Source organism: Aulonocara stuartgranti (assembly GCF_965226115.1).
Source record: "Aulonocara stuartgranti genome assembly, chromosome: 3".
In the NCBI taxonomy this organism is placed as follows: domain Eukaryota; kingdom Metazoa; phylum Chordata; class Actinopteri; order Cichliformes; family Cichlidae; genus Aulonocara; species Aulonocara stuartgranti.
The window spans coordinates 57841697-57953310 of NC_138941.1; the positions used below are offsets into that span (position 1 = coordinate 57841697).

A 111614-nucleotide genomic window follows, 5' to 3' on the forward strand; every position below is an offset into this window, starting at 1 on the left:
GCTGCTGTTGTTTAGCGTGACATCTGCTGGTTTCCTCTTTCTGGTGCAAAGTGGGCGATAAACAAACAAGAGAGACGGGACTTGCGTCAGAAAAGCCGATCAGCTGATCATTGATCAGTTTCATGATTGAAGTAGCAACAGGAGAGGGAGGGGGAGAGAATGAGAGAAGAGGCAGCTGTGCAGCAAAGTCACAGAATAACTCCAGCTTTTTCCATTCTATCTGAAGTCTGGGACAAACTGTTCCTTTTCACCTAAATACGAAACGCGTAATATTTTCTCTGACGGGTCGAATCCATTTTTACGGGACTACTAACTAAGCTTATGAATAAAATAAAGTTCATTATCAGTAACATCATAGCACCCACCCAGCAGTTTAGAAACTCCGTCCTGCTAGCTAGTACGCACTACGAGTTATTGTATCTGACTGTAAAAAGTCAGCATAACGAAAATAAACTCCACCTAAACTTGGTTTATATCTGACCCAGATAGACTGCAGGTCATAACTTCTTACCTGAAGTTCAGTTCACCTGACACTCGGACCGCCTCAGGTCTCTCCTCCTCCACCAAAAAACTGAGTTATTTTTCACACCGGCCAGCACCACCTTTCATTGTTTACACCGTTACTAGAAAAAAAAAAAAACATTCATAAAAATGAATGGACAAATGGTCGGTATGCCTAATGGCATACCGACCATAGCTGGACTGGGCATCGCGAAGGGGTCGGCAACCCTGGGCACGCGTGCTGTTGCTGACCCCTGGTCTAGAAGCATGTGGTTAACAAAGAGAGAAAACATGAAGCACAGATGAAGCAGCTGGAATAACAATAATGGGAAAATAGAACACCAGAAAGGTACAAAGGCTAACGCACAATAAAACAGTTCAGTTATCATTTATGCTTATTGAATTATTAGTATTCATCATTCAATGCCAGAGGAGCATAGTTTGTCTGTTCATTTATTTATTTATTTATTTAGTTAGTTAGTTATTATTATCAAAAACTAATTTAAATCAGTAGTAACATTTTTGCCACATATTAACTTTGTTTTGTTAGTTTTTGTTTGTCCTGGAGACATGTTTGTGTGCACAAACAAAACAAAGTATGGATACACAAGAAAACATTTCATTATAGCAAGGTCAAAGGTCAAAGGTCAAGGCCTTAAGTTTGTAATAGTTGCTCAACCAGATCATATCACTGACATTACAAGCATTTAATGAAGTTTCCTTTTAACATGCGCACACTCAGATGAACTGATTGTTTGTCTGACAGGCACACATTCTTTTCTCATCAGACTTCTGAAGAAACCACGCCTCCTGTTACTGCAGGTGAGTGTTTCCTTTAACCAGTGCTGAAGGAGTCATGCTGCACAGCCTCACTCACTGCAAAGAAGCAGATGCATTGGTGTAATTTATGAGGTAAATACTTTATGTTTGGTTGTTTGTATAATTTACTGTATAATAGAAACCTAATGTGTGTCTCTGTGGTTCTAACTGACAGCTTTAAACTGTTAAAATTTTAGCCTCAAAAATGTAAAACTTTAGTTCTCATTTGCAAATTTTGTGGTGATTTAAGGTGTATTTGTTTATTTGTGAGGCAATTTACAACAAGCTTCATTGTAATAGTTATTATCTCTCTATTCTGTACATTACACAGTGTGTGTGCAATGAAGGCCATCTACAGAGAAGAAACAGTTTAAGCATAACAAATCATTACGACCTAATTAACATGAACTCTTACCTTTTTTTGAGTCAAAATAGATAAAATCATTTATTCTGAATATAGTTAAGTGTTGATAGATCATCAAGTTGAGATAGGATGCTGTTTTTAAACATCTACATTTTTTGAGCACAACATGAATGCAGAGGTATATCTCTTTAATGTGACGATTTCCTTCTTGTTCTACAGAACAAAATGAGCCTGAAAAGCTGGTTTGGATTCCTGGTCAGCCCAGGTAACCTGACACAACTGTATTCAAATGTAAAGCTCAGTACTTGTTTATATGTGTATAAAAATACTTCAGAAAACTCTGCTTTTCTTCACTTACTAATTTTTACTGGCAATTCGAAGATTATGAAGAAACCTTTTTGTGTTTGACATTGAAGATTATTATTATTATCAGAGTTATTTTATTTTCAGTATTTTCTTTAATTTTTCACTTCAGAGAATTTGACTTCTCCGGTCATCTGCATCGGTGTTGTTGGTACTGTTGTCTCGGGGGCCGTTCTACTTGTCAAATACAAGGTAAACAAAAGAAAAACAGTAAATCACAAATTCCTTTTTCACTTTTCCACAAACTAAACACTAATTGACGATTACCAATTTAGGTGTTGTTTTTTGAGAGAGCAAAAATGAAAATAAGACAGCTGACAGAAATTCAACTGAGGCTTTGAGCTGAAGAAAAACACAAAATGAAACCAAACATATAAGTAAACAATGGACATTTCTTCTGTCTACGTCAGATGAAGAAAGAAACAAAGAGAATTGCGTGTTAGAAGGAAGTCTAACCTGACCAACAAGGTTCAGTCAGAGATGAATCAGAAGCACAAAGCCAAGAGAGCAACTCAGGAAAAAAACAGGGGGAGGAGAAAGAAAATTGACCTAATACACTAAAAACGAATTATAAATGGTGTAAATATGAATGACAGTCATGGCTGTGAGTAAAGGCATGATAGTAGGACAAACTTGCAGAAATAGATACCACAATAAAATTACCAACCATCACATTGAGACTCTGTTGTAAAGCAAACACAAGTTTTTAGAGGTGTTGCTTTGTTGACTTTTGACAGCTTGTTTCACTCTCTCTTTAGTGCCACTGGTGCCACATTTGTGTGTACAAATCTAAACAAAAGTAAAGGTGCACTGATGAAAACATTTTAAATAGTATGTACACTAAAAGCAAACCATTAAAAAAGCATAAAAAAATCCACTTGCATAAACTGAAACAACTTCCTCAACATGTATGTACTGAGCTCCTGATCTTTTTAAACACAGAAGACACAAGCTGAATTCAAGAGGAAGGATGAGGAGATTGAGGTGCTCAAAAATGAGGTAACTCTATATAACAAATTAAAGCATTGTTCTAGTCTGGAGGGAGTGCCCAGGGCAGATCCAGGACACAGTGGAAAGACTACATGTCTCTACCAGCTTGGGAGCTGCTTGATGTTCCCCAGAGCTGAAGCAGGGAGCTGGGAAGATGGAGTTCTTGGCTTTCTTGCTTACACTGCTGGCCCCATTCTACAAGCCTGGATGAGCAGATGAAGATGGATGGATGTGATAATATGTCACTCCTCTCTTCATTTTTGACCCAAGACAGATTGGCAACTCTTCCCCCATTTATATGTAGCTATTAAGCTAAGCTCTGGGATAACCAGTATGACTGATGTAACATTGATCCTCCCCACTTTTGTTAGCTGGAGAGACTTCAGTGGCTGAGAAATGACACACTTAAGGGGTAGGGGTCACAACGGAAGTTCACCAAGATTACCTCTGCTATCAAAAGGATGGAGAAAGTAAATCTCAAATACATACACAAACCTTCTTGTACAATGTCACCACTGTTCCATTAAGTTTGTGTCAGATCACAACAGAAGTCATCTCAAGGGACTTATATGATTGGGAAGCAAAACCACTTATGGAATGAAGCCTTTGTTAAAAGCAGAGTGAGGATACACAGCAATGTTTACTGTCTCTTCAGTTGAAAGGCAAAGTAAACAAATCTCTACATAAATTAATAAACATTTTATACATTTCTAGAACCAAATCATGTAATCTGAAGGTGCGTTGTAGGGAAAGGTCAAGATTTTTAGGTGACCCTGGTATTAGAGACACAGCAGAAATACATTTAAACTTAATACAACAACATGGTTATTCATTTATTTTTCAGTTGGAGGAAAATGTAGACTTAGATAGGGTCCAATCACTCTTTTCTAAGAATGAATCGTTGCAGAAAGACCTGCAGACCCTGAAGACAGAGCTCGAGGACAGCCAATCAGAGGTTATTGTCTTTTATTTCCTTTACCTCTGTACATTCAGTTTGATATCAAGTTATATCTCAATGCACTGAATATTTCTATATGACCCCATCAACCTCCTTCTAAAGGAGGACTAGAATGAACAACATTTAGCTATTTTCTAGTGCTAAGATTGTTGCCAGTTGCTATAGCATCAACATGAATGCTTGTTCACCAACCAACTGGCTTTCTGAGAGCTTTCTTCACTTCAGTTAACCGTCAACTCAACTGTAAAGTGATTTCTCATTTTGAAATAATGTTTCCCTTTGACCAAGTTAAAAGACAAAGCAGATGAAGTCATGAAGCTCCGTGCTGAGAAAAATAGGAGCACAGAAAATGAAAAGGAACTGCAAACCATGAAGCTGAGGATTGAGGACAAGAATAAAGAGGTACATGATTTTGAGGTTACTTAGAATCATTCAAAGTGAGTACTCTTACTCACAGGACACACACAGCAGATAGTGGTTAAAACATTTATTTCAAAACATTAAACAACCTGAAACCACCACAGCATAAATCTTTTTCTCCTTACTCAGCTGAATGAGGAAGTATCAACACTACAACGTTTACTTAATAAAGAGGAGCAGAAGAGGAGGGATATTGAGATGGACGTGCAATCCCTGAAAACAAAGGTGGAGACCAACGATAAAGAGGTAACTTCATTTTCATTTTTCTTTTTATTATTACATTAACCTATTACCTTATATCTTTTATTTTATACATTCAGGTTTGAATTTTACTTCAAATACCAACATTTTTGAAGATATTATATTTTAGTTGCAGTTTCTGTCATGGTCCTGGGTCGTGTGACCCAGCGTGTTATGTTTAGCCTATTTTGATGTTTATTGTTTGTTTAGGTTCTCTAAGGTAGTCCAGCCATTTGTATATATTACCCTTGCATTAAGTCTCCCTTGCCCTTCGTGTGTTTATGTCTGTGTGTCTTGTACTGTCAAGTTCATGCTGTCAGTTATGTCATCTCCCCTGTACTAAGTTTCCCTGGGTCATGAGTCCTGTCTGCGTGGTTATGTTTAGTTCTTGTCGTGTCTAATTTCCATGTTTCCTGTTTTACTTTGTAAATCTGTATTCATTGTCAGTGTATTCAGTTGCACCCTCCTGTCCTGTCGTTAGGTTCATGTGTGTCAGCTGTGATCCCATGTGTGGCCACTTCCCCTGATCATCCCTCATGTGTATTTAGTCTCTGTGTTTCATGTAGTCTGCGTCGCGTCGTCTGTGTTATCTCCCCTACCCCTTGTCATAGTTTCCCAGCCTTAACTAGTCCTAGTTTGTACCTTGTTTAGCCATAGCTTTCCCAGTCTATGTTCAGGTTTTCCCCTCAGTTGCTTTGCTGCCTTGTTCCTTAAGTTTTCGGCCCTAAATAAAGGCTCGCCTTCTCTTAAGTCCGGTTTTGTGTCCTCACCTCTGTTTGCTCTTGGGTCCTCCACTCACTCCACACGGTCTGCCCCGGCGGCCCGTGACAGTTTCCCTCTATTCAATGTCCTTTTTTGAAGATAATTACTGATGTTTAAAATAATTACATAAACTAAAATAATCAGGTTAAATGTGTTCATTGTTTCTCTTTCCCCTGAGTTAAAAGAAAAAGAGGCTGAACTCTCGAAGCTCCGTGCCGAGAAAAATAGAAGAGAACGAGATGAGAAGGAGCTGCAGACCATAAATAGGAAGGTTGAAGCCGAGAAGAAAGAGGTTCATATTTTGTTACTTAGACTTAATGTCTAATATTCGAATGCACAATAAAAAGTTGACATGCATTTTCTTCTGTAATTATGTTGTATGCAAATGTATCTCTACCATTTTCCCTCTCCTCCCAGCTGAATGATGAACTAGCTGAAGTTCGAAATCAGCTCAGGGAACAGCAGCAGAAGAAGAAGAATGCTGAGATAACTGTAGAGACACTGAAGAAAGGGCTGGAAACCAACAGTACAAAGGTTTTTTACTTCAGTTTTTTCAGTTTTAAGTATTATTTCATTAGCCCATTACACCATATATTCTGTTATATTGATTCTGTGTTAACTCATGCTTTATTAATCTGTTATAATTTCTCTCTGGAACCAATGATCTCTGTTCGCCACATATTTTGTTTTTAAAATTAATGTTGATATTTTTAATGTTGACATTGTCCTTTATTGTTATTATTTTCTTGATGGCCACTGCAATTTTGTCTAAAATCTGAACGCAATAACAGCTTTATTCCATCATTTTGGTTGGTAAATATTTTCCTTATCATAGTTGAACTGAACAAATAGATAACCTATGCAGTACCTAACAGAAGCTTTTCTCTTTTATTAAGAATGACTCTGTTTTCCTTTTCTTCAAGGTCAAAGAGCTAGAGGCTGAACTTTTGGAGGTCCGTGCTGAAAAAAATAGAAGAGAGCAAGATGTGAAGGAGCTGCAGACCATAAATATGAAGCTCGAAGCTCAGAAGAAAGAGGTTCATATTTTGTTCCTTAGACTTAATGTCTAATATTTCTATAAATAAATAAAAAGTTGACACGCGTTTTTTCTCATCACAGTATGTAATCATGTTGTATGCAAATGTACCATTTTACCTTCCCCTCCCAGTTAAATGAAGAAGTAGCTAAATTAAAGCAGATGCGTGGGAAATAGAAGCAGATGTCCTGATGTCCTTCCTGAATGAAGGAGCTTGAGACCAAAGACATAAAGGTTTGTATCTTTCATTTAGATGCATTCACCAAGGTCTTCATTACTGATTTTTCACTGAAAGACAAATGTATTCAAATAACAAAAAATTCAAATAAGGAGTTCATCAAACTATCTTTAATGTGATTTTAGTTATTCTCTGTTTAAGTGCATGGAAATATATTGGTTTTATATTTGTACATTTTTTTAAAATTTTGTTTCTCTTTTTTTCAGCCTCTCAGTCATTTGTACACATAGTAGGTCCCACCCCACTTATGTATGTTCAATTCATAATTATTAACTACTTTTATATTTTTACATCACTTTTTATATTATACTACTTAGACATAGACAGTAGGGTTGTGGGTCAGAATGGCCTTTTAATCATGCCAGCTTGCATACTATAAAAAGTGCCTGCGTGTAGCTGTTAGGATGCCTGGGTCATTGACTCAGGGTTTTTGAGTTTATTATTTATTATTTCTAGTGTTTGGTTTCTTTGAGTTCTGTCTTATGGTTTATGTCTCTGTCTTCTCTAGTTGCTCTGTCTCCCCTGTCAGCTGTATCCCTTTGTCTAGTTCGCGTCTCTGTGTATCCTTAGTTGCTATATCCCCGTGTCCAGTCAGTGTCTGTGTCTGCCCTGGTCCCATGTCTTTGTTCCCTTTGTTGCAGTGCCTGCATGTGAGTCTGTGTCTTTTGTTCAGTCTGTGTTATGGGTTTCCTGTTTTACTTTGAAAGTCCACGTCTGATGTTAATGTGTCTGGTTTTGCTTCCCCTTGTCTCGTTAGGCCTGATTTGCCCCAGCTGTGTTTCCCTCCTGTTACCCATTCCCTGATTGCTCCCTCTGTGTATTTGAGCCCTGTGTTTCTTTGTGTCTGTGTCAGGATCTACCGTTTACCTAGCTGTGTGTTCTGTCAGTCCTCTGGTTTAAGTTTATTTTGAGTTTTTTCCAGTTATGTTATATTTTGAGTTTAACATTAAAGCTGTTTTGAGTTCACGACTGTCTCTGGAATCTGCACCTTGGGTCCTATTCCTGTCTGCACACAGCCACTCATAACAGTAGCAGGAGATCTAGCTAATTTTTTTGTTTGTTCTATTTTGTTTTAGTTATTTGTCTGTCATAGTAAATACCATTATCATACACGTATTGAGAGTGATCTAAAAGTTATATAGTTATACTCGGAGTTTATTCATTTATTTTGAATTGATAGTGTCATGAAACCATCGTAGAATTGACCATGAGAACGATAAAATTACCTGTTTATCTCTGTATTGTTTTATTGTACAGTCCAGTATTACACTGCAGTTTTTCATCTTTGAATCTTACAGTCAAGTTAAATGTTATACATCTTGTAATCATATGCATCATAACATGGATTTATAACAAATTATGTTCTGGGTGTGAAAAGTGAAGCCAATTAAGCAAAGTTTGTTCAACTTATATTAAATATAATGACCAGCAGGGGGAGACTACTGTGCAAATAAATGTACTCAGCTGTAACTTATGTAGTCATTCATTACAGATTAACCTCTCTTCTTATATTTCCTTCTCTCTCAAGTTTGAAGATAAAATAACGGAAATCCAGCAGCAGGAAACAGATGAACAGCAGAGAGAGGAAGCTGAGCAACAAGGGGAGGTCCTAAAACAGGAGTTGGGAATGGGATTTACTTAACATGTGTATATTTGTAAAATAGATGCATTATTAATTTAGGAATTAACAACACATTTTTATTTTGAACATTCATAATAAGCAAAAGGTGTTTTTGTTAAAAAGAAGAAAAATATAGTTAAAAAGTATAGTTTATACATGCAGCTGAAAACCATTCTCCGGGGCTGTTCATCCACAAACTGGCAGCAGGGTCCCTGCACAGTTTAATTAATATAACACCGTGCATTGTTTGCACAAAAACAAACACATATGATAAATGTTAGTAACAAAATAGATAAATAAAATTTTTACAAAAGACTTTTTGTCATTGTCCTCCAGTCCTCTTGTGCTCACTCACTGTGGATGTGCATCCGTATGTACATAGTGCTACATGGCAGTATGTACAGATGTTTTTTTTTTCTCCAGACCTAGATGGACAATTTACTTTCTACTCATTCTTGGTAAGGGAGATTTATTTATGTACATTTTTTTTTGTTTTTTTGTATCTATCTACCTGTTTTGCCAAGATAAATGTTTTGTTTATTTTTGAACATGAGGTCAAAGTAGTCAGAAAAGCACCTCAAATTTGAAAAAAATGAAATAAAATAAAACACAAAACTAAACCCAACAACAACCCACAATACCTCATAAACTGACGATCCTATTTTATTGGTAGCTTTCGCTTCACTCCACAGCCATGCTGAGGCCTTCTACTAAAGGTAGCATAGCCTGTTATGTATAGGTCAGACATGAGTGAGAGAGATAACTAAAGCCATACTGGCTTGGATGTCACCTCAGGTCCCTGTCAGGTGTTGGGGAACCAGGACACAATGTTGAGAAGTGGACTACTGGACTAAGAAAGTATAGACAGGGACAAGGGATTAGAACAGGCCTAATGATCCCACTACTGGCCAAAATAAAGGCAGTGTGTAGAGAATTTTTATAACTATTGGCAGCAGGCTGTCCATAAGTGAGGGCTTGGAGACTGCCAAGCAAAGACTCTCAGAGATTTGGGAGTCTTTGCACATTTGGGAGTCTTAGCTTGAGAGTCAAGGCAGGAGAATGAACCAGCTGTACTCTGAGTTGCAGGGGAACGGGATTCCTGATCCAACCCCACCAAGGCTGGAGATGGAGGGATACTGAAAAGGGATATGAGAGAAGGACAGAACACATAACAACAATTTTTATTGGCTAGTGGATCACTGAACATCAAACTGATAGACAGTGATAAACACAGAGACCTGAACTGATTCATGCCTATTGGCTAAAGAAGCTGACTGCACTCCAAGAGCATCTGGCAGCACAAATGAACCTATTAGCCTATAAATGAACTGCTATTAGACCATGCCAGACAGTCCTGATCTCCAAGAATACCCAGAAGAGACCACTGCCATCCAACTACCAGCCAATAACCCGATTCAGTATCACATGGAAGCTTCTGTCAGCCATCATATCAGTTAAGATGAACAAGCATACTGCATGGTTCAATACACGAGTGGAGCACAGAAAGGAAGTGGCAGGGGTAAAACAACAGAGCAGTTAGCTGAGACTGCAAGACCAGACCTACAAACCCACACACATGGATCCTGGGATGTTTAGAAATGTATGGACAACATTTTAATTTTTTTATCTTGCAGATTTTCAAGTCAGAATTTCAAATGCACTGTGGTGCCAAGCACATATTGTTTGCCAAGAACAACTCGGTAAAATCTCTATAGGCTCGTTTTATTCACGTGAATCTCTTAAGTATTATTATTATTCTTTTCTACTTCTTATTTCAGTTATTACATTATGTGACATTGTCTAAAGCAGGAAAGGCTGGAGGAAGAAAGGGGCACATTTAATCAACATCATTTCAATGATGTTGAAATTATCATTGTTTGGCAAGTTTCCGTGTTAGTACGAACAATGACCTGATCCAACAGATCTGTATTGCTGTGTAATGGTACATGTAATGCAAGACTCTTCAATTCTGCTTTTTAAAGTTTTATCTGCATTTTAGTTCACACACTTTATTTGTCTTTGTGATGAATGACATCTACATCTACAAATACATTTATCTTTGTATCACACATTACTCCTTGCATACAGGTGAAGAAGGGCACTGATGCTCTTCTGCTTGAAATTTCTATGACTTGTAACATTGCATTTAGTTAATAGAACTGTTTCCTTGTACGGTGTTTAGAAGAGAGATGGATTAGATGGATTTTAGCAGTTTTACCCAGTTTTAGCTTACAGGCATGAAACATCACACTCATACAGCCAGGAGAGCTCTGAAATCAGAGTTGTGCTCCCACTCCTTTATGCACTCCAAGGAGAAAGGCAGGAAGTCACAAATTGATCATACCACATATCACAAGGCTCGCTATGTAACCTAATGGAACAATGGGCATGCTGTTTTGTGCCCTTGGCGTTATCAGCAAGTGCAAAGGGAGTTGTCGTCTCCATCAACTGAGGCTGAAATAAGTTCATCTAGCTTTAGAAACTATTTCACTGTTACAGTGCCACAACAAAGCATATGTATAAGCACTTAAACTCTTTAAATGAGAATTGTAGAAATTTTCCATTACGCTTCACTATATTATTTTTATATAAATGTTTCATTTAGTAAATTGTGTTCACCATTTTAATAAGATGTCAGTAGTAATATACCTATACTTTTTTGCCCCCCACACCCCCACTTCCCCTTCCCCCCTGCACGTACATGTGTGTGTGTGTACGCGTGCGTGTCCCCCTGTAGTAGCCACTTTTGCACGTGCATGCGAGTTCAGGGGTCATATGAGTTCACATGTGTTTAATAGCGTTTTATTTAATGAAACCATTATGTGTTTTAATTAAACTCTTTTTAAAGGATTGTATAGGTCTCAGAGCTCTGTTATTTAGACATAGATGATTTAATTTAACTAGTTTAGGGGTATTTTAACTAGTGAGGATCATTTTGCTTTTTCTTTAGTGCTCTGAAACACACAGAGGCTAATAGTTTATTAGTTTATTAATACATATACAATAAATGTGATTCTGATTCTGAAATAAAACCTTTGTTAAGTTCAGTCCTGCCTGCGTGTCTGCAACTCTACCAGTCACACAGAGTGCTGCCTGACAGGGACCTCAATTAACCTAAAAAGTTCAATGTCAGAGTGAGCAATAACGTTTGTGAAATTATGTCTCAACTTCAATTTTAAATGATATCCACAAAGCTCCAACTTCCTCAAAATTTCACCAGTGCTGTTGCTTAACGGTTTATATGATAATTAGTTTATCCACAAGTCACAGACGTTGGCATGCTTTTCTTGGTTATCTCTAGTTTGCATGGTAAAATGAATAAGGGAAAAAGTGTAAGAAGAAAAACTACCAGAATATGTCATACGTTTAGTAAATCTTTGGAGAAATGTTCTGAGATGTTTCTGTCATGACATATTTTTTTCTTCACGTGTTTTCAGTTTTTGTGTAGTTGTCATATTTTTGTTTTGATATAATTTGCTCAAGATTAATTTTTAGTCCTCATAATTTGACATTGTGTGCTTAGCGCACCTGAGTTTCCTATCTTAGCTTCTAGTCATCGTTCTAGTTGTGTAATATTTGTTATCATCTTTTTTCAGTGCTATCTTTTGTTATTTATTTTTTTTATTTCCTTTGTATTATCGGGTATATTCTTATCTGCTCTGGTCCCCAGTTTCTGTCTTCGCTCTTTCCTTGAAATCTGCCATGTCTCCAGTTTGTTTCTTTGTTGTAATCTTTCTCTTAGTATCATTAATTTCTTGTTTTACTTCTGTGTGTGTTCTTCCTTTATTGGGCGTCCAGTTTTAGTTCCTCCATAGGCATTTTGTTAGTTATCCCCATCTGTGTTCTCACCTCTTGCCTTCTGCCTCCTTATCCTCTGTGTATATATTGTCTCAGGCCTGGCCTTTGCCGCGTTCTCCATCTTGCTGTGTATTGTTTTTTTTTTCTTATTTGTTCCTTCTAGTTTCCAAGTTTCCTCATTCCTTAGTTTGTAGGTTCTACTTCGCCTAAGGTTTTGATTATGAAATTCATATACTTTAGTTCAGCAATAAAACAGTGCGTTTTTTATTTTTCAACAACTTGACATGATTTTTATTCTTCTTAGAGACTTGCAACACAGATTCTGTTCTAGGGTTCGGAAAAATACTTCAAAAAACAGTCATACTTTTCTAGTTGGTTCACTCTTCTGTTATGGTGTTCAATATGAATCACTGCTATTATACAGTAGCTAGCTTCTTCAGATTTAACTTTGTTGCAGTCAAGCAAGTTTATATCATTGAGTCTGTCTCCATGATTCTGTCCCTGAGTAATTAATTAAAAAAATGTCTGCAAATTGTGACAGTACAATCTGACCACGATATGGACCCAGCACACTCCGAGATGTACGAGCATCGGGAGGCAGCCTTCACCCAGCTGGAGGAAGAGCTCCACTGGAAGCCGTGGTGCGTCCCTGACTATGAGCACATCTTCCGTGGAATTCAGCCGGCTTTTGGACGTCCCCGGAGCTGCTGAAAACCCTCACTGTACTGTCACTGACTGGGACAGAAAATGGACAGAATAATAAGGGCTGTTTGTGAAGTGATTTTTGATTGCAGAGTTGTTTCTCCCATTTTTGATTTGAAATAAATGCAGTACTGTTATCACTTACTATGTTTGACCATCTCCAACAGCAGAATGATTTTTTTTCTGCATGAGCATAAGTGTTTAAAAACATCCAAATCAATTACAAAATGGTAAAAATTACAAATAGTTCTATGGTCACAAAAGTACCTGAAAATAAATCCATGTTCAAAACCAAAACACTTTTGTGTGCATGAAACAGTGCCATGGTCTATGGAAGGATATTAGTGAAATTCAACTTAAAACCAGTCTATTTGTCCTAGAAGAAAACTGGAATGGGTTAGCAGGGGAGTCATGCGTTCAACTGATTTTTGAAACAAAGGGCAGAACTCATCCACTTTGACTGCAACAGTATATTTTCAGAATCAGAATCAGAATACTTTATTGATCCCTAGGGGAAAATATTTTTCGTTACAGTGCTCCATCATAAACAACCATTAACAAAGACAGAAAATACACTAAGTAAGAATAGCACAATATATACAGGCATATATATACATAAAAGTCACTTATTAATAAATAGCTGAAAAAGAACATGTGCAAGAAGGGTGTAGCTGTTGCAGTAAACAGTGGATGCGTTGTACAGGGAGATGGCCACAGGCAGGAATGATTTCCTGTGTCGTTCAGTGGTGTTTTTCCGTAATCTCAGTCTCTCACTGAACGTGCTCCTGTGACTGACCAGCATCTCATGGAGTGGGTGGGAGGTGTTATCCAACATTGTCTTTATCTTGGACAACATCCGCCTCTCCGACACCACCTTAAGGGAGTCCAGCTCCATCCCCACAACATTACTGGCCTTACGAATCAGTTTATCGAGTCTGTTGGCATCTGCTACCCTCAGCCTGCTCCCCCAGCATGCAACAGTATAGAGGATCGCACTGGCCACAACAGACTCATAGAAAATCCTCAGCATTTTCTGGCAGATGTTGAAGGACCTCAGTCGCCTCAAAAAATAGAGACGACTCTGGCCCTTCCTGTAAAGTGCTGTGGTGTTTTTAGCCCAGTCCAGTTTATTGTCAATGTGTACTCCAAGGTATTTATAGTCCTCCACAATGTCAACACTGACCCCCTGGATTGACACAGGGGTCAAATGTTTCCTGGTCTTCCTGAAGTCCACGATCAATGACAACAGGTTTGACAATGACAATTTGACAATGGCACGATGATGTGGGAACAACTGCCTAAGTCACCAACAAGTTGAAGATGGATGAATAGCAGTGATGGGAATAACGGGGTTAAAAGTAATGCTGTTACTCCTCAGTAACTAGTAATGTAACTTTTTACTTTTTCTATCACTACAATGCTGTTACCATTACTAAAAAGAAAATGCGGTGCGGGCGCATAATTATTTTTCAAAACACAGACAGTTGAAGCTGTCTTCAGCCTACCGGGAGCTTGGGGGGTGAAATATTTACACAAGTGCCGCAGGTTGGCTGAGGAAGGATAAAGTAGTCATGGAAAAGCAATCACATGACCAATTTAAGATGACATAGCAATACGAAGCTATGCTAAATAGAGATGGGTATTGATAAGATTTTCATGATTCTGATTCCATTATCGATTCTGTTTAACGATTCGATTCTGTATCGATTCTTATTTTTAAAAAAGGAGAACACTGAGGTCGATTAGCTTAGAACTTTGAACTTTGAACAAGATAGAAATTTAGGAGTAACATGGCCTTACAAACCCAACAGTGAGATCTTAAGAGATCCACAGCCTAAAAATTGTAAATGTAAAATAATAAAATAAATATTCTTCTGTAGCAATGTAAGTATATAAGTATTACATAAATTATTCTGTAGCATTTACACAAGAATATCCAGTAATGTCCCTGCCTACAATTAAACACATTCACTTACTGAAAATCGGGGGCATCTGCTGTGGCAAATGGCAAATTGTTTTACTTTGCTGTTTTCAAAACGTGTGCATAGGTTTTTAAAATGTACAATTTATATTTGCATTTCAAGTTACTAAGATGATTTGTTAAACATACTTGCAGTTGCTATGGTAAAAAATACAACTTTTTTTTCCAGCATGAGGTTGTGCTGAAGGGAATGATGCCAAACAAGGCAGATAAATAGCTTTTAAAGGTGAAATGCAGAGATAAAATCAAAAGTAGTCTTTTTTTTTTTTTTTTTTTGTAATGCAATAGTTACTTTTCCTAAGGAGTTTTGAAAGAAAAGCATCTGGACTTCTTTAAGTTGCTTGAAGACGTTTCACCTCTCATCCGAGAAGCTTTTTCAGTACTATGGTCAAATGGTGACTGAGAACCTTCAATGACAGTTACTTTTCCTAATAATTATTTACTTTTATCATATTATAACTCAGTTACCAACTCATATTACTTTTTTGAAGAAGTAAGTAGTAACTATAACTAACTCATTTTTCAAAGTAACTTTTCAAACACTAACCAATAGTGAGGAATAGTTGCTGAATAGGCCACATCCTGCCACATTATTGCCACATCTTGTTTAAAAAATTAAAATCAACAGCTATCAGAAAGTTCCATGTAAATGTAGAATGACGAAGCACTCTTTGTAATTTTCATTTTCCTAAGGTAAGGTGGTGCAACCCACACCAGACAAAGAAGTAAAATCATAAAGGAGAAAGGACAAATAAGCCAAAATGTGACACGGTTGACAAAAAGATACACTTTCCTATAACAATGCTAAGCCTATAACTCATCACATTTCCTTGGCACCAGCAGGTTTTCAAAGGTACACCCATAGTCATCCCAGCACATTTCAGCTGGAAGTTCAAAAAAACAGAGAAAGTCACTGAAAAAAAACATGCTTGGGTTTTCTTTGGTCTGAGCTATGGGGACAGATCCTGGATGTTTTTCCTGAGATCTATCACTACTGCCTACCACCAATGCTGTGTGGTTATCCATCATCAGTTCCCATCTATATCTGGAACAACCCCAGTCAATCTAGACCCTAGACAAGTGTCATTTCCTGATTTTGCAACTATGTAAATTAAAGAGAATCCTGTATATAAACACTGATCCAACTCTATTCGCACATCTACTCTGGAAGACTGAAGCTACTGGCTGATACTGAAAAGAGTGAAGACGCTCAACAAAAGGTCTGCTGCAAACTCTCAAATTATCATCTATCACTTATTTAATGAACTGTCAGTCATTTTGGGTCTTTGTTTTTACACAGAGGTACCATGAAGCTGTTGACTGTGTCTGCACTTCTTTGTGTGATGATGGCTATGTCCACTGTTGCTGGTGAGTATTGCAGCACAATAGTCATTATATAAAGAAATCATTGCATTATAAAGAGAAAACATGACAAAAATATAATTAAATATGTAGTTAAATATGAAATACAACTGCATATAATGGAGAAAGAGAGGAGGCAGGGATTGTTACATAGAGAACTTGGATTGAGAACGAGCATCCAAAAAGAGAAAAAAAAAGATACAAGCAACTCTATTATTTTTCTGACACAAGAAGTGTGTTTAATATTTTTTGCTTGTACTCAGAAGAACACCATAGTATTAAAAGAGCAACGGCACATTTTGTGAAAAAAAAAAAAATAGTTGTTCTAAATTAGGAACCATAATCTCGGTTTTATTGTTTTTCTGAATTATTACAATGAATTATTTTCCTCCAGCACAGAGGTGCAGGGGTTGTCCGAATGGTTGGTCTCGGATCCATCGTCGCTGCTTTCTCTATGTTCCAAGAGCCATGAATTGGGCTACAGCTGAGGTAAACTTCTCTTACTTTGTCTCCAACACTGCTATTAAAATACATGTTAGTCCAGTTGTGACTTTGAAAAACTGCTCTGTCTGTCACTCTTCATTAAAGAGAAACTGCCTGTCCATGGGAGCAAACCTTGCATCTGTGCACACCAGCGCAGAGCACCAGCTGATTCAGAGGCTGACTGCCCATAATGGCTACGGAGTAACTTGGGTTGGAGGAACTGATGCATCTGGGGTATTTTTTTTTATCATTACAATAAGTGTGTTATGATATGTCTTTTCTCCTGTCTTTTGAAGTTGTCTCTATATCTGTTTAGCATCTTACAATATAAACTACTTTGAGGAAACTTGGCACCATATAAATAAAATTTAACTGAATTTTTTTTTTTTTTAACTATTTCTTATATGCATCTTTTCCAGTAGTTTGTATTCAGCTTGACTTCACTAAACTCAGTTTTGAGGGTTTTTCATTAGATGGTAATAGGTGGTGCTACCTGATGCAAGGTTTCAAGCTGGTTCGATCTGAAAATACAGCGCCTACACACTGCGTGCCACCAGGTGTCCAGTCAATGGTGTCATTTGATGAGTCATGAGAGTGACTCATCACCATCATTTTTGAAAGATTGTTGTCTATATTAATGGAGGATCTGAGATGGACTACAGGGATTAACACAAAAAGTTACAAGCAGCTTAAATAATATTGCCTACCTATTAGAGATTTGCTAATTGGTTAGATCGAAAGTTATGACGGTGGGTTGATCTGTAAAAACTGTGGCTAGCCTCAATATTCTGACCTGGACTAATGCTATGTTCAATTTCTGTCCTCTAGGAGGGTATTTGGTTGTGGAGTGATGGGAGCCGTTTCAACTATCAAAACTGGTGCGGAGGAGAGCCCAATAATTATTTGAAACAGGATTGTCTGCAGATAAATTATAGCGGTAATTGAAATCACATTGATTTACATGAGTTCTTGTGATTAAAAAAATGTGTACAATATTTTACTGATTTCTGAATTTGAAAATTGCAGGTTCCAAATGTTGGGATGATCAGCACTGTCATGTTAATCTGCCATCTATCTGTGCCAGGAAAATATCAAGACGCTGGGTCGGCACTGAAGCATGAAAATGCCGTTACCACACAAACACCCTGATATATAATGGTGTTTATATTCTGCTTGCTATTTTGCTTTCTTTCACTTTCCACCATTGCATTTGTCCTCTCCCTCTAGCACCGAACCAGATGAACAAAGTGACAAGTCAACTGTGTTTTAGGCCTCGTGTCTTTAACAGTAGCACACTGATTGTGTTACCAAAGGATTGATTTGAGCACTTTTTTTCTGCAGAGTAAACTTTTTTTGTGTTTTACGCAGCATTAAAGCTTTCAGTCAAGCATATTTTCTGTGTCATGTATCTTGTGTTTAGCCATATATAAGTGTAGATTAATATCTACCTGCAACATCTTAAAAAACAAACAAACCAAAAATGATAAAACAGAAGAGTGGACAGAGATTTTAAAAATTCAACCTAATATCCTTCATATTGAGGTTATACTTGCCAAGCACCAGTTAACTACAGTTAACAATAACTCCTGCCTTTTAAATAGAGTGTATATAGAGTGTAAAGCATTGAGGGTAGTTCTCATCTTTGCAGTACATCCAAAAGCACACTATTTACCAGCTGCTATAGAAAGGACAGAACAGATGTTTAAAACTATTGATATTAATTAAATCAAGTGCAGACAATGTTATTGCTCTAAATAAATGTGTGTTAAACTATGCTGCATGCTGAGGTGGCAACCCCTAACCCTACTCAAGTATATTTAAATAAATGTAATTTAAAATAAATTAAACTTAAAATAGGGACGTATTCAAAAGTTTCAGGATACTGGTCCTCAATGACTGGAGTTTGACACCAGGCCTTTGCAGAGATGTTTGAAGGGGCAAGTGTTCAAAGTTAAAAATTGACACACAGAACCAGGGTGAATAGGAGTAACCCAGAACGAAGCGAAACACAGAGAGCACAGAAAGGCAAATGCGCTGGCATGACGTCGGGGCAGCATGAATATTTTTACATGAGTAAATTTGCTCGTACTCATGCTGCCCCGACATCAGCCAGCGCATATTGGGAATGGCATAGGCACCGATCGGTTTTCTGCCGCCCATTTCCTGGGAGTAAGGACGCCCTCCGTTTGCGAGGTGCGCCTGCTGCTTGCGGCACAGGGAGGAGAGGGCGGGGCGGTGAGGGGTTCACTGGTGGCTGGAGCGGCATCTAATAACCAACTCGCAAAATAAAACAAAATAAAAACAAAACAACAAACACGAAAACACCAGATATTATAATAAGACTTATAATTTGCACCGATATTTTTTCGAAATTCTATACGCGAAAAGTCAAAGTAAACTTTATTGTCATCTCCACTACATACAGTCCAGTATGTAGAGAGACGAGACGACGAGGCTCCAGTTACAGCAGTGCAAGTAAACAAACAATAAATATAAGAAGAGTAAGAAAATAAATATACACTTTAGGACTCGGGTTAAAGGGATCAATAACAATTTAAAATTTATAATTTACAGCTTGATGATTTAAAGCACAGGTGTCGAACTCCAGGCCTCGAGGGCCAGTGTCCTGCATGTTTTAGATGTGTCCTTTATCCAACACAGCTGATTTAAATGGCTAAATTATCACCTCAACATGTCTTGAAGTTCTCCAGAAGCCTGTTAATGAACTAATAATTTGATTCAGGTGTGTTGAAACAGGGTGATATCTAAAACCTGCGGGACACCGGCCCTCGAGGCCTGGAGTTCGACACCCCTGATTTAAAGTCTCACACACAACCCTTCGAAAGGGGAGGGGGGCCGACTGCTTCCAAATAGAGCACATTTCATTCATAATGATGTAAATCCAAGCCCATTATGTATTCATGATTTGAATCCTGGGTTGTGTGAAATCCCAGAAATACACTTTAGACAAAGTGAATCTGTGAACTAAGGTGCAGGTCTGTTAGGTTATGTTGTGGTGATTCTTGAGTTGGGGGATGGGTGTTCATACTAGAGTGCAAAATTAAAACCAATGGAAGATGGACAAGAAAAGTTTGAAGCCATCAGGTGCTCGGTTTAGAAAAAGAAGAGAAAAGAGGAGAAATGAGCAAAAGATACAGGTAAGCAGATGCGTCTTTGGATAACAGCAGGTATTATGTATCCTGAAACAAGATAACATTAGTTAGTAGAGATAGTGAAAACTTCTGTTTACCTTTGTTAGACAGACAGTGGACACTGATGTGGCTTATTGAATGTTTTGGACTGTGTTCAGCACAATATTAATTAGCCATTAATTGGAAGAGTCGTATTGTTGATTTGTCTGCTATTCTCAATGTATGATGAAATATATTGGCTGTTTGTTAGTTTTATATCAGTTTTATATTTGTTAATACACAGTGTATACATACATACTCTAATATGATAAATACTCCAATCTGACTTTAATAGAAGTTACTTTTAGTGATTAATTCATCCTCAGTAAGTCATCGTTGATGAGACTGTTGTTTTTATTTTGTTTTCCCCATTTTCTGCCTCTCAGCCATTTATGCACATAGTAAGTCCCACCTCATTTACATGTGTTCAGTTCAGTTTATTACTAACCTATACTACTACTAAAAGTAGCTGCGTGTAGCAGGAGATGCAGCTAAGTTTGGCAAATTGCATTTGACACATTTTGTGTGTGTGTGTGTGTTTTGTCCATAATTACACTGCACTTTTCATCTTTAAATCTTACAATCAAGATAAATGTTATAAATCTTGTAATCATATGCATCATCAACAAATTATGGTCTGGGTGTGAAAAGTGAAGACAATGGAGCAAAGTTTGTTCAACCTCTATGACCAGCAGGGGGAGACTGCTCTGCAAATAAATGTTCTCTGCTTTAACTTATGTAGGCATTCATTACAGATTAGCCTCCTTTCTTATATTCCCTTCTCTCTCTTCCAAGTTTGAAGATAAAGTGACTGAAGTCCAGCAGCAGGTAAAAGATGAACAGAGGAGGGAGGAAGCTGAGTAAGAAGTGGAGCTCTTCAAAGGGGAGTTGGAAATGGTAGTCCTCAGTCTGTATGAGTCGAGTACATAATTACAATGTCATTGGCTGTGGATATGGTTCATGTAGTCTGGGTCTAAAGCACTCAGATTGTTTCCTCTTCGTTCCTAAACCTCTGTTTGTCTTCTTTTCTCTGTATTTGTCATATTATCACAGCACTAAAGTAGAAGAACTGATAATGGGGTTTTTTTTAGATTCACACTAAAATCTGAAAAATAAAGCAAATAAGATAAGATAAGATAAGATAAGATAAGATAGAACTTTATTAATCCCTCGGGTGGGTTCCTCTGGGAAATTCGATTTCCAAAAAAGCACAGCACCGACAGAAGTTACAGAGTTATACACACACACATATATATAAATACAGAGACAATATAAATAAAATATACGAAGGGGATAAATAGAATAAATAGGAATAAAAATAAAAATACAAGTGAATTGCACATTTCAAGTATTGAGTCTATTGCACCGTTGACTATTTACAAAAGTATTGCACAAAAGGTATTGCACAGTGAGGTGAAGAGGCACTACAGCTTAGTTGTTCCCTCCTTTGTCCTCCTGTTTCCCCTCCCTCTCCCCTCCAGAGAGGAGTTAAACAGTCTGATGGCGTGTGGGACAAAGGAGTTTTTAAGTCTGTTAGTTCTTGTCTTTGGGAGAAGCAACCTGTCACTGAACAGACTCTTCTGGTTGTTAATGGCCGTGTGCAGAGGATGCCTGGCATTGTCCATAATGTCCATCAGTTTCTTTAATGTCCTTTTCTCTGCCACTGTCACCAGAGTGTCCAGCTTCATGCCAACCACAGAGCTAGCCCTCCTGATCAGTTTCTCCAGCCTGGATGAGTCCCTCTTTGCTGTGCTGCTCCCCCAGCACACCACAGCATAGAAAAGTACTCCAGCAACCACCGACTGGTAAAACATCCTCAGGAGCTTCCTGCAGATGTTAAAAGACCTCAGCCTCCTGAGGAAGTACAGTCGGCTTTGGGCTTTTTTATACAGGTGCTCTGTGTTGCATGACCAGTCCAGTTTATTGTCCACCCACAGCCCGAGGTACTTGTACTTGTTGACCACCTCCACCTCCTCCCCCTCTATCTGAACCGGCAGTGGACCTGCTCTAGACCTCCCGAAGTCCACAACCAGTTCCTTAGTCTTTGAGGTGTTGAGTTGCAGGTGGTTTGTGTGACTCCATGCGACAAAGTTCCTCACCAGACTTCTGTACTCCTCTTCCTGATCATCCCAGATACACCCCATGATGTCGTCTGCAAACTTCTGAATGTGGCATAATTCAGAGTTGTAGCAGAAGTCAGAGGTGTACAGGGTGAAGAGAAGAGGGGACAGCACAGTTCCCTGTGGTGCTCCTGTGCTGCTGACCACTGTGTCAGACGTGATGTCCTTCAGCCTGACGTACTGTGGTCTGTCGGTGAGGTAGTCGGAGATCCAAGCCACCAGGCAGGGGTCCACCTCCATCCTGTTCAGTTTTTCCTGAAGCATACAGGGCCAGATGGTATTAAAGGCACTGGAAAAGTCAAGAAACAGGATCCTGACCGTGCCTTTTCCCCCATCCAGGTGTGAGTGGGCTCTGTGTAGGAGGTACAGGATGGCATCCTCCACTCCGACACCCGCCTTGTATGCAAACTGTAGTGGGTCCTGGGCATGTTGTACCTGTGGTCGGAGGAGGTTGAGGAAGAGCCGCTCTAGAGTCTTCATAAGATGTGACGTCAGTGCCACCGGTCGGAAGTCATTCAGCTCATTGGACCGGTTCTTTTTGGGGACCGGGACGATGCAGGATGTCTTCCATAGGGCGGGCACTCTCCCCAGTCGCAGACTGAGGTTGAAGACTCGTTGTAGCGGCTCCCCAAGTTCAGCAGCACACGCCTTTAGCATCCTAGGACACACCTTGTCTGGGCCTGCTGCCTTTCTGGGGCGAAGCTTCCTCAGTTGTCTCCTGACCTGATCCACTGTGACACTGGGAGATGTTTGGGAAGAGGGGAGGGGGGGAGATGTCTTGCTGCTGAGAGAGGGATTGGAGGAGGGGGGCGTCATGGTGTCAGGAAGGGGGGGAAGCGAGGGAGGTAGGAGAGTGGGGATTGGACTCTGTAGTAAAGGTGAGGGTGGGGGGGTTGTGGGCTGGTCAAACCTGTTGAAGAAGTTGTTGAGTTCGTTTGCCTTCTCCACAGTCCCCCCCACTGTGCTTTTCTTGGTGTTGTGGCCTGTGATGGTTTTCACACCATTCCAGACCTCCCTCATATTGTTCCTCTCCAACTTCTGCTCCACCTTCCTCCTGTAGGTGTCCTTTGCTTCCCTCAGGCAGCGTTTCACCTCCCGCTGTGCTGCCTTCATCTCCTCCTTCACTTTGCTCCTGAAAGCCTTCTTCTTCATGTTGAGGACAGCTTTGACTTCCTGTGTTACCCACGGTTTGTTATTAGGATAACACCGTACCGTCTTAGCAGGGGCGACCGTGTCCACACAAAAGTTGAGGTAGTCTGTAAGACAGTGTGTCGCCCCCTCTATGTCCTCACCATGTGGGCTCAGGAGCACATCCCAGTCTGTGGTGTCATAACAGTCCCTCAGAGCATCCTCCTTTTCTGGGGTCCATCTCCGGATGGAGCGCGTTGTGACCGGCTGCCTTTGGACGAGGGGTGTGTATTGTGGCTGTAGGTAAACCAGGTTGTGGTCTGACTTCCCTAGTGGGGGGAGGGGGGTGGCTCTGTATGCATCTCTCACATTAGCATACAGTAGGTCAATTGTCCTGTTGCTTCTTGTGGGACAATTCACAAACTGGTGAAAAGCAGCCAGAGTAGAATCCAGTGTGGCATGGTTAAAGTCTCCAGATATAATAATGAAAGCCTCGGGGTTTTGTGTCTGAAGTCTTGCTGTGACTGTGTGTATTTTCTCACAGGCAGATGATTTACACAAATGATTTACAGATCATTATATTGGTAAAATGAAAGTGTAACCTGGTTTTTGTGTGTATATAATCTTTTATTCAGCCGCAGAGAAATCTTTGACAGCATCTCACATTTTTGGAGGAAACTGTGATTAAAAGAGATCTTCCTATCTTTATCTGGGTTGCAGGAGGGCTGGAGCATAACCCAGAATTGATAGAAGGCAGGTTAACCTTGGACAGGTCGCCAGCCCATCGCAGGGCTAACACAAAGAGACAGACATCCATTTAGCTCTCATTCACACGTATAGGTAATTTGGAAGTGTAATTAATCTAGGTCTATTAATTGCATGATTTTTAACTGTGGGAGGAAACCAAAGTAGCCAGAGAGAACCCACTTGAAACTACACTGATTGTGAATTTGAACCCAGGACCTTCTTGCTGTGAGGCAACCACACTAACCACCACACCATTGAGCTCTCAAGCTAGGCTTAAAAAAAGTAGGAAAGCTAAGATTACAGTGATTTTACTGACATTTAAAATCTCATGTGATCTTGTGAGTTTCGTGAGTCCAGGCAACTAAGCACTCTCACTAGATTTTAACATGTCATCTCAACAAGAACAAATTAAGTTGTTGAATTTCATGCAGATGCTACATAATTTAATTAGGTTCACCATAGAAACATGAAATTATTTTGTTCAATATAAAAACAAAGTAATTTCCATTTTTTTAGTGTATAAACCAATGACTGTATAAAAGATGGACAATGTATAGGTGTATAGGTATAGGTGTAGGTGTATAGGTGATAAACCCCGCCTCACCCACGTTAGCGGATGGGACTGGGGTCAGACTAAAATAAATTTATTCTCCTCAGATAATTTTTTTCCAAAGATTCTTTCTTTTGTTATCAATAGTTCTCATCACGCTGATTGATGTTCAAGGGGTCTCCTCTCCCATAAGTTTGATTCTAATTCCTACCGCGGTGATGTTAAATTGGGGTGAAACGTCATCATAGCAGCTTTGACTGGCAGCTGCAGTCACGGAGAAACTTGCGTATCTCTGTTCGGGAATAGCAGATAGAACGTAGGCTCTGAGAGGAGGGCCAGCGTTTACGCTACGAAAACACGACCGAGTGTTTTAACCTGACAGCCTGAGGTGTTCTTCAGTAAACTGGACTACCCGACAGAAGGACCCGAGGCCCTGCTGCACTTTTTCGGTAAGTTAAACGTGTTTGTCAGCTAATCCGTAACTACCGTCCTTAGCTCGGTCCTGAGACCTAGCTAGCTAAGATGAGCACTCGGCTGTCAGGGTTCGTTTAGCTAATCTGTGCAGGTGAATGAATTTACCCTGACTAAAGAAATCAAGAGAAACGCTCCGGGCTACTCAGTCACCAATTACCGTTACTGTACTTTTATTACAAGTATTATACTGTAAAAGCAACAGGCTGCATCCTGCTTCAGCTCCTGTGCAGAGTTGAATATTAAATATGTGCAAACAACAGCATATTTTTAGTCTCTTGCCACATCTGTAAAGACAATAACTTAAAAAAAAAAAAAAGCTTGTACCTTGTAGCTCCTCATTAATCAGGAACTATGGATTAAAGTACTGTAGTGTACTGTAATACTGAAAAAAATGTAAGAGAAGAACTTCAGATCCTGAGTGTGTGAGGACAGAAGAATCAGCTTTATTTCAATTTTGAGGGATAAAATTTATATTTGAGTTTGGTTCTATTCTCTTTGTGATTACAGGAGCTGCCCTCAGATTCAGACCTCAGCACCACCCAATGACAGCAGACAGATCATCCAACATGTTCACATGTTAACTGCAAAATGAACTGATGAAAACAATACAAAGGTTAAAGTACCACATGTGCTGTAGTGAAAGCTGCAGCTGTTTTATTGATAAAGTTAAAGACAAAAAAAACAAAAGGATTAATCACTCATGTAACTATGTCACTATATATCAGCATTACCAGGACCTCAGTTTGGTGTTTCAGAGCTGCTGATCTCAGACCTGCACAGCTTCTGTTTTAAACACTTGATGTACTCAGCTGCATGAAGAGCACGTTTGAGTTTCTCTGACACAATTAAATAAAACCTGATGAAGGTCAAAGGTCGTCACTTGTATGATGAACTACAAACTTGTCATCTGGAATTCTTTCACAGTTTTTTGCAGATAGTGTGTTATTTACCATAAAGTGATTCAGAGTTATTCATACCAGAGAGGATCATATGTTTTTTAAATATATAACTTTCTACAGGACTGAATATAATATCTTTATGTAAAAGTCCGGAGCCTCTGGGGAGTATCCGAGTATTTATAACATTACACAAGCTAAAGGTCTCATCACAGTGTTCATGAAATGCTGGGTTTATCCATCTCCTGGGGCGGGCCTACGGAGGAGTGCTGAAGATTTCCCTGTGAGGGAGCTGCTGGTGAAGATCATGAGTCCTGCTTGATCAATGCCATGAGCTTCAGTGTTCCTGGTGTTTCTTAAATGATGCCTCTTTCAGTGGGTCAACAGAACTGGCACAGGACAGCTGTGATGAAAGAAAGGGAAGAAGTTTCTCCAAACCTCTGGACCCAGAAACCCAGCTTGGTCCTGATGGTCTCCCTCACTAGTTTCTCTCCAGGGTGAATGTAGCTGTTGATATAATATGGACTCTATTACTAAATGAAAAAAACAAATTAGACTACATTACTGAAACGTTCTGCTGATGTTTTAAAAGTTTCCATGTTACCAGGCTGTAGAGGGCTCTGAAGATTTAAACAGTTTTAGATCCATTACACTCACAGTCTTATGTTAAAATCTCAAAGGACAGCATTGTATTTTTGATATTAACAGTAACTAAATCTAAACTCTTTAAACGTCAAAGTTGATCATTAGATTTTTTATGACACAACAGTGGTGAGTGTTCCCACCTTCTGCTCTTTGTAACTTAACGCGATCTTTCCGTTTTCGAGTTTTGGACATGATTTTGGAGTATATGTTCGCAGTAGCGATTGACGGCAAAGTAAAGCTACCGGAAATGTACAACCCTACATCCGGTCTCAAACCAGGAAGTTAGTATTTTCTCATGCACAGGGTCTATTCCCAGTTCATGTTCACAAACAGAAAAGTTCATAAATATAATGATTTCATGGTTTTTAGTGATTTAATGTATTTGCATTATATGGTTGATCGCTGAATCAATTTGCCAAATGTGTAAGTCAGTTCTAACTATGCATTTATATTAATCGACAATGATGGCAATACTGTCGTGACTATGACAGCAGGAGAAGTTAAAGGTTTAACTAAGGTTTAAAAAAGAGTGCATATGAAAGCATTTAAATGCTGACGAATATAATGTACTTTTTTGTATTCCATTTTTCTTTGTTAAAAAGAAGAAAAATATAGTTTTATAAATGCAGCTGAAATACAGGTTAACAAACTCCAATGTATTTTTAGATCAGATGAGGGTGGCTGTACAAAACGGTATAGAAGTAGATATAAATGTATAAATAGTGTACAAATTCTCTACATGAAACATGTTGTGAGCATGCAGTGTGTGTCATTACATTTTGTGTGAAGGCAGAATCAGAATTGATCTTATCTTAAAGTTAACAGGGGACAGTCAATTTTCTGCACTTATGCACTCAAGGAAAAAAAAACATGTTTAGTACACAAACTAAATGCAACACATAGAGTTCATTCATGACCACCATTATCAAAAATATATATATATTATTATTTTTATTTATTTATTTCTTAAATGGGTTTACTTAAAAAGAGGCCAGTGGGGATTTCCAGTTCTAGTGTATTTCTTTATTTTGTTCTTTCTTTTTAATATGTATATTTCTTTGCAGGTGCAGTGTGGAGCACAAAGTGGGTTAAAGTGCTTAAACATATCACCGTTATCTCTTCATCAGCTGTCAGCTTTATATGTCAGCACAGTGCACGACGTGTGTGTGCAAACGCATCTGTATGCAGCCTTAGATGATAACAACAAGGACCTCTTCCTCAGTCGTCGACCTAACAAAAAAAAGAAAAAAGTAAAGATGCAAATGACCAGACAGGAAATGAGCGTGCTTAGCACCAACATGTCGGGGGCATTTCACTCATATGAGTCATTTCTGGATTGTGGGACTCAATGTTTAAATTTGAGTTGGTGCCATTATTATGATTATGATTATTATTATTATTATTATTTAGATTAATAACAAGGTCTCTGTATATGTGTGTTAACCTTTTCTCCTGCACTTTTGTGTGTAGATGACTTCAGTGTACAGCACGACCACAGGGTCAATTTTACCTGCAGCAAAAAAAAAACAAACAAGCAAAGTGTTGCAGAGCATTTAAATGATAAAAGTTGGACACATGTTTATTTGTTTCATTTACAGTATTTTAGCGGAGTGAAACTGTAACAGTCTTCTGATTGTTACTCTTCATATCTCACAAGATAGTAATTTCTTCTGCATGCATACCTTTGCTGCTGACGCTGAGCAGAACAGCTGAGAACAATAAGAGGAAGATGCAAGCCACAGGAAACCGAAAGTGTGTCAGGCCAGGATGACGCAGTTCAGGTTGTCCTGCTTCAAAGCACAAAAACCACAGGTTAGCATGATGATGGAAACAACTATGTCCACTGTGTACATGGCTCTTTATTATTCTTTATTTTCATCATCAGTGATTTAGGGCAGAACAGAACTGAGGATCCTTCGATTTGCCAACCAATTTATCGGGAACAGAAAAGAAAGTCCCCTGACGTCATTGCACTATTTCACCTCCTTAAATCTGTCAGCTGCACATGCATGACACATCCAGTTTAGAGGATTTCACTGTTGTCACTGGAGAAGGCTGTGAAGTCTAAGCTTAACCACAACGCTCCTTCAATGTGTGAGACGTCACACTTTCTGAAGATGTCGAGGAATTCTGCTGTTTTGACAAATTAACATGCATAACCATTACTGCACAATGCCAGAACATATGTAATGACAGGTGATGAAACTGGATAACTTGCATGAGCATAATCATCTTACTCCTACTTCCTCTCTGTATCTAAGATGGTGAACATTGGCAGCAGGGAGTGGACCGCTTCACAATCAAACTTTTACTTTTATTACACCATCAAGTACCAGCAAAGTCTGTACTGGTACTTGTCAGGATACATTTTTTGACTTAAAATAGCACTTTTAAGTAAAAGATTAGATGAATTTATCTTTGTAAGCCAACAGTTACGTTGTTAAATGCGATTCACATAGTCATCAACAAAACTTTCAAAATACGACCATCCTGATATCATCACACTGCCAGGAGCAGTTTGATCAATTTAAAGCAGCTTAGATTCAGTAGGCGTAAGCCAGTATACATTTGTTCCTAATAAAATTCACTCTACAGTTAAACGAAGTAATAATAATAATAATAATAATAATAATAGTCTTACCTCTGACAGTCATCCAGCTGTCAGGTGATTCTCCTGCTCCAGAGATGTTGCACTTGTAGAGTCCCTCATCACATTTAGAGACTCTGTAGATAGTCATGTTTCCTGTTGAGCTGCGCCCAATAAGAAGCTCATTTTTGTAAAATTCACTTATGACATTATCATAGAGAGTGGCCATGTATTTACAGTTCAGAATTACAGTATCTCCCTCCATCACAGGATGAACGGGACTCTCCAGGATCACAGAACCAGCTGAAACACAAATATGCAAAAGGTCAACGTGATACTGGAGTCTACTCAGTTCTGGCTATTTTAATTGAAACAAACAAACAAACCAACAAAGAGCAAAACTTCTTCTTCTTGTCACGCTATAAATTTACAAAATCAAGAATCCATGCTGGTATAAAAAAATCTAAGTTAATTAAGTAATGAGAAAGTATTAAGACATACATTATACTCAAACATGCATGTGCACTCTGTCAGGTTAATATTAATTATTGGACCGGGTATGTCAGCAGTGTCACCGGGAAAGCAGGAGGACGGCACAAATGCAAACATTGCGTTATTTAAGACTACTGAGCTGGGCAGAGGGTGGGAGAGTTATGTCTTCAAGCAGACTGTAAGCAAATGGACATGGAGGTGCTCAGGAGCTGGAAGTATTTTTTGTTTCTGTTATACGTAACAGCAAGCAAGGTTTATGTAAGTTTATGTAACTTTGCTTGTAAAGTTTCTTCTAGATGAATACCTCCCTACCACAGACAGTTTGCAGTATATTCCACAACTGCATTTCTTGAAGCCCTAAATCACAACTGAACTGCTTTTATCAGCTTGCCATTTTCACATGAGTTTGTTTTTCATCATCATTCATTTAGAGTCCTTAGAACAGGAATGCAAAATATTTTTAAAAAAGAAAGAATTTGAAACACATGACCTGGCAATTAGATTCACATTTTAAGTCCATTGTTAACAGAAGAATGAAACATATCTTAGTGGAAACCTACCTGTTACTGTGATGGTGACAGCATCGAAGCACTCGCCTGCTGCAGACTCACACCAGTAAACTCCAGTGTCTGCTGGGTAAAGGTCACTGATGTTGCAGTGAGATTCATCTATTCCATTTGAGGATGAGGGACATGTTGTGTTTATGTATAAGGACGTGTTCCTCTTAATACGCCACACTGAGGAGTTGTCCTGCTGCCCACAGCTCATGGAGACAGACTCATACTGGAAGAACTGGGATTTGTTGGGAATGATTCTTAGAGAAGCTGCACAAAACAGATAAATGATGGAAAGCTCAGATTTTTAATTAAATGCACAAATATATTTAGGTTATTAGTGGAAACATTCTTATTGACTGACACAAAGGCATACTTTGCAGGAATGAAAATTTATGAGTATTTTCATACTATTGTCCATGTTTATGAAGTTGAAAATAAAGTGCCTAAACCATACATTAACCCTTTAAGACCTACCATAGAACCAAGTCCACCAGAGCTTATATTATATTTTTACCTGCTGTGGTGCCATTTTTGGGAGCATTTCAAGTTGCTATACATCAATACAACCATTATAGCCCAGATTTTAATATTGTGTCTGCATCAAGTGCATAGTAATTACATAAATTGCAAAAAAGTGCAATAAACTACAAAAAAATTGAAAATGTTTTTTGCTTTTTTAACATATATTTCTAGTTAGAGAAATTCAATAGGCTTATCCCTCAAAACTGTAAATACAAAAAAGTTGCACAAAATAGTTTCCCACCACAGGAAATTTATTTTGAGTGTCTTCATAGTTTTATTTTTATGTTCCTGCAAGCGCTTTTTATGCAGTTTTTGCAAAGCTATATGTGGAAGGAAACCATGACCTAGGACAAGCTGATGGCATAAGATGCAAGTTCAACTCCTCCGGTTTCATATGCGAAAAAAAATTATTGCGCTAGCTTATATGGTTGCAGTGCTACCGCGATCTAAAAATAGTTACGCAAAACAGAGCGTGCCATCTCTGACCGGTTTTAAAGGGTTAAATCAAAAGTTGCTACAATGAATAAAGTTGGTCTAATTTAGCCTTTAAGACTTTAAACATCCTTAAACTAAAGTTGAATATTTTCTCAACACACACCAGAAAAAAATTAATAAAAACTAGTAAACTTTAAACATCAAAATTCAAATATTTGCTACTTCTGCTAAATCGTGTCACATTGCCTCCAGTTGTGAGAGCAGATGTGGAAGTGAACTGTAAAAGAAACCACTTCCTCATCACAGCCCGGACTAAATTTTGATGTTATTTGAATGTTATTGTCTTTATGGAGCACAAATTAAACACATTAGCCAGCCGCTAAAGTGGATTTCAGACGGCACTCACATATAAATACAGTACTCACCAACAATAGCACAAAGTGTGATGACCTCCATGATACTTGGCTGCTGATATACTCACTGGCTCAATGGTGGCCTGAGAAGGTTAAGTCACACCTCTGTCACAGAGGCCACAGCTTCCTGCTGGTGTGGATACGTAAAGCATCACATCTCACAGTCAGGGGTTGTGGCTCCACCTTATTTACTTCAAATCAACCACCTTCACCTAAACAAGTACAAAAGCCTAACCCTCTGTGTGTATCGCATTAAATGTGTAACAATTAAGATGTAAAGACTTGTGCATTAATACTGTTCAAAATGTCACGATCCTGGCACGTCCTCCCACCCCAAAATGATCCTGTTTTTCACTGAGATTTATTGTTATCATTCATTTAGAGCTGAAAGATAGATTTTGGTTACATATTGTCATGACCCAGCTCCTAGTAACTAATTGGCAACCAATCGCCATAATCATTTATATATTTATGTTTATAGTGACCAACTGCCATTCTCATAAGTGAGAAAAAACAGCCTCTGAAAAACATAAAGATACCCATATGGAAAAGATATATATATATATATATATATATATATATATATATAAATAAATCTATAAAGGTTTGTATCTGTCTTGTGTAAAACTTGTATGAAAAGCATACAAGAGTGAAAACAGATATAAGATCCCTTGAAAAATTATATAAATGGAACTTGTATGTTTTGGATACTTACTTAAACAGTATATGAAAGTTTCCACTTTCATGAGTAAATCATATCATATAAGCCTTATATGATTCACTATATGAAGCAAGCTAAAGCTGATGCAAGTCTTTTTATACGTTTTTATTTTCCATATGGGTATGTAAAACAGAATTGTCAGGATTGCACGTGTGTGTGTGTGTACATAATATTCATTCCTGTCTCTCAAGAGACGTTAGGCAGGGTGTCACAAAGATATTATCTTGTGGGGAAGATTTTGTACTGAAGATGTTACTACAAAGAAGCTTATACAAAAAAGGACAATTTAACAAAACAAAAACAAGCCCCTATTTTGTCTTTAGTGTCATCTCATTGGCTGATTTACTGTGTAAAACTGTAATACTCACTGAAGACAAAAACACCTGAAATAACCTCTTGGTATATTTTAAATGGGAACTCAAATTCTGCATCTGGACTCCAGTTAAATGAACTGTATATAAAAAACAAGCTACAACATGTATAAAAGTACACGAAAAGAAGTCTGTAGTGGAAGCATGTTGAACACTGAAGAGAGTATTTTGATCCAAAACCATTGCTGTTATCAGTAAATCATGTGTAAAGGCAAAATTTAGGATGGATCCATGTTTTTAGGCATATGAATCATTTGTGGACATATTTGATATGAGAGCTAACCCAAAATTGATAAGAGGCTAAATTATGAGGGGTCTGTTTAATTTTTAGAGTTAATGGACCCAGAAAAGTTCATTTCCCATTTTTTCAGTTGTACAAAGAGTAACTATCACAATAAAAATGTATTTAATTTTTATTGTTTTATTTATGTAATTTGTATTTCAGTGATGTTTTTTCTTAAAAACACATTTTAAAAGTCTTTGCAGGCTTTGTGAATCAGCTCATGGTGAGACATTTATTTACAGACGAGTCTTTGGAGCCTCAGAAGAGAATAAAGAGGATCTCTTCCTCAGTGGTTCCCCTGAAAAACAAAGAACATAATTCATGAAAAACGTGAACCACACCTTACACTTACACGTTTATATACCACCTACATGAAGTCTCACAGTCTACACACACTGTGAGACTTCATGTATGTAGGCTTAATTCTTGTGATGTTTTAAAAATTGTATCTCCAAAAGTTGATACTGTTCATCTGGAAGTAGTGTTTTCAGCGGGAGAAACATTTCGTCACTCATCCAAGTGACTTCTTCAGCCCCAGCTGGCTGCAGGTTTCCCCAATCTTATAAACAGAGTGTCCTCAGCAGCCAGAAGAGAGAAGAATGTGACACTGAGGATGTGGACAAGTGGGCGAAGAATTTGTCTGACAGATAGCTCACCCAAACAGAGAAAAACATCCTTGCTAAAGGGTTTAATTTTCCTGTCACGCCGAGACAAATCCAGCTAGTGGAACTGATCACAGCCACAGAAACAGCAATTCGAAACAACAATATTGCTGAAGTGGAAGCAGAGCAACTATGGATGAAAGTTTCAGCCTGTCTCAACAATCAGCATCACCATGGAGAAGAAGAAGGCACTCGCATCACTTAGTAATGACAACAACATTATCACCCTTCCGGCAGACAAGGGTAGGTGCACAGTTTTGCTGCTAAACCAGAATGGTCAATGGTAACTTTATTGTCCCCATTGGGAAATAGATTTGCAGTATACCCATATATATATATATATATATATATATATATATATATATATAACACAAACAAACACAACACATACACCCCCAAAAATAAACCCAGAGAAAAATAACAAACTTTTATCATCAACAAAAGTGTGCAATGGCAACAACACATATGGTTTAGTGTTATTAACCATGATAATAGCAGTAGGTATAAAAGACAATCTACGTCTCTTTGTCTTCACTGCAGGTACTTTATAACGACGACCTGATGGAAGCAGTTAAAAATCATTAAAGAGAGGATGATCTGAACACAACAAGACAGAGGTTGCCTTCCTCCTGTTATAAAAGTCCACAAGCTGGACCTGAGACCTCCCTGAAATCTGACCAGCCACTTTAACCAGGTTGCTAAGTCTGGTCTTATTATTCAAGGACATATACAGTGGGGCAAAAAAGTATTTAGTCAGCCACCAATTGTGCAAGTTCCCCCACTTAAAATGATGACAGAGGTCAGTAATTTGCACCAGAGGTACACTTCAACTGTGAGAGACAGAATGTGAAAAAAAAAATCCATGAATCCACATGGTAGGATTTGTAAAGAATTTATTCGTAAATCAGGGTGGAAAATAAGTATTTGGTCAATAACAAAAATACAACTCAATACTTTGTAACATAACCTTTGTTGGCAATAACAGAGGTCAAACGTTTACTATAGGTCTTTACCAGGTTTGCACACACAGTAGCTGGTATTTTGGCCCATTCCTCCATGCAGATCTTCTCGAGAACAGTGATGTTTTGGGGCTGTCGCCGAGCAACACGGACTTTCAACTCCCGCCACAGATTTTCTATGGGGTTGAGGTCTGAAGACTGGCTAGGCCACTCCAGGACTTTCAAATGCTTCTTACGGAGCCACTCCTTTGTTGCCCGGGCGGTGTGTTTTGGATCATTGTCATGTTGGAAGACCCAGCCTGGTTTCATCTTCAAAGTTCTCACTGATGGAAGGAGGTTTTGGCTCAAAATCTCACGATACATGGCCCCATTCATTCTGTCCTTAACACGGATCAGTCGTCCTGTCCCCTTGGCAGAAAAACAGCCCCATAGCATGATGTTTCCACCCCCATGCTTCACAGTAGGTATGGTGTTCTTGGGATGCAACTCAGTATTCTTCTTCCTCCAAACACGACGAGTTGAGTTTATACCAAAAAGTTCTACTTTGGTTTCATCTGACCACATGACATTCTCCCAATCCTCTGCTGTATCATCCATGTGCTCTCTGGCAAACTTCAGACGGGCCTGGACATGCACTGGCTTCAGCAGCGGAACACGTCTGGCACTGCGGGATTTGATTCCCTGCCGTTGTAGTGTGTTACTGATGGTGACCTTTGTTACTTTGGTCCCAGCTCTCTGCAGGTCATTCACCAGGTCCCCCCGTGTGGTTCTGGGATCTTTGCTCACCGTTCTCATGATCATTTTGACCCCACGGGATGAGATCTTGCGTGGAGCCCCGGATCGTGGGAGATTATCAGTGGTCTTGTATATCTTCCATTTTCTGATGATTGCTCCCACAGTTGATTTTTTCACACCAAGCTGCTTGCCTATTGTAGATTCACTCTTCCCAGTCTGCTGCAGGTCTACAATACTTTTCCTGGTGTCCTTCGAAAGCTCTTTGGTCTTGGCCATGGCGGAGTTTGGAGTCTGACTGTTTGAGGCTGTGGACAGGTGTCTTTTATACAGATGATGAGTTCAAACAGGTGCTATTCATACAGGTAACGAGTGGGGGACAGAAAAGCGTCTTACAGAAGACGTTACAGGTCTGTGAGAGCCAGATATTTTCCATGTTTGAGGTGACCAAATACTTATTTTCCACCCTAATTTACGAATAAATTCTTTACAAATCCTACCATGTGGATTCATGGATTTTTTTTCCACATTCTGTCTCTCACAGTTGAAGTGTACCTCTGGTGCAAATTACTGACCTCTGTCATCATTTTAAGTGGGGGAACTTGCACAATCGCTGGCTGACTAAATACTTTTTTGCCCCACTGTACCATACCAAGCAATGATACAGAAGGTTAAAACAGATTCAATAAAACTTTTATAAAAAAGAGTCATCATTTCAGATGAAACATCAAAACCTCTCAACCTCCTTAAAAAGTACAATCTTTGTTGAACCTTTTTCACTGTAGCAGCAAGATGAGACTCAAAGGACAGAGCCTTATCAAGAACAACCCCCAAATACTAGATAGACTATCATGAGAAAATTTTATCACTGCTCAGTGATGAAAATACTTATGAGCCCCTGAAACGAGACCCAGGAAGTGGCTACAGGAAGAGGGTGATAGATTGTCTGAATCAGTTAGAACAAGACAATTCTATTGACTGGACATCATACCACAGGCTATACCCAGGGGAATCTACACCAAGTCTGTATGGTTTACCGAAGACCTATAACATCTCCAAGTTTCTGGCTTCGATCCTCAACTCGCTGGTAGGCAGCTCTGAACACCACATCCAGAACACCCTGGATTTTGTTGAGAAGGTGAGAGATCGACCGGGGAAGCAGAAGAACAGCACATCAAAAAGGCCCTGAGTAAATGTGGTTATCCCAGCTGGACTTTTGTCAAAGCTGGGAAGGCACCAAAAGAAAGCTCCAGCTGATCCAGGAGAGAAGGACAACCGCTGCCCAAGCGAAAACCTGTAGTTATCCTATATGTGTAAGGAGTATCGGAGCAGTTGAGATGCATTTTTTCAAAACACTGGGTCTCTGTGGCTTTTAAACCCCAAAACACGCTCCAACAAAAACTGGTCTACCCCAAAGATCGGGTCCCCCGACACAAACAGAGTAACATAGTGTATGCCATGGCTATTCAACTACGAAGTTAGTTGAGCCAGATTTTCAAACCGAGGAATTTATCTGGGCCAGATATTTTTTTTGAAGCCAGTAAGCAGCAGATCATGATCAATTTCAAACCCACACAACTGTATTGAAAAACAAGTATTTTTTTTATTCCTATTCCCCTGTAAATCTGGTGACCTCTCACAAATGCACACCAAAAAGTCCATTTAAAAAAAAGGGAGCTATAACTAAACTATTTTTTGCACATTTGAAATAATAACAATAACAATAACAATAATAATAATAATAATAGTAACAAAAAAACATTTTGATAATTCCCTTTCAAATTAAAATAAATATTTCGCTGACCACTCACTTTTCCTGCCATGGATGGAGCCCCATCCGTCACAAGTATACAGACACGCTTCATATCCAGACCATTTTCCTCAAAAAGAGCTGAAATCTTCTCAAACATTATTTCGCCAGCTGTGTGTCCCTCTAACGGTAGTAAGCCGAGCAATTTCCCATCCAAAAAACGGACATATACGCACAACTGTGCATTATCAGTTCTGTCTGTGACCTCCTGCTATAGACATTACATCAGTTTTCTTCAGGTCATCTAACAGCATTTCAAACTCGTCTGACGCCAGAACTTCAACTCTACGAATATTTGAACTGTCCTACAGGGGTACGTTTTTAATAGAAGATGTCACACTTACTTTAATTTTTTTCATCACTTTTCACCGCATCCACCACGGCCAGCATGCAGTATTTCACTGTTTCAGAATCTGTGAAAGGCCTTTTCTTCTTCGCCAAGAAGCAAACACGAAGGGAAGCTGCTGCAGCTCTCTCTTGGGCTGTACAGGACCCTCACCATGGTAGTACAACTCCGGTTGTAAGATTATTAAACTCGGTAAAATGAATAAGTATTTGTCAGTCCAGGCAGGGTTAAACCGACAGTTTTCATTGTCAATTTTGCGCTTTTGGAGTGAGAAAGACATGCTGTTGTCGCATCATATATTACGATGATTGTTTAATATGTTTACATCACGGTGCATTGTGGGTTAAATATTGCTAGGCTACTAGGAGTGTTGCATTCACAGTCTACACAACGCTGTAGGAATTTTTAATTTTTTTTTAAATTAACTAATTTTTTGCGTTTTCTCTGTGTTTCTGCCAGGACCACAGGCAGGGCCACTCGCAGGTTGCTTCTGGGCCGCATTTGGCCCGCGGGCCGCCATTTGAATAGGCTTGGTGTATGCTGTTAAGTGCTAGGAGGATTGCCAGGATTTATACATCGGGGAAACCAAACAACCTCTGGCGAAGCTGATGGCACAACACAGAAGAGCTACCTCGTCAGGCCAGGACTCTGCAGTCTATTTACACCTACAGGCCAGTGGACACTCTTTATATTTATAAATGATGAAGATGTACACATCTTGGACAGGGAGGAACGCTGGTTTGAGCGCAGAGTCAAGGAGGCCATTTACGTGAAAAGGGAAAGACCATCTCTGAATCGAGGAGGGGGCCTAAGGGTACATCTGTCACCATCTTACAATGCTGTGATTGCAGCCGTTCCCCATTCTCTGTGAATGGTACTCATGGCCATTGATCAGTGGTCATGAGAATTTGCATAATCAAGATTAAGGAACTGACCTCCCAGCCCATTGTTCCTTCAGTGAGCTGGTTTCAGTCATTATGCAAATGTACTGTTTATAAGATTTGGGGAAACCTGCAGTCAGCTGAGACCGAAGAAGTCACTTGGATGAGTGACGAAACGTTTCTCCCACAAAACGCTACGTCAAGATGAACAGAATTAACTTTTGGAGATTTACTTACCTGGATGACTGAGTATGCACCAAGATGTTTCAAAATTGTACCACTCTCCATTTTATTTTTATTTATTTAATAATAAACGAAACACTAGAGTGTGCTGTTTTCTAATGAAATCATTATTTTGTGACACAAATTCCACAAAGTTTCTTTTGATTTACATTCAAAATGTGAGAAATTTTCAAAAATGAACCTACTGATTAATTGTTTCCATCATTAATACTGAGATGTGTGTCAGTGTGTTTACCTTTTCTGTTGTAGTTTAGTTTGGTGGCGACTTCAGTGTAGAGCACAACTGAAGGGTTGATCTTACCTGCAGCAAAAAAAAAACAAATCAGAGAGCATTACAATCCTGAATTCCTGAGATTTTTTTAAGGTGGATATGATGAAGTAAACTGAAAGCACAGCTGTGTTTAAAGTTAATTGTGAACCTTTTGTATGATAAACATGGGCACTGAAACTGTGACAAACATTTGAAACATTACTATACAAAACATTATTTCATTAACTTCTTTAAAAGCTAAAAAAAAAAAAAAAAAGAAAGTAAAATTGTTTCTTCATTTACAGGGCAGTTCTATTTTTCCATGTGCTGACCTTTGTGGGTTTTCCAGAGACTGAGCAGCATTACTGAAACCATTGAGAGGTAGATGCATACCACAGGAAGGAGAATGTGTGTCAGGCCAGAGTGAGCCAGCTCACGGGCCACTGCTTTAAAGCAAAAACAGGTTATCAGCAGTGGGAAAAAACAAGGCTTACTTTACTCACTTTATATTCATGTGTCTCTCATTTACAGTAAATCATGCAATGAACAAAGTGGAGGATGCTTTTTTAATAGCCAAAAACTTTATTGGGAACACGAAACAAAAACAGCTCCCATGACTGCCTCACATATTTTATCCACATAAAATACAACTACACATAAATGGCATATTCCAGAGCAACCAGAGAGCATTGCTTTTGTCAGAGCTGTTCAGAGTAAAGTTGAAGTTACATAAAAAATAACGTCCCAATATAAGTAAAGAGGGAAAAAGAATTATGCTCCCTCACCCCCGAGACTGACAGTCAGCAGGCTGTCTGGTGATTGTCCAACTCCAGAGATGTTACACTTGTAGAGGCCTTCATCTGATTTGGAAACCCTTTGGATGGTCAGGTTTCCTGTAGAGCTGCTCCCAATGAGATCATCATATTTATAGAATGTAGCAGTGAAATTGGAGGAGGAGTCTGCATTGTGTTTACAGTGTAGGGTCACAGTGTCTCCCTCCACCACAGGATGGGCAGGACTTTCCAGGATCACAGAACCAGCTGAATGACACAGATGTCAGAGAACAAAATGAGTAAATCAGCATATTGGAGTCTACTCTATTAGTTCAATCAGTTTTGAAACAAAGAGCAAGGGTTCTCTAAATTCTCCCCAATTACACCAACAAGTGTTGCTCACAGTTTTGCTGCAGCATTAAAATTAGTACCAAATATCCTTGTGAAAGATAGTAACCCCAAGTTGGAATGTGATGAATTTCAGATAGAAACCATTTAAGGGTGAATGAGGCATGTTATATAAAGCCATTTGAGAGCTCCAGGAGAGGAGAAAGGTGCTATATAAAAATCAGTTTGTTTACCAGACCTTTTGAGGAGTTTATGATGAGAATAATTTTTGATAATGTGGGCAAAAACTTGTTAGGAGGCTAAAATCCAATGTGGACGTCTGTAGTATGCAAGCATTTATGTCCTTAGGATCGAAGAAGTCTTTAACTGTACTGGGCGTGTCGACACTGTTACCAAGAAAAAAAGGAGGCTTGAGATGAATTTCTTAGGAAGGACATTAACAAACTGCCAGATTGTTAATATTGTTAACAAAACCAGGCAGAGAAGGAGTACTTAGTAAATTTATGAAATTTGATTAGATTAATGTAAAAAGACAAAATAGCAAATTAAACTTTGTCTTCCCCAATGTTTCTGTGGTTGCTACTGAAAAAGGGGCAATTAAGATTTTTTAACAGATGTCTCACTAGTTGCATTACATTTTTTGTGTTTAGGGTTGAATGATGAGTAACTGTTGTGTATTGCATTAAAAAAAAGAAAGAAAATCTGAACCTTATTTGTTTAAACCCACCTGCCACAGTGATGTTGACAGCATCGAAGCACTCGCCTGCTGCAGACTCACACCAGTAAACTCCACTGTCTGTTGGATAAAGATCACTGATGTCGCAGTGAGATTCATCTATTCCATTTGAGGGTGAGGGACATGTGGTGTTTGTGTATAAGGACGTGCTCCTCTTAACTCTCCACTCAGAAGAGTTTTCCTGCCCCCCGCAGCTAATGGAGACAGACTCATACTGGAAGAACTGTAATCTGTCGGGAACAATTCTCAGAGAAGCTGCACAAAAGAAAAAAAAAGGTGGAAAGCTGAGATTTTTCTTTTGCCATCAACCAGCCATTTAGTCATAGGATGATTTCAGAAAACCAATCAAAGTAATTCAAGCTTCTGGCTGAAATATGTGTTTCATTACTGTTAGAAACAGTTCAGAGATATAAACATAGATTTGTTTTCCAGTAACACTGCAGCACCTGACTCCTGCAGCTCTAGTAAACAACATTATTCGATACCACAGCAGAAACTGTTGGTTTAGGACATGATAAACAACCTTATAAGAAACCACTTCCTCATTACAGACTGAGCTAAAAACTGAAGTTACTGAATGGCCTGCATTTATATAGCGCTTTACTAGTCCCTAAGGACCCCAAAGCGCTTTACATATTCAGTCATCCACACATTCACACACTGGTGATGGCAAGCTACATTGTAGCCACAGCCACCCTGGGGCGCACTGACAGAGGCGAGGCTGCCGGACACTGGTGCCACCGGGCCCTCTGACCACCACCAGTAGGCAACGGGTGAAGTGTCTTGCCCAAGGACACAACGACCGAGACTGTCCAAGCCGGGGCTCGAACCGACAACCTTCCGATTACAAGGCGAACTCCCAACTCTTGAGCCACGATCGCCCCAGTAAGTAAGAAGTTACTGGAATGTTATCGACAGCATGGAGCACAAATCAATCTCATTATTTAGTGACTGAAGTGGATTTCAGACAGTACACAGGTATAAATACAGCACTCACCAACAACAGCACAAAGTGCAGCAACTTCCATGATGCGTGGCTGCTGATGTACTGACTGGCTCAATGGCAGCTGAACAGTGTTAAGTCACATAAGATGTAAGTACAACTCCTCCGGTTTCATATGCAGTCAGAGGCCACAGCTTCCTGCTGGTGTGGAAACATAATGTGTCACAGCTCATCACCTCACTTCCTGGCTCCACTCTAATTAAAACCTTTTTTTTTTTGTTTATTTGTATTTACCCACAATAAACTGCTAATAGCTTAAAATGTCTCAGTAACTCTAACTCCTTCTTTCACACTTGGAACAGGTAGCATTAGGTTGAATGTCTGTCACAAAATATTTTATCTCTACCATATCTTAGACTGATTTCTGTGGAAGTCTTTTATCATATTTTGAGAAAGGTTGACTCAAGACTTATAACAAATATAAAGACATATAAAGCGTTTCTCTGTGTTAGCCCTGCGACAGACCCGTCGAGGGTGCACCACACCTGACAGACTCCAGCCCCCCCTGACCCTGAATAATCAATGAACAAAGGGGATGGAGTTGATGAACCCCAAAGGCAACAGAAAATTCACACAATATTAATCATAAGTACTCGTATTAAAATGCACAAAAAAAAGCACATTTAAAATACACTTTTCAATGTGACACTAGTATCAACACTTTTATTATCAATGTGAAATTTCAAAGGTTTTGATTAGTGACCACAGATGTCGGGAGCCAGCCCTTACGGAGGGGGGGGGTACTGTCACTGTCAGCCAGCTTTCTGTTTTTCATGCTTTGGTGTTTTTTTTCTAGATTATGATTTATTGATGATACTGTTTTGATTATGATTATTATTTAGTAGGCTTTGGTCAGTGTCAAGTCTGTCTCTCCCTGTCTAGTCCGTGTCTTAGTAAAGTGTGTTTTGTGAACAATTAGATTCAAGATTTTTTTTCTTTTTTGTCACATGCATAGTTATACAAATATGTATCAAATGTATCAAAGAAGTGGACGAGAGCACGAGCGCTTTAGGTGAGTAAAAAATATATTCCACAGTACCCGTGTGTTAATGTGCAGGTACACATGCTTCAAATATCAATAATGCGCATTAATTCTGTCACTACCCTGCTTTTGCGCACCACTTTGTTATATGCGTTTTTCTTCTTAACACACAGAGTACACACTGCTGTGTACCCACACGCAAAGTCAGCTGATCTCATGTGATGCTCCTTGATCAAGTGACATTTGTCCGGATTTTTGCCATGAGTGGCGATCAGCACCGCAGCTGGATGGCCTGATTTACAAACCCAGCGCAGGTGATACTCACCAGAATAATTTACTAAAATTGTGCCCTCCTGTTATTAAGTCCAGTTCAATCTGTTAATGTTGATAATCATTTCAAACGAACGTTAATAGGTTATTATAATAATAATAATAATAATAATAATAATAATAATAATAATAATAATAATAATAATAATAATAATAATACAATGTAATGATGTCATCAGTGAGCGCAAGTTGGAACATGAGTGAGTGAGGGCTAACATAAACAACGTGGGAAGAGAGAGCATGGCTTAGCAATGGCAAGCTTCATGTAAACAGCAAAACTGGAAAATAAAGTTTGCAAAAAGAGAATTGAGTGATATGATATGTATATATGTCACAGGTCTTACAGCATGTTGTCATGTCACAAAATGAGATGTTGTTAGGAAACTGGAAGAACTGAAGAGATTTATGATGGAACATACAGACAGAAGTATGTCTGAACAACTACAAGACAGAATCTTTGTATGTATGTTTGTTATTAATAATATGAGATTATTATCTAATAATCTCATATTATTAGATTCCCCCCACAGCCATTCATGTTATACCAAAGTAGTAAGTAACAGATAAACAATTAAATGACAGTAAATTTCCTGTTTACACTTTCTAGTACAGAAATTTCTTCTAAAGTAAAAGAAAATTTCATCAACGAACAAAAACTTTATTCTTTTAAATACAGGACAGTCTGGGAACAGACAGACCCGTTTTTTCTGTAATTTTGCATCTTTATCATGTAGAAAAACTGAGATGTGCTGTTGAAGTTGCATTTATTTATCTTATATTAAAATTTATCAGGGATTAAATGTGTAGTTAAACATCTTTACAGTGACAGAAAGTGCAGTTTCATTCATTCATTCAGTGGGCTGTATGTAGGCCTTGATGTAATATGAGTGTGACCACCAACACATCCCTGCTTCAAATGCCAGCGAACAAAATTCATTGCTGTGTGCAAAAAATGTATTTCACTGTTTGCTATTATCCATATACACACACAATAGCAGCCCCTCTCACTCAGTTTTTGCATTTGCTCTTGCTCAGATCTCTGCAGATCTGCTTGCAGTGTGTTGTTCGCACTCTCAATATCTCTGCTCCTGCACGTTCAACTCTTTCTGTACAGGGTTATATTTGTGCCACAAAACCAACCAATCACAGACTTGGATGCAAAAATTCTGAGTGGCTGTTTTGGTCTCCAATCAGCTTTCTAGCTACTGTAGCCAAACCCAGGCAAATATCCCAGATACTAGTATCCTAGTATCCTAGCTCAATTCTCTTCCTCCAGAGTACTGTCATTTCTTCGAAGCACTAACCTAGCTAGAAGAAATCCTTCTAGCACTAGCTTATTCAGTGACAGAGCAAAACAGCTGAAAACAGTAAGATGTAAATGTACAGCACGGAAATTATAATGAATGTTGAACAGTGAGTAGCTGAGGAAGTTCCGCTTCGAAGCACAAACACATCAGGATAGCATCAATGCAAATAAAAATAGTCTTTGTCTAGATGGCACAGTTTAATTTATCATTCTCTCACTTAAAATAAATTATAGTCCAATGCAGTGAGGTCATCAGTGAGCCAGGTGGGAACGCGAGTGAGTGGAGACTGGCATAAACAGTGTGAGAAGAGAGAGCATAGGTTAGCAATGGCATGCTTCATTTAAACTGCAAAACTGGACTGCAGGAAATAAAGCTGACTTACATATACAAAGACATGAGTAAGAGATAGACAATGTATCAGCAGTGAATCTCAAACTACTACAGAATGGACAGTGGGTGGTTTGGTTTAAGGTTCGCAGTGAAATGGAAGTTACAGAAAATCCTCAGTGGGGGTTTGCATTCAATAAAGTGGTGACTTTGTGAGGACATTTCAATCAATGCTCATAAGTGTTAGAAAGGTGCTAACAATGACACCAGTTAAGTGAAACAATTCCCTCAGATTCTGCAGGCGTAACATAAGAAGAGAAGCCTTAAGGTCTTTATTTAACAGTTCACAATTAACCATATGGATCATACATATAACAACGTGGAGCTATATGAACCATGTTGAGGTTTCTTATAATAGAAAAAAGAAAAAAAAAGTGAAAATAACCATTACTGAGCACTATACATGCTAACTAACAACACAATAGTCAACAACAAGTTGAATAAAAATGAGTATAGAGAGGAGCACATAGAAGCTGGTGACAGTAGACCTAATCCACAGTATCCAGAGGAGCAGTCAAAAAGCTGTTGTTACTGGATATTTTAATGCAAGCAATCAGTCCAACACAATATTTGGGAAACTAAATGAAGGATTTCACAATAAAAGCCACAATCATTACAAAAGTCGATAACTGTAGTGCAAAAAATTCCAAAAGTTGTTCAAACAATCGCAACATCTTGTTAAGCTTGCGTCACGACTTGTAGTGATAGCTGTGTACACAAAAACACACAAGAAAATGTCAGTATCATCCAAAATAACATGCATTTTAGTTACTTATTTATCATTCACGATAATAAATGATATTATCATTATCATGAGGATAACAAATTGTAAATTTGGGTTTGAGAAAATCTTCACGTTTACCTGGCCGCTGCTGGTTAGTTGTTCCTTTCAAAGCAAAGACAAAAAACTGCTGCCGTTACCAGATATTCTCATTTAAACAACCAAGACATGCATTCAAATGCCCACAGCAAGTTTGCAAGTTTTAGTTATTCATAAAAACCTCCACAATATTCACAAAAGTCAGTAAAAACTGGTTTGAAACATATGCAAACGCTGTTCAAACACTTGTAACATCTTGTTAAGCCTGTTTCCTGAAGTGCTGTGATAGCTTTGCATACAAACACAAACAAGTACACAGACTTGTGAAAGTGTTTTAATTATTTATCATTCAGGATTATCATTCATATTTTTTTAAATAGTTTCTAATATTATTGATAATAGTAAATGTGAAGTGTTATCCTTGAGTATTAGAGTTTCAAATGTAAATTTAGTTTTGAGAAAATGTTCACATTTACCCGTCTGCTGCTCAGCCATTCCTATCAAGGCAAAGACAATCACAGCCACAATGACAACAGCAGTGATGATGCCAATGTCAAGGTAAATGTCTGCCTGCAGTGCTGAAAGAATAAGAAAACTGGCAGTTGGAACAAAAAGTCCACAAATAATTATATAAATAATGATAATTATATGCATTCAAAGTTCAAAACGATACAAAAAGGAAAGAAATATATCAAAGTTTAAAATTAATGTTATTGAAGGAAATATTTTCATAAATAAATTAGATTTTTCTAAGTGGTTGAAGATAAACCTGTTATAATCCTGTCACTCATTTGTGCTTAATGAACGTGTACTTAAAGTACAGTCTTAAAGAAATATCAGCAAATGTTATTTTATCATTTTTGTTTCACCAAAATGATTTATCATATTGAAAAACACATGGAAAACAATAATAATAATACATATATAGAGCAGTTAATTTAAATAAAAATATAATAATAAGAATTTTAGGTTGTTTCTTACGTGAATCCTCTGTCAGTGTTGAACCACTCTCTGTTGGAGCTGTTGGGCAAAATGATTGCGATAAATGTAAGAACACTCAATCAGTCCTATTTTGATTAATTATTCTTATTTTGCAGTACTTTATCTGTTTTACATACCAGACAATTACTTGGTTGTTCAAACTGGAATAAACTTTGTTGGTATTATTCAGCTAGTGCCATATCTGTTGTACTATATAGTAAGAATATGTAACATATCTGTTGAGGCTGCATATGTAAGAAACAAAATGATGAATCCCACTGATGACTTCATTGTGCTCAGTGAAATCAGTGAGCTGACAAATGACAAAGACTAGAATTACTGTACTACTGTTTTAGAAACACTGGTGCCAATTTATAGTCTGTCTGTGGAAAGGAACCGGTTTGACCAGGTAAGCTACAACAGGAAGTCCACTTTGGAAAAATTAGTTCCTCCCTTAAAAGTGGCTCAACATTTGTTTGGTGCAAAAGTTAAATTAAATTAAATTAAATTAACTGTGCAGTAAATACAGCCAATGTGAGCAGGCCTAACTTTAGTCTAGGTTTATACCCACACCCTTTTTCTGTGAAAGGATGAAAGCAGATTGTTAGGGATTTTTAAAAATGAAATATATACCTGTATACACTGCACATATACATATATACTATATATGCATGTAATTCTTGTATTTTTGCCAATCATATTATGGAGTCATGTGACCACCAGGGAGCCTCAAGAGGGATTTGTGTGGATGTTCGTGTGAAACAATTTCACATCAGCATCTGATTCATCAATGGAAACATTTATTGTGCAAACTGGAACAACACTGAAAACTTCACCAATAAAGATAAACACAACAGAGCATTTAAATATAAAAACATTTCAAGCCGAAATATCCTGGCTTCAAATATGTGATGTGTGTGTGTGTTTGAGAGAAACACATAATTAGATTGAGAGAGGATATGGCTTTTAGTTCATTTCTAGCAGCAGGAGAGCAGGTCCTGCAGCATGTGACCAGGTGCTCTCTACAAATGCAGCTGCTACACTTGATGCAGGTGGAAGAAGAGCTCGTTTCAGACCTGTGCAACACAAAGGTGTTGAAAGGGTGCAAAATTTAGGGAGGGCACAAGGGTTCGTTTTGTTTTTAAATACTGATCAACAGTTTAACTGCTTTTTTTTTTTTTTGATACTGCATGAAAAGAACTTTGTCACAGACCTGGTTCCAGGGACTCGGGGTCTGTGAGCAGTGTGGACTACTATTGCTGTTGTTATTTTCATTATTATTATTATTATTACTATGGTCGTGTCTTCTGCACTGCTGCTGTCCTGTGTTCCATGTTTGTGTACTGTCGGGTGTTTATGGGTGTGTACGTGTGTGAGGGTGCGGTCGTGGAGGGCACTTTCAGGCCTGGTGGGTGTGGCCCTACCAGCTGACCATCACACCCAGGAATCTCCACACGCACCTGGCGCCGATCAAGCCTCATCAGAGGAGCTTCAAAACAGTCTGGCTGAGAGCTCCTCGACGCTGGATCGTTGAGTGACTTCCCGTCAGTCTCAGTTTAATGTGCAAGGTTAGTGCAAGTCTGCCGTTAGGTTTTGTGCTCACGACTGCCTTTTGTATGCGTGTTTCCACAGGAGGAATTGTGGTGTCCAGGAGGCAGCACACGGATAGTACACAGGGAATGGAGACAGAGCACGGGATAAGTGAGAAGACACGGAACGGGAGTCGGGATTGCACTGGGGATTTATTATTGTTTGGATTTACACCACTGTAAATAAACGCATTGCCTTCATCATCAGGTCCTGCATTTTGGGTCCTCATTCCTCACATCCCTACGGTCTGCCATGCAGCCCATGACAAACTTTCCTGATTAAGTATTTTCCTGTTTCATATTGTGGCGGGTCAGAACAAGTACCAATACATAGTACAAATACTCCAAGTTGCTCTCTGATGCATCCATTGGAGTATAAATGTGTGAATTATAATCGGATGAGTTTTTGGCCGTGGAATCCCTAAAGGGGTAAACAAGGGGGTGAGAGGACTTGTATGACAGCAGGTCATCAAGAGGCACAAGCTATCTTGTAGTACACTCGCCAAAGTCACCACAAATGAATCACCATATCTGACTGGAAAAAAAGTCGGGTTGCTCAAAAGAATCCAGCGCAGGGTAAGAGAGTACAACCCTGAGCAGGTCGTAATGTGTTTACACTGCATAATCCACCAGGAAGCACTGTGCAAATCTGTATTGCAGCTTGATCATGTAGTGAAGCCAGTTGTAAAATGCATTAACTTTATTAAAGCGAGGGGACTCCAGCATCATCAGTTTATTAAGTTTTGTAGAATATTTAGCTGATGTAGAGTTTAGAAATGTGTTATCATAGAATGTAGAATTATTGCAGAGACACTGTCTGTAGCAGTCATTAGATTAATAAAATGCTTTGGCACAAAACTAGTAGCAACATTCATGTTGCAGCTTTTCATTGCATGGTCGTGTCTGTATAGTTTTGGTCGTCTGTATTCGTCTTGTTGCAGTTTTCGGTTTCTGCTGTGAGGTCCCACCTCCATGCACTTATACAATTAATCGCTAGACGGGTTTTTTTTTTATAAATATTATATTAGGGAAATTTTCCTATACATATCTTTGACCTGGGGGCAGAATTGATCGTGAAATGGACAGAAAAAATGCGTATGAACTTACAAATTTACAGCATGATGCATTTAAGGTAATCCCTTTTCCATTTTTATTTAAGAGGATTTGTTCCACTATGCGAAGAGTGCAGAAAAACTGGTAGAGATGCAGTTACAGTGTACCTGGGCCCCACCAACTATCAGCTAAAGAGAAGAAATAAATTCAATTGCTGCACATTTTCTAGACCCGTCTGTGGTCCTGTCTGTTATAGGCAGCACCATGCTCTTGCTTCACTGTCAAAAGTTAGCAACTACATTTTAAAATATTCTATTAAACACATAATACATTTATAGATGCATATTATTATTAAAATATATAATATTGTTTTATTTTTATTTTTTTTTTAAAGCCTACACTGGCTGTTGTAGTGGAAGTAAACTCTACTTTACAACCTTACCTGACTAAATCTAGGCCAGTGGAATTGACATTCAGTCATTTCAAGGACACATTTTATTCCAAGCTGAGCGCGTACTGCTATTTATTTTTTACCATGTATTTATTTCATTACTCGTTTCATAACCATTTTGATTCATGTTCATATGGAGTTCTGTAGTGTTAAGGCCCTCCCAGCTGGAGGAGAAGAGTCAGTGGCTGCCCTGTGTCCCCCCCCTCAGTAGTTTTCCACTAAAGCTGAGGATGAAAGTTGCGATTTGGTGTGAGCCTCCCTTCGGTTAGACATAATTTGTCAGTAACAAAAGACAACATTTCCACATTTAGAGAATAGAAGAGTGGGCGGGGCCACTGAGCTTCGAGCGGTCCAGCGATCAGTCTGTTTTCTTTTACGTCCGCCGAGCACAGATAATAACACGGCTCCGTGGGGTTGAGATTCATTCGACTTTGTTCGTTCAGAGAAGAAACTTTAACCATGAGTGGAAGAGGCAAGGGTGGCAAGGGTTATTAGTATTGTAACCATGCCCCCGTATGCCCCATTACCTTTTGCTTCAAACTTCAGCAATTTATGGGTGAGACTTAAATTCATCGGAGACGGGGACCCCCCGACCCGTGATTATGTTGCTGAAGAGCTGTTATTACAAACATCTTGGCTGAATGTGCAGGACATATACTCTTTCATTGCTCTGCCCAATAAACGGGACTTTGAGCTGTGTTTCACCCAAGAGGCGCCCTTACGTCGCTTCTTGGAGATCTCTTTTTCCAACGCTTCACATCCGAAATGGAAAGACTGGCAAGTGGAGTCTTCTGTCCAGGTCGAGGTAGTGACTCTTGTTGTTAAATTCTGGACTGGAAGGATTCCAGACCAAGATATCGAGCTATATCTTAAAAGGTATTGCGAGATTCTTCAACCCCCAGTCAAGCCAGTAGATAAATTCGGATTCTGGTATGGAGTCCGAAAATACAAAGTTCGGATGCGTAGAGATGAAGCTGGACATATAATCTCCATCCCTAATTCCATCTCGTTGGGCCCCTACAATGGCAGGATTATTTATCCTGGCCAATCGGCAAGGTGCTTTATCTGCCAAGGTCCAGACCATCAGGCGAGAGAATGCCCCACTATCAGATGTTGGAAATGTGGTGAGTTGGGCCACAAGGCTAACATTTGCCAAAACGAAAGTGAGTGCTCACTCTGTGGTGCGAAAGGACACACTTTCTTTAAATGTCCCAAATCCTTTGCAAATATGACTAAAGCTTCCCAGCAGCCCTCCACGAGTGCTTTTCGCACGAACTTTCCAACCACCTCAGCGCTGTCAGTGGCTTCAAATCCAGCCCCGCTACAGGAAAGGCCCACACATGGAAATGTGTCCTTGATAAATCCATTGGCTGTCTCAGATGCTGCCTCAGGACAAGAACCAGGCAGTCGTAACACAACAAATCTTCCGGGAGTAACGGAGCCGCAGACACACAATAACAACATAAAAGAGGATTTGACGCTTTCAAGACATCCCGAAGAAATGGCAGTTGGAGGTGGAGAGGAACCGGGAGACCAATCCTTCTCACAAACCTCTGATGTGGAATGTGAGAGCGATGACGAGCGAAGGGAAAGCGAGGAAGAAAATTCATCTGAAAGCTATCTAAGTGCAAGTGATAGTGAAGAATCACCCATTTCGACTCCTGTGGAGACTTCTCCTACAGATGATCCTGCAGGACAAGATGATGTGGATCCACAAATAGGGATCTTTCTTAACAAACAGCATCCTGCGATGGAGGAATTGGTCAATGAAACAACGACAGGAGGAAGGAAAAGAAGTGTCTCGATGGCGTCTTATGGCAGAGATAAGAGAAAAGACGATCGATCCAGCCCTCCGCAAGGTAATGTTGAATCTACAATGTTCCCTCCCTCTACTGAATAACCCTTCTACTACATAAATATGAGTATTCTTAAAATAATAACATGGAATGTTAGAGGGTTACAATCAGAAAGACTAAGAAAAAGGAAAGTTGAAAATTTATCAAAACTAAATTATGATATTCTCTGTCTACAAGAGATGAGACTGAAAAGTGACAATGATATATCTGCACTAACTCAAATGTGGTGTCCGGGGCACTCAATAATTTCAATCGGGGAGGATAGTGCAGATGGAGTTGGTATCTTTTTTAAAGACTCAAATGTGAATATAATAAAACGAAGAGACATTATCCCTGGAAGACTTCTTTTAGTTGACTGTTTTTATCATGGACAGAAGATGCGGATCATCAATGTTTACACTGCACCTGAAAGGACAAAGAAAATGAGGCAGCTCTTGGAAGTGGGTTTTGATTTAATAATGTGTGGCGATTTTAATATTGTAACGGAGGAAAGTGATAGAGTTGCTACAACGCCTTTTAAGGTCAATCGTGAAGGTAAATTTTTAGCGCAGGTTTGCGCAGATGCTTCCCTTAGAGATCTCTATAGAATATTACATCCCACAAAGATTCATTTTACTAGATTTGACACAAATGTCAAGACTAGAATAGATAGGATTTATATTTCTTCTTCAATACACGCCCTTAACTATGACACCTATATGACTGATCTATCTGATCACATGATTGTTAAAGCCACAATGCAGTGTGGTCTTGACTATCCTAAAAGCTATTGGAAATTAAATACAACGTGTTTGAGGAATTTGGCGCTAATACAAGAACTAAAATGTGAAATTAAAAAAATATTGCAATTAAGAGTTCTGGTAAGTTCTGAGATAGAACTGTGGGATTTGCTTAAAAGCCGATTGAAAGATTTCTTCAAATTTAAATGTCGGGAGTTAAATCATGCCAAGAATATGAAATATAATGAAGATGTAAAAGCATATATAAGTCTAAAGTATAAAAAAAGAAACGAAGAAGAGGAACATCAGATGGATGAGTTGAAAAAAGAAATAGAATTGATAAATAAAGAATTATTATTTAATATGCAGATAACAGCAGGGTGTGATGAAAACGGAAATACTGACTTTGCGATTGTCACTGGTCAGAAGAGACGTGGTAGCAACTTTATCCCCTCTATTAGAGATGGAAGTGGAAAATTAACCGCCAATGAGAGTGAGAAAAGATACGTTGTCAGAGAACAATGCCTTTCCATGTTTTCTACATTACCTTCAGACAGTAATGCTTTACGATCATTGTTAAGAGTTATTGAACCTTTTGAACCTTCTGTTTTTGATTCACTCCTTGGGGCGATAAGAAAAGAAGAGGTTGCAGCTGCTATCGAGCAACTGAATAATAATAAAACTCCAGGATTAGATGGTCTCCCAGCTGAGTTCTACAAGCTGGGCATAGCAGAAGTAAATGAACTTTTAACCTCAACTTTGAATTCAGGGCTTGAAAAAGGAGTATTATGTGAGTCTTTCTATTTTGGCCTGATGTTTTTATTATATAAAAAAGGTGATAAAAGTGATATAAATAATTATAGACAACTAACAATAATGAATGTTGATTATAAAATATTAGCTAAAATAATAATGAATAGACTAGAAGATATATTAGATAAAATTATTGTGAGGGAACAGACATGTGCTATAAAAGGTCGCCAGATGTGGGATAATCTGTGCACCCTAAGAGAGGTAATATACTCCAGAAGAGACTCTGACTTTTTTATTCTTAGCTTAGATCAAAAGAAAGCATTTGATTATCTTTCTCATTCGTATATATGGGCAGTTATGAAAGCCTATGGGATGCCGGACGGTTTCATCGCCATGGTAAAATTGTTATATAAAAAATCCATCATACAAGTCAAGGTAAATGGAAGTTTGACCGAACAATTCCATGCTTCGTGTGGAGTGAAACAGGGATGCCCACTAAGCGCTGCTTTGTATGTTTTAGCCATCAATCCCTTATTGAAACTAATTAATAAAGACACTAATATTAAAGGTTACTGTTTTAATGATGGCTATAGAGTGACAGCTATGGCTTATGCCGACGATGTTACAGTTATTATTAGGAACCAGGATGAGTTGGACAGGTTATTTTTTCACCTCAAACAATATGAATTGGCATCAGGGGCAAAATTAAACCCAGAAAAAACAGAAGGCGTGTGGTTTGGTTCCTCACTGCAAAAGCCGAAAATAAACATACAAGTAAATGATGAAATGAAAGTCTTGGGAATTTGGATCAACAAAGGAGACCCCTGTTTGTCAAATTGGTCTAAAAAGGAATGTGAAATTAAAGAAGAAGTTGCTAAGTGGGAAAATAAAAATACTAACTATAAAGCACGAGTAAATATAGTTAAAACCCATATAGTATCTAAACTTCTCTTCCTTGCCACAGTTTTTCCTCCTCCTCACAAATCACTTTTACTTTTAAACAAACTGTGTGTTAAATTAATATGGGGAACAAACCGTGAGGTTACGAAACGAACTTTAATGTATAAAGGCAAAGAGTGTGGTGGATTGGGTGCGCCAGATCTCCGTATCACTTTGAGGATTCCTTTTATTAAAAATGTGTTTAGCGCTCTTAATAGGAGAACCCCATGGATTAGAGGTAACGAAGTACAATGGGGAAAACTAAAAGGTAGGGCTAGATCCAATATGCCGTATTATAAACTCCTCTTTGGCGACACTACGGAACAGTGGAAAGACCTTAATATTAACTGGACACAAGCAGAGGCGGAGCCAGACATTTGAAACACCCGGGGCTTAGCCCAAAAGGGTCGTATGCATGTGGGATTTTTTTTTCCCCTTGGGGGGGGGGGGGGGGGGGGGGGGGGGGGTGTAGAAATGACTGAAAGATTAATTGGCTCTGTTTTGAGTTTTGTTCAAAAAAGAATGACTTCATATAGGGAAAAATATATATCACATATGCAGGACACCTTAAACTAGTTTTTTAATTAAGCAGCAAGGCAGAAAAAAATCAGGGCTGTATCAAGACACGAGGACTAAACCCCAATTCAACCAGACCCAGAACTGATCCGGAATTAAAACAGGACTACAACAGTTCAAAATCAGGACTACTGAGGACTTAACCAAGACAGAACCAGAATCAGAACTAGATGATAGTAGCACTAAAAATCATCATAGACCTGCACTACATTTATTTTTAAATTTTACCAAAGTACAATATTTAGATTGAGAAAAGTTTATATAATTATTTAGCCTTGTTGTGCAAACAAGCCTGCAGAACTTAATAAATATAGAATTTGAAAAATAACAAACCTAAAAAGAAACACTAGGTACGAGATACATGAGGACCTATGATACGGTGATACTTTTGGCAAACGACCATTTGACTAACATGTGTGTCTCACCTGCTCTTGTTCCACCTCTGTTCTGTCCTCATTCTCCATCTCCCTCTCTGTTCCTCTCTTTCCCTCTTTGTGCTGACAATCATCAAATATACAGATATTTACAAAATCTTCAGATAAAAACACAAACATTTTTTTAATTGTAACATCAAATCAGACTAAATGTTTATTTTTTTTTAGATTGATAAATATAAAAAACATATTTGTTAACTTTAAGAGTAAAGAGAGAAACTATCTGTATTTCTTAATTGCAAATGGCACCAAATTGTATTCAAAATTGAGCCACACTTATGGAGCTCCACAGTTCTTTTCCTGGTGTTTTGGTTGACATCTCTTGATTTTCCCATGTCACAGAAACAGGCTCTGTGTTTTTCCTTATATGCATCCACAGGTGTGCCACCAATTTACTCACATGGACTCTACTAACCTATCAGAAGCTTCTTCAGCTCAGAATGGAATCGTCTGGAGTTTCTTATTAATTAACAATAAACTTAGTGTATATGTACTCCTAAATTTGATGAAAGTGATAAAAAACAGAAAGCTCTGTCTCTTTATTCTGACATTTAACTAATTCAAAATATATTTCAATATTTATCTAAAACAAAAGTTTACTCTAAATTGATGTACAGTAAAAATGTTTTATGTTTTATCTCTAAAGTGTAAATATCTGGTTACAAATGTGAATATCCTGCTGTGTCCTGAAATCCCTCTTGTTTTGCATAGAAATATACTGAACAACATACAAAGCATAATATATAAAATAACATTTACCTGAGTTTTTTCTTTGAAAGAACCCTCTAATGTCCATTCTTATATTTCAGTGCATAACTGAAACCGATTTAGTCGGGGAGGGTAAGAACTGAAAATATGAAATAAACACACGTAAGCTAAGACTCTCTAAAAAAATAGCATTTGTTCAGCTTTTCATTTCGCCATTTGTTGATTCACTTGAAGAGCAAGTAATGTAATATTGGTCAAGTGATCAGTTTGATATCAATCTTTCGTGATACACCGTCATATTTACATTATTTGTACGGTACGAATGATTTGCTTTGGTACCTGGTCAAACTTTAGCTCTCCTTAGTATGGCTGGCTCCGTCTCTCCAACAGCGCACTCACGGGCAGCAGCTGCCCCGCCCCCTCGCTCAGTCGCTTAGTGCCTGAGCTCGGATCATACCAATATCAGGGGGGATTCACGCACAGTCGTAAATTCCCACAGTGTGCACTATGTGTTTCGAATATTGTGTGTACTTTTTGTTTTATACAGTTGTCTGCCAGGCATCTAACTATGAAAAAATTACACTCCAAAATACCCCGGGCTTCTGACAAAACAACCCGGGCTTAAGCCCAGTAAGCCACCCCCACGCTCCGCCCCTGGACACAAGTATCCACTAAACAAGTATACAATATAATTAACAGTAAAAATAATGAAGGACAGATAAAATATAAGGGCGTGGGCGTAGAAGAATGCCCGCTAGTAGTTAAAAATATCTACGACAAATTAATCTCTGAAAATATGAGAGACACTGTGTGGTTGATATCTGTTGGACGCCTCCCTGTTAGAGCGGTGGTGCAGTGGAGCTGTTATGTTACCACCAAAGAATGTCCAATGCCACGGTGTGTCGAGGATGAAACCCTTGAACATTTACTGTTATCCTGTTATAGAACAGTAGAAATCAGACAACAGATGACTAAAATGGGTTTTGAAATTGACAACAATATACAAGCTATAAAATATGGTCTGTTTAAAGAAAAAATGTATGACAGTAAAAGACGCCTCTTTTGGCTTATTATGTGTGTCATTAACACCCACATTTGGAAAACCAGAGCCAAGGTGGTCATTGAGCAAAAAATGATAGATAGCGTTGCTGTGTGCAAAAATATCCTTACAGACCTGAGAAGGAGGAAGACTTTAGAACAAAAAAAGAATAACCTTTTGAAGATATAATTAATGTTAATATGTTTGATTAATTTAACTTTTGTATTATTTAACTTTTGTATTAATGTATCTATTGTAAATTATTAAGAGATAGCAAGGGTGGTTAGGAAAAGACCTGCCGTGGGAGCTTTTATTATTGTAATATGTAAAATAAGATGTGAATAATTTGTGCATGGTGCTTGTATTATGTGTATTTGTAATTGTGAATTTTGATATTTAAATAAAGTGATTTTTAATAAAAAAAAAAAAAAAAAGCAAGGACTGCAAAGGACTCGGAAAAGGAGGCGCCAAGCGTCACCGTAAAGTTCTCCGTGATAACATCCAGGGCATCACCAAACCGGCCATCCGCCGTCTGGCTCGCCGTGGCGGAGTGAAGCGTATCTCCGGTCTGATCTACGAGGAGACCCGCGGTGTGCTCAAGGTGTTCCTGGAGAATGTCATCCGCGACGCCGTCACCTACACTGAGCACGCTAAGAGGAAGACTGTGACCGCCATGGATGTGGTGTACGCTCTGAAGAGGCAGGGCCGCACTCTGTACGGCTTCGGCGGGTAAACTCATTCTCTCCAATCCATCAAACGGCTCTTTTAAGAGCCACCCACTTTCACTTTCAGAGCTTTGTTCTGCCATCTTGTTGGTTTTTGTCATGTAGAGGGAAGTCATGAAAAAGTAGACCAATCTGCCAGTATCCCCAGCAACTTCTGAAGTACTATGTTATAACTTAACAATTACCAACTGAGATTCCAAACATTAACTTTTCGCTTTTCTTGAGTCTGGAATATTAACCCGTTTGTCATGTGTGCTTTCCTTTCTCCTTAACTGACAGAGCCACAAACTGAACTTAAAGTTACAGACCTATTCAATACCACTGTTTCATTAAACTCTCCTATAGCAGGAGTGTAGACCAAACGAAAGAACTGAAAGATTTCACTGATTAACCAGTTTATTTGTAAATGCTGTCCTGCCACAAATCCGCTTAAAGCAGAAGTACTTATTAGTGATGGGATTTCTGGCTCTGCTAACTAAAAAGAGCCAGCTCTTCAGGTTGTTTTGTTGCTTTAATTTATGAACAATAAAAGAAAATTATTCACAAAAGGAAATACCAATGCAAAATAAAGTGTTTTTATTTATACATGTTTATATATAAATGTATGCGGTGGCCCCTGGAGACAAAGCATGTACAAATTCCAAAGCATATTTCTAGCGTTAACTGAACTTCCAAAACAGAGCTATCTAGATCACTTAATTACAGAAATGAAAGCATATGTGTATTGTTTGTGTATTTATACACAAGCACTCATATATATTCAAATAATTTTTAAAAAAATGTTCATTTACCTGTTACTACCACACACCAAATCTGGTCGTTAGTACTTCCTGGCTTGTGTAGCCACTAGGTAACAAAAGCTCAACACTGCACCGAGCATCCTGGAGCACTTCTGTTGTGTTTTCTACATGTTTTGGAGTTCGTATGTGCTTCGGGGTTTGTACGTGCTTTGTCTCTAGGGTCCACCGTAAATATACTTTTATTTATTCACTCCACATAAAATGAAATAAATCATATATTACAAAAATCAACTATTCACAGTTCAGCTTTTAACTATTTACATTTTCAGCTTTTTCCTTTTAAACAAATTTAAAGTGAAACACAAAACACTGCAAACCACAACACAATTAAATATAAATTAAAATATGAAAACAAAAAGATGTACATTCTCTGTCATATGAGCCTGCATGAATAAACTTTCTGAATCCTTTATCATCCTCAACTAAAAATAGTTGTGGATGATTACTATACCTTTCTAATGTGACGTTGTTGTCCCTGGCTCTCTTTCCCTCTCTCTTCCTCCTGCTCTGTTCCTGTGAGTGTACTGAGAGTGTAACTACCCCCCCCCCACCCTCCCAGCGCAAAGCACAACCCACAATCATAAGAAAAGAGAGAGAAAGAGAGAGAGAGAAAAAACAACCCACGGCTTGCAAAAAGGAGCCGGCTCGCATCGTTCACGTCAAAGATCCGGCTCTAAGAGCCATTTCGTTCGCGACTGACACATCACTAGTGCTTATGTAGTAGGTCTTTTTTTTTTTAAGATAACCAACCCACCTTTGATCTAGTACAGCAGGGGTCCCCAATCCCAGTCCACGAGGGCCGGTCCACGAGCCGGTGTCCCTGCAGGTTTTAGATCTCACCCTGGATCAACACACCTGAATCACATGATTAGTTCATTACCAGGCGTCTGGAGAACTTCAAGACATGTTGAGAAGGTAATTTATCCATTTAAATCAGCTGTGATGGCCGGCCCACGTCAACTGGGATTGGGGACCGCTGTAGTAGAGGGTGGACATGAGTGGATGAAGCCCTATGAAGCTTTCGAAGCCTCTTCCTGATGTGTGCCTGAAATTTTATTTTCACCAACATGCAACATGTCTGTTTAAACTGCAAACAAAGTATCAAAGGCAACTGTTAATGCTCTGTGATGAAATGACCCACATCGCAAACAAGAAGTTTTGCCAGATTGTCTACGTTGACGTGCTTCCAGGTAAAAAATAAATAAATAAATAAAGCTCCTTTGAGGGAGCAGATCAGAATTACAGAAAATACACCACACACAAAGTGTGTTTGCATGGAGCTCACAGCTGTGGTTCGCTGTTGGTCTAAATGAATCTTAGACCTAAATGAGAGTTTGTAGTGATTTAAAATTATAAATCTGAACCTCTTTAATCTACTCAGCTGTCTTTTTTTTTTTAGTTTTAGTTTACTACACAGATTTGTTTTTACAGGAAATTTATGAAAAGAAAAGTCTGGGTAATAACTTTACAATTTTACTGCATGCAGTAAAACAATTAAATGTGTTGCACATACTGATAGACTAACAGGCCCACTTCAGTTCTAGTGTGAACATGAGTTTGACACCTATGGATTAAATATTTAGTTTCATTACTTTAATCAAGTGTACTCTCAGAGGTTGTGAGTGGCTCTTACAAGAGCCGTTAGTCGGTTGAGGAAAGTTGCTGGATTTTATTTAGCTTTCTCATTCTTCTTGGCCTGGATGTTGGGCAGCACACCACCCTGAGCGATCGTCACTCAGCCCAGCAGCTTGTTCAGCTCTTCGTCGTTGTGGACGGCCAGCTGCAGGTGGTGGGGGATGATCCTGACAAGGGCGTAGATTTGTTTTTGGCATTGGTGGGGACGGACGATTCAACCACCGAACCCTGCCCTGCTTTTTGTCTGTTTCTTGATAAAAAAAATAAATAAAAAAGGAGAAATATACTTTCCTACATTTGCTATTCTACATGCTTTTAAACAATTTAAAATTACAATTCATAGTTTGAATTACTTAATGTTAAATTACTATTGAACAAATGACAGACTAAGAATTTTAGACTTTAGTTTACTTCAGTCATATTCCATATAAATCAGGTATCATACAAAAAAAAAAAGCTTGAAATACAGTCATGACAATAAAAGAATATGACTTTAAGGACTTAACAACATTACTTCAGTTATAGGACACTGTGTTGGTTCTTCTGTCACCTGACAATTGGACATAGATGACAACAAGAATACAATGGGTAGCTGCTTCAGTGTTTCTGCCGATCTTGATATTTGTCTCAAAAATGAACCCTATGAATATGTGAGTACCATTAGGATGAAATTGTGTCACCAACATGTTAACGTTAGATAACATTTTAACAGCCTCTGCAAACTAATATTAACATGTTTGCCTTACTGTCATGTCTATAGTATTCTATATGTCTGTGAAGGTTCTCAGTCATCCAGTATAATACTATAGTATTCTATAGCACATTTCAACTATCCGGTTGTTCAGTGATGACGCGACGAATCCTACTTCCGGGTCTAAAGTAGTCTGCGTCTAATATGGCTTTTGTGTTGTTAACATGTTTAATGTTTTGTATTTTCTTCTATTTGATCTCAAATGTTGACCTCCCTCGGCTTTTATTACCACTAATCATTTATTTAAGCTCAGTTTTTAAAACCTTAGGATGTAACTGCAGCCCAGCCCATGCAGCAGTATATGAATGACTAACCTCGTATTGTGGATGGATTATCTCAGTTGTTCTCCTGGCTGAAGTTTGGTCCTTTTACTTTTTTTTTTTTTTTTTACTAACTTTATTTAAAGTAAACAAGTTTACATATAAAATGCACATACACATACAATTACATATACAAAACCATGAGCACATACAAAAAGGAGAAACAAGGAGGAAAATCTAGCATCTGAGTCCACACAACGTTTACAGTTTTAATTCGTTCCAGGGGAAAACTTTCCCAAGTTTCAGGTCCATTGTTCGTCTTCTCCGCAGGTCTGTAATGATATGTTTACTCACCACATCACTACTTATCATCTTTTGTTCAAGTACTCCTTTGGCACGAGTTTTCCAAATATGTGTGTTTATTACACACATTACTAACCACAAGAGTCTCCTTTTGTCATCACACATTTTTTCTTTAAACAAACCATATTTAACTGCTTTAATATTAACATCCACATCATAGCCAATTTCTGTCATTTTCTGCCTGATCTCAGTTGTCCTATAACAATCCTTTTACAGCATCCTGGCATGCGATTACATTTGTTCCTGACCACCGAGAACACTCACGTTAACTTTTATCGAGTGGAAAAAAAGTTAGCTTGTTTATATTATGCTAACATAGCTGTGTCGCTAGCGGTCACGTAGCACATCATCATACCAGCTAGCCCAACTTCAGTAACCCTACAAACGTCACTGCTGTTTAGTTTTCTGTCTTCATTTATGCTGGAAGTGATAACAGAGCTGTACGTTTTAATTTGTTTCCAAAACCCCGCAGTCAGGACATGCTATATTGTATTTAGAAGCTAGCGAGCTAACTCCCTGCTAACTTCTAACTATCGAATAGGAGTCTATGCTTTGTACTTCAGAGCACTTGGCCTATCATATTGTCTAGTACAAAGCACTGAAATGTGATAAGCTTTGGAAAATAATACGTGAACAATTAAGGGAGAGAGCCATTACAACAGCATACAACAATTAATGCTTAAAAAAAAGTTTTGTAATGGAAGTTAGTGAATTGCCAACTGTGTAGTTTCTAGAATAGAAAGAGCATGAAGATATAAGTGCGAGTATGAGCTGCTACTACTACTGGACCGAGCTCTTGGTGTGAGTGAGGTGGCTCTGAAAAGAGCCGTTGTTGGTAGGAGAGCGTGCAGCTTAAGCTCTCTCTCCGCGGATGCGGCGAGCCAGCTGGATGTCTTTGGGCATGATGGTGACCCTTTTGGCGTGGATGGCGCACAGGTTGGTGTCCTCGAAGAGTCCGACCAGGTAAGCCTCGCTTGCCTCCTGCAGAGCCATGACAGCAGAGCTCTGGAAGCGCAGGTCGGTCTTGAAGTCCTGAGCGATCTCACGGACCAGACGCTGGAAGGGCAGCTTGCGGATCAGCAGTTCGGTGGATTTCTGATAACGGCGGATCTCGCGCAGAGCCACGGTACCAGGCCTATAACGGTGGGGCTTCTTGACGCCTCCGGTGGCCGGGGCGCTCTTACGAGCAGCCTTGGTGGCTAGCTGCTTCCTGGGGGCTTTGCCGCCAGTAGACTTGCGAGCAGTCTGCTTTGTTCTTGCCATTCTTCCTTACTTTTCTTTCCCTGTGATAAGAGCAGAAAATGTAGCGAACAGAGGAGACTCGCTGCTCTTATACTGTGTGACTGGCTGTGACGCGGTGCCGCTCCGGCTCGTGATTGGTGACGGGCTCCACGTGGAGCACCGCCCGCCTCGGTGTGTGTTGCTCATTGGAGAAAAGTGCATTGATGTTGCGCGCTGCCGCAAGCCTCTCTGCGATTGGTGCGTGACGAAGCTGCGCGCGCTCTGCGGAAATATAAGCGAGGCTTTGAGCTGATCGGGCCACATTTTCTCTCAGTTTCGATACTACGAAGAAAAGAACCTGTTAAAATGAGTGGGCGCGGAAAGACCGGAGGCAAAGCCAGAGCTAAGGCCAAGACCCGCTCATCCCGTGCCGGGCTTCAGTTCCCCGTGGGTCGTGTCCACAGACTGCTGCGCAAAGGTAACTATGCCGAGCGTGTAGGAGCCGGCGCTCCTGTTTATCTGGCAGCTGTGCTCGAGTACCTGACAGCTGAGATCCTGGAGCTGGCTGGCAACGCAGCCCGCGACAACAAGAAGACTCGCATTATCCCACGTCACCTGCAGCTGGCTGTGCGCAACGACGAGGAGCTCAACAAGCTCCTGGGGGGAGTCACCATCGCTCAGGGTGGTGTGCTGCCCAACATCCAGGCTGTGCTGCTACCCAAGAAGACCGAGAAGCCCGCCAAGGCCAAGTAAACGCAAAACGCTCGGCTTCACCAAAAACAAAGGCTCTTTTAAGAGCCACACACTTCTCTCTGAGCAAACATCCTTCTTTCTGTTAGTGTTTGTAACAACTTGTGTCCTGGGAAATGTAGATTATGCATCTTGATTTATTTTATAATTTATATTTATTCATGTCATCAGACAGAATCAGGGACTGAAATCCACCTTCAAATAAGAACTACTTTCATTAACTCTAAAGCTCTGTGAGTTTCATTCACAAAAGAATAGACTAAACAAACTTTAGGTCTTGATATAAAACTGAAGCAAAAAGCTCTGTCTCCTGCATTGTGGTGTGGGGTCGTGTTCAACCTCATTGCTCATCTTACTGATTAAGAATACATTGGATGTCACTAATTATTAGCTTAACTGACTGGACACTCATCATGGTTCACGCTCTTTATAATTAAAACAGTTTCTAAGCTCATGGAAACAGACAACACGCAGTTCAAACCTTGTTAAACACAGGAAAATATAACAACGTGAGGTGGAGAGGGACAGGTGGAGGAAAATGTGCAGCTGTTTGCGACGTGTTCAGCACTGCTGCTGAATTTGGGACATTTTGCAAAGTCACATCTACGCTTAGGGTTTAGTGTCTATTGTGAGTAGAATAAAACAATTCGAAGAATAGAATGTGTTTAGGTTTACTTGGATAATAGGGGGCAGCTGGTGATCAGAAGAACAGGAAATGATTCCTAAGTGTGGGTTTTGTTAGAATGACTTTGTCAACCTGTTTTAAGGACAATAGTGGATTTTTTTTCTCAAAGCTTTTCATGCGACCTTAAAGCTCTCAAGAATGACACTAAGTTGCTGAACCCTGACCTCTGACGTGCCAAATCAGCTTTTTTCAGCGATAAACTTTGGTGTGTAACTGTATAGTATGCAAAAGTGACAGTGGGGGTCTGCCTGTTATAAAGTGAGTGAAAGCTGCCTCAGCCAAGAACAAGAAGCCACAGTTACTAGTCTGGTTAGAGGACAGCCCCCCCAGACTGAACAATAGAATTAGTGGAAAACTACTGTGGAGGGGGACACAGGGCAGCCCCGGACTCTTTTTCAGCTCCAAAGAATCGGTGAGGTCAAGAAGTAAACCTCAAGACTATATTTTAAAAAAATTTAATTCCCCTCATCCTTCACGCTACAGAGCTCCATGGTAAAATAAATAGCAGTACGGGCTCAGCTTGGAGTAAAATGTGTCCTTGAAATCACACAATATCAATTCAACTGGACTAGATTTAGTCAGGTGAGGTTGTAGATTAGAGCTTTTCAAGTGGATTATATTAGCTGGGTATCATTAAAATATACAGTGTACTTCCAGTACAACAGCCAGTGTAGGCTTTTAAAAAAACTCAATATTTCATACGTGAATAATAACATGCGTCTATGAATGTATTATGTGTTGTTTAATAGAATACTTTAAAATGTAGTTGCTGACCTTTAACAGTTTATTTCTTGTATGATGTTTCACAGTAAAAGAAGCGGTGTGATGGCTTGTATTACGAAGGTGTGATTGTAAATATTGAGTTGTTAATATTTGTATTCTTATAGTTGTAGACTTGCTTAGACAGCACTAATGTGCACCATGATAGTAATCCAAGTTGTAATTGTAATGAGGACAATGGAGAAAAAAAAACCGTGTTTTAATAACATGGACATTATTGTGAATGACAGAGTGGTGAGTGAGTGAGAGGAAGGAGCTCTTGTGTGTTGCTGTGGTGGCTCTGAGAAGAGCCGTTGTTGAGTGTGAGAGCGGTGTCAGCTCACTTCTTCTTGGCTGCTGTGGCCGCCTTCTTGACTTTGGGCTTGGCGGCCTTCTTGGCGGGGGATTTCTTTGTTGCGGGAGCCTTCTTGAGCACCTTCTTGGGGGTCTTTGCTGCTTTCTTGGGGCTTTTGGGCGCTTTCTTGGCCGCCGCTGCGGGCTTCTTGGCCTTCTTTGGCGACTTCTTAGCGGCTGCGGGCTTCTTAGCTGCTGCTGCTGCCTTCTTGGGCGACTTCTTAGCAGCTGCTGCCGGTTTCTTGGCTTTGGCCGCGGCGGGCTTCTTGGCTTTAGGAGCGGCTTTCTTTGCGGGCTTCTTGGCTTTGCTCTCAGTAACCTTCTTGTTCATCTTGAAGGATCCGGAGGCCCCGGTGCCCTTGGTCTGCACCAGAGTGCCCTTCGCCACCAGGCTCTTGATGGCAGTCTTGACGCGGGCCTTGTTCTTGTCCACATCGTAGCCTCCGGCAGCCAGAGCCTTCTTGAGCGCGGCTGCGGACACGCCGCTGCGCTCCTTGGAAGCGGCCACGGTTTTCACAATCAGCTCGCCCACGCTGGGGCCGACCTTCTTGGGCTTGGAAGCCGTCGTCTTCTTCTTCTTGGCCGCCTTGGCCGGGACGGCAGCAGGTGCGGGAGCTTCCTCGGACATTTTCCTCTTTCGCGTCTGATCAAGATTCACGGTACAGTGATGGCAAGTCGGAAGCGCCACGCTGCACTTAAACGCATCATGAGAACCGTTGAGAGTGAAGGCAGCGCGCGCAGCTCTCGCGTGCCTCGCAATGCTTCATTTTGTGTTTCGTGTCTCGGGATCAAAGAGCTTAAAGTGAGTGTGTGAGCAGCACTGCAGGTCGACAGTGGAGCAGTCCACAGCGGGCTTGTGTCTCCTCGTGCAGGCCTCGTGTCGGGCTCTCGTGCTCTCTGCTCTCGGTTCGTGGAGCTCCCAAAGCTCGGCGACTCGGTGCGGAGGTCAGCGCTGCTCGGCGGCTTCTTGGACTCTTTTCTCTGCTAAAACCGGTGGAGCCGCAGCAGAGCTCCGTAAAAAGCCTTTTCCAGCTGATACACATGTTTGTTCACGCACTCCGAGTTAAAAGCAGCATCTGGTGAGCGCAGCTGTGGGACAAAGTGACGCTGCGAGCTCCCAGCAAACACACCGATGCTGCTGCAGGCCCACGGAGCAGCGAGACCTGTGTGACAGCTGCTCACTTCTAACCAAAGCACAGTTTCACTCACATTGTTGTACAGAAGCTTCATTAGTGACCTTACAGCAGCTCGCTTCCACACTTTGGCTTTGATCTTAGTCTGCATCCACAAACTGATCACTGAGTATCTCAATGTGTAATACTCAATACCTGCTAAAAACACCCAGCCATCTCACTGTTAATCACTCTCTTTCGCTATTAGTCAAAAATTATTTTATCCTTGTATCTATTCTATTTATTATTATCGTAATAAGGTTGTTGTTATTATTTGTTATTTATTTTATCCTGCTCTGCCCATGTGGGTGCATTTCCCAGCTCTGGCACTAATAAAGCTCATGCCCAGTATATCTCTGCTCCTCTTTCTGGAGGATTCTGTTATTATCCCACCTACTGAAAAATATGTGACCACAATTTTTTTTTGTGCATAAGTCAAATCCTGAACAATACCCCTGACCCACACCATCATGTGCTGACCAGTCACCGGAGTGTGTTTAGTGAGAGACTGAGATGACCAAAAATCCCCTCTGAACACCACAGGAAATCATTCCTACCTACCTCCTGTACAACTCCTCCATCTTATGCACAGCACTTACTACAATAGTTGCATTATATAAAGGCAGATAAAAAGGTGGCTATGGAGCCATCAAGTTAGGAGTTAGATTGAAGAAAGCTTTGATGGAAATTCCTCTGGGAATTGCAGAAAGCTGGATGTGAAGGACACAGCAGGGCCTGCCTGTGGCATAGGCAGTATAGGCAAATGCTAACAGTGTCATCCATCCAGGGGCACCACAAGTGAGGAAAAAATACAAAAAAAATGATGATACCAATTCATATCTTTCTTAGTATACACTTTGACATCTAATTAGCCATTTTTTGCCCTCTAATAGTCCAACAAACTAGCCCTTTGTATCCTGGTTAGTCTAGTTGTGTGTTAAAGTGCACATCAAGTTAGGTGGGTTTGTCATTTCAACCATGTGCAGTGCAGTACACAGTGAAGTAGTGATGGCTCGCTTGAAGCATGTGTCAAAAAAATCAACACACTGCTTCAGAAGCACTGTGTCGAAGCTTGATTCGTTTGGCCAGAATCACGTGATCAGTGACGTCCGAAGCTTCATTTAGAGTCTAACGGCTTCGGTGTCTGATTCAATGGTTTATAAGCAGGTGACTCATTCATTTGTGGAGTTTTTTGAGGAGGAGGAGAGGAGGTTCTGTTGTGTGGCAGTATTTTCTAGTGATGGGCAGATGAAGCTTCATGAAGCACTGAAGCTTTTCATCCAATTGGTTCACCCCAGCGCAAAGCTTCTTGAAGCTTCATTTGCTCTAGTAGGACACCTACTGGACGTAAAAATATTAGTTGGCATGAATTTGAAGAGTGTGGCCTTTTGCACACAGCCTGTAAATGTCAACAACAAAAGGAGTGTGTAAAACATGTATATTGTAGTGATGCAGTATACTGTGTATATTTATACTGGCAGTATGGAAAATGATCATTTGGAAATGCTTAAAATGGAAATGATCATTTACTGTGAGGTGAGGTGAGGTTGGGGTGTGGACGGTAGTTGTGCTTTTGTAACGTTGAGGTATGGACAGCTACACACTGAGGCCTCAGTCCTGCCCATATGTTGTGTAAAAACTAAATTTTCACTGCTTTTATGACCTTTTAGTGGGGAGAACATAGCTAAGATTGAATGATTTAACGAATCTTTTGAATCCTTTGTCCTCCACAATGCTAAATGGCTGGAAGTCCTCAATCACCATGGTAACCAGGTCTTCATCTATTTGAGATTGTCTTTGTCTTTCCTCAGGAGAACAAAGCACGAATATAAATATCACACACGTAACTTATAACAGTTGTATAATATTGTTATATCATTTAGTAACATTACTGCATGCTATATTATCATGACATTTGATGGCTCACCTGGTCTTGCTCCACAATCGGTGTTCCCCTTATTCTCATGCAAAGCTCTGTAGTGCCTAAGCATGGATGAGGTGTTGTTGTTATATCCCAGCTCCCTGGCACAGAGCAAACACTTCACCTTGTACAAAAGTAAAGACAGCTTAACATAAATTGTATTGCACCATCAGTATCATGACAATACATCTTCTGTAGAAATTTACATACCTTTGTTGGGAGGAATAAGATCAAAATGTTCCCACACAGGGGAGGACATCCTCCTCTTCTTAGCTGGCTCCATTCTCTCCTGACTTTCTCTCCTCACTCTCATAAACCTCCAAACTGTCTCCAAACTCTCACTAACCGCAACTCTCCATCAAACACCCACATTTTGAATGAAGTCTGAGGGGTTTATATCGCTGTCATATCTCGCGGCAAAGTTCGAACCACTTCATGAACCAGTCACGTGGTACAGCCGGGCAGCGAGGCTTCGGACGTCATCATTTTCAGCTCCTCCCATAAATGAAGCAATCCTCGATACGCGCATCGCGGAAACGCCCCCTCCATTACTCGACACACGCTCCGAAGCCTCGATACAGAACGTCACATCACTAGTATTTTGAGTTGATTTTGGTCGATCGGGTGGGTTTTCTATGGAGCGCCTGCAGGGGACATGGGAGAAAGAAAAATTAAGACGGATTAAGATTAATTTAAGCTAACGGGAGGTCGAGAGCTACTACAGCCGGGAGGAACACCGCTTTCCCGGCACATCGTGCCTCGACCTCCCGGTCGGCTTCGAGCCGGCGTTCGAAGAATGCGGCTAAAAGTTTTGCGAGATCTCGCAAAAGTCAGTCTTAATTTTTTTTTCTCCCATGCCCCCTGCGGGGCTCCGTAGTTTTCCAGCTTTGTGTTCTGGCTGTTTGCTTGTGTTTTGTGTGTGTTTATTTTAACTGGAAACGGGAAAAACTTAAAATGTCAAAAATCTGCTTTTCATAATATAAATATCATTAAACTTTAGAAAGACTTCCATTTGATTCGCAACATTTAATGTTACAAAAAGATATTTTATTTTTGAAATAATCTCAAAATTTTAGTCTAGAAAATGTGCAGCAATTGAATTTATTTCTTCTCTTTAGCTGATAGTTGGTGGGGCCCAGGTAGACTGTAACTGCATCTCTACCAGTTTTTCTGCACTCTTCGCATAGTGGAACAAATCCTCTTAAATAAAAATGGAAAAGGGATTACCTTAAATGCATCATGCTGTAAATTTGTAAGTTCATACGCATTTTTTCTGTCCATTTCACGATCAATTCTGCCCCCAGGTCAAAGATATGTATAGGAAAATTTCCCTAATATAATATTTATTAAAAAAAAAACCCGTCTAGCGATTAATTGTATAAGTGCATGGAGGTGGGACCTCACAGCAGAAACCGAAAACTGCAACAAGACGAATACAGACGACCAAAACTATACAGACACGACCATGCAATGAAAAGCTGCAACATGAATGTTGATTCTAGTTTTGTGCCAAAGCATTTTAATCTTATGATTAGCGCAACTTTGCATATAAGAAGAAAAAAAAAAAAGTATACTTTGAACTAAAACCAGGAGATAACTAAAAAGTCGCATTAATTCTGTTTGTAGTAAATATGTCTTTTGACAAAGTAAAAAGCAGGAACACATTTCTGTTGACTAGGGTTCAATACAGCGGATTAATATCACAAGATGGCAGAACAAAGCTCTGAAAGTGAAAGTGGGTGGCTCTTAAAAGAGCCGTTTGATGGATTGGAGAGAATGAGTTTACCCGCCGAAGCCGTACAGAGTGCGGCCCTGCCTCTTCAGAGCGTACACCACATCCATGGCGGTCACAGTCTTCCTCTTAGCGTGCTCAGTGTAGGTGACGGCGTCGCGGATGACGTTCTCCAGAAACACCTTGAGCACACCGCGGGTCTCCTCGTAGATCAGACCGGAGATACGCTTCACTCCGCCGCGGCGAGCCAGACGGCGGATGGCCGGTTTGGTGATGCCCTGGATGTTATCACGGAGAACTTTACGGTGACGCTTGGCGCCTCCTTTTCCGAGTCCTTTGCCGCCCTTGCCTCGTCCACTCATGGTTATTGTTTCTTCTCTGAACGAACAAAGTCGAATGAATCTCAACCCCACGGAGCCGTGTTATTATCTGTGCTCGGCGGACGTAAAAGAAAACAGACTGATCGCTGGACCGCTCGAAGCTCAGTGGCCCCGCCCACTCTTCTATTCTCTAAATGTGGAAATGTCTTTTGTTACTGACAAATTATGTCTAACCGAAGGGAGGCTCACACCAAATCGCAACTTTCAACCTCAGCTTTAGTGGAAAACTACTGAGGGGGGGGACACAGGGCAGCCACTGACTCTTCTCCTCCAGCTGGGAGGGCCTTAACACTACAGAACTCCATATGTTCAAATGTACATGAATCAAAATGGTTATGAAACGAGTAATGAAATAAATACATGGTAAAAAAAATAAATAGCAGTACGGGCTCAGCTTGGAATAAAATGTGTCCTTGAAATTACTGAATGTCAATTCCACTGGCCTAGATTTAGTCAGGTAAGGTTGTAAAGTAGAGTTTACTTCCACTACAACAGCCAGTGTAGGCTTTAAAAAAAAATAAAGATAGAACAATATTTCATACATTAATAATAATATGCATCTATAAATGTATTGTGTTGTTTAATAGAATATTTTAAAATGTAGTTGCTAACTTTTGACAGTGAAACAAGAGCATGGTGCTGCCTATAACAGACAGGACCACAGACGGGTCTAGAAAATGTGCAGCAATTGAATTTATTTCTTCTCTTTAGCTGATAGTTGGTGGGGCCCAGGTAGACTGTAACTGCATCTCTACCAGTTTTTCTGCACTCTTTGCATAGTGGAACAAATCCTAAGTAAAAGTAAAATTTATTTATATAGCACATTTCACAGATAAAAATCACAAAGTGCTTTACAATAAGATCAGACATACAAGTTAAAATTAATTAAAAGCCCGTTTGTATAAAATGTCTTCAGCTGCTTTTTAAAGGAGTCAGTAGAGTCTAGACAGCGTAAAGACAACGGCAGAGAGTTCCACAGCCTACGTGCCAGTGCCTGAAAAGCCCGATCCCCACGTGTTTTAAACCTAGTACGTGGGACCACCAGTAGCCTCTGACTTGAAGACCTAAGTGCTCGGGATGAAGCATGAGGTTTCAGCACGTCAGAGATGTACTGGGGAGCTTCACCGTGCAGAGCTCTAAAAGTTAAAACTAAAATTTTAAAATGAACCCTAAAATTTACAAGCAACCAATGAAGAGAAGCCAAAACTGGAGTAATGTGTGACCTCTTGTTTGTACCAGTTAAAAGTCTTGCCGCTGCATTCTGTACACACTGCAGAAGGAAAAAAAAAAAAAAAAAAAAAAAAAGTATTCTTTGAACTAATACCAAGTGTTTAATTAAAAAAAAAAAAAAAATCTCATTAGCTGTGTCTGTAGAAAGACAGTCACTACAAAGTAAAAACCGGAACACATTTCTGTAGACTAGGGTCAGTAAAGCGGATTGATACCACCCAGTGACACAAAAGTGGACATACGCGATTATAGTAGTTGTAACATAGTGAGCTGCATGTTTAACGGCAGGAATTCTGCTCGTCAGTATGACGTGTGTGGCTCTGAAAAGAGCCGTTGTGTTGACGTCTGAGTTGCAGTCAGCTTACTTTGAGCTCGTGTACTTGGTGACGGCCTTTGTGCCCTCAGACACTGCGTGCTTGGCCAGCTCACCGGGGAGGAGGAGTCGCACTGCGGTCTGGATCTCCCTGGAAGTGATGGTGGAGCGTTTGTTGTAGTGAGCCAGGCGAGATGCCTCGGCAGCGATGCGCTCGAAGATGTCGTTGACAAACGAGTTCATGATGCTCATGGCCTTGGACGAGATCCCGGTGTCAGGGTGGACCTGCTTCAGCACCTTGTACACGTAGATGGCGTAGCTCTCCTTCCTGGTCTTTCTCTTCTTCTTGCCGCCCTTGCCGGCGGTCTTGGTCACGGCTTTCTTGGAGCCCTTCTTGGGCGCTGACTTTGCAGGTTCAGGCATTTTCGTTCCTCGATACTCTGCAGTAACGAATGAGCTCCGTGACCGAGAGCGGCGCTTTTTATACAGGCTGTATGCTAATACCACTGCGCGGGCCCTCGGATCTCATTGGTGGAGCCGCACAGTGGGCCGGACGTTGTGTTGGAGGGAGTTTGTGAACTTTGCTGAAACAGGCGCGCATCTAACAAAGACAGTGGGCTGTGTGATTGTGTCCTCGTTTGCTGACAGTCATTTGTTCTAAATGAGCAGTACATGTGGAGCTCTGTGTGGCAGATATGGATGTGTTAGTAGCAGTATTGTCTTCAGACAACAATGAAACAATTCTGCCTGGTTTCGTGTCTCTGTGTTCCATGTCTCTGTGTTACATCCATATCCAAAAATTGTACTCAAATAAGAGTAGCATTACTTTAAAATATTATTACTCAAGTAAAAGTGAAAAGTAGATGTCAAAAAAGTTATTCAAGTAAGAGTAAAAAAGTACTTGGCGAAAAGACTACTCAAGTAGTGAGTAACTGTTTGAAATATCCGATTTATTTTTTAAATAAATTTTATCAGACAAACAAAAATTAATAAATATACAAATTTTACCATTTTCAAAAGGAATATATGTAAAAACATCAACAAAATAAGGCACAACAATTCTAATTTCCAGATTTCAGTTTTTCACAACATAAAGCTTTTTTCACCAATACCTACAGTAAATAATATAAATATATAAACATTGCAAACAATTACCAGTGACAAGATATGCTGTAAACCTTATATTCACTGAAGGCTCTCCCTCCCATTCTACTTTTAAATACTCTAGGAACAACAAGTAGGCCTGCAGAGCGAGAGCGAAGTGCTCTAATAGGGTGATATGGTACTACAAGGTCATTAAGATAAGATGGGGCCTGATTATTTAAGACCTTGTATGTGAGGAGCAGGATTTTGAATTCAATTCTGGATTTAACAGGAAGCCAAAACAGGAGAAATATGCTCTCTCTTCCTAGTCCCTGTCAGGACTCTTGCTGCAGCATTTTGGATTAACTGAAGGCTTTTCAGTGAGTTTTTTGGACATCCTGATAATGATGACTTACAGTAGTCCAGCCTAGAAGTAATAAATGCATGAACTGGTTTTTCAGCGTCACTCTGAGACAGGATATTTCTAACTTTAGAGATGTTGCGCAAATGGAAGACAGCAGTCTTACATATTTGTTTAATATGTGCGTTGAAGGACATGTCCTGGTCAAAAATGACTCCAAGGTTCCCACAGCGTTACTGGAGGTAGCATAAAGGTAATGTAAAGGATCTCTTGTATAGAATTGAAAATGAACTGGAAATTTTGAAGATGTGGTTTGATATCAATAAATTGTCCCTTAATTTCAAGGAGACTGAATTCATGCTTTTTGTGAGTAGAAAAGAATATGAATGAATATTTCTACATAATTTACTTCAACTTCTGCTAGCAACACTACTGAGGTGACTATAGGTCAGGAGGTGGAGCAGGTCATCTACTCCATCTTAGCCTTCAGCTCCTGTCAAGTTAAACCGATTTTAAAACAAATGAAAATAGCCACCGGTGTATAAGGACCTCGGCCCAATAGCCAGAAATCCACCCAGGCAAAGCAGCAGTTCGGCAATCTCTAAATTAAAGCAGGACATCACTTACACTGAACAGCTGACCTCAGCAGGAATATCCCTCCCACCCTGCTTCATATCTAGGGTTAGGGTCACACCCTAATAAGTAACGGCAAGTGGTGGCTGGAGTCTACTACAAGCTTCTCCGCAGGAATAATGTACAGGACTCCAGCAAAATCAAGGCGATGGTATTTTCCGCTGTTTGGCATCTCAAATGCCTGGCTTGTTCACAAGAGGGACTGTGCCCTACTGAATGTGAAACCGCTCCCTGTCAAAAGGTTTTGTCTAGCAGTTTCCATCAAAGGTTGGTCGACCATCATCTTCTTCTCCACCTCAAATGTTGCCTCAGCAGAAACATTTCACCCCAAGACCTTCACATCCACAACAAGATGTGCGTTATGACAACTTGGGACACCTGCCACTTCACTCTGACAACCGAGGCCGGTGTAACCTCTGTCCAAAGGGAGTGTCAAGGTGAAATTGTCAGAAGTGCAAAGTGTTTCTGTGAAGAATGCCCACCAGCAGTGCTTTGTTGCATATCACCGGAAATCTAACGCCTCTAAATCTCAATGGCAGTGGGTTCTATAGCACTACAAATCTCTTTTATATGTTCAGTGTACTCTGCTGCGAAGTTGCAGAAGTTTATAAGTTTTATTAAACTTAAAAAATTTTTTTTTGTGTATTCTGAGTTTTGCTATGAATGAAAATCTCTACTGTTTGGTAGAGGACTATGTTTAAAAAACTATAGAGTTGGTTAAAAAAATATCTAAACTTTGTTGCTGTTGTTCTAAAGGAATAAACAATGCAAAGAATTATTTCTTAAATTGCAGTTTTCTTGGTGTGAACCTCAAAGGGTTAATGCTTGAAGTGGTTACTTTCTAAGGATGTAAGCTGTACGGAGTACTGCACATGTAGCTTTGAATGATTCTTGATGAGGTATTGCTCATAGACTGTTTGGTTTTTTTACCTTAGTATTTAATAAAAACTCAGTAAAATAAATAAATAAATAAACAAACACAGAGTCAGTTGTCAGTTCTAAAATTATTGATCAGTGAAAACATTAAACATAACTTTGAACTTAAGCTGCCAAATGGCTGTAATCGGTTTCAGCATGTAAATACAGTTGTGGCAAGAGACAGAAAACACGCTGCTGTTTGCACATATTCAGTCCAGTTTATTGAAGAACACCTCAGGCTGTCAGGTTGAAACAGTCGGTCGTGGTTTTGTAACATAAACACTGGACCTCCTCTCAGCGTCCCCGCTCTATCTGCTATTCCCAAACAGAAAGGCTCAAGTTTCTCTGTGACTGCAGCTGCCAGTTAAAGCTGACGTCACAGCCCAATTTAACAGCATTATGCTAGTAATTAGAATCAAACATGTGATAAAGGAGAGCCCTTGAGGACAAATATGCATCATGGGAACTGCTGATAATGAATGAAAAAATCTTTAGGAAAATTTATCTGAGGAGAATTTTTTTATTTTAGTTTGGCTCCAGTCCCATCTGCTATCATGAAGAAGGCGGGTGTTTAACCTATGCTGCAGCGAGACACCGGGTGGCGATATAGACTGGCTTCATTCTTTGGGAGCTATTAGGTCATCTACGTTTTTTTACAGTCACTGGTGCAAATGAAGAGAATTTCATCTGAGTCGGTTGTAGGGGAAAGCCAGACTGTAGCCACCCTACAAAAAGAGCAAACCCTCACAAAAACATGATGACACTACACAACAAAGCAATAATAAAAAACAAAAAAAAATGTATGACAGGTGAAAAGCTAATAAAGTACTTCATTATAACAGTGACATGAAAAAAATGGCACAGAATACAAATTATGTGAATGACCATTTATGTTAAAAATGAGTGCTACACATTCCACTTGGCCAATCAGTGCCCTCTGGCTGCCTCCGAGGTCCCACAGGCTACCCCAACCCAATAGGAATTCTTCTACAGCCTGGTGGCTCCCTTCACCTCCGGTGTCCATGTGGTTCAGCAGTTACCACCACAAAAGGGCACCAACCATCTTACAGCCACAGCTCAATGAAGCTTCAGTGATGAAGGTGCTGAACATGGTCCAGTCAGTTTCAATGTCCTCAGTGTCGTACAGACTCCTGTCAAAGCTCTGCCGTAGGTGAGAGTGGAAGATGCCTCTACTAAGTATTCCCAACACACCATCATTAAACATTTAGGTCTGTCCAGTGTCCTCCCACGCTGCCTGATTTATCTCACCCCAGGTGGGGATCTTTTGACAGCTTAGCACCTCTCATCACTCGAGTGTCCAGAACATACGGCCGGATATCTGATGATGTTTACAAAACCGATCAGCATGTGACCTAGGGTGTCCTGGTGCCACATGCACTTATGGTGACTCTTGTGTTTAAATATGTTCTTGTACCTTATCGTACCATAAGTAGTGCAGAGACAACCCCTCGACCCGCCCAGTTCCTTAGAGAAAGGGGGGGGGGGGGGGGGGGACTTTCGGTCACGTCGGAAAGCTGAATCAGGCAAACGGACTCAAATGCAGATCACACACGGAGGCACTGGTGAATGGGATTTACAAGTCTTTATTTACAAAAGAGTGTAATAGCGATGGCTTGACTGTCAACTGTGAATCATGGTGTGACGTGACCTGTGAGAGATGTGTGATTTACTTGAAAGCAAGTAGAAAACATGAACTGTAAAAAATAACATAAGGCACTCGAATAACTATGGACACAGGGATTCTGTGAGGTGAGGGAAAAGGGAGTTTTCAGGCCAGGGAACGAAACCAGAAGTTTCTGAATGCCTGCAATGAGAGGAGACAAAGTTCATAAGGTGTTTCTGTGAAGAACGGTTGTGAATGAATCATGAACTATAACTGTACTTATTGGCACAGGAGGGGTTAGTGGCCCGGGTGAGAGGATGAGGGTTCCAGCTAGTGATCATCTACAGGTTGCAGTGTTGCCAACTCCTCAGTAAGGAAAATCGCTATTGGCTGTCCGAAAAGTCGCTAAAAAAACCATCATGGCCTAACAGGAACACAGTGGAAAGAAACTGTAGCATTCGGATTGTCTACATTCAGAGGAACTACTTCCTTTCATAGTTATGTGCGAAATGCGGCTGTATAAATGTCTTGCAGCCGCTGGCGTGCGCACTCACAACAATGGCTGAGCGTAGTTGGAGTCATGTGCGGATGTATTTTACCTCCACAAACAGCAGACGTTCGCTGCTCGTGTTAAACGTTATATATAAGTCACTTAGACAACCTAAAAATGTTATTGTTGGGCTTTTTTCAGTGTTTTGTTTGTTCGTGAGTAAATCGGTTTGGCTGAGATTAAAGTTATTAGATTAGATTAGATTAGATAAAATAAAACGTTATTAATCCCCCGAGTGGGTTCCTCCTTGGTTTTCACACAGCTGACTAAACGTCAAACAGAAAACTGATTAAACACAAGTGTGAGACAGTCGAGAATTTACGCCAGTGTCCTGTTATATTTTAGATAGCAAGGAGCAGACGGCTGAGTTTATTAAACTCCACCGAGACAGCGGTGACGCTAATCAGAAGGCTACACCGTCCAATTTCACGGCCGTTTACTTCCGGCCTACCCGACCTTCTGAGGACCCGGCCCACGTAGACCGCGAAGGCCGGGTCCCCATGAATTTGAACACGACCGTGGTTTGCGATACATGTGGCAAAAAAGTGAGGTGTTGTGGCCATACTTGCCAACCTTGAGACCTCAGAATTAGGGAGACATTCAAAAGGACTGTTGGGGGTGATAAATACACCCTTCTGAATGACATCCACCAAGTTTGAAGCAGAAACATTGTTTCAGTGACAAGATATAGGCCACAATCACTTTTTGGCAGGCTGAAAATGGCATATTATCAATGTTAATGTTTCTTTACAGGTTATCCAGCAGTTCTAAGGGACTGTTTGAGATGTAATATTTGACATATGACCCTTCTAGATGACATCCGCCAAGTTTGAAGCAGAATTATTGTTTCAGTGACAAGTTATAGTCCACAATCACAAGCACGCTAACGTCACATAAATGTGTTTGGGTTTTTTCCCTCCACGTTATATCAGTTGCACAGAAGTAGCTGGCAACGCAAGTAATCCGGGCGCTGCAGCTTTAAGCAGCTGCGCGCGCTCCCGCGGACGGCAATCAGTTTCTGGCAGACAATGACTTTTTGGCACAACACCGGCCTCGTCTTCCCTTCGAGAAGTGCATGCTTAAATGAAGAAGAGTAAAGATGAATGAAGATGAATAAAGATGAATAAAGATTTTGTGAAAATGACTACTGAGTCCGGTGCCATCTCTGGATGCTCGAGGAATAAAAAGAACCGGGGTAAAACTGATTTCCCAACAGTTTTGGTGCCGAAACCCTTGGGAATTCGCTCGAGGCCCAGAGATGAATTGGCAGAGCTGAGATCGTGAAACGAGGCGAACAGAGAGCTAGCTCACATGATTAACCCTTTAGAACTGGTAAATAAAGCAAATTAAAGAGTGGATTAGTGTTAAACTAATGATAAATAAGTTGATAAAATTAATAGTGACATTTAAAGGTGACCAAGTACTCAAGGATGAATGGAGAATTTGATTGCTGACTGTATGAGAGCTGTTGGACTGAAAGGAAAATGAGGTTGGAGGAGTGAGTTAACAGGTTAAGTTATGCAGGCTTGTTTGCACAACAAGGCTAAATAATTATATAAACTTTTCTCAATCTAAATAGTGGACTTTGGTAGAATTAAAAAAATAAGTGTAGTGCAGGTCTATGATGATTTTTAGTGCTACTATCATCTAGTTTTGATTCTGGTTCTGTCTTGGTTAAGTCCTCAGTAGTCCTGATTTTGAACTCGTGTAGTCCTGTTTTAATTCCAGATCAGTTCTGGATCTGGTTGAATTGGGGTTTAGTCCCTGTGTCTTGATACAGCCCCGATTTTGTTCTGCCTTGCTGCTTAATTAAAAAACTAGTTTAAGGTGTCCTGCACATGTGATATATATTTTTCCCTATATGAAGTCATTCTTTTTTGAACAAAAGTCAAAACAGAGCCTATTAATCTTTCAGTCATTTCTACACCCCCCCCCCCCCCCCCCCCCCAAAAAAAAAAAAAATGCCCGGTATGCCCGATGGCCAGTCCAGCTATGGTAGACAGGCAAGTAGGTTTTCAGTGCATTGTCAGACGGCCTACAGTAGAGTGACAGATAATACCAACATTTAGGTCACTGTGTCAGTGTGTGTGTCTGGATAGCGAAAGTAACACTGCTCTGTGTTGTCATTTTGAAGAGCTTTGTAAGTCTGTAGATGATGTTGCTGCAAGGGAGGCAATTTGAATGCATATGAGAAGTTTATGTAGTTATTAAAACACACACACACACAAAACAAAAACAGCAATTTGAGGGACAAGTTTGTCGGAATAAATAGTTGACCCACGAGCAGAACTGACGCATACAACATGTTTTCACAAAGGAGAAACGACATGAAACCCTGATGACAACTGCAGGTTTAAAGTTACCTGGCACACCCACACTCTTAGTATTTTAGCATATTTAATCAGTTAAAATTCAAAGTCCTGTTCAAATAAATTTCAGTTCATTTTTTTCACCAGGACTTAAAACTATTTTATTTTATTTTATTTAGGTTAACATTATTTCAGATGAAGTAAACTCAAGTTCTGTTGTAAATGTTCATTTTAAATTTTTGGTTTACCTCAGTACTTGTTTTGAGTGTGTCATCGCTACCTTCAGAATTTCAGCCTTGTAGAAAATCAAGAATGATTCAGGGCAAGTGTCAGAATAAAAATTAGCAAATATGAACAACAGTCAAAAACTGGAGCTTTTATTCTTGCAAAGGAGCAAAAGCATCAAATACAAGGTTTCATGCAAGTGGTCAAAAGTGGAAATCCCCAGTGAGCTTTATTACATTTTATCAGTCCCAACCTCCTTTGTCGTAAAACTGTCACACAACAACACTTTTCCTTTTACAGGCTTCTCACAAGAACAGTTATAAGCGTGTGTCGTTTAATAAGCAGATACTGTAATACTTTTTTTGGTAACCAGGCATGCTTGCATTAAGTGTACTGAGTGTGCCCTTGACTATCATACAACTCACACTAATTAGTACATTGCGTAACATATTTTTTCCATCATTTCCCTCCTGTTTATCCAGTTATGCCCCAAATTATAACATGACACAACACACAAAACAATTTAAAGAATATACACATATACATACACATAATTAAGGCTGTGTTTATCAACAAAAACATTCAGTAACACATCTCTTCTGGTTAGGATTTTCGATATGCTCATCCTAAATGCTTTTCACTTCAGCTACTGCTGTTACATCATATTCTTTGTTCTCCAGCTCATGATTATTTGGTTCCATGTGTGGAATTTAGATACATCTCGGCTGACCCTTTCTTTTCTTTTCTTTTTTTTTAGTGGGTGCTGTCTTCAATGAGGGCTTTAAAATGTTTAGGGGATTATTTTTACTGGTTCTATTCCTAGTTTAGTCATTAAATTTCTCCCCTGCAAATTTACAGGGCCTAAGGATGAGCAACAGACTCCAGCACTCACAGTTTGTTTCTCCAGACTCCCTATTTTCCATTTTCACAGGTTTTTTTACCCATTTCTTTAGACAACATTAGATAGCATTTAGATTACTGCCCGTGTGAGTCCACAATCACAGAGTAATATTATGTCTTTTCCCCAATTTTTAGGGTCACATGTGGTATATTATCCTCCATGTGTAAAATGTCTATCAAATTGGCTCAGCAGATCATCTTTTTTCTCCCCTCCTGCATCCGCTAACAGTCCCTGGTCATATAAGAAAGTCTTCCTCCCTTCTTTGCCAGCTTTACTTCCCCCTCTTTTGTTCTTTCCTAAGGAAGCTTGTGCCCAATGTGCGTGACAACTGCAGTTAAAGTAGTCTTCACTGTCCCTTTCTCTACCATAAATTCCTTTTGTCCTTTGATTTGCATAATTCCTTAGTTCGTATTTGGTTTACTAGGTTTTTGCATTTCCTTGCATCTAGCTTCTGTCGGAAAACCTATTTGCCCAACAACAACAATTTATTATTATTACTTTTGCTTTTAACATGTACAAGCTGCCCTCTAATCCCGGACTAGAAAAGTCGGAGTCCCGGACTCCCACAATTCGCTCCTCTGGTTTATGGAGCTCATCACTCTCCCAGTCACCTCTAAATCCTCAAACAGCTTTTTTGGAGAACGTCTTTCTTTTTAAGGAGTCCCAGACTCTAGTACGTCAAATGCAAGTGCTCAAAAGGGGAAGTTCCCAATGGGCTTTTTATTACATTGTATCATTCTCACCCTCCTTTGCTGTAAAACTGTCACACAATAACGCTTTTCTTTCTACAGGCTTCTCACAAGAACAGTTATAAGTGTGCTCTTGACTGTCACACTGCTCACACTAATTAGTACATTGCATAACATATTTTTCCATCGGTAACTATGCTCCAAAGGCTTGCAGAGTGTAAACAATAGCATGTAATTTCTGAGTCCATGTGGATGAAGGGAAGCAGCTTGCACTGTAAAGCAATGCTGTCTGTTTGCTGAGTAGAAAGGTTATATCAAAACATATTCAGATACTTTCATGAGCATGAATAGCTGTATAACAGTAAAAATGATGTATAGAACATTCAAAGGATACTTTATAAAGGTACCATACATCCATAACCTAGAGACATGCAGCATATGTCACAAGCTTTGGTAAGTGATTCAGCACAACCTGAACAACAACAGGATAAAAGACTGCAACAATATTCAGAATATTTGGTGCAACATTTTGTACAGCGTGTTTCCTGGCTTGAAGTCGTACCTGCACACACACACAAACACACATATCAGTGCCCCCCAAAACAATAAACAGTTTTAATAATTTAATCATTCTGGTCAATGCATGAATTTTTGTAATATTACCCACTTTAACCTAGTTTGCACGCTAGTTTATATCAACAGCAAAGTCAAGAATACTCACCTTTATTTAACTTGACACGTTCGTCTAAAAAGAGTAAATGAAGTCAAAGTTAGTCAAAGAGGGAATAATGTTTTTTATAAGATTGAACTCTAGCATTAAAATCTCACATACAGTGAATATGAAAGATGATGTTGTCAACTCTCAAATGTGTGTTTGGGGTTTTTTTACATACACTTACCATCCTGTTTATGGTCAGACATTCCTATCAAGGCAAAGACAATCACAGTGACCATGACAATGCCAGCTATGATGCCAATGTCAAGGTAAATGCCTGTTTGAGGAGCTGGAAGAATAAATGAAAGCATTGGCTGTAAAAACATGTTTTACTTGACTAAAAGTTTACATCTATCTATCTATCTATCTATCTATCTATCTATCTATCTATCTATCTATCTATCTATCTATCTATCTATCTACAGTATATATATAAATAAAATGAAAGTACTTACTGTTGTAAATCACATTTTCTGATGTAACACTATGCTTGAAATATTTTATGTTCTAAGTGCTAAAATTAAGCCTGTTTTGCTCATTTGTGCCAAGTTCCTTTCTTATCATCTGGTATCATCCTTGGATTATAACCAGATAAGTGAAGTATTCTCTTACTTGCATTCTCTGTCGATGCTGAAGCAATGTTTATTGGAGCTGCTGGAACATTGAGAAAAATGAAATATGAATTAATTTTTTGTCAAATATCACTTGATCTCACCAAATGACATCCGGTGTAACATTCACTTTAGATACGATACTTCTATACACTGTACTATGAATTTATATATGACCATTTTAAATAAAACAGAAAAAAATGACTTACTGAGAACAGAGGAAATAAGTAAATTCGACCAGTTACATGCTTTGAAATGTAATACGTGGAATGGTTAACCTCAGATCAAGTTTGTGTTATTATATGAGAAAGACATATAACGTACCCGTTGAGGCATCATGACTGAGAAGGAAAATTAGTAATCCTACTGCTGACTTCATGGTGCTCAGTAAATTCCTCATGCTAGCAGGGCCGTTTAAAAGTCTTTCCTCTTCAAAGGAACTGCAGTCAAAAACAGGAAATGCCAAATATGGTCACTTAAAATATAATCAGACTGGTTGAGCCTGATCAGCACATTAGAAGTCAATGTTTGCATGTTTGGATTTGACATGCAATAATATTCTGTCATCACTAGAGTGTCTGACAAATGTAAGTAATGTAATTATTGTAAATGCATATATATAATAATGCATGATAATGCATCATATTACATTCGATTACTTTTCATACAAGTAGTTTACACAGACCAATAATTTTAGTTTAAAATTCAAACCACACAATTGAAACCTGAAAGCAGCATTCAGCACTGATCACTGTCAAAATCTGTATATCTGCAAAGCACACAAACAACATGGTGAAGCATTAAGGCATTTATTTTCATGTGACTGATTGTAGTTAGCTTACCTGTAGATGAAGGGCAAAAATCACCACAACTCGGCTTCCTTCCTTGGTCGTGTCAACTTTTCAGCTGAACTGTTCTCTGTTCAGAAAAGAAGCAGTGCAAATTCAAATAAGAGAAAAACACAATTACAGATTTGTATAACACAGTCAGCCCACATATCTATGGCTACGTTCACACTGCAGGTCTTAATGCTCAATTCCGATTTTTTGATCAAATCCGATTTTTTTGTCTGCTTGTTCACACTACAAATAAAATGCGACAGCAAACGCGTTCTAGTGTGAACCCTCAAAGCGGCCCGCATGCGCAAAAGAAGACGTCACACACAACGCGCTCTGTTTAGACCCAGAGCAAACAGTATTTTTGACTGATGGCCCTTAATATAAAGACTTCGGACTTTACGTTTCCCAATTTTTGCTTTAAGTTATTTTGTTATTTACATAATAATGTAGATAACCTAATAATGATCTATATTGCTGTTTTAGAGAGGAGCGGTGCTTCAAAGGATATTTGAGATTTTTGTCAGAATTTGCAGATTATACAGTAGAAATAAAAAGTTCACGTTTCTCCAACGTTGTCTTCCCAACAGTTTCACTGACATCTACACGGGATGGACAGGAAGCGTTCGCGATGTCTTCTCCGGTGCTGATAATTGGCGTCTGTCTTGTGTCAGTGACGTAAAAGACGGATTTAATGCGACCTGACCGTTCAAACAACAGTCGCTTTCTAAAACATCAGATATGTATCGGATTCAGTACCACATACGAAAGTGACCCAGGATTTGAAATTATCGGATTTGTGCCGTTCACACTGTCATACCATGATCAGATATGGGTCGCATAGGGTCGAAAAAATTGGATTTGATGCGCTTTCGCCTGCAGTGTGAACGTAGCCTATGTCTACCCCATGTTCTTGATGCAGGGCTCATTGATTGTATGCTAGTCAACCTTTCACACCTAAGAATATCTGGAAAAACATTATAAAAACAAATCCAAACTCAGAGTGTTTTAACTTGTTTCACCTCTGAGGGTTTGTAGAAAAGGACTTACTGTATAGCATGCTATATGTACACCATATAGCTTGTCCTGTAACTAGGCAATGACCCACCATTGTGGTGAAAACACTAAGCAACTTTGTGACTACAACACATTTTTATTAATATTTTTATTCCCCCCGATAGAAGTTTAGAGTTTACCATGTCACACACTATCAAAGCCTTTTAATTTACATGTTGAAATGAGATATGCATTGTGGGCATATAAAAGTAACAGTTATCTAAGCAGCTGCAAAATATGTGTCTGTCTAAATGTCACTCAGATAAGATAAAAAACAAATACTAAATTATTACTAGCAGAAGTTAACAGACACTTCTGATTCTGCAGAATGAAGACTCATTTTCACTTTCTGATTCCTGGTGAGTCAAACAACAACAAAGAAATCTAATTTATATATTTGTTCATTAAATCTTCAGTTCTCCCATTTCTAGAAGCATTGCACTAGTTTTTTGGAAATGGAAGATCTTTGATCATTGAAGTAGTCTGACCTGCTGGAGTTTAAGGTGTAAATAAGCTGTTGCTTTGTGAGTTGCATTTGAGTTCTTTTTCCCAGTTATAAAACACAATGAACAATTAGTCATAGTTCACTTTAGGTGGAGGAAATGCTTTGATTACATGTTATAAACTGTTTTAGTGAATCTAAGGGAACATAATCATCCAGTTATTTTTCCAAGTGTGGGTGTCATCTGTGTGACTATGATAAGCAATCTTGAGCTCTACATGTCTAAACTAAAAGAAGAATGAGTGATGCATGTTTCATCTCGTCCAGTATTTCAGAATGCCAGCACCGCAGGGAGTACGAAAGGCTGTTGTTTTCAATATCTTGCCAGATAGTCCACAACAGAATAACAGCACACAGAATCAGTCTGGTTATTGTGTGTTTACACAATTACCAGCTCCAACCTCACATACATCTCTGCCAATGTTGATTTCCTGCAGTAACACTTTCTAGGCACGTTATCATATTCTTTCTCCAGATCCAGAAACACAGTGCAACTCCTTTTGGCCATTTCTATACTTCTTCATGAACACTCTCAAACATCACATGTTTAGTGTTCTTTGTGGAAATGAGAAAGAGAATTACAGATGTCACTCAGTCCAGACTTTGCATTTTTGTTCTACTATTGCTCTTGATATGCTTGAAGTCACGGTGCAAGTTCGGCGTTCAGTTACTGAACAGATGGCTTGGATACAAACCCCAAGTTGTTCTCCAATGTGTCCATCGGAGTGTGAATGTTGGTTAGATTGCACTTGAGTACAGAAGGAAGTGTTCGTATGAGTGGGTGAATGGGGCATGTTGTATGCAGCGCTTTGAGTACTCCAGGAGAGTAGAAAAGTGCTATATAAGAATCAGTCCATTTACCAGCCGATGTGTAATGTAAAATATAGTAAAAATCTGGTAGTTCATAGAGTTTTTGGCTTATTTAATGAATAAGTCATATGATGTCAAACATTTTTATCCATGCTTTTTTTAATTGCACTCATTGAACACCTAGATTGCTCACTTGTTCTTGGGGGTGACCTAAACTCGGGACTAAAGGAAGAAATGGACTGCCTCAAACAGCAGGAACTCACCGCAACTGGCAATCCACAAATTTAGTTAAGCAGTACATGAGCTATTTCCGACTTTGCGGAGCACAGTGTTCTGCTGTACTAGCTGACGTACCCGAGCACTGACTGTAGTTGGTCGACTGATGCCTCTAAACACATCATGTATTATTGATACCTTGTGCTGCGCAGTGACATTTAATATTTCTTACTTAGTGTTACCTATGCATATGTTGTTTGCAAAAATAACACTGAATACTTATGCAACCAAAAACAACAGCAGCTTCCCTGCACAGATTTTCAGTGTTTTCTCTGTCTCTTCCTCTCCCTCTGTTAACTTTCTCCTCAACTTTTCTTTCTTTCTTTTTTTTTCTTTTCTGTCCACGGGTCTTGTCTGTTCTGATTATAATAACTCAAAATAAAATAATCCTAATAAAGATCTAATGTGACTATCAAATGGACCAGTATAGCAAAATGCATAATGATTCACTTGGAAAAGTAATTCTGTTGTCCATTTTTTTTGGTCTTCAGACAACAATTCTTCTATATATTAAACAAAATCATGAGAAACATTTTGACTACATTTTGTTACTTTACACAAGAAGATGCCATTAACTAAATGGGATGCAGGCTTGAAGATACCTTGTATAAAAAATGATGTCTGTACACTGACATTGTTTAATTTTCCTAGGGTAAGCTGGAGTGTTTGATATGATATGAATATTACATTAAAACATGGAAGCAAAGAACATTCTGCTCTGTCTACTTGCACGACCAAAGAAATATAAGTGTATTTCTTTGGTCATTTTCACATCAGAGAGAGAGGGATAAAAGCTGAATAAAATAAGATGAAATAGAATAGCTATTCAAAAGCAGTAATGTGTTTCAGTTGCAAATGTAAGTCATCATAATAATTCAAGAGCCAGTGATGTGTTCAGTTCACTCTCCTTTTTTTTTTTTTTGGCAATAGCTTCTAAAAGCCTGTGAGTCAATTAGTTATTCTGGACTCACCGGATGTTATCTGTATATTTACTACCATTCAGATTGTGTCAGTGAGAGACAGTGATCTGAGTGAGCCTGATTATAGCAAATGAGACAATTCTATGTCTATTTAATTCTCTATTACATTGAGACTGTCTCTGGACTCCATTACATATTCCACATATACAGGAATGACCCGTATCCCGTTACACTATAAACTAAAGAGATTAGCTGTGTATTGATAAAAGCAGAGGAATATAGTCGCCTACCTTCAGGAAACAGAGTAAAATGTGGGCGCTGTCCTGCTGCGCCTCCACTCGGAGCGAGTATGGCAAGCAGAAAGGGCCACACTTCTATGGGAGGCGGCACATCTTCGCCTGGGAGGATCGGCATTACTCAGCTGACAGTATACCTTATGCAATAGTCCCTTCGTTTAACATCATCACACAGATACAGCCATATTTACTTATACCCGCCGTTCAGGCTGAAGAAGGCGCTGCGGTATTCTCGATAGATGTCGCCACTTAAACAATATCGCACCAAACGCGCTGATGAGGAGAAGTCAAAACCGAAAGCGAAAATGTTAGTTTGTGGAAAGAAAAGAGAGAGAAAAACCTCGACAAACTGTTGTGTGTCAGTATGTTCTGCGCTAGAATATCAGTAAAATAGTGGTAAAAACCAACACGATCGTACACGCCAGCTGTAGAATTTACAAAAATCAAGGAGTGCACGACCCCACGACGTGCCACAGAGACTGTGCACCGCTGAGTGTGATGTTAAACTTGTCACGGGACGCACGGCACACCGACCATAAAAACCTAAGTGGGGTTGCCTGTGCATAAAGCCCTGTGTGTTGCGCTCAGAGGTTTTCACGCTCGCGTCTCCCCGGTGTGCGTTAGCAGATTTATTATGAAATCTGTGGGTTTTTGACCGTTCTCCAGAATATTGAAAAGTGTAGTAGATCATCTTGGACTGTAGGAAACTGTAACAGAAATTGTAATAGACCTTTTTAAATATTTTAGAAAATCACATATTCAAATAAAGGAAATGATTTGTAGGATTAATATGCTTAAAACAATCGTCAGTTTCAGCTAAAAATGAACTAATTAACTGTATGAATGTTTGTGTTCAAAATACAAATTATTTTTCGTTACTAATATAATTTTCTAAGCACAGCGAACAATTGCAAATAATGCAGAGTTATTATAGTTCAGGAAATAGAATCATTTTATTTTTTTTTTACTTATTTTATATCAGAAGAGCATAAAATTGTTGTTAATAAGAATGTGAACACACATAGAGGCTGTGGTATTCATATGATTACATAACAGCTGAAGAAGAGGTTTCAGCATAAATTAATCACTAATAAATTCATCATAAATAAGCAATAATTGTGTAGTCCATCTGCACTTCCTTCATCTATAACAGGCAGCTGCACAAAGCACTTTCGTAACTGTCCAATATGTCTGAAACACCTGCTTACAGCCCCATTGTTCCCTCATCCCTCTGAACACACTCCCACCATCCTGTGATAGCTCATTCTTGTGAACCTAGAAGAATAGCCCAGATCCTATAGTAATGTTGTTACACTAGACAAAAAAAAAAACAAAACAGCTGACCCTACTGTTATCTGATACACATACAGTATGTATTCGCTCTCTTACACATATAATTCATCAGCCTTTCAGGGCTTGGTGGGTCCCTGCTGCATGCAGCCATAAGGAGGGCTGGAGATTCCCCAGCTTAAACCAACATCTCTGCTGCCAGCATAGCAAGAGCCACTAATGCGTTCTTCTCTGGCCACAGCAGGCACCTGGTCGGCTTCTCAAGATCATAAGTCACATGTTTAGCGCTCACCCAGAGTCACTGCGTCCAGCTGTGGTACCTCTGGTGTTTTGTCTGCGGGTCGCAGGTTTACATGCTAAGTTGAACCTCACTGTGGTCTGACGCTCTCAGGCCACTGAGAGATTCTCCTGGTATTTGAAATGTGCCGCCTCCCACAGAAATGTGTCACACCTTCCTCTTCACCCACCACACCACAGATTTCAACCACTGCACAGAGACCTGCCATCTTCAGAAGTTTTCTGATGACACTGCAGTGGTTGGATGCATCGGTGAGGGTGATGAGACTGGGCTATGGTGGACTCTTGTTTCATGTGGAGCAGCAGAATAATCTGCACCTCAGTGTGACAAAGACAGAAGAATTGACTGCTACCAGGAAAGCTGTGACCCCTGTTTAAATCCAGGGGGTTGACGTGGACGTAGTGGAGGACTAAACCTTGGAGTACACTCAGAGAATAAACTGGACTGGGTTAAAAACCCCACTCTAGAGTAGTGTTTAACTGAAACAATCTTGGGTGGAGGAGTAAACATGATCATGTAAACAATGCTGATAGGGTAAGGGCAAACAATGTAAAAATACTGGTCACAAGTGGACACCAGTCATTTCTTAATATTTTCATAACACAAATAATGGTATAGTAATAATAAATAGTTTGAATCCCACTTTTAATTACTTTACAAAACAAACATTGATTTCCTGTCATTTAGAGGATTTGGAAAATTGGAAAACCTGTAAATGTATTTAGACTATTTATACTTTTATAAAGTTAAATTTGTCACACAAGAACCACACAACCTTTAGCCTATTTCTGTAAAATATGTGGATTATTGTATTTACATGTGTTTTCCCTTATTCACAGCTTCTTCTGTGACTACCAACTCCTGGCCTCTTATTCCTGCTTTCTTTCTGGTCAGACTCTAATGCCATCTAGCGGTCATATCTGCATACTGCATTGCCACTGATCTTGTGGTTTCCATTTACTGCTGCAGGAAGATAGATTTGTAATTCTTGTTTTAAGCATAACTATAAATACATAAATTCCCTGCTGCCCCCTTTTCCTTATATATACTAGTTTTGATAATTAATGAGTTACCCGTCGTTGTTTGCAGCCAAGTCATTTGTGGAAAATGTGCACAAATTTACACAATAACACAATTATTTTAACAGCAATTCACTGGTCTGATAACTTTCAGAGCTGGGAACCATCAAAAAAATTGTACGTACTATATATGTTTGAAATCAATGTATATAAACTAATATAAACTACTATTAAGATGAATGAAGGTGAATTATACAATATGTGTTATATGCAGGGCAACTGACTACTCAAATCCAGTAAAAAACAATACACCATTCCTTTTTAAGTTACAAACTATGTTACAGTTTCCTAATTCCACTGCAGTAAGACCACCAGCTGTCACCATGGAGATGGTGCAACACGCTGAAGATGAGTGTGCTTCAAATGACTGTGAATTTTTGTAAAAAGTTAATTGTATGTATTTTTTTTTATCAGTTTTAACCAATAGCAGATGTTATACTTTTTAATCACATTGCGGTATGTGTAATAGACTGGACTGGACAGATTTGTATAAAGCACAGACATGACAGAACCAGATTGTTAAGATATTTTGTCACTGTCTGTTGTATCACATCGGCAGTGTTTTATAACCCTGGTTTCAGTTCTTGTTTGTTGGTGCTTGAGTGTGTTATCATTGTGTCACCATCATTGACTCTGTACTTCTGCTTGTGCTCAAGTTCTCTCTGTATGTATCCAGGTGACTTGAGTGAACTTGTTAAATGCAGGTATCTCAAAATATCTGCATATTGTAAATGTATCAACAATGTATGAGTATTTTCAAAGGAATACAAGGGAAAGAACAAACATACATCAGATACAGTGCTGTGAAAAAGGATTATCCCCTTCCTGATTTATTAGGTTTTGCACATTTTACACACTTAAATGTCAGATAATCAATAAAATTGTAATTATAGACAAAGACAACATGAGTATGTAGAATATAGTTTTCTTAAGTTCTAATTTAATTTATTAATTAAAAAAAACAACTAAAAAAACTAACCAAACCTTCCTGTGTAACAAATTAAACCAATGGGCTTTGCCCCCTTTGTTCTCTCTTTTTTGCTGAATTATTTGAATGTAGCCACAATGGAAGGTTTTTGAGCATGAACAGAAACACAATGAACCAAAAATACAGTAGAAAAAGAGAGACGGGGCAGGGTTAAAGAAAGATAAAATGGGACAAGATATCATTAGTGGAAAAAAAAAAAACCACTAAAGGTTAATGTTCATTCCAGACTTTGCAACGATAAAATAATAAACATAGTAAAAACAATAAAATATCATGTTCAGCATCTCTGGGAACTCCTTCAAAACCATTTCAGGTGACTACCTTATGAAGCTCATCGAGAGGATACCAAGAGTGTGCAAAGCACTAATCAAAGCAGAAAGTGGCTCTTATGAAGAATCTAAAATATAAAACAAGATTTGAGTTATTTTACAGTTTTTCGTTTATAAAATTCCGTATATGTTCAATTCATAGCTTTGATACCTTGAGTGAAAATCTGCAATGTAAAAATTCATGAAAACAAACACAAACCAATGAATGAGAAAGTGTGTCAATTCTTTTACTGGTAGTGTATATGCCACTAACTTAACTAGTCTATCACTCCAAAAATTACACTGTGATTCGTTTTATATTGCACTGTCGACATCCACATTAAAAACTAATACGCAGTCACACTAAACACACTTTTCTGCTGTCTTTTTTGTCAGCAGTATTTATAAATGTTTCTCTAAAGTCTGCTCAAGACCAGAAGTGACCCTGCACAGGAAGCAGAAAACCTCAGCTGCATATTAAACATTAAAGTTGCGTCAGTGTCACAGTGAGCAAGACAGCATGGAGGTCATAGTTTTCTACAGTAAACTCTGTGAGTACAGTATGTCTCTTGTCTCATGTACTTTACTTAAATATGCAATTGTTTTTGTTTTCTTTATTGTGTAGCAAGAGCTTACTTCTTATTCTAGCGATACGGTCTCTCAATCACACCACCACACAGTACTGACCCACACATATAGTTCTCACACACACACTGGACATTCTGGACATTGTTTTCACTTCATCACTTAAATCACTTTCAGCATATTTGCACTGCACAAGACATAATGTGGATTGCACAACACTGGTTACTATATTCTTCATTTCCAGTTAATACTTGTACAGCTGCTGCTGTTGTGTATATATTTATTTATATTTCTTCATAAATTCTTATATAGTTCTATACTGTGTATTGTGTATTTTGTTGTACAGTTATTTTATTTTCAACTTTAATTTATATATTTTATCTTATTCTTTCCCAGTTAAATTTACCCTTCATTCTAATTTGTGTTGTACAGTTATTTCATTTTTAACCTTAATTTATATTTTATTCCTTCCTAGTTAAATTTACCCTTTTTAATTTTTCATATTTATTTCCTATCTTATTCATAGCCTTTTCCTTTTTTTTCTTTAGGTCACGAGCAGTTCCTTTTGGCGAACTTAAACCTATTTTATCACATTTCTTTAAACCTTTGAGGCCGTTTTATATACCAAAATAGTGTTTCTCCCCCTCCAACTTCTCACTGGTGGTTCAGATCGTCGGACTGAATCCCACCGCCGTGGACCAGATTAAAAACACCGGCCCAGACCCGAATGCACGTCCTGGGGCTCTCTCCTCGTCTAAGAGGGCTGTGCACAGGCTTCGGTGCTGGCTCCCCACGGCGTCAGGAATCAGTGCTGGATCTTGGAACAGAGTCACAGATAACAGTTCTGATGTTTTCTGCTCCAGCTCGGAGGACCAAATAATGTCAAAAAATATACCCTAAAACACTTCTTCAGCAAAGACTCAGAGAAGAGAAACACACAGAACTTCTTGCTAGCAAGGGCAGCCTCCAGAACTGAGACTCGCACTGAGAAACTGCCCCGGTCTTTATTTATACTTCAGTGAGCATTTGTTCCTTACATTGGAATGTGGAGATGTACGTGTGTGTGTGTGTGTGTGTGTGGGGGGGGGGGGGGGGGGGGGGTCAGAGTGTGGCCCCATAAACGACTTCCCTTAACCTGCTGGTCTGGAAAATCCAACAGTTCATATGTAAAGAAGGCACTTAAACTAAAACTGACATAGCTACGTTAATCCTACCGTAAAACAATAAGACAAGGTACGACCTCTCTCGTGTGGGGGTGAAAGCCCTGGAATGTTACAGACCTCCTAGGATGAGACATTCTTTCAATATTCCACCAACTATATACTTCTAAACACAAATGATTACATGCAGCATTCTACCATATGCAAACGTATATCATTAAAAGATTATACTGACTACTAAGTACAATTTTCCATTGACAATTAACCTTATGTTGACCTTATGTTGAGCATCATAAACAACAATCAAAGACAACAGTGCTTAAACTGAAGGTCCTGACAGTCCTAAATATTCTGTTCGCTTTTCTTCTTCCTAATATGAGCCCCTCTTTTTAAATATAGCATAAAATAGTAACACAATCATTAAAAAGGCCACTGCCTCACCCAGTGACTGTCAGCAGATTTGGAGGATATCAGGGAGGAATAAAAAATGTAATCCAATCCTTTAAATATCACAAAAGCGCCTCGCAAAACTTGTGACATTGTATAACCGAGGTAGTGACCTCAGAACGTCGGAGCATCATTAGTCACATTATCATAGTCATTAAAAGATTATACTGACTACTAAGTACAATTTTCCTATTAACAATGTGTAAACCAAAGAGGAGCTGAAAATGATTTCTGCAGTTTCTTTCACCCACTTCCAATGATATCAGTCCATTCAATGGGCCATTAGGGGCCATCTCTACCTGCCGTGATTATAAAATACTACAGTATGCTCCCGTGAGGCAATGATATGAGCTGCTTTATTGGACTCTGCCCTCTATAACTGAAAAACATGACAGTGTTTACTGGTCAGAAGGGGGCACTATGGCACCTGTTATTCATGCTCACACTATCATATAATACTTAATCTCATGTAAAGTTTCACTCCTAGCTCTTTTTCCCCTTTTTGTCTCTGCTTTGTTGTCAATGATGGCCTCTGCTGCCTTTTTGCCCTCAGTCTAACATATCCACTGTTCTGTGTTTATTATTGTAACACACTTGCAGCAGTCTTCATAAAACTTACTCAATAAAGTCTGCTCAACACAAGAAGTAAAGTGACCTGCACAGGAAGAGGAAGACATGAGCTACATATATAGATTTAATGTTGCTTGATACTCTCAGTGAGAAAGCCAGAATGGAAGTCATCGCACTCTGTAGTAAACTCTGTGAGTACAGCATTCGTCTCTTGCCTCATGTAATTTGCTTGAATATAGAATCTTTTTTATATTTTATGCAGTAGTCTGTTCCTGTTCTACCCCAACATGTTTCATTTTAAAGAAAATATTAGTTGTGCAAATAATGAAAATGTAACATTTACTAACACCTCATTTGCAAATTATGTGTTACTTTTTAGCACTTGTAATGTGAAATATATTTGTGCAACTAATGAACTGTCATATGATGGTATCAGTTAGATTATAATGGAGATGTAAATGTCGATCTCTTGCACATCCAATAAGTCACAAAAACATGAGCAAACATACTTTCATGCTGACTGCAGATAAATTCAAATTTAAATTGTAAATGTTGGTGTGAAAACAAAACTGTCCGTTGGGACTGTTTCTGCAGGGTTGTTGCTGCTGATGGCACATGTGCAGAAAAGTTATTCTAAGATCTCTTGTAAGTAGTATTTGTCCTTTATATTCATATCATGTTTTCCAATCCTTCTGCCTAAATCCTTGTTTTCCACCACTCACACTGAATTAGCATGGGCCTTATTTCTTGAATCTCTGGGAACTCAGTCATTGTTTTATTGCATCCTTCTTTCTCAGATTCATCTTTTTCTATCATTCCATCCAGACTGCAGCTCTTTGAATATGAGTCAGTCTCTTTTACCTGTGAAGGATTTAAAATTTCAGCAGGATGGAAAGTGAGGAACACTCAGCAAATCCTTTCGAAATGTTCCAATAACACTGTGACGAGGACTTGTGGGATCAAATATGCTTTTGCTACAGATAGTGGAAAATACTGGTGTGAGAGTGGAGTAGAGAGAAGCAACACTGTCAATATTACTATTACAGGTATGTTATTATCAGAATTAAAATCTGAAATGTGAAGGTTATAATGACTAAACCATTGCACATTTGTAACATTTCTAAATTTCTTTGCATTTTCAGCTGGTGCTGTGATACTGGAGAGTCCCGTCTATCCTGTGGTGGAGGGAGATGCTGTTACTGTGCACTGTAGAAACAAGACAGAGAAACAAAACTCAAATTTCACAGCTAATTTCTATAAAGATAGCTTGCCCATGGGTACCAGCTATGATGGAAAGTTAGAAATCCAAAATGTTTCAAACTCTCATGAAGGATTATATAAATGCAAAATACATGGAGTTGGAGAATCACCAGAGAGCTGGGTGGCTATCAGAAGGAAATCGAATGCAGGGGAAGGTATGTTTTTTCTGTTTATTTACTTATTTGATAGCATATGAAAATTTATAATCACAGAACATCCGTGCTTTCAGTAAGCAGTTATAAGTGTCCTGCAGTACTTCAGATATACTATTGAAATGTACTTAATCCCAGCAATCCTGGCTACCTGTCATGATTCAGCTGTGTAACGGAGGCAAGTTAAAACTCACAAACTCACAGAGACACGAGGAATAACGTCAAAAGCACTACTTTATTGTAGGAATAAACGGAAAACAGAACTAAACTAAACTGGGAAATGATTAACTGAAATGCGAGGAAACACAGGGAAACACAGCAATGAGCGAGATGGAATGGAGGGAGACGAGGACATAAATACACAGAAGGATAACGAGGGACATGGGAACACAGCTGACACAGATAATCATGTTTGCAGGAGCAAACATTACGCATACTGACGGGAGACTGTCAAAGTAAAACAGGAAGTACACAGAGGCGCAGACAGGAGGGGAGGAGAGAACACGGGGAGAGCACAGACATAACGGGCTGGGGAAAACATGGAAAAAAACACAAGGAGGAGAAACGAGGCAAGGGGACTCATAGATACTGACTAAATCCTTATTTCCTACCACCAACCCTGAATTAGTCTTGGTTTTCTGTTGGGAATGCTAAACCTTACTTTTTGGATCTCTGGCAATTCAGTTGATATTTCTTTACATTGTTCTTCTTTCTCAGATTCGTCTTTTCATATAACTGCATCCAGACTGCACCTTTTTGAAACTGAGTCAGTCTATTTTACCTGTAAAGGGTTTAATATTTCAACTGATTGGAAAGTGAGGAACGCCAGGGAAATCATTTCTCAATGTTCAAATGGCACTGCGACAAAGACCTGCAGGATTGATCATGCCTCTGCTTCAGATAGTGGAGAATACTGGTGTGAGAGTGGGGCAGAGAGGAGCAATGCTGTCAACATCACTGTCTCATGTATGTTATTATCAAAAATAAAATCTGAAATTTAAAAGTTGTAAGATTGAACATTGGCACATCGATGACATTTTAAAATTACTTCCCTTCAGCTGGTGGTGTGATATATACATTCAATGTATTTTTTTATTAGTAGCATGGATGAATTTGTAATCACAGAACATCCACGCTTTCAGTGAGCTTTAATCTGAGCCCTGTGGCGCTTCAAACATATAATTCACATTTACTGAATCCCAGCAATCCTGGCTACTATAATGGGTTTGCATTTAAAATAGTAAGTTGATCAAAATTTAAAATGAAGGAAGCAAAATGTACACTAAACATTCAAAGTTTAATGATATTGCTGTTCTGAAACAGAAGCTTTTACACTTACAGGATGACTTATCAACCCTAAAGAAGCTTTTTTTTTTCTTTCTGTGTTTTTATTCTTCCAGTATCGCATGAAGAAATTGCTTTTTCACACAATTTCTACATCTTCCGGTGCACAGCTGTGACGGTTGGGTTGGCTCTGCAGCTGCTGGTGTTGGGACTACTTCAGTGGAAGCTGCAACTGGGTATATAATGTTGTGCTTGACAGTAAATTTTACAATCTGTAACGTATTCCCTAATTGGTTTCTTTTACCCTCAAGTATTTTAATGACTAAAACTAATTTATTTATTTATTTTTAATTTTATTTAATTTTATCCACTTTTGTTTATAATATTATACTGTTCTAAGCAATATATAGCCAACATTTCTCCAACCATCTACAGCATGTAAACATATAATGCCCACTTTCTTTCTTCCTCCAGTGCTCAGTGTGCTCTTGCTTCTGACCTCACATTTTCGGTGAAATTGTGCCTTGAGAAGTGGTAAGTACTCATTGCTGCACTTACAAAAATATATATATATATATATATATGCAGTTTACAAATTACATTGTTCTCGACTTGGTAAATGTTAAGAGGTAAATTAATTTTCATCAACATCTATTGATATTGGTGAATTTTATCTCTTTCAGTTGATGCTGTGATCCAAGAGTCCTGCTCATAATGTGATAGAGGAATAAGCTGCAATAATAACACATTGTCCACCAGCCTCCTGCCAGTGTTCCATAAGAAGTGGTATAATATTCACGTGACCCTACAAGTGCATATGATAATTGGGCCAGACAATTCAGAGAAAGCTGGCTATCAGAGTTGAGACATAGAATTGCTTCCTTATGATTTATACTTATACAGACACAGTTAAAAATAAGATATGGGTTTAACCCTGTTGAATTACTTGCTGCACTTCTATTTAACTTTAAAATAACTTTAAAATGCTGACTTAGAAGACTGGCTTTTTCCTCCAAAGGGAAATAAGTGCACTGTGGGAAATTCATGTTGTCAATACGTGGCTACATGTACTTTCTGGTGCCTTTGCTTCACAGAGAGGCTCGTCTCCTTTTAAAGGTTGTTCTAACTATTGTAATGATGGCTCTGCTCTTGCAGCTGCTGGTGAAGGATGCCTTTACTGTCAGCCAGCAAGACAAGGATTAAATGTGTCTTTAAACATAGGTGTACTGAAAACTTTCACAAACAAGTAACCTGTGAGGTATTTGTCATCTATCATTATATTATTAAATGTATATTTATCTTTTTGCAGTCAGGTGAAAGTAGAATCATTCGAACTGTCAAACATCTAAAATATATTTTTCAATATGCTTTTTTCTCTTTTTATTTGAAACATGTAGTTGAGGTTTGGGGCTGTGGTTGTAGTTTCTCATGATGTCTTGACCCTTGAGGTTAAAACAAAACATAGGTGTGATAATGTATCGACATGCTGTGTCTCCACATTTATTTTTGCAAAGGCTGTTGCCAAAAATTAAAAACCACCATTTCTAGACACATGTGTATTTTTAAGGGCCTGGACGGGGTTTTGTCAGCAGTCTTTCTACAGGTTCTACTACATGCAGTTCAGTAAGGCCCAAGTATCTGAAAGAAGGACACAGTTTAAGTGAATAAGAACATGCTTTCACAAAAAAGCTTTTTAAAATGTTTTTCTTTCTTTTTTTTTTGCACAAAAAGCTGGATTTAAACCTAAAAAAATAATTTTATGACTATACTATACTCTCCACAAAGGGAATGATCAACAGTAGGTGAAACCAATGAGACTCAGACAAATGAATTTGTAAAATCAATAGCAAAATAATCTCCAAAAAGTTGATTCTGTTCATCTAGACGTAGTGTTTTGTGGGAGAAACGTTTTGTCACTCATCCAAGTGACTTCTTCAGTCTCAGCTGACTGCAGGTTTCCCCAAATCTTATAAACAGTACATTTGCATAATGACTGAAACAGCCCACTGAAGGAACAATGGGCTGGGAGGTCATGGTCATGAGAATTTGCATAATTAAGATTAAGGAACTGACCTCCCTTCAGTAAACGTAAACTCTCGACCGTCTCACACTTCTGTTTAATCAGTTTTCTGTTTGACGTTTATTCAGCTGTGTGAAAACCCCGGAGGAACCCTCCCGAGGGATTAATAAAGTTAAATTTAATTTAATCTAATCTAATAACTTTAATCTCAGCCAAACCGATTTACTCACGAACAAACAAAACACTGAAAAAGCCAAACAATAACATTTTTAAGTTATCAAAGTGACTTGTACATCATGTTTAACCTGAGTGGTGAAAGACCGCGGGGGTTTGAAGACGATGTGTCGGTCGGCTCAGATATTTGAAGTTTACACAGCTATTCTCACCTGAAAATATGTTAAAAGTTTTTTTGCGACCCAGAAAGAGAAAAAAGAGTAATATTAAAACTAAGTCGCTGCCGCCATTGTTGGAGACTGGAATTGGCTGGGCTGCTCTATGAATTCTGTGATATGGTTTTTCAACTTTGTTGTCCGGGTGGAAAATCTGGAGTAAGGTGGGATTCTCCCGGAAAAATCGGGAGGGTTGGCATGTTTGGTTGTGGCAACATCACTAACCTCGTCAAACACCTGAGAGTAAATCATATCACAGAATATGAGGTGTATGTTGAGGCGAACTGAAGAGGAGGCGAGGGACAGGTGCAGCTAGGGCGAGACAGACGTCTCTCACAGTCCTTTAGTGCTGCAGGCAGGCAAGGTGTTCAAATAGCGCACAACTTTAGTTTTTTTATTTCTATATAATGAACCCTGCATTATTAAGTGATAAGAACAAGTAATCTGATGTCCTGTAATCATTATGACGCTATAATTTGAGATACATTAAATAAAATCCGTTTTTGTACAAAGTATCGGTATCGGATCAGTATCGTCGATACCACCCTGAATATTACTTGGTATCGGATCGGAAAGGAAATCAGTGGTATCGCACATCACTACTGTGAAACGCTTGAGCCGCTCTGCCCGCCACAGTTTCAAACTGGTCATGTGACTGCATGGCCACATCTGATTGGTAAAAAAGTTACCGGAAACTCCACTGGTGGCATGTTATCTAATGTGTTAAACTAATTATTTTTTTAAAAAGTAACAAGTCGAATTTTGCGAATGTAGCAGAGTAAAAGTACCGTTTCTTCTTCACAAATGTACTCAAGTAAAAGTAAAAAGTATCGTGCAAAAAAGATACTTTAAAAGTAATTTTTTTTCAAAAACTTACTCAAGTAAATGTAATGGAGTAAATGTAACTCCTTACTACCCACCTCTGAGTCTCTGTGCCCTTAGGAGGCTATTCACGCTGGCATGAGCTAATAACAGGACTCAGCCAAAGTCAGAGACAGCATCCACCTCAAAAATCAGTCTAGAGTGTGCAGATGAGTCTTGTGGCTCACACTGCAACACCAATCATCTATTCAAGTGACAGCAGACACACTTAGTAAAGGCAAAAGACAAACTGGTCTGAGACAAGCTGCATCCAGAAATAGACGTTCCCTCACCTGAATGCCTCACTTTTCCCAATGGACCCAAGGCATGAACCGGATATTCTAACTTGGACCAACCCACTAAAAAACGACAAAACGGCCAGGGGGGTACAAACCACACCTGCTCAAGGAGGGACCCAACCAGAAACCAGCTAACCCCAGCCACCAAGGTCCCACATCTTAACCTGCCCAGAAGAGGCCATCCAGCCCACCAGGGAAAAGCATCTCATCCAAAAGATATGGATTTTCACTAAATTCATATGTTAGACAATTTAAAAGAATAGCAATGAAGTTATGCATTGTGTTTAGCAACTAATTTGTCATTTGCCATTTTAGTAGGAGCCCTGTACACAAATGAATCTAGTATGATTGTGTGTGCCGAACATGCCCTGTAGAGGTCACTGGCTCACTTTGTATATCTAAATATTTGTAACAGTGGCGGTCATTAGACTGCTTTGTTCTCATTGCCCCCCGTGTGTGTTGTTATTAAAATAAAATTCCTGATTTAACCTTTTTTTTTTCTTAGATTAAATGTTAGTCATTGTTCCTGACCAACAACCAAGTGACATGAGATAATATGCAACAACAGGTTTAATTTTGCACTGGGGAGCTCCAGAATCATCATGCTTTAGTTGGTTTTTAGTACTTAATCTAGGAGGTTCCCATGAGGTATCTTGTAAAGGTATTTTTTGGGCAGATCAGTTGCCTGTATGGGGTCATAATACCAGACAAGACCTCATGCTACAGTAGAAAGTTGACACCTCTATACTTCAGCAGTGAGCCAAACAGGAAGAGGTTGTTAGTTATATTAAACTGCATATCGGTTTGGTGATCTGTCAGCAAGACAACATGGAGGTTACATGTTTCTGCATTAGACTGTGTGAGTACTGAGTTTGTTACACATCTGAGGTGTTGCTGCTGCTTTTTATCTAGCAGTTGTAATAATTTGTAGCTCAATGCATTAGTATTAAACTTTCGCCAGAAGAGTATCAGCACTATTGATTCTACAAATATCAGAATCTCCAACTGTGAGCGTAACTTCCATTTTTCTTTAAAACATATTCAGTATTTTGATGATTTTGGTGATGAGCCTTGTGCAATGCTGTTTTCTGACCAAACACAAAGCATAGCAGGATTACATGCAAAGTCTAATAAGAAGAAATACAAATTCATTCAATGACCACATTAGGCTGTGAGGTTTTACAGACATGAATGCTGCTCAAACCCTTTGCAGAGTTTCCAAACCACACAGCGTCTCTATATTCATATTTATGTAACTCGCTTATTCTTTTTTAAATCTTAGTGTTTCAGCCTGACAAACTATCTGCAGTACAACCACAACACTTCTCGAACTGTGTGAAAAGAGGCTGTGAATTTGTTTTTGTGAGGTTTATTTAATGACTACTAAGGTCATGATTTTTTTTATCCAAGGGAGCATTGAACATATACTAATTTACATGAAAGAACAGGATTAAAAAAAGATTCAGTACAGGTTAGCAATCTAAGCAGAGATGACTACACCACTTTCTCTTCGACCATCTCCAGTTTCTAAGCCAGCTGAGAAACATGATCTCGCCGGCAAATTCTGGGTCTGCTTCTGTCTTCAGGACATGCCTGAAACACTTAATTTAGGAGGTTCCCATGAGGTGTCCTTTCAGATGTCCTGATATGTTCAGCTTAATATATATTGTTCTCTCTTAAATACCGTATACTTAAAGCAGAAATATATTTATTAAGTTGGAAGCTGATGGACAAGTCACAGTGATCCAGTCAAATCTGATATATTATTATAATATTATTTATTTTTTGGACATTTTGGGAAGGGTAGGTTTATAAACAAGTTCACTGACAACATATTACCATCAAGACTATGGTATATAATTCACATTATTTTGTCATAATTTTGCATTCAGCAACATTCCCTCCAAAGTCTAACAAAGCCATAAGATCACCTGTGGGTCAAGTTGAGTTATATTTTATTTAAATGTGTCTTTTATTCACTTATCTTTTAAATTTTCACATGTTATTTGTTTCTTCAGTGATAAATACCTGGCTGCTGCTGGTGATACAAATTTGGGATAGTTGTGATGCTCAAACAAGTACGTGAAAGTTAATTTGATTCCTTTGCACAATTTAGTAACTTTCTGATTAATGTCAGTCAGGGTTCTATGTTTGATTTGTTAATTGTCACTTGACATATTTTAATGGTCCTGTCTTTCTCTTTGTCAATAGATTCAGCTTTTCCTCATGTTGTTCCAAACACTTCTCAGCACTATGAATACAGCACAGTGTCTTTTGACTGTAAGGAGTTTGATGTGTCTCTTGGATGGAAACTAATGAGGAAAGCAACAGATGTTGATACAGCGTGTGGGACTAGCTGGGGAGTTTTCAGTGGGTCCATTTGCATCTTCAGAAATGTTTATATCGAAGACAGCGGACAGTACTGGTGTGAGAGCGGAGATGGAAAGAAAAGCAACCCTGTAAACATCACCATTTCACGTAAGTTTATTGTATCTGTGTTCACTGACATTTATGTTTATGTTGGTAAAGAAATCTGTGGTGAATTGCATATTAAAATGTGTTTTATGAGCTAAAGTACACCACCATACTGAGGGCTTGTTGAGAAATCAGCTAAATATTCTGATAATTATATATCTGCTAAGTGTTGGCCTGTGCAAGTGAAAAAAAGAAAGAAAATTAGAGTTCAACAGGAGTGTCACAGAAAAAAAATGATAACATACTGGACATCAAAGTGCTCAAATCCTATGAGAAACAGGTTTCAAACACATGATTTTCATTTGTGCTGAGCTATAAACGTCTAATTATACCATATATTATAATTATAACAGCTGGTCCTGTGATCCTGGAAAGCCCTTTAATTCCTGCGGTGGAGGGAAACACTGTGAGTCTGCGCTGTAAAAACAGCACAGATTTCACCAAAACCTCCACTTCCATATCCTTCTATAAAAATGGTATCTTCATCAAGAGCATCTCCACCAGCACTTTGATCATCCGCAATATCAACAAGTCTCATGAAGGACTCTACAAGTGCAGCATCTCAGGAGCTGGAGAATCACCTGAGAGCTGGCTGGCTGTCAGAAGCAGAGACAGCACAGGTGAGAGCCCACATTACTGGTATACATAAGTGTGTGTGTGTGTGTGTGTGTGTGTGTGTGTGTGTGTGTGTGTGTGGTGGTGGTGTAATGTATTTTGAGATGTGTTTCAGGTCACATACTTTTCAGGCTGTCAGAGGCCTACACTTCATATAAAATATGGACATATATTAATCCCCCACTAAACGTTGGAACTCAGTTTGGTAGACAAAGAGACAAATAATTACTTCTTCAAAATGAGAGACAAAAGCTTCCAACCAACATTGGAGGGTTTGTTTCTGTAAAGACACTGCAAAACTGCAAAAAACCAAGAACAGGCATTTTGGGAAAAAAATCTTAGTGCCTTATATTACATGACATACTCTAATGCTTTAGTAAATCAAACTGTACCTAATATATCCACTAGAAAAGACTAGACAATAGCTAGCATTTATTCAGAATAAATGCATTAATAATAAATATTATTAGAAATTCACTAAGAACTCATTGCATGTGCTAATGTAATTAGAATTGGCAGTGTGATCATATGATAGCATCGTATCATACCCAGTATAAACTGAAATGTTTTCACTCGCCTGGAATATTTGACCCTTTTATTGCTTTAACCCCTGGAGGGTCTTAGAAAAATGCATACACTATCGGTCTTAGAGCCACAAATCGACCCAAGACTCTCCAGGGGTTAATAAAGAAACTCATTGTCAGTATAACTGGGCTTGTATCACCTGCCTGTACAGTGGATGCATGTATTTGAAAGTATGACAGAGCATCATTTGTCCTCTGGACAGAGAGTTTTATATTGTCAAATCAAATCAAATCTTTTTGACAAGAACAAATAATAATTGGTTATTTAAACCCAAATTTTACTTTTTGTATATATTAAGTAAGGATGTTTTTTGTTGTGTTTTGTTTTTTTTACAGACAATGAGATGGTGACTCTCCTTTGTTATGATCAACTTCCTGTTTTTCTCTACTTCCTGCTAAGAACTGTTGGCACCATTTTATGGGTCACTCTGCTGCTGGTGGTGTTAAGAAAACGTCAGCCTTGGAATGACCATGCTATATAGAAAATGTGCACAATTGTAAGCAACAAAATTGTAAAAATGAATATATATATATGAATACATATATATTATAATATATATATATATATATATATATTATCTCATTCACTGCCAGCCATTTTCAAATCAGGTAACTCCCCACTGCCAGGGTTTTTGAGCATTTTTACTCATTTTTGAAGAGCCACAGAAAACTGTGTGTTATGATCATATAAACGCTGAACCTACCAAAATGAAGAACAGACTCTCTTCTTTCATCCAAAAAAAAAAAGCTTGTTTCTACCATTTTCCATTCTTTAGTAATCAGCTGTAGAAGAGAGGTGGGTTCCACCAAAAATGCCTGTTTTGACCAAAAAAAGGGAGAAAACGAGCTTTTTGTGAAAAATACATTTCAAGCAGAAAAGTGCCTTTGACACTAATATTTCTTGCTTTGTGACACCTCTAACATATAAAATAGTTTTTCACTTCTATAAAACAGAAATAACACTGAGAAAGGTTATGTTTTATCAAAACAATTTATTTACAAATATATGAAAAAATAAAATGTACATAGTGAAACATTTATTCACAATGAATAATTCACTTTTGTGTGGTAATCATTATAACACTTTCCGGGATGCAAGGGCACACAACAAGACTTGCACCACATTTTTGTCTCACTGCGCAATCCCTTACGTGCGCAAACCCTGCACCTCCTTGCAGGTCTACTTTTACTGCTGGTGGGCTTCAGTTTTTCAAGTTGGTGCCTGCCTAGGTCACCGTCTAGCCTGCTATCAGGGTCGGTGTTGTAAGGTGCCCTTGGGGTTTTTCTGCCTTTCCAGTCACCTTCCCCTTCAAATCCCACACCTGCCCCCTCCCTCTCCTCCTCCTCAGCCGTAATTGACATCTATAGACGTCAATGGCAGTGAATGAGTTTTAATAGAAGCCTTTGAAAATTATATCTATGGATAAGTGACAAATAAAAGCCAATCTCTAGTTTTGCAACAGAGACATGAGGCATTGTTATTACTACATGTTACTTTAATTCAAATTCAAATGCAATTTAGACAGACTGCTCTGTTTACCACAGAGCAGTCACCCGAGACTGCAAGACCATACTGACCAGCCTGTGCACCGCCTGGATTGACTGCAAGAAAGCCTATGACTCGATGCCCCACACTTGGATCCTAGATCAACAGGACTAAGAGCCATCAGGAACTCTGTGGGGATGTGGGGAACAACACTAGAGGCCATCTTCAAGCGAATAGCATGTTGCCATCAAGTGTAGGATCTACCAAGGAGATGCTCTGTCCTCACGCAAGGAGCAAGAGGAGGAGCATTCATGGAAGGGTAAAGACCGTCTGCAGGGGCGAGAGGGGCGAGAGGATAATTTTTTGAATAGATATGTAGATATAGACAGATATTTTTTTATCACCAGCTAACCTGTTTAGATATTTTGATATTTTGTCATGGACCTGTTTGAAACAAAACAAAACAAAGAAAACAAAAAATACACATTATCTGTCTAGTATAACTATGTATTTTGGGCATAGAAGTAGATCAGTCGTGTATATTAATTATTTTACGTGGCACAATCTCATGAGTTTAAATGTCTTTTAATCTTCTCAGTGTTTAAGTCTGTGATACAACCACAGTGTCTCCAAAGTTCTGCAAAGAGCTCAGTGTACCAGTACACTGAGCTCTTTGCAAGTTTGCAGAGAGCTCAGTGAAAGACTACTGTGGTCATGAAAGGAAGAACAAATAAATTATTCAGTTACTTCTTTCTGACTTTTTTATTAAAAATTTTTTATCATGTATATTAAAGGCCATGTGTGATGTCATTTGGACTAGAAGCGGATGTAAGATGGACTCTGCTAAATCTATGTTTCTTAATTGTATTATTATATATTATATTATTAAAAACCCCATAAAAATTCTAGATCCAGTTTATGCGTCATATACCTTGAGCTGAATTTAATTTGAATGTCGTGTGTAGGTTTCAGAAATGCCCAATGGTTGATGGAATGTGTTAATGGGATTGCAGTGTATAAAAACAGTGTGTTATCATTTTGATAGTGACAGTAACACACATTATGAATCTGCACAGAAACAATATCCCCTGATTTATTGACTGATCTTTTTTTTAGATAGCTCTAAAAATGTAATTTACATTTTTTGAATGTAGTGTATTTTGTTAGATTATTGGTGTTTATCGTTGGTATTTAACTAACGTTCCTCTCTAACACTGAAATTCTATTTAAGACTTCTTTAGACACAATATATTATTGTTTGAGCATGAGGAACTGAAAGTAAAGATTTGTAGGGTTTTTTTGTTTGTTTTTGTTTGATCCTGTTTGGTTTTAAGAACTGAAATTTCTTTGGCTCTCTAAGTGGTTTCTGTATTTAACGTACTTCCTGAAATCCTGGTTTTTGAGGCTTCATGTGCTGTGATACTCATCACTAAACAATAGCGGACATAAAGCCAGTATATATTTATTTTTATTGTTAATGAATCATTTTAATTTTATACCACTAACAAGAATTGCCAAATAAACAAATATTACAACTTGTATCTGGTGGGTCTTAGACATCTGGCACAAGACTCTTCTCGGCTCTTGTTAGCTAGCCTCTAGCAGGATTGGCTGTCCATTTCCTCTAGTTCTTTGGGGCTCTTGTCCATTGGCTTTGAGAGCTCTGTCTTCCTCCTTCCTCTTAGGTGGACACAGGTTTGTCATTGAGATGTGTGGCCTTGTGTCCTGGAGAGCAATGGAAGATCCTGGGTCTTCATCATTGCTGCATCTTCTTACCCTCAAATGTGTTTCGTGGAAAAGACATTTGTAACTTTATTCTACAGTGTATCTCTCTGTGTCTTTTTTTCTCTTTTCTCTCCCTTCAGGCCCCACTCAGTCACAGCAGATGTTTTTTCCTCCCTATTGCTGCCAAGTTCTTGAACATAATGAGTTTTCTGATTGTTGGGGTTTTCTGTGTATTAAAATACAGTCTTTTGCTTAAAATATAAAGCACCTCGAGGGGGCTATATATTTTCAAATTGACCTCACGTATGGCTGCAACAAAACAAGAAACACATATTAATAAGTTGATTAAAAGAATAAAAGCAAATGCTTATTATCTGCAAATGCTCACTGGAGCAGATATTTTTGGTGATTTAGTATACAAGTATATGTTTTTTATTTTCATTTCACACACCTCAGAGGAGATGAGAGATGAGATAGTGTGGTTTCAAATGAACTTTAATTACCGGTACTTTAAACATGCAATTGAGTTAAAAATGACCCAGTTTCTGTTTCTAGTAATGAAATGTGCCCCTTCTAAACATAGTGTCCTGCATAGACACACCAAAGATGATAGGCAGAGGTTTCACTGTTAGACTTAAATAAACTGCTTACTCTTAAATCAACAGTCATTACGTGACTTACCAGACAGACCACATCTGCTTTTATTAAGCTACACACACCTCTTGTACTTTTGTTTTGTTCCACTCAGCTGTTTTTTTAAGGTGTCATGATGACTTCTCACTAATAAGGTGCATAATCAGAACTTTAGAGATGCCAGTGGGTGACTGAAGATATCCAGTTACAAGGATATCATTTTTACAAAGTATGACTTTGTAAAAACAAAAACCAAAACAAAAAAAAACTGTTTATCTTCCCTACCAATAGTAAGGACAACATTCTACAATATTCAATCAGACATCTACTGGATTGGAAGGAAGATTCCTTTTCACATTTTTTGTACTAAAACATTGAGTCATCTTTTCTTCAGTAATCTATAGAACACACAGGAAATAAACCTTCTTCACAGGGAGCAGGAAGTGAAATATAACAAGCACCTGAAAAAAGATCACACCGACCACTGCAGGATTTGAATTAAATCATGCAATTCACTGCAGCTTTTCTTTGAGTGTTGTTTTCACAAACCATATATGTTTTCAATTTGTACTGGGAGGCCGAGCCTTCAGCTTTCAGGTCCCTCTTATAGGGAACCAGCTCCTAGTTTGGATTTGGGTGACTCTCTACATTTAAGATTAGGCTAAAACCTTTTTATAAAGCTTACAGTTATGTCTGGATCACATGACCCTGGATTTTCTCTTAGTTATCCTGCCATGGTGCATCATGGGAAGCCCCCAGCACCCTAGAAATAGGAGTATTTCTACACGCTGCTCTTTTCATTGTTTATACACAATTCTGCATTTGTAGCAAGACTTCACACCTTTAAATGGTCATTTGAGATATGACCTATTGCAAGTTCCTGTTTTTATAAGTTTAGCAGGACTGCTACTTCTGCTTTTGTACGTCTTCGTTTGTTAACCACCTTGAAGCCACTTTAGTTGTGATTTGGTGCTATATACATAAAATTGAAATGAATCTTCCACTGTGATCTAACAACTATAGTAGGAGGTGATGCTATATTGGGCTGCATATATATTTGCACACTAACTTACATGCTTGTAGGTTTGATGTCTTGTGTCTTCAAAGCCGCTGTTTTGCATACTTTTGTTGCAACAAGTTGTTGACTTACTTTTGAGTTCCTATTATTTTGAAGCAATCTGGCTTCTCTCTTCTAACCTCTGACATAAACAAGGCATTCTCACCCACAGAACTGCCTCTTACTGGAATTTCCTCTTTTGGAATATTCTCTGTAATCTATATAGATGATTGTGTGGTAAAATCCCAGTAGATTTCAGTTTTTGATTGAGAAACATAATTATATTATTCGCAAGAACTTGTATGGATAAAGTCATTAATTTGACCACAAGACGGATTTGGACAAGTACATACAGGCATCCACATATGTTGCATGAGCAAACTTTACTTATGTAATGTATGTGATGCACTATTGACAAGCTGCCACTAATAGTCTGTATTTGTGTACTAGTCAGATGATACCTATCAACCCATTGACAAGACATGCAGCATGTGAGGAATTTATATTGGTTTGTTGAAATGTGAAAGTGCAGATAATCTGGTCTTAACCAACATTAAATGTGGAGACTTTGTTTCTAAGAAAATTATCAGCCAGCTTCCCTTATGAACATAAGACACACAATAAGTCCCTGTAGTGGCTGTAGGACTTATGACAAGTTTTTCCAGAACAATGGAAAAAGTCAGCTGATAGTATACTTGTGTGTGCGTGTGTGGAATAAAATGATAGTTTGCAGAAAGAGGAGAGTGGGTTGAATGGATTTATAAATTAAGTGTAATCAATGAAAAGTCACAGCATAACTTATATTCTTGGCACATGTTGGCAGGGACTTAATTTAATGCTATATCTTGTGATACTGATTTATGTGAAACCCCTCTTTTATATTCTGGGGTACCCCTGTGACATGATATTATCAAATGTACTCCTATTCTGCCCTTTGTTTTCATAAGTTACACACTGTCATCTGCACGTTAGGAGAGAAGGAAATCTACTGATGCCACTGAGAAGATGTTTGATATTTTTCCATATAGCAGAGTTAACTGTTTATCTGTTTTTAACTGTTTACAACAGAGTTATTAACTGATTTCATGACAAGCCATTAGATGCCATTAATGCTATTACAAATCTACAGAGTACCTTTTGAAAGAAACAGTGAATGTGTAAAACAGCTGCGACATGACTGTTCTGTTATCACTAAAAGTTGTAAAATGTTGTATCACTAAAATATCATTCTCAGTCAGTTGTTATTTATTATGTGTTTACAGCGCCCTCTGTGGTTGCTCCAAGTAATGTACTTTAGAAACGGCTTTATTTTTGAAAAAACTTTATTGAACAGGAAGTCCGCTCAGTCAAGCAAAGCAAGTGAGCAAGAAGAAGGGAAACATATCGGCACACAGTTTATGGTGTCCTGATGGAAAAAATACTGTCCACATCTTCTGTTTATGGTTGTATCGCCGGTATGTACTTAAAGTATAAGTTGCAACTTTGTTTTTTGTGCAATATGTTGCCCGCTAATGTAGTATTTGGCTGTAAAGCTAGTCCTTTTGTTAAGCTAGTTACCCGCGATTTTGGAGGTCGTCTGGGATAGCATCAGTAGTAGTTTAAAAAGTTTACATAATTAGACATATGCTATGTAGTAGCATTGTGGCATGTAAATGCATATTATGCTGCACATATGTATGTTACATGACTGTATTTTTAGTCTTGTTTTTAGTCTTACCCTTTTGAATGTCAGTAAACCTGTTGACAACACTCATCTGTCTTCAGAGTGGTGATATAAGAAAGGTATTAAAGCCCCTGCATCAGACATGCACCCATAATGGCACAATGACTATGTGCAGGTAAGCTATCCACAGTATTTCTGATTTCGCGCCATTACCCCGATTCATAGCGGAAGCCGGTTTTTTACTTCCGCTTGCGCTGTTGTTGACAGTTGCGGGGTTACACCTTCACTGTTGATAAAGATTTCTCTCACTGCAGTTTGTTTTACCTGGAGTAAATGGCAACACATCGAAGGTGGATACACAGTAGAGATGTTTTAAAAAGCAGCGAGGACAGTTCAGTTGCAGTGCCTCACCCGTCACTTCTCACGGAGTGGGTAGATGACATGAAACTATGGCCCGATGTTAGCTACATCGACATTATTAATTACCTTGTATTTTCCGAAGGCGTTGATGGCGAGGAATTACGTAATTACAAGAGCACCGAGGCGTATAATTACCTGCACAGCAACAAAATTGATAAAGTACTGCTCAACAAACAAGGCGACTTTATTTTTCTTAAAGCAGCTGTAGAGCCGAGCCAGAGTATTAATCAAGCGAAACACTTAGCATGGGCAATGCTAAGAGAAAGTGGAGTAGTGGAGACAGTCGGCTGTTCCTGTATCGCCGGATTAGGGAGATCATGTAGCCATGCGGCTGCTATTCTGTGGAAGGTATATCACTTATCTGGATATCACAATGTTTAAATCACTGAAACAGAAACACTGGACTGGTCAAAGGCTGTGATTAAGGAGTCACGCTACTGCCATCTAGCCAAGTATTACGTGGAGCACTGTTTACATGTGAAAGCCACTCGTTAACTTTGTGTGGGCTGTATGCTGTACAATCACATGAAGATAAAATATAAAAAAAATAAAAGACTGAACATTAAGGTCAAATTTACAAGACAAGAAAAACTATAGTTATAAGAAGTGACACAGAGTAGTATAATACATGTTTGTTTATATATATGTATATTTGTACACACACACTACTTTGAAAAAAATTAGACTGTGGATGTATATTCCTGCATCAAAAAGTAACTGACTATTAATATGAAATGGATAATATGGGTGACTTTGCCAGTGTTTATATCTGTTTTGGATATGATTCAGGTGTATTGACCCAGGGTCATATCTATAACATGCAGGACACCAACCGTGTCCTGCTTTTGTTAGTGTAAACTTCCTCATTATGTTAAATCTTGAGTATTGACAGTGAGAAAAAACTATTAATGTTTGTTACAGGTGCAGAATGCTGCGATTGCGATCAGTGGAAAGACAGGGCTTGCGTGTACAGACGAGCAGCGCAGGTGGAATGCAGGGACAGCAAAGAACCTTGAACCTAAACGTCTAAGCCAGATAAACTTCAGACATCACAGGGCAGAGCAGCAGTACGATGTGAACTCCCGGACTGCAGTGACACAATCTCTCCCTAACACACCATATCACCTTACACATCAAGACTTTATTGACAGTGTTAGCAAAGC

At 39.0% G+C, this 111614-nt stretch overlaps 11 protein-coding genes and 1 long non-coding RNA gene across 19 annotated transcripts; 5 read left to right on the top strand and 7 right to left on the bottom strand.

Annotated features, from left to right (window-relative positions):
* The first annotated feature begins 1330 nt into the window (after window positions 1-1330).
* LOC309701848 (uncharacterized protein) lies at window positions 1331-8625 on the top strand. 3 transcript variants are annotated; one of them, XM_082526145.1, is made up of 13 exons: window positions 1331-1413; window positions 1904-1949; window positions 2160-2239; window positions 2990-3046; window positions 3945-3992; window positions 4284-4397; window positions 4545-4661; window positions 5596-5709; window positions 5835-5951; window positions 6341-6454; window positions 6586-6687; window positions 6898-6940; window positions 8220-8625. In XM_082526145.1, exons 2-11 carry the CDS (start codon window positions 1910-1912, stop codon window positions 6628-6630), a joined length of 846 nt encoding a protein of 281 aa, XP_082382271.1. In that variant the 5' UTR covers window positions 1331-1413; window positions 1904-1909; the 3' UTR covers window positions 6631-6687; window positions 6898-6940; window positions 8220-8625. The 3 variants fall into 3 exon arrangements, with proteins under 3 accessions (XP_082382271.1, XP_082382272.1, XP_082382270.1); XM_082526146.1 differs by having other exon boundaries at window positions 6898-6920; XM_082526144.1 differs by lacking the exon at window positions 6898-6940.
* Window positions 8626-15936: 7311 nt separating this feature from the next.
* On the top strand, window positions 15937-18030 carry LOC309701663 (ladderlectin-like). The gene is made up of 6 exons (XM_082525814.1): window positions 15937-16013; window positions 16094-16161; window positions 16550-16644; window positions 16744-16872; window positions 17467-17575; window positions 17665-18030. The coding sequence occupies exons 2-6, from the start codon at window positions 16101-16103 to the stop codon at window positions 17757-17759; spliced, it is 489 nt and encodes a 162-aa protein (XP_082381940.1). The 5' UTR covers window positions 15937-16013; window positions 16094-16100; the 3' UTR covers window positions 17760-18030.
* A 9382-nt stretch (window positions 18031-27412) lies between these two features.
* Window positions 27413-31472, bottom strand: LOC309701675 (uncharacterized protein). The gene is made up of 6 exons (XM_082525822.1): window positions 31408-31472; window positions 30029-30292; window positions 29031-29279; window positions 28072-28179; window positions 27834-27899; window positions 27413-27619 (listed from the first exon to the last, which is right to left on the bottom strand). The coding sequence occupies exons 1-6, from the start codon at window positions 31436-31438 to the stop codon at window positions 27513-27515; spliced, it is 825 nt and encodes a 274-aa protein (XP_082381948.1). The 5' UTR covers window positions 31439-31472; the 3' UTR covers window positions 27413-27512.
* A 5649-nt stretch (window positions 31473-37121) lies between these two features.
* On the bottom strand, window positions 37122-41554 carry LOC309703143 (uncharacterized protein; the record flags this gene model as incomplete). Its single annotated transcript, XM_082527853.1, has 7 exons — window positions 41508-41554; window positions 40502-40765; window positions 39439-39693; window positions 38986-39099; window positions 38639-38704; window positions 38398-38405; window positions 37122-37238 (listed from the first exon to the last, which is right to left on the bottom strand). The coding sequence occupies exons 1-7, from the start codon at window positions 41536-41538 to the stop codon at window positions 37122-37124; spliced, it is 855 nt and encodes a 284-aa protein (XP_082383979.1). The 5' UTR covers window positions 41539-41554.
* Window positions 41555-61184: 19630 nt separating this feature from the next.
* Window positions 61185-62255, bottom strand: LOC309701884 (histone H3.2). Its single transcript, XM_082526209.1, has one exon. The coding sequence runs from the start codon at window positions 62232-62234 to the stop codon at window positions 61824-61826; it is 411 nt and encodes a 136-aa protein (XP_082382335.1). The 5' UTR covers window positions 62235-62255; the 3' UTR covers window positions 61185-61823.
* Window positions 62256-62558: 303 nt separating this feature from the next.
* Window positions 62559-62952, top strand: LOC309701885 (histone H2A-like; the record flags this gene model as incomplete). The annotated part of the gene is made up of 1 exon (XM_082526210.1): window positions 62559-62952. One exon carries the CDS (start codon window positions 62559-62561, stop codon window positions 62943-62945), a length of 387 nt encoding a protein of 128 aa, XP_082382336.1. The 3' UTR covers window positions 62946-62952.
* A 1670-nt stretch (window positions 62953-64622) lies between these two features.
* On the bottom strand, window positions 64623-65475 carry LOC309701891 (histone H1-like). The gene has a single exon (XM_082526217.1). The coding sequence runs from the start codon at window positions 65366-65368 to the stop codon at window positions 64727-64729; it is 642 nt and encodes a 213-aa protein (XP_082382343.1). The 5' UTR covers window positions 65369-65475; the 3' UTR covers window positions 64623-64726.
* Window positions 65476-67651: 2176 nt separating this feature from the next.
* Window positions 67652-70051, bottom strand: LOC309701876 (histone H4-like). 2 transcript variants are annotated; one of them, XM_082526198.1, is made up of 4 exons: window positions 69620-70051; window positions 68044-68477; window positions 67840-67957; window positions 67652-67707 (listed from the first exon to the last, which is right to left on the bottom strand). In XM_082526198.1, the coding sequence occupies exons 1-2, from the start codon at window positions 69925-69927 to the stop codon at window positions 68267-68269; spliced, it is 519 nt and encodes a 172-aa protein (XP_082382324.1). In that variant the 5' UTR covers window positions 69928-70051; the 3' UTR covers window positions 67652-67707; window positions 67840-67957; window positions 68044-68266. The 2 variants fall into 2 exon arrangements, with proteins under 2 accessions (XP_082382324.1, XP_082382323.1); XM_082526197.1 differs by lacking the exon at window positions 67652-67707 and having other exon boundaries at window positions 67763-67957.
* Window positions 70052-70128: 77 nt separating this feature from the next.
* On the bottom strand, window positions 70129-72533 carry LOC309701886 (histone H2B 1/2). Its single transcript, XM_082526211.1, has one exon. It carries the CDS (start codon window positions 71909-71911, stop codon window positions 71537-71539), a length of 375 nt encoding a protein of 124 aa, XP_082382337.1. The 5' UTR covers window positions 71912-72533; the 3' UTR covers window positions 70129-71536.
* Window positions 72534-79322: 6789 nt separating this feature from the next.
* Window positions 79323-87385, bottom strand: LOC309701882 (uncharacterized protein). 4 transcript variants are annotated; one of them, XM_082526205.1, is made up of 8 exons: window positions 86995-87381; window positions 86798-86905; window positions 82950-83025; window positions 82432-82547; window positions 82109-82150; window positions 81681-81785; window positions 81503-81526; window positions 79323-81343 (listed from the first exon to the last, which is right to left on the bottom strand). In XM_082526205.1, the coding sequence occupies exons 4-8, from the start codon at window positions 82505-82507 to the stop codon at window positions 81177-81179; spliced, it is 414 nt and encodes a 137-aa protein (XP_082382331.1). In that variant the 5' UTR covers window positions 82508-82547; window positions 82950-83025; window positions 86798-86905; window positions 86995-87381; the 3' UTR covers window positions 79323-81176. The 4 variants fall into 4 exon arrangements, with proteins under 4 accessions (XP_082382331.1, XP_082382332.1, XP_082382330.1 ...); XM_082526206.1 differs by having other exon boundaries at window positions 82432-82534; window positions 86798-87385; XM_082526204.1 differs by having other exon boundaries at window positions 86798-87381.
* Window positions 87386-93678: 6293 nt separating this feature from the next.
* On the top strand, window positions 93679-94544 carry LOC309701907. Its single transcript, XR_014275303.1, has 3 exons — window positions 93679-93719; window positions 94123-94173; window positions 94326-94544. It is a non-coding gene; the product is annotated as an uncharacterized lncRNA (long non-coding RNA).
* Window positions 94545-100508: 5964 nt separating this feature from the next.
* On the top strand, window positions 100509-106492 carry LOC309701853 (putative high affinity immunoglobulin gamma Fc receptor IB). 2 transcript variants are annotated; one of them, XM_082526157.1, is made up of 6 exons: window positions 100509-100652; window positions 101812-101871; window positions 102005-102271; window positions 102622-102888; window positions 103804-103964; window positions 105013-106492. In XM_082526157.1, exons 1-5 carry the CDS (start codon window positions 100622-100624, stop codon window positions 103947-103949), a joined length of 771 nt encoding a protein of 256 aa, XP_082382283.1. In that variant the 5' UTR covers window positions 100509-100621; the 3' UTR covers window positions 103950-103964; window positions 105013-106492. The 2 variants fall into 2 exon arrangements, with proteins under 2 accessions (XP_082382283.1, XP_082382282.1); XM_082526156.1 differs by having other exon boundaries at window positions 103804-106492.
* The last annotated feature ends 5122 nt before the right edge of the window (window positions 106493-111614 follow it).

What these genes read in the sequence shown, in the direction of transcription:
- LOC309701663 (XM_082525814.1), top strand. Translation starts at nt 16,101, where the DNA reads ATGAAGCTGTTGACTGTGTCTGCACTTCTTTGTGTGATGATGGCTATG. An exon ending in TGAATTGGGCTACAGCTGAG is followed by an intron (nt 16,645 to 16,743) that starts GTAAACTTCTCT and finishes TCTTCATTAAAG; the next exon opens with AGAAACTGCCTGTCCATGGG. An exon ending in GAGGAACTGATGCATCTGGG is followed by an intron (nt 16,873 to 17,466) that starts GTATTTTTTTTT and finishes TCTGTCCTCTAG; the next exon opens with GAGGGTATTTGGTTGTGGAG.
- LOC309701848 (XM_082526145.1), top strand. Translation starts at nt 1,910, where the DNA reads ATGAGCCTGAAAAGCTGGTTTGGATTCCTGGTCAGCCCAG. An exon ending in TGGATTCCTGGTCAGCCCAG is followed by an intron (nt 1,950 to 2,159) that starts GTAACCTGACAC and finishes TTTTCACTTCAG; the next exon opens with AGAATTTGACTTCTCCGGTC. An exon ending in TTGAAGCCGAGAAGAAAGAG is followed by an intron (nt 5,710 to 5,834) that starts GTTCATATTTTG and finishes CTCTCCTCCCAG; the next exon opens with CTGAATGATGAACTAGCTGA.
- LOC309701675 (XM_082525822.1), bottom strand. Translation starts at nt 31,438, where the DNA reads ATGGAGGTCATCACACTTTGTGCTATTGTTG. An exon ending in GCTCAGCGTCAGCAGCAAAG is followed by an intron (nt 27,900 to 28,071) that starts GTATGCATGCAG and finishes TTTTTGCTGCAG; the next exon opens with GTAAAATTGACCCTGTGGTC. An exon ending in ACAAAAGTGCAGGAGAAAAG is followed by an intron (nt 27,620 to 27,833) that starts GTTAACACACAT and finishes TTTTTTTGTTAG; the next exon opens with GTCGACGACTGAGGAAGAGG.
- LOC309701882 (XM_082526206.1), bottom strand. Translation starts at nt 82,507, where the DNA reads ATGAGGAATTTACTGAGCACCATGAAGTCAGCAGTAGGATTACTAATT. An exon ending in CAGTCATGATGCCTCAACGG is followed by an intron (nt 82,151 to 82,431) that starts GTACGTTATATG and finishes TCAATGTTCCAG; the next exon opens with CAGCTCCAATAAACATTGCT. An exon ending in GTCTGACCATAAACAGGATG is followed by an intron (nt 81,527 to 81,680) that starts GTAAGTGTATGT and finishes TACTCTTTTTAG; the next exon opens with ACGAACGTGTCAAGTTAAAT.
- LOC309701853 (XM_082526156.1), top strand. Translation starts at nt 100,622, where the DNA reads ATGGAGGTTACATGTTTCTGCATTAGACTGT. An exon ending in ATGTTTCTGCATTAGACTGT is followed by an intron (nt 100,653 to 101,811) that starts GTGAGTACTGAG and finishes TTGTTTCTTCAG; the next exon opens with TGATAAATACCTGGCTGCTG. An exon ending in CAGAAGCAGAGACAGCACAG is followed by an intron (nt 102,889 to 103,803) that starts GTGAGAGCCCAC and finishes TTTTTTTTACAG; the next exon opens with ACAATGAGATGGTGACTCTC.
- LOC309701884 (XM_082526209.1), bottom strand. Translation starts at nt 62,234, where the DNA reads ATGGCAAGAACAAAGCAGACTGCTCGCAAGTCTACTGGCGGCAAAGCC.
- LOC309701886 (XM_082526211.1), bottom strand. Translation starts at nt 71,911, where the DNA reads ATGCCTGAACCTGCAAAGTCAGCGCCCAAGAAGGGCTCCAAGAAAGCC.
- LOC309701876 (XM_082526198.1), bottom strand. Translation starts at nt 69,927, where the DNA reads ATGAGTGGACGAGGCAAGGGCGGCAAAGGACTCGGAAAAGGAGGCGCC. An exon ending in ACTCTGTACGGCTTCGGCGG is followed by an intron (nt 68,478 to 69,619) that starts GTAAACTCATTC and finishes TGTCCCCTGCAG; the next exon opens with GCGCTCCATAGAAAACCCAC.
- LOC309701891 (XM_082526217.1), bottom strand. Translation starts at nt 65,368, where the DNA reads ATGTCCGAGGAAGCTCCCGCACCTGCTGCCGTCCCGGCCAAGGCGGCC.